The 131,236-nt window shown below is 35.7% G+C and overlaps 8 protein-coding genes across 13 annotated transcripts in view; 6 read left to right on the top strand and 2 right to left on the bottom strand.

Annotated features, from left to right (window-relative positions):
* Positions 1-15,984: 15,984 nt before the first annotated feature.
* Positions 15,985-25,156, top strand: LOC117326185 (pancreatic lipase-related protein 2-like). The gene is made up of 9 exons (XM_033882827.1): positions 15,985-16,051; positions 18,431-18,759; positions 19,278-19,506; positions 19,709-19,828; positions 20,004-20,126; positions 21,368-21,604; positions 22,254-22,368; positions 22,826-23,026; positions 24,631-25,156. Exons 1-9 carry the CDS (start codon positions 16,009-16,011, stop codon positions 24,731-24,733), a joined length of 1,500 nt encoding a protein of 499 aa, XP_033738718.1. The 5' UTR covers positions 15,985-16,008; the 3' UTR covers positions 24,734-25,156.
* A 1,850-nt stretch (positions 25,157-27,006) lies between these two features.
* On the top strand, positions 27,007-37,259 carry LOC117326188 (inactive pancreatic lipase-related protein 1-like). 2 transcript variants are annotated; one of them, XM_033882833.1, is made up of 6 exons: positions 27,007-27,229; positions 30,963-31,258; positions 32,834-33,065; positions 33,227-33,343; positions 33,717-33,839; positions 35,439-35,652. In XM_033882833.1, exons 1-6 carry the CDS (start codon positions 27,175-27,177, stop codon positions 35,588-35,590), a joined length of 975 nt encoding a protein of 324 aa, XP_033738724.1. In that variant the 5' UTR covers positions 27,007-27,174; the 3' UTR covers positions 35,591-35,652. The 2 variants fall into 2 exon arrangements, with proteins under 2 accessions (XP_033738724.1, XP_033738723.1); XM_033882832.1 differs by lacking the exon at positions 35,439-35,652 and adding an exon at positions 35,693-37,259 and having other exon boundaries at positions 27,049-27,229.
* Positions 37,260-37,356: 97 nt separating this feature from the next.
* Positions 37,357-45,716, bottom strand: LOC117326186 (inactive pancreatic lipase-related protein 1-like). 2 transcript variants are annotated; one of them, XM_033882828.1, is made up of 7 exons: positions 45,588-45,716; positions 44,607-44,676; positions 41,657-41,970; positions 40,962-41,193; positions 39,680-39,796; positions 39,390-39,518; positions 37,357-38,962 (listed from the first exon to the last, which is right to left on the bottom strand). In XM_033882828.1, the coding sequence occupies exons 2-7, from the start codon at positions 44,659-44,661 to the stop codon at positions 38,670-38,672; spliced, it is 1,140 nt and encodes a 379-aa protein (XP_033738719.1). In that variant the 5' UTR covers positions 44,662-44,676; positions 45,588-45,716; the 3' UTR covers positions 37,357-38,669. The 2 variants fall into 2 exon arrangements, with proteins under 2 accessions (XP_033738719.1, XP_033738721.1); XM_033882830.1 differs by lacking the exon at positions 45,588-45,716 and having other exon boundaries at positions 44,607-45,070.
* A 14,687-nt stretch (positions 45,717-60,403) lies between these two features.
* On the top strand, positions 60,404-74,952 carry LOC117326187 (inactive pancreatic lipase-related protein 1-like). The gene is made up of 7 exons (XM_033882831.1): positions 60,404-60,535; positions 61,724-62,025; positions 62,393-62,621; positions 62,758-62,874; positions 66,074-66,196; positions 74,340-74,576; positions 74,849-74,952. The coding sequence occupies exons 1-7, from the start codon at positions 60,472-60,474 to the stop codon at positions 74,851-74,853; spliced, it is 1,077 nt and encodes a 358-aa protein (XP_033738722.1). The 5' UTR covers positions 60,404-60,471; the 3' UTR covers positions 74,854-74,952.
* A 5,843-nt stretch (positions 74,953-80,795) lies between these two features.
* On the top strand, positions 80,796-98,080 carry LOC117326184 (tyrosine-protein kinase receptor Tie-2-like). Its single transcript, XM_033882826.1, is given in 18 exon segments — positions 80,796-80,935; positions 85,086-85,172; positions 85,595-85,732; positions 86,231-86,368; positions 87,355-87,492; positions 88,014-88,148; positions 88,735-88,869; positions 91,965-92,102; positions 92,359-92,522; positions 93,197-93,383; positions 93,712-93,822; positions 94,155-94,339; positions 94,968-95,081; positions 95,295-95,365; positions 95,686-95,823; positions 96,389-96,488; positions 97,101-97,121; positions 97,123-98,080. Coding segments are annotated over 18 exon segments (2,166 nt in total). The 5' UTR covers positions 80,796-80,811; the 3' UTR covers positions 97,165-98,080.
* A 2,806-nt stretch (positions 98,081-100,886) lies between these two features.
* On the bottom strand, positions 100,887-114,434 carry LOC117326181 (radial spoke head 10 homolog B-like). The gene is made up of 20 exons (XM_033882824.1): positions 114,177-114,434; positions 113,046-113,121; positions 112,597-112,665; positions 112,195-112,253; positions 111,681-111,795; positions 110,646-110,852; positions 109,983-110,159; positions 109,433-109,574; positions 108,850-108,968; positions 108,015-108,201; positions 106,940-107,051; positions 106,375-106,454; positions 105,816-105,910; positions 105,060-105,113; positions 104,351-104,461; positions 103,712-103,873; positions 103,157-103,300; positions 102,690-102,762; positions 102,231-102,395; positions 100,887-101,857 (listed from the first exon to the last, which is right to left on the bottom strand). The coding sequence occupies exons 1-20, from the start codon at positions 114,398-114,400 to the stop codon at positions 101,622-101,624; spliced, it is 2,607 nt and encodes an 868-aa protein (XP_033738715.1). The 5' UTR covers positions 114,401-114,434; the 3' UTR covers positions 100,887-101,621.
* A 63-nt stretch (positions 114,435-114,497) lies between these two features.
* On the top strand, positions 114,498-121,809 carry LOC117326182 (mannose-P-dolichol utilization defect 1 protein homolog). Its single transcript, XM_033882825.1, has 6 exons — positions 114,498-114,799; positions 116,720-116,802; positions 117,279-117,351; positions 119,196-119,262; positions 119,624-119,744; positions 120,628-121,809. Exons 1-6 carry the CDS (start codon positions 114,636-114,638, stop codon positions 120,762-120,764), a joined length of 645 nt encoding a protein of 214 aa, XP_033738716.1. The 5' UTR covers positions 114,498-114,635; the 3' UTR covers positions 120,765-121,809.
* A 9,343-nt stretch (positions 121,810-131,152) lies between these two features.
* Positions 131,153-131,236, top strand: part of LOC117326180 — a 15,812-nt gene continuing 15,728 nt past the window's right edge. For all 4 annotated transcript variants that reach the window (XM_033882821.1, XM_033882822.1, XM_033882820.1 and 1 more), the window contains exon 1: positions 131,153-131,236. This exon is cut by the window's right edge and continues 22 nt beyond it. The gene's annotated coding sequence lies outside the window, so the exon portion shown is untranslated.

Raw genomic sequence — 131,236 nt, 5'->3', positions numbered from 1 at the left:
AAAAATTTCCAAATTTTTTTAAGGGAAAAAAGGGGGTTTTTCCCCTTTTTTAAAAAAATTTTTTTAAAAAAAAAACCCCCAAAAAAAAAAATTTTTTTTTAAAATTTTTTAAAAAAAGGGTTGGGGGGTTTTTTTTTTTTTCCCCAACCCAAAAACCTTTCCCCGGGAAAAATTTAACCCCCCCCCCCCTTTTTTTTTAAAACCCCCTTTTTTTTTTTTTGGGGGGGGTTTTAAAAAAAATTTTCTTTTTTTTTTTAAAATTTTTTTTTAAAAATTTGCCCAAAACTTTTAAAAAAAACCCCAAAAAATAAAGGTTTTTTTTTTTCCCCCCCTTTTTTTTTTTTTAAAAAAAAATTTTTTTCCAAATTTTTCCCCCCCTTTTTTTTTTTTTGGGTTTTAATTATTTTTTTTAAAAAATTTTCTTTTTAAAAATTTTAAATTATTTTTTTTAAAATTTTTTAAAAAAAAATTTAAAAAAAATTTTTTTTTGGGAAAAAATTTTTTTTTTTTTTTTTTTTTAAAAAAAAAATTTTTTTTTTTTTTTTTTAATTTTAAAAATTTTAAAAAATTGGTTTTTTTTTAAAAAAAAAATTTTTTAAAAAACCCAAAAAAAATTTTTAAAAAAAAAAAAATTTTTTAAAAAAAAAAAATTTAAAAAAAAAAACCCAAAAAAAAAAAAAAACCCCCCTTTTGGGTTTTTTTTTTTTTAAAAAAAAAAAACCCCCGGGGGGGGGGCCCCCCTTTTTTTCCTTTCCCCCCCTTTTTTTTCCCAAATTTTGGTTTTTTTTTATTTTTTAAATTTTTTTTTTTTTGGGGGGGGTTTAAAAAGGGGGGGGGAAAGTTTTTTTTTTTTTTAAATTTTTTTTTTTGGGGTTTTAAAAGTTTTTTTTTCCCTTTGGGGGGGTTTTTTTGGGTTTTTTCCCTTTTAAAAAAAAAAATTTTAAAGGGGGGAAAAAAAAAAAAAAAATTTTTTTAAAAAAACCCCCCAAAAAAAAGGGGGGGGGGGGAAAGGGGGGTTTTTTTTTTTTTTTAAAAATTTTTTTTTTAAAAGGGCGGGGGGGGGAAAAAAAAGGGGGGGGGGTTTTCCCCCCAAAAAATGGGGGGAAAAAAAAAAAACCCAAAAATTTAAAAAAAAAAAAAATTTTTTAAAAAAAAATTTTTTTTTTTCCCCCAATAAAAATTTTTTTAAAAAAACCTTTTAAAAAATTTTTTAAAAAAAAAAATTTTTAAAAAAAAAAACACAAAAAAGGGGGGAAAAAATTTTTTTTTTTAAAAATTTGGTTTTCCCAAAAAGGGGGGGCCCTTTTTTTTGGGGGGGGGGGGGGTTTTTTTTGGGGGGGGGGGGGGGGTTTTGGGGTTTTTTTTTTGGGTTTTTTTTTTAAAAAAAATTTTTTTTTTTCCCTTTGGGTTTTTTTTGGGGTTTTTTTTTTTAAAAAATTTTTTTTTTTGGGGTTTTTTTTTTGGGGGGGGGGGCCCCCCCTTTTTAAAAAAAAAAAAAAGGGGGGGGGGGTTTTTTTTTTTTGGGGGGGTTTTTTTTTTAAAAAAAGGGGGGGGGGTTTTTTTTGGGGGGGGGGGGGGAAAAAAAAAAAAATTTTTTTGGGGGGGGGGTTTTCCCTTTTTCCGGGGGGGGGGGGGGGGGGGGCCCAGTTAGGGGGGGGTTTTTGGGGGGGGGGGGGGTTTGGCGGGGGTTTTTTTTAAAAAATTTTTGGGGAAAAAAAAGGGGGTTTGGGGGGGGGGGGGGCCCAAAAAACCTTTTTTTAAAATTTTTTTAAAAAGGTTTTTGGGGGCCAAAAAAATTTTTCCCCCCCCTTTTTTTTTTTTTTTTTTTTTTTTTCCCCCGGGGGGGGAAAAATTTTTTTCCGGTTTTTTTGGGGGGGGGGGGGTTTTTTTATTTTTGGGGGGCCTTTTTTAAAAAATTTTTTTTTTTTTTTGGGGGGGGTTTTTTTTTTTTTTTTTTTAAAGGGGGGGCTTGGGGGGGGGGGGGTTTTTGGGGGGGGCCCGGGGAAATTTTTTTTTTTTTTGGGGGGGGGTTTTTTTTAAAGGGGAAAAAAAAAGTTTTTAAATTTTTTTTTTTCCGGGGGGGGGGGGAAAGGGGGGGGGGGGGGGGTTTTTTTGGGGGCCCCCGGGGGGTTTTTTGGGGGGGGGGTTTTTTTTTTTTTTGGGGGGGGGGGGTTTTGGGGGGGTTTTGGGGCCGGGGTTTAAAAAAAACCTTTTTTTCCCCCCTTTTTTTTTTTTTTTTTTTAAAAAATTTTTTTTTTTTTTTTTTGGTTTTTTTTTTTTGGGGTTTTTTTTTTAAAAAAATTTATGGCCAAGTTTGGATTTTTGAGCAACAATATCTAGATCTAAATAAAAAAAAAAAGTGAAATGTTAACATCACCACCAGAATATATACCCATGGCCAAGTTTGGATTTTTGAGCAACATATCTAGATCTGAATACAATAAAAGTTAAATGTTAACGGCACCACCAGAAAAGTAATATTATATAGCTATATATAGTCTCACTTCTGTGACTTTCCAACGCAGGCAAGACAAAATTCACCTATTTAAAAACATGGCATTTTCCCCTACAGTAAAATTTTAAGTTGCATAGCATGTTATGGAAGATAAGTCGAGGCTATCACTGAAAAGAAAACTGTGGTAATTTGGGAATGTCAGGTGATAATCAAATTAAATAAATCTTCTAGATCAGGACTATATGAGGAGTTGCGTGTGGATGTCGGAACAGCTGTAGTGTACAGTGTTATAAAGCTTTGTTAACGAATTCTGACAGGCCAAATGTACAGTGATGTGCGGACGGTATCCTATTACACACAGACTTCATGTGAACTCACAATCCTATACGCTCATAAAAAAGAAAATTGCTAAATTACACTTAACAAGTTCACCCAGCACAAACAGAATACCAGCATACATTTAAATTGTTACATGAGTCACTAAAACATCTGTACAGAGGAAGTGTCTATTTTATCTAATATTACCAAAGTTACTCTACTTTAACAAGAAAAATTTCCAAACCATCTTTTTTCCCATAATTTTAAGAGTGAATATTAGAATTTTATGTTATGTATATATTTTTTATTCATGACCTGTAGCATTGGTGATCTATAGCTAATACTAAACTACCATGGGAAACGAACAGATAAATCTCCAGAAAAACACCAACTAAAAAATCAATTTAGTTTATTTGTTGTGTACAACTCAAATTAGATTTCAATGGATAAAGCAACAAGTTCAATGGAGGATAGGAGGACGAATTGCAAAAAAATGACGGCCGCTCCATCAGTAAATTGAATTGAGGCTGTGAAGCCATATTGTAACTTGCTTGAAGCCCCTTGTGATCATTGTTCCATGTATATGGGGATCTGCATGATTCCATTTCTCAACACATTAATTTATATAGGAGCTATATGAGAAAACTGTACTTAATCAGATGAAAACTGAAGACAAAAATAAAACATAAAACGTAATCATACTCTGGCTCAGCAAACACAAAAATGTTGATTTCTTCAAGCTTCAGTGTTTAAATGTGTATGTACTGCATTCTTATGCATGTGTTTGTGGTATATATATATATATATATATATGTCGTAATATGTCTGGTATTTGTGACAGCTGACAGAACAATGTATTACATGCCTGGCATGAAATAATACATGTGTATAAACAAATATATAAAATGTGTAACGTACAAATTAAGACACTAATCATATCCCTTCTAAAAATTATTGTACAGTTGCAGTTTTATGTTTGTTGGCCTGTTAAGGAGGTATACGTAGAATCTGGTAGTGGTACTAGAGATCTGTTGGAAACCAAAATTTTACACTTGAAATTGACCAAACTTAGAAAAATCTATAAAATGGCTGGAGGCTCCAGACCAAAACTGGCCCTGGAGACTTGGCCGGTTCTAATGTCAATAACACTAGTCCAATAAATCAGACCATTAAAAGAATAAGATCTCCATGTTGGGTTCGACGTTTGTACACTCTCATTTTTTGACATATTATCATTTCCAACTAATGACAATAAAGAACTTACAACCACTCATGTGTTGCCCTTCAGGTCTACAGCTTCATAATTCAATGACCCAGATAATATTCCTTTTTTTTTCTTTGCAATAAATTATCGTTACTTTCCCATAAACATAATACATAAATGAAAATTGTGGCCACATGACACCTTCAAGTTGATGAGGACACATAATGAAAAGGTACTGTTGTGAAAAAATATATATGTTTTATTTAAAGCCACATACTCCCAAACAACCTAGAATTCTAGTTGCACACATGTATTAATGGCAATCCAAGATACTCATTCACGCTCTCCTAACGTTAAAATGACCACTGGCCTGGACGCTTGACCAGGGGAGTCCTTGAGACATGTACATCAATGTATAAAAATAACTCGCCGCATTTATATTTATCGCGAGATTTGTCACAGAGCCGAGAACGAGGCTATAACCATGTTAACGTGAGCTACACATAAACTACACACATGGGCATTGTTTTAACACATCGAGCATACGTGAACTTTGCCTAATAATTCTTTCATTTAAACATATTAACAGAATATTAAAAGCTATTAAAACCAGCAATCCAATAGACGTCCGGCAAAATTGGAATTTGAGTCTATTCCCTTTTCTTTTCTTGCTAAATTCCAAGGAATCATTTCCTTTCCCAAGGAAATACTCGGGTTTTGCCGTTTCAACTCACTTTTGCGTCTTTTTTTGGCAGAATCTGTCTGCGTTTTCATGATCACAGCTCCACACTTTCAGCATTCCGCCATTTTGTATGGACTGTAAAACCTGCTGTTGCATTGTGGGACTAATTTTCAGAGAAACTTGGTCCGGCAGCCACAGTTATTATTTTTGGGAATTACCTGTATACTTTCATAAATACACATTTCCTTTCAGTTTCTGATTCACGATAATTTGTTAGGTATGTATCAACTTAAAGTCCGAAAACTGTAAAAAGCTCAAAAGGTAAACACTGATATATGTTTCTTCAGGAGTATATATATGTGGCTTTAAAGTAAAGGCAAGAAGTAACATTTACTATAACGAAAAGAGAAAGTGAGACTGGTATCGTAACTGATGACAGTACATCACATGAAGATAATTAAGTACCACGCATAATATGTAGGAACAATTGCAACAGTAAGGTAATTTGTATGTTAATTTCTATTTTTTTGTAAAACTGAATATATAAGAGGAGCAGGACTCTTTTTTTCAGGTTTTTGGGGGTAGGGCATATCCTGCAGTTGAATATTGTTTTTAGCAATTTTAGAAGTGAAATGGCTATTTCTTGGAAAATTGAATTATCGAAGGGTCAAAATATATGTCAAATAGACAAGTTCCTTCAATCCCAAGAGTCAAATCTGATTATATGGAGTCAAAAAATACTATCAAGGGTCTATTGGATGCCCTGGGGGAAGAAACTTCTGTTGTAGTGTGGGGGTGGCATGAGGGGAGGATTCGTAGATTATATTGGTACAAAGATCATTCAACAGCCAGTTTAATTTCTCCGTTTATAAGCATTGGCTTGGTCACCATGACAGTTTACAAGAATCCAATTGGCAACATGAAATCAATCCAAGTTCTTTTCTGTCTGAAATTTATAACTATATGCATATATATATAAGCTGTATCCCCTTGCAATTTTAATTGTATGTTGCCTAATTTTGTGTATTAAGGTGATTTTACATGAATTTTGTAGTTGATGTGGAAATGAGAGATTAATTATCTACTGATGATATGATATGGAACTGATCATGATCGCATTCATAAAAGCTAGAACTTTAAGAAATGTGTTGTAACTTCTTCCATGTATATATGATTCTGTAGAACAAAATATAATGGTTGCAGTTTGTATGTTAAGAAAATATAGCCTAACACCAAATACAATATTAATACCATTGTGAGGTCAACTGACAATATCATAAAACAAGCATTCTGAGAGTATTGCTAAAGTAATACATGTTCCCTATCGGCACCCGCTAAAATATAATAACAGTGACCTTGACCCAAAAACCCTGATACACAAAGTTGATCTGTAGCTTCTCCTACTGAAATTACATACCAACTTTCATCAACATACCTTGAAGCATAGGCTATATATATGTTGATAAAGTTGGTATGTATAGCTGAGAAAAGTGCGGAAAACTGAGTTGACAGACTGACAGATGGACGGGGAGGAAACCTACAGGTTATCAGATTTTAATGTACCGATAGCTATAGGGGACTAATATATAATAAGGACAAAACATAATTTCAGCAGTATTTTCATAGATTCCTTTAAAATGAAATTCACATTATAGAAGTAAAGTGTACTATCAAAAGCCACATATCAATATCCGGCAATAACCCATGCCTATAGTGAAAATTATATACAGTAAAACTCACTTGTGTCGAACACGGTTGAATCGAATACATCGGATGAGTCGAACGTTTCGTTCGGTCCCGATTTTTTCCCTTCTTTATCTTAGTAAATTAAGCACGGATGACTCGAACACTGTTGAATCGAATACTGCGGTTGTGTCGAATATATTTTGTGGTCCCTCCCTTCTAAACTATACCAAAATTTCCATTTTTGTGTCGAACATCGAGGCGTCATGCTGTCTCAGGTAAAATTTGCTGGCCTCGTCTGATTGACCGAGTGTGACCGATCACCCGTAACGGTGTAAACAGAGCCTATTATTAGTTTCCGGCTGTCGGTTACGCATCATCCAATTGTTTATACAGGTGCTCAGGTGAAGTAAAACGTTCAGGTATACATAACTAAGAATAAAATGTGCACGTTTTAGTCTACAAACCAATGTGTTCTGTTTACTGTTTTGATGCACAAGGCCGTCGAAAAAAATAAGGAAAAAGTAAACGATAAATTACATATCTTCCATCGAAAAATGCAAAGAAAAATACCTGTCTGTCATTGATTTATCTATATATGCCTAAATTCTGAATACGACGATGCAATAGTAACAATGATATGCGGAATGTTTTTACTCTGTTCAAAAGATTGTGGCAATGCATGATTATGCAGCCGATAAAACACTGACCGCGGCCTTCACCTTTGATACAAAATCAGCACGCGTACGGTCGATCAATTTTCCCGGACTGTTTATTGTTTAATATTGTTAAATTGGAGAACAATATAAATGGATTTAAAGATAGATAATATGAGTACAATATATACATTTATATTCTTATAATATATGTAACGTTTTCATAGAATATTATGCTGTCATTTGCGACTCCCGTGTGTAAATCGTGTGTCTATGTCAAAGACTATTTTACGCATGAACTTTGTTTTTATCTGTAACTGTGCACAATATTGTTTATTAGATAAAGGAATAATTGTTATCATGTACAATTGATTAATTTCTTTGTTATTATGTATTGCTTATTTTCGACTATCTTATCATGCAAGCACTTGTTCTGCATACAACCGATGATAGTTGGGTTTTGTCTCCGTATACAAACACGGATAAGTCGAACCATCGGATAAGTCGAATATTTTGCTTGGTCCCGTCGACTTCGACTTATCCGAGTTTTACTGTATATAAACCCATTAATGTGTAATTAATTGCAGTTCGGTAGGTTTGCTTAATAAAAACAATGCAATTTCATTGTCCTACAATGCAATAAGCTTTGCTCCTATTTTGAGCCAAGCTATAATGATAATTAATAATCATTTGAAGATTTGATTTATATACAATGTACCAGTATACGTACGGTATACCATATCACAGCAACATAGCCAGCTAAAAGTGGCTCATGATCATATATAGTCAAATCATTTATGTGCTTCCTACATGGGCTAATCATAGGATAGAGCACCAAAATGTTGTATTATTTAGATATTTACAGTATTAACAAGTAAGATTGACTGTGATTGACATACATGGGTACAAACCAGGACAGTCTCTGTGTTAATCAATACAACCCATCCATCACTTTAATGCATGGATCCCTAGCTACTTCTCAGTAATCCTCACTATCAGCAGTAAAATAGCAATATCACAGAATGGTAAGTTCTAATTTAGAATGTTCATGCATACATCTAAACATATTCCAGTACAAATTCATGTATAATAATTTAAAGCGAATGAAGAATTGATTTTTGAATGATCAATGGTTTTAATTGGTGTTGTTGCATGTACATGTTATACTGATAGCAGTACAGGCAGTGATAACTCTGGAGGGGGCCATTTGCCCCATATTTTCAAAAATGGTCTACCAAAAAAAAAAGCTCACAAATTTCTTCAATTTTCTATGTTTTGTCCCGTACGGTTCTGAAATCTTGTCAAAATGGCCCATGATTTTTGGGTCCAGGGCTGTACAGGTATATATAATGAACTTCAAGTGGACTACGTTTATATCATAATAGATGTAAAATCAGGTTTCAGATTTGATTGAATCATTTAATGATTGTGAAGAATGAAGTGCAAGATGGAATAATTATATAAAAATGCGTTAGCAAAAAATTATTTTTTAGTTTTATTTTCAACATGTAGATCTATATGGATCATTTAAAATGCTAAGCTCTTCTGGAATACCATATTTCATCTTCAGTTTTCGACTTTACTTTCACTTTAGACTGTGTGTGGATATATGTCAGCTATTTAGTGTTTCTACTCAAATGTAAACATCATATTGTTATGGACATACAATTATACACACTGTACTAGATCTAGATCTATATTTACTAATAAACTTACCCAAAATAATAGATGATTACTTCGTTTTTCTCATCCATTTTCGAAAGCACATATAAGTTTCCCATTTCAAAATTATTTGGAAAACTGAATAATCCCTTCCAGACTTTCTACATGTAAAATTAGGAGACATATAGATATGAGTCAGTCAAGCTCCTGTACAGTAGACTCGACTCAATAGGCCTAACGTTGTATAAACAGTTCTACCTTAGACAAACTCAAGATTAAACCCGATTCTTCGTCATGGTGTTTACGAGGTACATTTATATAACAACTGGAACACAATACATTCAAAGTATTCAAAATCAGTTTACCTGAACAGAAAACACACAAAATCCCAAATATTATCAACAGTGGCACGATTTTCTCGATGTCTTCCGCCATCTTCTGTGTTTCGCCACCTTGTGGCTATTACCTGCGAACACCACGCAGGGGAGATAATATTAGACAGCTGGGCGCCGCGGTCCTAGCTACGCAATATTACGCGAAGGCGCCTGTAATAATCCGATCAAACACTGTGGAAAGGAAACTACTAGGTTGATTATGTCACTGATCGCGGCATGCTTATAATGTCTACTGTTTATCGCATTAGGTACGACGAAAACAAAATCTAACATAAGTCTAATTTAGACTCGAAGGTATAATAAAGTGTCATGTGACGTCCCTGAAAAAATATATATCCCTACAGGGTCGGTAGATGTTGATGGACATGTAGGTCTCAGTAGACTATATAATATACTTGGACGCATCCCTGATCTAGGTCACTTGCATGTGACGTCACAATATTGGGAGTTAATCACTTATTCACATATATTGGACAATTTGGCATAGAGGTAGACTTGCTGCTTATTGTAAAACATTTCTATTTATAAAAACAAACTGCTTACACTGGACGGCTCCATAACAGCTAGACTCTAATGCCATTTAAAGGCACACAAGTCTGTCTGCTATGATAAATAATAATATGTAGCTCTGGCGCTTCCAGAAGATACATATTTTAATATGGAAATTTTAAATTTTAAACATGTTTCAAATGACGTTTTAGAATTTTCAAAAATGAGAACTGTTTCCTACATTCATAAGATCAGAAAAAGAGTACAAGAATTAAATACATTACGTTCAGTAAAACACTGGAAGCTATTTTTTGTAACTTAATCATTTTCTCAGCGTACGTGCTATTTACGGTACTTTAGCTATAGGCCACACACGTGAACAATGTAGGCCATCTCGTGTAAAGACAATAATTATTCTGATAGACTTTTAAAATAATACTATCAGAAATAATGGCCGAAGTCTACTCAGAACAATCAAACGTTTAAGATAATTTCTCTTAAACACTATAATAAAGAATTTGTCTATTAGTTCACAAAGAAGTTGACACTACAAACTGCTTCAATAACATTGTCATCAAATTCAAATAAATCTCTCTACCTGCATATCTGGAAATTTTTTGCACAGGGCCTATAATCTCAAGCCGACTTTCAATTTTATCACAAAATCGGCCTGTTATCCAGTGAATTCATCCATGTCATGTTTTTGCAAATGTCACTAGATAAGATATACCCTTGAGCGTTTTTCATTGGCAAATCCAGCCAGAAATCAGTTGTGATGTAACAATATAGACAATGGTGTTACGTCACGAATTGAAAATGGCGAATAGAAAAAAACAGTCATTAGTGTATATTAATGGGAAGTGGGAATTTTGTTTCCACGTTTTGACTTTTAAATCAGTCAAAATGTAAATTTACGTAGCTATGTGATGAAAAGTATTTATATTTAATTCAATTTCATATGAGGTCTTATGAAACTTATCTCGAAGCCTTAATATTGGCTCGCCAAGGACCGCAATGAAAAAAAAAAAAAAAAAACAAGTTTAGGACTCGTTTCATCAATCTCCAATGAAAACATATTTAAGATCCTGAAAGTCTTCTCATTCAACTAAATGTACATTCCAAATCTTTATCAAAGTTTTTGAGAAGGAAATACTATGTTAGACCAAATGTATTTAAGTTTATTGATCTCATGTCGTCAGAAGATACAAACATTGTTCAAAATTTGGCTATGTATATTTAACTGATTTTATTGTAATGTTCGAATACCCTTCGCTTACAAAATTGGTTTTGTTGGTTAGTTATGTGCACAGGCTAACTAAATTATTACTGTTCCTTAGTGTACTTATTTAATTATCACTATTCAATTGTACATCAAATTTCCACCATAAATTGTAAATTGTAATTGTTTTGTATCTGCTCAAAGGCATTATTGCCTAATGCAAATAAAGATATATACATATATGTATATATATAATTTTTGTTGCAATATTTCAACATTTTACGCTAGGTGCACGGAGACCGGCATTAATTTCCAATGCACGGACCATAAATATATATGTATTAAAGAAGCTAAAATACTAAAACAAACACATATATTAACCGTGGTTGTCAATTCGTGCCAAAGTCCCGTGATTAGGAGTAAATGTTAGTCTTCTGTCAACTTTAGGGCTAAGCATTAATAAGTGTCAGTTTCAGACACTTATTACTGGTAAATGGAAAATACATCAGTTTACTCGACGATGTTTAATCTAATTAAAATTACATGTCTCAATGTATTCCTTATACTTCGCTATACGCATGCCGAGATGATATTTTCTGTAGGTCTGTTCCATGGGATAACTGGATCGACATTTCTCGCTGTATAAATGTCACTTTGGCTGTTCATACCGTTTATAATCTAATTTAATTGGTTTCAAATCCTGTCTGATATCTACGATGGCTGATAGTCGTCATTTTGTTATTTCGCTACTTCAAAGGAATTAAATATATATAATGAAATTTGACTTGTTGTTAACGACTATTCATCGTTATTTCTGAAAAAAAAATCGTTCAGTCTAAAGAGCGGAAGATAAAAATGCACATATCAGCGATCATATAAGTCTGCCTTTCGTTAACGCGAAGAACATCCTACAGCATTTGTAATAGATCAAATAAAACGTTCAAAAAAAAAAACCGATCAGATACATGTTGACGTGGATTAGAGGTGATGAGTTGGACGATCAGACACATGTTGACGTGGATTAGAGGTGATGAGTTGGACGATCAGACACATGTTGACGTGGATTAGAGGTGATGAGTTGGACGATCAGACACATGTTGACATGGATTAGAGATGATGAGTTGGACGATCAGACACATGTTGACGTGGATTAGAGGTGATGAGTTGGGCGATGAGACACATGTTGACGTGGATTAGAGGTGATGAGTTGGACGATCAGACACATGTTGACGTGGATTAGAGTTGATGAGTTGGACGATCAGACACATGTTGACGTGGATTAGAGATGATGAGTTGGACGATCAGACACATGTTGACGTGGATTAGAGGTGATGAGTTGGACGATCAGACACATGTTGACATGGATAAGAGGTGATGAGTTGGACGATCAGACACATGTTGACGTGGATTAGAGGTGATGAGTTGGACGATCAGACACATGTTGACATGGATTAGAGATGATGAGTTGGACGATCAGACACATGTTGACGTGGATTAGAGGTGATGAGTTGGACGATCAGACACATGTTGACGTGGATTAGAGGTGATGAGTTGGACGATCAGACACATGTTGACGTGGATTAGAGGTTATGAGTTGGACGATCAGACACATGTTGACGTGGATTAGAGGTGATGAGTTGGACGATGAGACACATGTTGACGTGGATAAGAGGTGATGAGTTGGACGATCAGACACATGTTGACGTGGATTAGAGATGATGAGTTGGACGATCAGACACATGTTGACGTGGATTAGAGATGACGAGTTGGACGATCAGACACATGTTGACGTGGATGAGAGGTGATGAGTTGGACGATCAGACACATGTTGACATAGCTTAGAGGTGATGAGTTGGACGATCAGACACATGTTGACATGGATTATAGATGACGAGTTGGACGATCAGACACATGTTGACGTGGATTAGAGATGACGAGTTGGACGATCAGACACATGTTGACGTGGATTAGAGGTGACGAGTTGGACGATCAGACACATGTTGACGTGGATTAAAGGTGATGAGTTGGACGATCAGACACATGTTGACATGGATTAGAGATGACGAGTTGGACGATCAGACACATGTTGAAATAGATTAGAGGTGATGGGTTGGACGATCAGACACATGTTGACGTGGATTAGAGATGATGAGTTGGACGATCAGACACATGTTGAAATAGATTAGAGGTGATGGGTTTGACGATCATACACATGTTGACATGGATTAGAGATGATGAGTTGGACGATCAGACACATGTTGACGTGGATTAAAGGTGAAGAGTTGGACGATCAGACACATGTTGACGTTGTTTAGAGGTGATGTGTTGGACGATCAGACACATGTTGACATGGATTAGAGGTGATGAGTTGGACGATCAGACACATGTTGAAATAGATTAGAGGTGATGGGTTGGACGATCATACACATGTTGACATGGATTAGAGATGATGAGTTGGACGATCAGACACATGTTGACGTGGATTAAAGGTGAAGAGTTGGACGATCAGACACATGTTGACGTTGTTTAGAGGTGATGTGTTGGACGATCAGACACATGTTGACATGGATTAGAGGTGATGAGTTGGACGATCAGACACATGTTGACATAGATTAGAGGTGATGAGTTGGACGATCAGACACATGTTGACATAGATTAGAGGTGATGAGTTGGACGATCAGACACATGTTGACATGGATTAGACATGATGAGTTGGACGATCAGACACATGTTGATGTGGATTAGAGGTGATGAGTTGGACGATCAGACACATGTTGATGTGGATTAGAGGTGATGAGTTGGACGATCAGACACATGTTGACGTGGATTAGAGGTGATGAGTTGGACGATCAGACACATGTTGACATGGATAAGAGGTGATGAGTTGGACGATCAGACACATGTTGACGTGGATTAGAGGTGATGAGTTGGACGATCAGACACATGTTGGCGTGGATAAGAGGTGATGAGTTGGACAATCAGACACATGTTGACATGGATTAGAGGTGATGAGATGGACGATCAGACACATGTTGACGTGGATTAGAGATGATGGGTTGGACGATCAGACACATGTTGACATGGATTAGAGGTGATGAGTTGGACGATCAGACACATGTTGACGTGGATTAGAGGTGATGAGTTGGACGATCAGACACATGTTGACATAGATTAGAGGTGATGAGTTGGACGATCGGACACATGTTGACGTGGATTAGAGGTGATGAGTTGGACGATCAGACACATTGACGTGGATTAGAGGTGATGAGTTGGACGATCAGACACATGTTGACACGGATTAGAGATGACGAGTTGGACGATCAGACACATGTTGACGTGGATTAGAGATGACGAATTGGACGATCAGACACATGTTGAAATAGATTAGAGGTGATGGGTTGGACGATCATACACATGTTGACATGGATTAGAGATGATGAGTTGGACGATCAGACACATGTTGACGTGGATTAAAGGTGATGAGTTGGACGATCAGACACATGTTGACGTTGTTTAGAGGTGATGTGTTGGACGATCAGACACATGTTGACATGGATTAGAGGTGATGAGTTGGACGATCAGACACATGTTGACATAGATTAGAGGTGATGAGTTGGACGATCAGACACATGTTGACATAGATTAGAGGTGATGAGTTGGACGATCAGACACATGTTGACATGGATTAGACATGATGAGTTGGACGATCAGACACATGTTGACGTGGATTAGAGGTGATGAGTTGGACGATCAGACACATGTTGACGTGAATTATAGGTGATGAGTTGGACGATCAGACACATGTTGATGTGAATTAGAGGTGATGAGTTGGACGATCAGACACATGTTGACGTGGATTAGAGGTGATGAGTTGGACGATCAGACACATGTTGACATGGATAAGAGGTGATGAGTTGGACGATCAGACACATGTTGACGTGGATTAGAGGTGATGAGTTGGACGATCAGACACATGTTGGCGTGGATTAGAGGTTATGAGTTGGACGATCAGACACATGTTGACGTGGATTAGAGGTGATGAGTTGGACGATCAGACACATGTTGACGTGGATTAGAGGTGATGAGTTGGACGATCAGACACATGTTGACATGGATAAGAGGTGATGAGTTGGACGATCAGACACATGTTGACGTGGATTAGAGGTGATGAGTTGGACGATCAGACACATGTTGATGTGGATTAGAGGTGATGAGTTGGACGATCAGACACATGTTGATGTGGATTAGAGATGATGAGTTGGACGATCAGACACATTGACGTGGAATAGAGGTGATGAGTTGGACGATCAGACACATGTTGACGTGGATTAGAGGTGATGGGTTGGACGATCAGACACATGTTGACGTGGATTAGAGGTGATGAGTTGGACGATCATACACATTGACGTGGATTAGAGGTGATGAGTTGGACGATCAGACACATGTTGATGTGGATTAGAGGTGACGAGTTGGACGATCAGACACATGTTGATGTGGATTAGAGGTGATGAGTTGGACGATCAGACACATGTTGACGTGTACTAGAGGTGATAATTTGGACGATCAGACATTTTGTCATCCGTTAAAAGTAGATAATATACAATGAAATATCAATTCTACATTTGCTCTCGCGCCATTTTTATTGAATTGATTTTCTTTTTCTTCTATGATAATAAAAGTAATGTTTTTTTTTGTTTTTTTTTGTTTTTTTTTGTTTTTAATTTGATGGTTGATCTAGTTATAGCCGTATTCTTACTGCTTATATAAGTTGTAGAATAGGGGCGTCTCCTGTTAAAGTCGGTCGTCCATAATTAGTTTTTATCTGTTTTTGCCGTTATATAATATATTTTATCAACGATAAGATTCTGATTAAGATTGTTAATAGTTCTTCATACCAGTCTTTCCAAGTCTTATCTTTCGGAACATCTGTTAAAAATCGTCAGAGAAATTTAAGATGATGTCGAAAACCAATGAAAAGCAATAATCGGAAAATCATTCACAACCCAGCGACGCCGGAATTACATAGCTAATTTGACTTAGAAACGACTTGCCAAGATATTCTAATTAAAAAAAAAAAAAAAAACCACCGCGCGTGCGCACTTTGCAACGGTTCACTCACATGCATTAGTACGATGTTTTTCGCGAGTCCAATAACTAGGCCACTAACAGCCTCAGACGCGCTATACACCGCGTGACTGTATGTTTACCTTACTAGAACCAAAATAAATCTTTGGCATAAAGCAAGATGGGTTCGGTTCTGTTAGCACTCAGCAGTTGTCTTCTTCTAGGTAAGTGTATTTATAAAGAATTGTATGTTAGGACCAAGGCAATAGCCTGTATTAAGACGAGTATTTCGTCTCAAATATTATTCATTGTCATCTAATCTCCAGTTTGAATATAATTCCTTTGTCGTTCTCCGAGAAAGGGAAGGTATGGAGTCGTATTGCCGCCACGAATATGTATTTCGGTCTCAAGATTTACAGATGGTTTCTCAAAATTTCGAAAGTTATCTTGAAATTTCCAGTTCTCGTTTCCAAATTTCGAAAGTTATCTTGAAATTTCCCTTTCTTGTTTCCAAATTTCGAGTTGTTATCCCAAAATCTCGACATGTTAACTCAAAATTTCGAGTTAAACGCAAGGTTTGTAAGAAGTGATGCGCTTCCGTAGGGAGGGGTACATTTAAAATGTATGTTAAAATCTATCTTATTGTACACAATGTAAACATTGGTATGTTAAATATCATCACATGTAATAAAAACTGCATTTTGTTTCTGACTGACCATCTTTCAAAGTGAGTAAATTGTGTATATAATATTTCACAACGACAAAAAAAAACAAGTTTAGCTTTGAGCTGTAAAGAACTACCGTCGACCTTTACACATCAAACCAAACCGCGTACGAACCATTGCGGTTATAATTCATAAAAGATGTCGAACTCGATAACCAGAATAAATTGTACTTCAAATAGATATCAGAGCATGTTAGGCTAGGCCATCACTCCAGAATTCACGTGTTTATGTAGTTATCGCTACAAATAACTCACAGGAACACACTTCTATAATGAGTTCAAGATGCCAACAAATATCGCAATTTCTGCTACCCTGGGGTTCGGGGAGAACGAGTTCGCCATTAATAGATAAACTCTCAAGAATTGCTGTGTGTAGTCAGAGCGTTGTAATTTCTCAAAGCGGCCATTTAAAAAAAAAGTATTAATCAGTTACATGTTAAAGGATGTACTCCACGAAATTTACCATTACAACGATTGATTTATACAAGTATATGTAGCAGCATATCACAGGGACTTCGCAAAAACTCCCAACACACGGTCCGCCATATCACAGGGTCTTGACAGAAACTCCCAACATACGGTCCTCCTTATCACAGGGGCTTGACACAAACTCCCAACACACGGTCCGCCATATCACAGGGACTTGGCACCATTACCCGACACACGGTCCTCCTTATCACAGGGACTTGACACCATTACCCGACACACGGTCCATCATCACAACACACGGTTCACCATATCACAGGGACTTCGCAAAAACAAAACTCCCAACACGCGGGCCACCTTAACACAGGGACTTGACATAAACTCCCAACACACGGTTCACCATATCACAGGGACTTCGCAATAACTCCCAACACACGGTCCACCATATCACAGGGACTTGACACAAACTCCCAACACACGGTCCTCCTTATCACAGGGGCTTGACACCATTACCCGACACACGGTCCATCAGCACAACACACGGTTCACCATATCACAGGGACTTCGCAAAAAAAAAATCCCAACACGCGGGCCACCTTAACACAGGGACTTGACACAAACTCCCAACACACGGTCCACCACATCACAGGGTTTTGGCACCATTCCCCGATACACGGTCCACCATCACAACACAAGGTCCACCATATCACAGGCGTTTGACACCATTCCCCGATACCCGGTCCACAATCACAACACACGGTCCATCATATCACAGGGACTTGGCACAATTACCCGACACACGCACGGTCTACCATATCACAGGAATTTGGCTCAAACTCCCAACTCACGGTTCATATATAAGAATATCGCGTATTCATATATGAACCTTGGACATTATATAAGGAATCCATGGACTGTGAGTAAGGAAATTGTGTCAAGTTCCTGTAAGCGTAAACTCCAACGCTATCCTTATTAGATATACTACTATCTTCAAGATCTTAGTGATGGACTATTTCATGATAACTGTGTTGGCTAACGTTTATATTTACTATATTTATTCAGGTATTAACAGATTTATGAAATACAAACAATAAAGGTTTTCTTAATATTTTTCACTGTAATCACAAAACAGAATCACGCGGTGTTTGTGTGTTTTGGCCAAAAAAATAATCTATTTAAGTATCCCGATATACATTGATGCCCACCCTTGTTGGTTTGTGTTTCTTACGGAAGCTGAGATAACGGACGGCCTGCACGGTTGAGGTTGTGTCCTTGGGCAAAATGTTTTACTCAGACTGACCTGGACGGCTTGCGACAGGCCTCCCATTAGTTGTTCAGTGAGGTAGCCACCAGCTACCACAAGGAGACTCTTCGCCTCAAAATGACCCCGTTTGGTCACGGGGCGATAAACCCAGCAAGCAAACAAACGTAAATATTTCTCTCTCTTTTTCAGGGCTCTGCTCTGCGAGCAGTTTGAGACATGAACGTACGAAACGCGCATCTCGCTGTTATGGAGATTTGGGCTGTTTCTCTAACGACTACCCATTTAACAACAGCAATGGCGCACTGCCTCTCTCTCCCAGCTACATACGTCCCGGTTTCTTCCTGTACTCCGAGAGAAGCATTCCCACCGCACCCTTCCATCTAGTACGCAACGACAGACACAACTTATGGACGTCCGGGTTCGAAGCCAGTATCCCCACCAAGATAATAATCCACGGCTTCACACAGAACGGCAACGTGACCTGGGCACATGCCATGATGTCTGAACTTATACGAAAGGTAGTAAACTAGTCAATAGATTCTCGTAATAAAACGATTTGCTATATTACTGTCAAGTTACTTATTTTAGCGGACTCACAATTTAGCGCACAACCAAATTTAACCAGATTAGCACCTTGATGAATTGCCGCACCCTCATTGGCTTGTCATAAGAAGCAATATTCAGAAACTACAATTTGCGTAAGTTATAATTCAACGGAATGTTTTCAGCGAGAAAATCGCTAAAATAAGATTACCACTAAAACATGTACATTTGCAGTATAAAAAAAACGTGGACTTTATAATGATGTCAGAATCTTTTTTTTTTTTTGCATTGAAAACATCTATTGACATAGGTGATATATAGACATGTATATACAAGTATAGATATATAGGTTTATATGGAGACCATTGAAAAGGATCAAGGAGAACAAGACCAGGAGCTCCGGGAGGCTGGGCGTCTTCTGTATGATAATGACACAAAACAAAACGTCTAAAAGAAGTGATAATAAATCATCCATGCTTTATGCTTGTTTAAGGAGAGGATGAACGTGATTATTGTGGACTGGGGGAGCGGTTCCGGATTCCCCTACACACAAGCGGTTGCAAACACCCGCGTCGTCGCAGCGGAAGTAGCAGCCATGATCTCGTACCTGAACACCGCTGTCGGAACCTCCAATGCACAGTACCATCTGATTGGTCACAGTCTCGGCGCCCATGTGTGTGGCTATGTTGGAGAGGCAATCAGGGGACTCGGGAGGATCACGGGTAGGTAGTGTCAATGGAACAAAGGTCAAGATGAGAAAACAAACATTGAGATGGCGTATTCAATGGATTACCACTAATGACACAAATTAAACAATTTTGCTGTTTTGAAAATATATATAAGCACATCACAAAGCAAACTTCATATCTCCTGTACAGCCAAGAAGTTACACATGATTATACTTCTAAGTGTTTCTATTTATAGGTCTAGATCCCGCTGAACCCAACTTTAAGGACACACCACCGGAAGTTCGTCTGGATGCTAACGATGCCAACTTTGTTGACATTATTCACACTGACGGATCGGAGTACGAAACCATTTCCGGTAAGTCTTGTTTTACTCTGATGACGTAGCAGGTAGCGTGAAAAGGAGATTTCAATATCAGAATGAAAACAATATCACCATTAGCGTTTTTCTGTTGGAACATTTGTGCAACATCATTGGACAATCTCCTGTCGGGTTTAAAACGTTTTAAACCAGTGATAACTGCTGTTTTCAGGTTACGGGATGAAGATGCCCAGTGGTGACATTGACTTCTACCCCAATGGAGGACGTAACCAGCCCGGATGTACTCACGAAACATGGACCAACGTTGTGTCCCACCTCGAGCTAGGCCCACAAGGTACAAGTCGCAATTCAACTCCTTGATAACGCCCCCAACCTTGACCCTTCACCTTATGTCAAACCTGGCCAATCAGGTAGAGCACAACTCTTAACTTTCCCCAACCATAGAGTGTACATAATTTCAGTACAATGACAGGTAAAACAACGAAGACAACTTATGAACAAACAAACAAAACAAAACAAAAAAAGAAAAAAAGAAAAAGAAAAAAAAAAGAAAAAAAAAAGAAAAGAAAAGAAAAGAAGACCAGACGCTCTTAAGGGTAAGCGTCTTCTGCTTCATAAAAATCAGGCTGGTAACAACGGAATCATCAGGGACCGTTTCATCAACGTTCCATAACGTTAAGAAATTCATTAGTTAGACATATTCCATTGGAAAGTATATAAAATTTAAGAGAAAAAAACCTTAGTTCAAGAAGTTTCCTGTTATTTTGCCATGTTTTTTTCTGTGTTCTAAGTTATCAGAAATTTCCTTAAGTTATGGAAAATTGATGAAACGCGGACCAGTTATATCAACGGACACTGAACGATGAAACTGCATATCGCACAAGGGAAAAGAAAAAATTCTCAACAAGACCATGTCGCCGACCATACAATGTTCCCACCGTGTTCTTTGTGATCTACATCTCTCGAAACCCCGTCTTGCATTTATTTGTCAATAGTCGACATGCAATTGCGGAAAGTCCATAGGCTGTCAATACAATTCTGACACGTAAACAGCTCTCTACTCTCTTGACTGAGGTGGAAGAGTCGATGTTCCGAGTGTATAATTATACGATAGTCATAGCAAAAATAAATATATTGTTATTCATAGACAATGCGTCATCACAATATCTTAAGGTGATATTGAAGGACTTGAATATCTTTATTAGAAAGTAATTAGTCAGAGATCAGTTTTTATCTGTCAGTTCTCATCCTAGAACTCCAAATATTTGTCCTTTCTTTAGCTGTACACCACATGTTAACGAGTAGCCCGAGTTTTCTCTGGCCCTGTCACCATGTCTGGTGTAGGGCCCCTACACCAGACATGGTGACAGGGCCAGAGAAAACTCGGCCTACACCAGACATGGTGACAGGGCCAGAGAAAACTCGGGCTAGTTAACGAGGAGTGCGGGATGTCCCATTGCAATTTTCATTAAGACATTGGGGTTAAGTATCTAAATAGAATTAAAAAATCTAATAGCACCGTCCTCTGGCATGCATGTTTTTCAATCTTGGCCTTTTGTCTGGTTTCTATTGAAGCTGTCGGCGGGATGCTGGCTTGCAGTCACGATCGGTCTATCTACCTGTTCACCGAGTCCATCAACGGGAGGTCTTGTACCATGAAGGGCTATCCCTGTCAAAGCTACGAGGACTTCGTGGTCGGACATTGTTTCTCCTGCGGAAACCAGCCATGTCCGAGCTTAGGATACCATGCAGATAGGTTCAGGGCGAGAGGCAAATTCTATCTGGCAACAACAGACAGGCCACCATTTTGTGGTAAGTAGAACCACCTCAGTCAACACCAATTATGTTTTAAAATCCTGCATTTTCTATCCATATTACAGCAGCTTTAATCCGTCAGTTAAAAAAACCCCTGGATTTTCTATCTATATTGTGGAAGTTTCGATCCGTTAGCTAACCCCCCCCCCCCCCCCCCCCCACCCCACCCCACAAAAAAAAGATAAGAAATCAAAACAAAACAACCCCCCCCCCCCAAAAAAAAAAGGGGGAACAAGCCCAAAAATCGGTTTTCATTTTTGATCCCCCCCCCCCCCCCCCCAGCTAGCAACATAAGGGCATACAAATTGTACGGATGTTGTTGGACGCTCATTTTACGCTCCTTTCTGACAGGCAATTTATTTAACACTTCCAATTATAAACCTACAACAAAGTGATGTAAATAAATAAGAATTATATTAAAGCAAGAGCTATTTGATCTATTGATGGATAAGTGATTCTATATACTAAATAGTTACAATTTTCAGAGGTTATCTTAGTTCTTCAACCTTCCTCATCTAACGTTCATGAATAAAAATCATCAAGTACCCGTATCACATTACTACATATGTTAAACCACGCCTACCTGAAGCCATGCTGACAATATAAGATGTTTAGTTCTTCAGCCTTACATGTATACTGTTTCCAGGCCACCACTACCAAGTGACTGTCCAGTTCGGAACAACCATGCCAACTGACCACGGAGAGCTACATCTCAGAATACTCGGAACGTCGGGACTCTCGGAAACATTCGTCATACAAAGGTAGGCAGTGCGTAATTAGACCACAGAAAAGTATAGAAACACATTTGTTGTTATCAGAAGCCAACTTAGCAACCCATATAACGAATAAATTTGTGTGTAATTTATACGAAGTAGGCGATTCAGTTGAAAATCACACAAAACTAGGCAACTCATTTCTCCGACAGACATGGCATTGTAAGTACTAGAAAAAGTTCAGTTTTGTATCAGACGGAAGAAAACAGGTGCAGCCGATACGACTTTTACGGTGTTTATATTTTTTATTAGATGTCCATTTATGTTTTTGTTGGATTTTAGATCAAAATTGAATTTTAAATGGAATACGAAAATGCTTTCCTGCCTCCAATAACGGGTAATAATTGGCTGTGTCAATAAAAAAAAGAAAAAAAAAAAGAAAAAAAAAAGTGAGATTCTTATGAGTAGTTAGTTTTAACACCGAATCATTTTTTTTCGCTTGTAGTTTAAACCTTCAGACCGGCAGCGACTATGGTTTCCGACGGAACCAAGAACGCATGATCATATTTGTGTCCAATAGGAAACTTGGCAACATATTAAATGTACAAGTACAGTTCCAGGAACGTTCATCCATCCTGAGCTATTTCTGGACCGGGTCCGTGTCACTCGCTAGAGTCACGGTCACTGACGGCAAAACTAACACCAGGTAACACCCATAAAACCTTCCGCCCTTCTCCTCATAGGAAGACCTGCTTATTTTGATATCAATATGATATATTAAATCCGCTAAAATTATGTAGGCTCTAGTAATAATGATCCATGCTCTCTAATGCATTTACGTTGCAGTGTACTGTAAACGAACTTGATCTGGCGCACTCAATTTTCTTCCAAATTTTAACAAATTAGCGAATTAATGAATCGACGCGACAAAATTGTTTTATACAAAAACAGTTTATAGAAAGTTGAATTAGCGCGTCATAATTTAGCGTAATGCATCTAAAAACGCTAAAAATCATCACTAAAATATGTTCGTTGACAGCACTCCAAAAATGTAAGAGGTTGACACGACGAAAAAAAGATAGGCGCCGTTTGATCTCCATATAAGATTTTACCAGATGCTTACTGAACAAAATGGGATTTCAATAACATTATGCGTTTTTGCAGAAATGTGAATCAACAATGGGTTAAAGGAACTAGTCCTTGCCACCAATCAAAGACAAAATTTTGATTCTTTCGCGAAAAAAATGCATAGATATTTAAGATGACGGAACTTTAGCACTTTTCACTGAAGAGATACAAAATGGTCATGTTGATATAAAAAAACCAAATCGCACATATCCAAATAGGAAATAAAACGCAATTGCTTTCCTTTCCATCACAAACATTCGTTTCGCATAAAAAATGAATGAGAGTTTTGTATTGACCGAAACCGCCATGTTTGAAAGCTAGGTTAAATCAGCCATGGACAACTTCGCTAGCCATTGGTGTTCAATTCGATACTCTCCCTTTTCGTAAAGTATCGTATTGAACACCATTGGCTGGCAAAGTTGAACCATGAGCTGAACATGGGAGTTTCTTTCGTGATAAATGATTATTTAGATGATATCTTATGGTGATTGGAGCATTTAAATGGGGGTAATTAATGCATGAACTACAAGTACAATATCTGTCATCAAGTTTTTAGCCATAGATAAAGATAAAATCAAATCTTGCTTTCCGCGCTGATCTGAGGGCGGAATGCGCATCAAAGAAACAGCGCTTGGGAAATAAGAGGTCGTAGTTGGCACAATGATGTCGGATAATAAATCGGCCGACAAGCGGCCTCTTAGGCCTATGTTGCCGTGCAAAAGAGAAACGTCGTTTTGATATCGGAAACTGGGTGAATATTACTCAGGCTTCCTTGTGCTAAACTCCGCACACAGTTTCAATCTTTCGAAGAGAGCATTGTCACCACGCAATTTAAAACAACCACGCAATTTGTAACAAAAATTTCAGTCTTTCTTTATCGGATAAACCGGCAACCAGATGCAAAGATAGTCTTTCCTTTGTTCGTGTTTCTACCTTATTCTGTTTTAAAAAACATTGCTTTATTACTAATAATGACATTTGAAAAGTTATTACAAATTGCGTCGAGTTTTGAAGAACATTGAGGACCACAATGAATGCGAGATGAGAGCTTGATTATGGGGAATTATCTACAGACAAACCTATATACAATAATGTACGACCATATTCAAACTTTTTTTTATATCGCCATTGAAATGCATAGTCCAACCCCAAACATTGAATAAATTGATTATTTTATTACAGATACGTGTTCTGTGTGGGCGAGACCGTATTACACTCAGGAGAGCCACTGGTCGGATTCAACCACGCTGTCCACACTACGGCCGAGTGTACCTCCGGACAGTAACCCGATACAGATGTTAGGGAGTGGTCAACTTCGGCAGATCTAAATGGATCAACAACAGAATATAATCTAATCGTCACTGATCCAGTTGTACCACAATCTAGCACGTGTTTTATAGGATTAATGTTTTTTTTCTCTGAACAAACTCCATTGAGTGTTCCGGCAATCGATTGAAGCTCCATGAACTATGCCTGCTACTGCCCCAGGCGGGCCGGAATGGGAACGGTGAAAGTACATGTGACTGAATGTCGATTTAATGATTACCAAGATATAGTTACACTAATGCATGTTTACCTGTAGCGCATGGGTTGCACATAAAGTCAGTAGTGATGTGAAAGCTGTACAATTTAATCTGGACTTATCCTCACAGTCATGAACATTTTTTTTTGTAAATTAGTTATCAATTCAATAAAATAATTAACTTAATTAAATATTTATCATTATTTGACGAACAAATCATTATGAGATTGGTCAACTTTGAAAAACTATTTAAATGAGATAAAAGAAGAACTCATGATATTCAGAATGACTACTACTGTTGGGTTGGACCAAATTGGGTTGGAGCATCACAGACGACTCCTAGAATGACCAAATAGCTGTATGATGTCCCTAACATCAGTGACGAGTCCTAGAAGGATAAAACAGCTGTATGATGTCCCTATAGGATCACAGACGACTCCTAGAATGACCAAATAGCTGTATGATGTCTCTAATATCACTGACGAGTCTTAGAATGACCAAATAGCTGTATGATGTCTCTAATATCACTGACGAGTCTTAGCATGACCAAAAAGCTGTATGATGTCCCTAACTTCACTGACGAGTCCTAGAAGTATAAAACAGCTTTATGATGTCCCCAACATCACTGACGAGTCCTAGAATGATAAAACAGCTGTATGGTGTCCCTAACATCACTGACGAGTCCTAGAATGATAAAACAGCCGTATGGTGTCCGTATAGGATCACTGACGAGTCCTAGATGGCTTGTCATCTGTATGGTGTCCCTAATATCACTGGCGAGTCCTAGAAGGACGAAACAGCTGTATGACTTCCCTAACATCACTGACGAGTCCCTAGAAGGACGAAACAGCTGTATGCTGTCCCGAACACCAATGACGAGTCACAGAAGGATGAAACAGCTGTATGCTGTCCCGAACACCAATGACGAGTCACAGAAGGACGAAACAGCGCTAGCTGCATGATATCTCTAACATCAATGACGCGTCCTAGAAGGACGAAACAGCTGTATGATGTCCCTAACATCACTAACGCGTCCTAGATGGATGAAACAGCTGTATGCTGTCCCGAACACCAATGACGAGTCACAGAAGGACGAAAAGGCGATACCATTTTTCTGACATCACTGAAGAGTCCTAGAAGGACTTTTGAATGTAGTTTTATATTTATATTTACCGTATCCATTATAGAGATCACATCTGATGGCTCTCTTTACGTTTAAGAATGTTTTTTACACAAATATTAACATGACAATTGCTATTTCAGATTTTAAATTTCAGTCTATGTTCGGTGTGTAGTCGTAGCGCAAAACGTCGATGTTTCTCTTTTCAACACGCATAAAGACGAGCATAATCTGACAACGGAAGTAACTCCAGCATAACATGTTAGATGTAGGTCAATTGTCCGTAGTCATAATATGTCCCTACTGGTCAGTCCCACGCTTTATAGGAAAGTGGGAGAATTAACGGAGAAATATGCACCTATTCACACTTACCTGTCAACCAAAGAAAACTCTCCATACCAATTATGGACTCTGCGATAATGATTGAATGAACTTGTTTTATTTATTTATTTATTCATCTGAAACTTATCATAAAACCCTAAAAGCTGCGGTTCATATTCTTTTCAGTAAGGATTTCATGACTGATTTTAAGACCGGTTTATTTTCTAGGAGATTTATGTTGACAATATTGGACGGTCCATGTTGAAGACTATTATTCCTTAACATGATATAAGTATTGCATACGTACATTATTCTATTTCGCAAAACTTCATACACCTGGATCAGAACTCGCTAATTCTCATCATCTCAAAGAAACATCTGCTGGAGATAGGTCGAACACCACTTGGACAATTCCAGACTTGTCCCCAACGCAAGAAAATCTTTCAGGAACCTAGGAGGAGAAGTGAATACTAGTAGTTCGTTTTAAAAAAATACCACAGAAAATACAACGTAGAATAACTTTATTGTCACAAATACAAACAACGTCACAACAGAAAAAAACACTGACCCAACTGTGTGTCGAATGAATGATGTCACCAGGTATAGAGGAAATGTTGCATATTTGTAGTTACCTTGACACTACATGTCACGTGACTTTGTGTTTTTGACCTGGTATACGAGGTATAATCTAATACGATACAGGACACTTTCCTTGTAGATCTGTCTTATCTGTATACATCCAGGCTGGACAGGAAGGTCAACAATGGCGATATGTCTGAGACTCCTTTCTGTCTCCACACTGTTGGGACTGACGACAGGTAAGCATAACTATTTCATCATTATTAAACACTCAATATTTCTGATTGTCAGGTCAGAGATTTTAGAAATATTTTTTTTATGTATTGATTGTAGGGAAAAGGTATACTACCTTTTGTATATAATTTTCCATGCTAACATATCTTTACATTATTCTTGACTTAATTTTCAAAATTACGCCTGCCATCCTAAATGTTTAATGATATAAATGCAACAAGCAGTGGACTACCATACAACCTCAGAGTTGAATCCGGATATTTAGAAATTTGATGTAGGTTTATAAAATTAAAATATTGATGTGCATATGTATATGTGCCTAGATTTTAAAATAATTGGGTATTTCTGGCATTTTCTTCCATTGTTTCCACAGCAATCCCCTCCTACCGTTGACCCCCTCCCCCTCCTTAATCAATAATAAAAGCTGACTATCTACAGTAAATTAGTTTGGTTGAGAGGTTATATAAAACGTTACGTCTATTTAAAGACCCATTATGATTTTCACCCGGTATCACGTGTTGGACGAAACCGGATAAATTTGTTTGACGGAATATATAAATGTCATTAAGTTCAACATAGGTGAAAAAAACTTTGAATTATTCACTGTGCGCCCCAATCGGAAAACCACTCGGGCATTTCCGTCGTATGTTCGGGAAAATTTCGAAGTTATGACGGAAAGGGCCGAGTGGTTTTCCAACTGTGTGCGCTATAATTACGCACTTGTTATAACCGGAGTCCAGCACCGTTTCTGCGTTAACTGAAATAATGCCGCAAAGCTTTTGTACCCCTAGTGTAATCGACAAGCAATATCATGCATACATTCGGGCCCTCATGAAAGCAGATATTTTAATCTGTTCCTCCAAGCGCAGTACATGCTATTTTCATATAATGCAGCGAGCTTTCATATTGCCTGTATCCAGAATCGAAATCAGTATCGGGCTTAAATGTAACACAATTTTCACATCATTAAATATTCATTTAGAAAACCATAGTTCTCACAAATGAGATAGAAAATACAATATGAATTGATATTTTTATTTAGTTATACAATTTTGTCGTTATATTTGATTTTAATATTAAATTATTTGATGTGATTGTAGCATTTGATTGTATGATGCTATCCTTCAAACACGAGAGGGCCGCGGTGGCCGAGTGGTTAAGGTGTCCCGACACTTTATCACTAGCCCTCCACCTCTGGGTTGCGAGTTCGAAACCTACGTGGGGCAGTTGCCAGGTACTGACCGTAGGCCGGTGGTTTTTCTCCGGGTACTCCGGCTTTCCAACAAACCTTCAAACACTAACATACTATAGTCTTCCCAAAATCTCAAACACAGGGGAGGTCGTCCTTAAATGACCACAAATGTTCATTGGGCGTAAACCAATACACAACCATCTTTATTGTGAAGATCATTGTTCCATTTTCTAGCACCAGTGGGAAGCAAGTCATATTTGATCAAAACATCATGAAACAAATTTTTGAACCTTTTTTGTCTCTTAAAAGAAGTTCTAAATTGATTGGCATGTATGAATAGGATAAACATGGACTATCAATAGGTATATTATGAGATGTGATGAAATCTTTCACTGCTGATATAAGACCATGATACTGCAGAATGTTTGTTTTGACATGAAATTTCTGAATTAATTCAACTAATGAATAGAATGAACCAGTGCTGGTGTCTTTGAGTAAATCATTAATTACAAGTACATTATTCTTATAGTATGCCTTGTACAAGATTGGTATTCCTCCTACTTTTATATCAGAGTTGTAGCAGATTGGTACTTTTAGTATGTGTTTATGCATAGCTTTTTTATAGTAAATATCATTAAAGGAAAGCCATGATTTAAAAACATCCATCGAAAAGTCATTTTTACATTTTTTAAAAACATATATCAATATATTCACTTCTACATTTTGGAAGAAGGTCAGTATCTATGTAAGTTTTTAGAATCCAATGCTATGAAAAAGTTTTCGAATCCAAGTCAGTTTTAAAGAACTTATGAAAGCTGACAGGTTAACCATCTTAAGGCCTCCTTTTGCATACTCTTGGTTAATTATTTCTCTTTTAATTCTATCTGGTTCCCCGCCCCATAAATAATCAAACAGTAATGAATTAAGTTTACAAATAAATATCTCATCTAGGTTTGGTAGTGAAATGAAAAGATGGTTAAATTGAGATATGAGTAGAGATTTAATAATGTGTATCTTTCCAATAGGAAATAATGACCTTCTGCCCCATGTTTTTAGTACAGATTTTAGCTTGATAAGTTTTTTGTAATGACCACAACTGTTGATAGGACGTTAAACAATACCAAACCAAACCATCTTTGCAAGGCACATTTTTTACCTTTGATTAGGTTTCAATATACATTTAGGATAAAGATTATCATTATAGTGTTTAATTTCATTATGATATCATATTCTTTCGTGTCTTCATTTAAACTAATGATGTCGTTATACAATTCTGTCATTAGATTATTCACAAATATCATGATATGACTGCGGTATACAACAACTAATAGTTTCATTCGTCCAGAAGTGCGACAATAAGTCTATTATGACAGAAAAATGACCCCACGCCGGTCGAATCCGTTTGCTTCTGACTCGCGAAGGCGCTGGTCAGAGAATTGTATCTACATAATATGCAGTGTTAAAACGGTATCATAATGCTTATGAATACCATGTTGAAATAAAGGTATTACAATGAAAGATAGGGTGATATAAAGATTACAAATACATAAATGGCGAAATAATATATCAATATAATGTTTAACCAAGATGATATAACGATAAAATTAAATAATATGTTGATGACATTTAATCATATATCTATAACATCAAATCATGACATAAACAAAGCATATTTTGATGAAAAAATGCAATATGATGGCAGAAGCTACTACCTAGTCTCATACAGTGAAAATAAAATCCTATTAAGATAAAAGCATAAACAATTTAATATAATGAACATAATTCATACAGTATTTGTGCGACAGCTTCGACGTTCCATTGGTCTGAGCATGTAAATTTAATTGCCCGTAACTGTGTTGCCGGCTTCCGGTTATCGATCGGATATACCTTATAGAATTAGAATCAAGGACACTACATACTCTTCAGCATCAACAGCTTACCTCGACCTTTACTTACAACGTTACCACAGGGACAGCTTACAACTATGCTTTACGATAAGCGTGATGTTTTCAATTTAACAATTAATATTCCATTTCTAAATACAGTCGAATCTGTCCAAGCGACCATCTCTATTTAGCGACCCTCTGTTCTAAGCGACCATTTCAATTCCTCCCGAGCGTTTTCGCTATATATTAAAGAACTGCCAATTATCACGATTTCATTGACGGATATTGACAACTGACTACCACCAAGGCTTTGAAGAATACCATTGGAAAATGCTATGTTCGACATCATAATCTCGTTTGGAAATATAATTTTTACTTGTTTTTTTTTTTATTTCCTTTTGCGATTTGAAGTCGGATGTAATCGTTGCTTGTTGATATGCCTGGAATGGCCGTTATCACTAAGATAACTCTAATTTGGAAAGTGTGACTGATTTTGACCTAGATTTCTATGGCAGGTAGAAGATGCTTACCCTTCCAGAACATGTGTTTTTATTCTCATATTATATATAATGGTATGATTTTATAGTTTTTTATCACTCTTGCCAGAAAGTACCTGGCATCAATGTATAATAAAACCATTTCCTTTCCTTTCCATTCCAGGGTTTCTGTTTACGAGACAAGTATGCTATGAACACATCGGCTGTTTTAGTAATGCCAGTCCATTCAACAATGCCAAGGGTTATCTACCTGAGACGTCGGAACACATTCAACCAAAGTTCATGCTTTTCACTCGACATAATCCAACGCACGCCCATTTGTTAGACCCATACCACAGTTCAACCGTCACGAATGGTCACTTCGACGGTGACAGGGACACAAAGCTCATTATCCACGGATTTCAGGACAATGGACATTCCACATGGATGCATGACATGACCAAAGCTTTCTTAGATGCGGTTAGTAACACATTCCTGCTTAATCACCATGTTTCATGGCAGAAAATAAAATGATTAATTGTTTAGAAAAAAACTTAACCAGTAAGCCTGTTCGTACTAATAGTAACTCGTGTCGAATAATTCGGTTTTTAATTTAGTATTTACAAACAAAGGAAACAAGCTCTTCTTGATCACTCCTTTACTCAGTATTATCATATTTGCCGTGCTTGTGAAGCCATAAAATTAAATAACTAACGGTAAGTATTCGTCATTGTTCTAAATATCATCATATATCGCAATGACTTTTTTTCGCTAAAAGTGACTATTATTTGTGTTTCTTCGTGCAATCCTTTATGATTGCTGGGTGGTAAGCCCTGCTGGTAACGTTATGTCCCCGAGGGTTGTCGTTACCCTGTCTGCCACATTTGCATTCCTACGAATAGTGATACTAGTTTAGAATATACATTTGTGCACACATATTACTACTCTGGATGACTTAAATTATCCAATATCCCAAAATTGTCTAAATTGTGTGAGTTCTACCTTTCCCATCCTATACTATATAGATATGTTATTCTATTTTTATTTTTCTTATATCTGGATTTCCACACTCACCTGTTCTACTTTGTCCTACGCCCAGCCATATCATAAATACCGTAAGACACGTGTTCTAACTCTATTGTGATGTTATAAATACATCAAGAATCTGAGACGTCCCAAGATTGTCTCTGCAGAGAAAATAGAAATAAATTTGAATACTTATATTAGCATAATTAAAACCTAAATGATAAACAGAATCTTAAACGTATGTATATATAACATTTACTCATGGTAATCTTATACGCCAAGATCCTTTATCAAATTATTATTTTGAAAATCCATATTACATAGCCACATGTAGGTTAATCAATGACGTATAGGTGACATGTATTCGATGCTCGTTGATATGCTAAATGATTCCACTGTTACCATCCTGATTCTCATTTTACGAGTATGACATAAGTTGACTTTGACCTAGATTCGTCCGTAAAGCAGAAGACGATTCCTCTGCCGGAACTCCTGTTATAAATATCTTTTTGTTCTCAAGGGTCTCTATGTTACATTTCATTGGATTTTTGGACCTCATTTTTCTGAATTTCTACTACATGTCGGTATTTTCTAATGAACGATTTGCTTGAATATATTTTTTTAATGTTATGGAGCTTAGAGTCTACTCTAGATATTCTTTTAAGCGTTTTCGATGAGGGTATACTCCGTTTTTTTTAATGTTTTATCTCGATTATATAAAAATATATTCAAATTAATCCTTTTAATTAAATCTACAATACACATTCCCTGTGGAATCCACTTTTATTCATGGACTCTTTTCTGTTATTCCGCCGCTGTATTCGCCAATAAAAGCGACGTTACAAACGGAGACGTCATGTGTTGTGTTATTGGCTGATAGCCTATTTTTTAAGCCAATGAAAATGCTTGTTACAACCAAGATTGAATTATTTCACAATATGCCCGATTCGTAATACCTGTTTAGGTCTATAACGTGATCTACTTTCCCCTGTCTAGCGTACACGCTTCTACAACTTCCTATCTTTAAAGGAGCACGTGAACGTGATCGTGGTGGACTGGTCCCTAGGGGCTGACAATATAAACTACATTCAGGCGGCCGCTAATACTCGGGTAGTGGGCGCCACAATAGCTAAACTTCTAGAGATGCTCCATCATGCCACTAGGCTTCCGTACAGTAAGGTCCACCTGATAGGTCATAGTCTGGGCTCCCATATAGCAGGCTACGCCGGGAGGCGAGTCCACGGCATAGGCAGAATTACAGGTATGGAAAATGTAAAAATCTAAGATTTCAAATTTGTGTCTTAAACAATAACAATAACAACAACAATAATATCGAAATTGGTTGTCTACTCTGATTTGAAACATAGGCCAAATTATGTTTTTGTTAAAAGAAACAAATGAGTAACTATGCACTATTTCCAGGGCTGGATCCTGCCGGGCCGCTCTTCGAAAACTTTGACGCTGAAGTAAGGCTGGACCCAACAGACGCGACGTTTGTTGACGTCATTCATACTGACTCCGACTCCCTGCTGGAGCTAGGTAAAATAAACATTGTATAACAGACGCGATGTTTGTTGACGCCATTCATTTCCTTTTCAAACTTTATTACACAAAACAATATTACTGTTGTATTTTTATTCTCCTCATCGACGTTTGACAGAGGAAACTAGTAAGTGAGCTTACTGATACAGGAACATACCTGTATGAAAACTTTGCTGCTAATAGAATATGATAAATAGCCTTATGTTAATCACTAATTTTTCCTTGCGAGATAAATCTTCATGGTCATGATGACTAAAGTAATAAATGGTCCTTCGTACGTTTATTCACATATTCTATTGTGAATCTCGCTGCCAACAACACCATAATTAATATTATTAATCGCAACAATTGCTGTGTTTACTTCTAACAGGATTTGGTTTGGAGAAAGCGCTTGGACATGCAGATTTTTATCCAAATGGCGGCGAGAAACAACCGGGATGTACAAAGGAAGCCAGCCATCATCTGTTCAATCTGATCACCCTTCAAATAGAGCGTATGTTTATCTGATTGTTTGGTTAAGTATTGCTGAACGTCCTATATCAATTTTAACGTCATATCAATGTTTAACGTCTTATCATTTTTTAACGTCCTATATAAATTTCAACGTCCTATCAATAGCTTTGGTAATTCAGGAGGTCTTCCTCTGTGTACGGCATGCATGCTTGTAGTGTTCTGGAGGCTGTGGTATGTTCGTGCTTGATTCCGACCTTATAGTGCTATCTCACTGAAGCATACTGCCGACGATATCAAACAGGACACCTCAGTAAGCCACTTGCCGACAACAGGCGAACCAGGCGTGCCACTCTCTAAACGCTCAGTGGAAACCGAAATCCTTCCTCATAGGAGCAAAGGCTCTACTAAAGGCCAAAAGTGCGACAGTGTCAGTGGAGGCATTAGTAATAAGACAATAGTTTATAAAGAGGAGAAAAGATAAGATCCCAAATTTAGTCGCCTTTTACGATCATGCAATGGGGACAGCAGGTACAATTCTCACGCCCTACCTGCAGGGCAGGGGTGGATATTATATAGCATTTAATATGTATTCATCTGATTCAAGTGTATTGACTAGTTTATATTTTATTCAAACCCCAAACATTAAATGACATATACCAGAAAATGTTTTTTTTTTATCTCTTAAGGATGGATGGCCGATTTCTGTTTTCACACAGGTACGTTTGAACCTGTATCTCACTGATTACATGCGTGAAAAATCATCAATAAAAGTGCATTAATCACTTGGCTATAACGAAACGAGTTAAACACTAATACCAAATTACAAAACTATACATTCAAAACAAACTGGAGTTATCTCCCCTAGCTTGTATTACTGGATGATTTAAATGTGTCTAAAGGTTTGTCCAATATTGGGGGGAAATGGAGTCAAATAAGACGGAATAGAACAAATATAGAAATATAACTTACAAAACGGCCTGCTTCTTAGCTTTCCATAAACACGTTAAGCAAATATGCTAGAAAGAGATTTTTGCAAGACTTTAATTCATACTGAAAGTGGTGGGATATGCTACCTTAATACTCAAGTACCCATCAATCATCTGAAACATAGTGACATTTCTGTGAATAATAAAAATATTAAAAATAACGACGGAGAAGTAGCGCCTTTCATGGGATGAGAGTTGTGCCGACAGCGTCCTTACTGACATGAGTGGATAAGATTTATCAATTAACACAAGTACAATCCTTTCTTTAACTCATAGGTGTACAAAATTTCTTTACAAAAACATTGGCTGTTTTAATGGATAAAGCTATATGTAATCTACAATGAAAGACGCATGCAACTTTCTTTTACGTGGATATAACGTGAGAAATGCTAGTTTTCTTGAAACTCGATGAAAATCGATAGATAATTATCATCTGTGTGATAAAAATGAGTTGACGGAAAACATTCCTCAATATCTCCTAAATAACGATTATGACATTGAAAACGAAACAACGTTATGTATTTTTTTAGATTCATTTATTCTACTTGAGAGTATTTCCCTGAAACATTGATATGTATTTTTTACGTGCATATCGTAAATTATAGGACTTAAATTAAACACTAAGCGTGTATTACCTTTGATGTCTATTTCAGAATTCACAGGTTCCATTGCCTGTAGTCACATGCGGGCCTACATTAGATTTGATGTCTATTTCAGAATCTCAGGTACCATTGTCTGCAGTCACATGCGGGCCTACATTTTCTTGGATGTCTATTTCAGAATTCACAGGTTCCATTGCCTGTAGTCACATGAGGGCCCACATTAGATTTGATGTCTATTTCAGAATCTCAGGTACCATTGTCTGCAGTCACATGCGGGCCTACATTTTCTTGGATGTCTATTTCAGAATTCACAGGGACCATTGCCTGTAGTCATATGCGGGCTATAGACTTGTTCACTGCGTCCATTCCGTCGGCCGGTTGCTCTTTCACTGCATACCCATGCAACAGCAAAGCGGACTTTGACGCTGGAAGATGCCATTCATGTGGCCATGGATGCTCAGAGATGGGAAACCGTGCCAGCGTGCATACAGCTCACGGGAAATTCTACTTGTCAACAACTGGGCATCAACCATTCTGCCAATGAAAATGTACATTTGGAAAAAATATAATGTTATATATTGCACATATCAAGCCTAGTAAATATAGTTTTAACATTCGCAAGCATTGATGCTTGACTGAAGTTATTGGGATTTCTCAATTAAACATTTTGTTTATCATTCTAGAATATCAAAGGTTGTCTCGTGTTTTCTAAGGATCCTGCTGTCGTGTATTTTGGTATGACGCTTTGTTAGTGTCTGCTTAGCTTTCCAATTATACCCGTGTGTAATAACATGTAAATTGTAGCATATTTATGTGTTCTGTATTTATATACAAAAATATCAGAAGTCGCGAATTTGTATACGTTTCCCCTGATTTCTTACCTGGTTGCAATTATAAAAAGGGTTTTAAACAAATGATCATATCATTGTCTCGACTGACTACCCTTGACAGCGTTAGGCCTTATTAAGTTCAGACGAAAGGTCAGACACTCGAGTCTATATGTACTGCTGGTGTTCCACTGATCATTGATACGTGAACGGTGTGACACACGTGTTAACACAGCACATGGTTAGCAGATATGTGGGTCAAAATACTAGAGAAATAGTCACAATACTGTGTTAATGTTTACCGTATAACAACTTCGACATAATTGAGTGATTGTTCAGAATTTAATCCCCAAACGTGATACTTATTAACGCAAATGATTTCTAGTTATGCTTCTCAAAATGATCTGTTGTAGTACTTTGGTAACATTCAAGCCAGTTTCATTAAGTTAGCTCAAGCCTTTGGGATAGTGTTGAAATAGTCGTTAACTTTTGATTCTAACGTCTACAAGATCCATTGAGTGACTGGCGTATTATTTGGTGGGAACGAACTTGGCGACCGACCATCTTAAAGGGACAATTGAGTCGAATAACAATAAACCAATCGTAATGAAGGTTAATATGATAGATAATAAGAAGATAATGTGTTGCCAATGTCCAATATATAGGTATCGATAGTTCGTAAGGCATATCGAACAGCAATTTCGATGAAAGATTGTGTGACAAAATAAATATACACGTGACTAAATTATCCCTAGAACAGTAAGCATGCTCGATTCTCGGATGGTTTCTCTAATATGAAATAACCTCTCCTTGCGCTAAATTAAATCGGCGGAAAAGAGAAAATGTTGATGAAAAAAGTGTAAACGAAATAAAAAAGAAATTAAAAAAACCCTCAAGAACAATAAATAAATAAATAAATGGGAATGTATAAACAAAATATAAAACAGATTTAAAGGACGTGATAATACGACCAGGTGTTTCAAAGTGATAAGCGTCTCCTGCTTCATTGAGAGCGCATGCGATTTAATCTAGTGAGACGCCGTGCTCTTAAAGAAGTGTTGAAATTATGTTGTGATATTGTTCATCTATAATGTATGATGCGGCCAATAAAAATGAAATAAAAATAAACAAAACAACAAATAATGTAGCAAATAGATACTTTATTTAACAACACGAGTACAGTAGTACCCGTGACTTAACAACGTACTGAATCGGTCACATTGAACCGGCATATTAATGTACAATTATAGCATGTATAAAAGGTTTGCATTGTAGTTGCTTAAATTTCTGACACACTCTGACGTAGAAACACACCCGTAAAGTGGCTGGCACAGCACCAATTGTAGGATACCCAATGTCATATATCAAATAGGTTACTTTATATCTGATTTAGCTAGGTTGTCTGTAGAATGCCTAATGGATTAAGTATTTGTTTGGTAGACTGCCGTTGTTAATACAATATTTTCCCCAACAGATAGCAATACATACGATACGACAGGTTTCAAAATAGGAGTTAGATGTAAAAGTCGTTAATATATATCTTTATAATAATCATATACATTTAAAAATAGTATAATCAAATTAAGAAATAATCAAAAACAATTGTTTAGATAGTTTAATTGGTCATTTATGTATTCATTGTTACGTGAATATTGCTGTATCGTACGTATTGGCATATGGTATTACACACAAATCTAAAGCAGACATTTGTTTACAAGAGCTGCCATTAATATCTTGGGGACAACGCCCGGTCATAGCTGGATAAAAAAGTCATTCATGGAATGCACCACTCCTTGCAGTTAGTTCGTAAGAGTCATTTGGCTAGGTTTTGCCACTCACCGATCAGCTTCAATACGTTAGCAAAGATCTTGTTATTCATTCACTCTATAGTCATACTGTAATAAATACACACACACACACACACTTTTATTTCTTTAAGTAGGACACATTCTCAAACCAGGTACACCAGGCATATTCAAGCAAACTTCCACATTCCCCATACTCCTACACTTCCGACACACCCACATTCACATACTAATTACAAACGCACACCTCCCCACAATCCCACACTCTCACTTCTCACACTCCATCTTCTCACACTCCAACACACAATATAATAAAAAAAAAAACATGAACATGAAGCACACATTACTTAATATCATTGAGAGATTAACGATACATTAAAGGTGATTTAGCACTTGTATAATAAACACACATGATGAATTAAGGGTCCGTTTGACAAGATGATGTGATGTAAAATGTCACGAGGTTTATTGAATCACAATGAAAGTCCAATGACTAGTCGTTTTTGGGAAACGCGATGATGATGAGTACTTCTTTTGGTAGAGATTCGCAATTCAGTCACAGTTCGATGGAGGTGATGAAAACAACACACAGACACAATGCTGATTTTGATTTTGGGAGAGTAATTGCTAATTTCAGGTGAGCTACATTGTCAGGATTCTATAACTTTTTCGTCTACAGATTCCGGTAGCTTAACTGGCTCAGGTATACAAAATGGCGCCTTATCGTTTGTGTTTAACACGAACACGCCATGTGGGTTACCAATGTTTGAGTGATAGCCCATGAGAGCACATCCATTCTCACAGCTGTTACAGCCTTCAGATACCGTAAGTCCATCCCCATCAGTACAGTTGTACGATGTGAATTTACACTTTCGTATATTAATGGATTCCAGGTATAGATTCATCGCGCGAATGTGACTGCATCCCATGTTCATGAATACATCTAAAAGAAAAGAAAAGAATGGTATATTGTCAGAAAAATACACAGAATTATGAAGCATATTTGCCTTATGAAATTGATTTCTTCGGAGAAAAGACAATCATCGAAAAAAAAAACAAAAAAAAACTGTATATCATATGAAAAACACACAACCAACGAAAGTATATTTGCCTTATGACTTGGAAAAAAGACAATCATGAAATAAAAGAAAAGAGGACTGTAAATCATATGAAAACTACACAGAACAATTACATTATATTTGCCTAATGAAATTGATTTCTTCGGGGAAAAGACAATCAGCAAACAAAAGAAAACAATTGTATCTTATTATATGAAAAATACACAGAACAATGAAAGTATAATAGCCTAAATAAATTGATTTCTTTAGAGAAGAGACAATCGTAGAATATGTGTTTGAAGCTACACTTACCAATTTTCCCAGTCACTATCAGACCCAACTGTTGATTCATTGTGGAAGGACATCCAGGCTGTGAATGGCCGCCATTGACATAAAAATCTGCATGTCCCATCCTTGACTTGGCGCCAAATCCGGGATGACCTTGAAACAAGACAACAAAATAAAATAAGCATATTTTGACAAAATTCCATTTTCATTGTATATTTAAGAAACGGTTGTGCATCACTTAGTGCTCTTATGAACATACATCCCTGTCATCAAGTTACTGCATGTCGTCTATTAACAACTGGCTCGGTTCTCACCTAGTACAAACAGGTCTCGGGCGTCGGTGTGCAGAACATCTACAAACAGGGCATCAGAGGGGTCAAGGACGGTCTCCGTTGGGTACCCTTCAAACGACGGCCCGGCAGGGTCTATGCCTACAAAATCAAACCCCGTATGTTAATTATCAATTCTTCACTCAAGCAATCTTCAGTTTAATCAATGATTTCTTTATTCAAAATACATACATTCGGTATCACTCCCCGATACATGCTTATAGTAACGGACAGACCTGTATTGTGAAACGACGGCTATCTCATTGTTATATACCACAATGCTCTAAAACCAGAACTTATGCGATACAATCGAGATCGTGGAGTATGAAGGTGAATGCCCTACAATGATCAGAGGTGGTGGAACATGCGTTGTTCGGTGTTGGTACATGGCAGGGAGTCAACTGCAGATAAAATACTTGAGTGTTACGTACAAGGTGGTTGGCCGGTGAATAATACCTGCTATGCACCCAGAGTTATCATATACATATATGATAGGTTTTTGTAATTGCACCGCTAAAAAATATTTGTATTCATTGGTTGTGAATGTCATTTGGCAATTCGTATGATATGCGGTGTTAAGTTCCACTGTCGGACGTCTCTGTTTGTTAGCTTCTATCTAGATATCAACTTGATTGAAAAGATTTCAAACATATTTAAAATGCCTTGGTGTATCACCTTTCTTGATATTTTATAAACGTTTTAAATTAGCAAGGGAAATATTGAACTCATTAGAACATATTTGCCATTCAATGCTCAAAATTCATACTTTAAAGCATATCAGAATGAAAGTCGAAAACACGTAAGGAAAATCCATTCAAAGTTATGTGAATGCGCATTCAGTATTTGTTTAAATAAAATGTTGTGTTCTTTTAGCTTGTGGGCTTAAGGGCAAGAACCTGCAACGCGGCCTAGCTAGCTAGATAACTTCATGCTTTTGTGAAGAGATTTTGATGGGCTTTACATCTGGCGTTTGCATACAAATAGGTCGTCGACCTAGTCTGAAATATGCATCTCATGGTGTAATTTCTATAGAAAAAATAGCATTTCTAACCGGATGTGTTATTTCGTATCAGTTTACCGTGAATATCGTCCTAAATCCAGTAACCATGGTTTGGGTAATACGTTTATAGTTTTGAATATGGTCTGATATGGTTTGGGCCATGTTTTGATATAATTTGAAATATGGTTTGTGATATGGTTAAACTTTGCTGAGTTCGGCGCGAAAAAGTAATCAACTGTACATGCAAACATGGGGAACATTACTTACCAGAGATTCTGCCGATGCCCTGGACCTCTGTGCCGATATAGCCGGCCATTTGAGCTCCCAGGCTGTGGCCGATGATGTGAACCTTTTCCATACTGTAGCCGAGTTCAAACTTGAGTCTTAGTAAGAATTTAGAGATCATGGCGGCGATGATTCGAATATTAGCGGCTGATTGGTAGTACAAATTGTGTCCTGCACCTCGTTTCCAGTTCACGGCAATAACGTTGACGTTGTGCTATAGTGAAATAATATAAAATAGCATATAATGATGTATTGATATATTAAATGATATATATATCATATAGTAATGCATACCATCATAACTAGCCAAATAGAATTCAAGCGTAGAAAGACTATTATCCTCAAATCGATGACATAAAGACAAAAAATGGTTTAAATGAAATTACTCTGTAAAAGAACACAGTTTCTATGTGTCTTGGATGGGCTTTTTTGCACCATGTCAACATAGGTCAATCGAAGTAAAGTGACGTTTTCTATTGACAACGTAAGTAAAGGCGCAGATAAGTACTATGGAATACATATATATCTTTGAATTCCTTGATCTTATCTGAATGTGTGATTCACAAACCAGCTGAATACAAATGCTTACATGTTTTAAAATAATCCTTTGATTAATAGGACGACACATACTATACCATAATTTTAGATAGATATAGCAGAATTAAGAATATACGTACAAATCTTAAAAGTGTCTTTCTCATTCTGCGAATCTTCGGGTTTTTGGCACTGTCCATCCAGCCATGTATGATGAAAATTGTGTCACGTTGAAGATTGAGTTTCCCTTGGATTCTTTTCTGGTTCCATTTGAGCTTTCGAGCACGGACAGGATTCTTGCGAGTGTAAAGGAGGAAATGCAACCCCTGTTTCTTTGGAGACAAAGGTAAAACGCCCTGTGTGTTGTCGAATGGCTTCTCGCTGCTGTAACAACCAAAGCCAAGATAGCAGGCCGTCTTGCATGTCTTCCAGGGCCACATCCCAGACAGGTAGCCAGCTGTAAGTGAACGCCATCGGGTAAGTATAAGGGATAACACATGAGTGAAACTGTTGATAAATTTCATTTAAATAACAATGGATACTTGCACACAAAAAAGGGACCACAGATTGATGTATATATTGTGTGAGGGAGAGGGGAATAAGCATTCGCTACCTTGTACAAGGAATTTCAACTCGCTCCGTAAAATTTGTAAATTCAAATCCGCAAAAATTGATTTGTAGACTTTTGTAGAAATGTTACTCTTTGCGTTGCGGTTTCTTTGTCATAAACTCAATATGGATTTGTCTAAGTTTTCGTTATGCCAAAGTTATCAATGTTGAGCGCTGCATATCCCCATTCGACTAATAGAATATCAAAAATGTTTGAGGAAAGTGATAAGAAATAATTACTCTTACCTAAATATATGAGGGAACCCATTGTTAAAAAGGATATATACTGTAATTGACACAACACAACGACAGGATGGTTGCCAAGTGTAAACAATAGTACCATAACACCACATCAACAAACAAATGACTGGTTACTGGGTAAAGATGTATACAATACTTTATGTCAAATCATATAACTAATTATTTAACAGGCAAAAATGATGACCTTTCAAAAAAAAAAAAAAAAAAAAAATCCGTTCAAAAGAATAACAAATGGCACCAATAGTCATAATGTATATGAAATAAGCTTCGCAGTTGTTCTCCCATATTTTCTACTTATTTCATTAAACATCTATGTTTATTATTACATTGTCCCTTTTGCATGTTGTGTCAACTTGTTATTATATTCTACCATCGTAATATCAGATTATTAACTATTACAATGTATGACCTATATACTCTAGCAGACAATGTATCGCATACAATGCGTTGACCTATAAAGACAACGGCGCTCCAGTAAAGCTTATTAGATTTGTTGCCTTTTATTATGTACATATAAATCCTTGGCACATATTCAACCTACAATGAATGTTAAGACACTGGTTCACTGGTTCACGTCACGTAGTCCCACTTAGGTGTCTGTGACACTTTTGACGCTGTGTGTATGTGAATATATCCCCACAGACTCCGTTTTTGGTGTCAAGATCCAGGGCACCTTCTAGACTGCTCATATTCCAAATATTGTATCCGAACAAGTACAAGGCCATAAAAGGTTATCGTGTTGATATAAACAGGTGTTAAATTGTTGCAGTTTTATTCTTATAATGCGGGGATAATAATTATATGACGATGGACACTTATGTGTCCTGTGTAAGTCCAAACGACTTTGTCAGTTACATTACATAAAATTCCTTGCCTTGATTATTTTCATATAATTTCAGATGAGATACCAAGGCAGTTGGTAAAGAAGGATTCCAATGAAGAAGATTTATCTATTATTGATCATGTAACATAACATCTTTCGCACCACCGATCTATTAGTGAGTTAATATCCGTGTAATACTGGCAAGGGGCCAACTGTGAATTTCCAGACCACCCATTATCGAATAGCGGATGAGCTATTTTTTCAGTTGACGCTATGGATCAATGGTATGACTCTGATTTAGTCTAGTACTTCCCCAAAATATTTGTAATGTTTTATTTATATAATAAATGGAAATTTTATTGAAAATTTACAGAGGGGTTATTTTCGTGTCATATATTAGTTAGTTTCGCATAATACGCGAATTTCGACAATTTTCTGTTTATTTTGAAATTAGAATTGATATAATCAAAATAATATGCATATATACCCCAATACATGATGGAATTTACGTTCTTGTAAAATACGAAATTACCATGAAATAAAAATAATAATAATAAAAAAAAAATGACGAAGTAACATAATACTAATATGTAATTTTTCCTAAAATAGACATTAATGCATATCAGCAATGACTATTTCTCCTGACATATCGTGTGTATGTAATGATTATTTTATGGCGTCATCGGTGTGTATATATATACACACATACATACTTTGGGGGTGTGTCGGTAGGCGTTAGAGAGTACTTGCATTTGATTGGTTCATATAAAATGCCTCGTGGCGGCCAACTTCGCATGTTGTCATGCAGAGATTTCCCCCGTCGGTACCCAGTGCGTTTGTATACAGAGGAAATGCCAAGGTGACATTAAAGCTAGATCTCCCATTGAAACAGACTCCAGCAGAAATCGCGCGATAAATATTTATGAATGGGCAAGCAATAAAACATAGAAGCTGACCCTTTAAAAGTCCGACATTTTTATGAATCAGTATTCTCCTCGAGGGTAATTGGTAACAGACCCTATGGTTGACCTATAATGTCTGTCACGAGGCATTGCCACATCTCAAATAACGAATAGCACAGCAAATCTGAGGTGATGAAGACGACATATGGCCTAGAAAGGTCTTACGCTATTTTAGAGCTCTCTAGTGTGCTAAGATTTTGTTAAAAATAGTCTAATAAAAATAGTTTAATAAAGACATATGGTTTATTAATTTGGATATGTTTGACATACATGTCAGAATATACCGTTATTAAATGACACAATTTGTAATACAGGCATATAACGAGTTAAGGTCATACCGGTAATACAGCTTTAAGAAATCAACATAAAATTGATTACACAAATATGGCTTAATTAAAACAGACTGATGAAAATTAATGAAAATGTAAATCTACTTACATGTCAGAGTGGCCGAGGTGATGACGATTGAGATAATCAGGAAAACGCTGGACATGGTTCACTGAGAAATCTATCAAAAAAGTAGTCAGCGTGTTATGAAATGTCTTCGTAACAAAGTCTCGATTATATACACACTCCAAACAATCTAAAATATCACAGATTGAATACCAGATCAGTTTATTCACTGGCCAGGCCACGATTTCATAATATCATGTAAACACTAGCTCCGTAACTCTTTTAATCCGTATAATGAATTAGAATGTTGGAATAAGAAAGCACACAAGTAAGTATTCAACACAGGTAGGTCATGGTTTGGGAAAGTGTGTGTAGACCGGCACAGGTGGAGTAACACTGGATAGTATACACATAGTACGCTGTACTAGCGCCGATTCATAACAGACCGCTAGCTTCAAGAGATAATGTTAGGTCTAAGCGAATTCATGGTTATAAACGCTTTTTGAAGCTATTGAAGCATAACTCCACCACTAAGCGTTCAGGACTACGGTTTCCGTGTATAACACCACAGTAGAACAGAAACCCAAAAGACAGTTATAATGGATTTGATTGACTGGTTCAAATATTTAGAGTTAAAATGTCTATACAATTTCATGTTTAGGAATACTGATCCTTAATGATATCATTTATCGTAACGTCCTAATCAAATGGCCAATCTTGAAGTACAATTCAAAATCAATGACTGAAAAATTATAAATATTAACATGTTAATATTATCAAGATAATACACCCAACAGTGCTACCCATTGGTATATCAAAAATATGAAACATCATTTTAGGACAAATAATTTAATAACAATGTTTTGTTTTGGAATGTCACGGTTAATTTTAGGGGGACTACTGGGCAGTCTGCCCGTAACCTGTGCCAGATTGGAATTCTTTGTGTGGTAGTTCAATCATGCGAGACATAATTTGACACATATTCCAGTTTCTACTCACAAAAAACTTTTCACATTAGATACGTACATTACCTGTTACAAAGCCCGCCGTCGTGTGTATTATAAAACATTCCGGTTCGTGTGTTACATTAAATCCCCGTACCACTAATCTACAATCTGTGAGTAATCCTACCGTGAATTCCCAACGTGGATATGACGATAAATATTTGAAAATGACACATAGTTATAAAAGAACACGATATCATAATATTGACATCCAAACCGACACACTATGTGCAGAAAATGTAGTCTAGATCAGTATTTACAATAAGTGTCATTCAAGACGACGCTGCAATTACAGTCAGATGATAGATACAGCACAGATAGGAAGATAAACACGAAATAGACATTTATTGAATATTTTGAGTATAATTGATCATGAAACGTTGACAAAATTCCATTGAGTAAGGTCATAAAGCATTAATCAGGACCATACCTTGATATTACCAGACAGTTTAGCTAAGACATTGACAGACAGCATGACCTTGACATTACCAGACAATTTAACTAAGACATTGCCAGACAGCATGACCTTGACATTAACAGGCAGTTGACCTTGACATTACCAGGTAGTTTAACTAAGACATTGACAGTCACCATGACCTAGACATTAACAGACAGTATGATTTTGACATTAATAGGTAGATATCATTTCTTGTTTCTGTGACATGTAGTAGTATAAGTGGTATGGTGACCATTTTCTACATTAATTTGCTGTTTCGTCCTTCAAGGACTTACCAATGATGGTTTGGACTAAAAATTGCGGACAATGGAAGCCCAGAAATTAAACATGAATCAAGGCAAATGTTTAAATAAAGTAGGGGAGGTTTCACAGTATTAAACTATTTTTTAACTGTTTGATTCTGGATGATTTTGAGAGAACGTTAAATGCTCGTGTAATTCAGAACTGTTATCACTTTTCAGATGAGTTTTAGCATGGCATGCAGGGAAATTTGTAATAAGTAAAACTTCAGCCGATGAACGTGCATCCATTTTCCTGACTTACGAATACATATAGTGGATTCTGTTTAAACTGGACTCCGTCGGGACAACATAATTTGGCGGTATTGTAGAGAGTTCCGGATTTTAGAGAGTCTTGTTTTTGTATCATTACATGTACAATATAGTTATAATACATGTAGTTGTGTTATGTAATATAATAATTTATATACATATATGATCTTATTTGTATACAAACAGTTGGGTTATATATGTATTAATTTATGTATACACACAAATCTCATTTATCTGTGTACAAACATTTGTAAAAAGAAGTACAAAATTTGTAAAATGTTAAATTTAACACATTATGATATTTCCTTTTTTCCAGATCATTATATTGTCATATTTGCTTGAAACGTCATCTTCACGATCGAATCCTGTTATTTTTTGTCAATTCATCCATATGAGGTATGTTCCACACCCTTTTTCTTCGAATTGACCGACGAGTTCAGGAACGTCGCGCGTATGCCTCTTTAGATCAGTTCATATCAGTTTCATTTTCCGTTTTGATACATGACCCCCTTATCTGTTTCCGTACCAGTATATCGGGCTTTGTCAAGTGTACTTTCCTATTCAGAAGAATTACTCTCGATTTCGTGTTGATATCGGTAGGTTTAGAGGCAGAAACCTTTTTTTATCATCCACTATCCATGTCCTCATCCGGGTATTTTGCAATTGTGGGGCCCTCGAGAGGAAATCTTGTTTGTAATTGTAATTGGCATAATTACGTAAGAAGTTTTAAATCAACAAGACAGCATCATTTGTTACGACAGAAAGGAGTTAAGGTATTTGTCTTACCGTGTCGACATTGGATGGTTAAGTAAGGATGTTTAATTAGCTATTTGGACCGTATAAACACCTGTCGAAAGCCCAGAAAACAACCGCTGCACACTGGACCAGTATAACGCTTAAGCTGGTTTACAAAGAATAGGTTGAGATATTGCCGGAATAGACAGTGTCCGAATTAGGAAGAGTTAAACTACTCAAGAAAAAGAAAGAAAAAATTCGGGACTAAATTATTATAGAAATATCCAGATTGGACAGAGTACAGTTTCGACAATCCTCCGTAGTATTTGGAGAAGCAGTCAGCAATAAACAGGGCAAGGTGATTGGTTTTTTCGTCGTCCTACTGCCTGTTAATGTCAAGGTCATAATAAACAAGCCAAATTATCAACAAAATTGTAGATATGCATGGAGACTCCTGAAAGAATACAAACAGCAAAGACAAAGACCAGGTGGTCCGGAAGAGTAAGAGTGTTTTTCTTTATCAGTGACACCCGCCATACAACCTTAGGTCAATTCCGGATTAAGCCTCAATTTCAAATGAGAGTTAGAAAGACTGCAAGTGTTAAACACATCTGACATCACATATCATAACGTAATATAATTTATCCAAATGAGATCATGATGACTCATAATGTCAGTAGTCGACATCTGCCAAGAAAAACGTAATAATGCGAACCTTTGGATATCCAATCAACTGAGACATACAAACACCGTAGGTCGGGGAATGTAGGGATGATTTTATCTAGAAAAATTCCATCTAGTTTATGTTTTGTGAAGCCAGAACAGAAATCTTTAGATACACGTGCATATTTATTTCCCATTGTGATTCCATATAATGTAATGAGATATTACTGTTCAAGCTACACGCTAACAAGTGGAACATCCATTATATGCATAGCGGGCGAGAAATAAAACAGACGACCACATACTTTTTGCTGTGATACATTCCGGAAGGCAGAAATATGTCGAGTACGTATGTATACGAGACTCGCTCAGATGCTGATAGAGTTTGTCTTGGAAAAACGCCGATTATGCATATTGTTTTTATTGTTTGTCCAAAGTAATCGTCTCTTCGAAGCCTGGGAAACCGATTGCAGTACATTTTGTATCATTTTCCTGCCGTTAGTGTATAAAATATAAATAAAATACATAAACAACAAAGAATACCAACATAATAACGAGGACATATTTCCAACTCAAAATCGATAACACAATATGAGCAAACACTGTATTACTCTCCAAAAAATACAAGGAGAATAAGACCAGGCGTTCAGGGAGAGAAAGCGTCTTCTATTTCATCGACGACACCGCTATACAAACCTAGGTCGAATCCGGGTTATGTCACGTTCTCAAAACTAGAACTAGGATGGGGACAATGGAACCACTTGGCATATCAACAAGTATTGAACACGTCTGACTTAATATCAACACGTATTGAACACGTCTGACTTAATATCAACAAGTATTGAACACGTCTAACTTAATCTCAACAAGTATTGAACACGTCTGAGTTAATATCAACAAGTATTGAACACGTCTGACTTAATATCAACTAGTATTGAACACGTCTGACTTAATAAATATCAACAAGTATTGAACACGTCTGACTTAATATCAACTAGTATTGAACACGTCTGTGTTAATATCACATAAGGCAAAGCAAAACAGTAAGAAATCATGGCAGATATTAATATCAGCTTATTCAGAACCTTTTGTTAATTTGGTAAATAAGCATCCTTCAGTAGATTTGTATGAAAGGCATAGTATATATATAGTCATGTGGTTCACAGGAAGACGTTCTAGACCATCACAAAATGCGTTCAGCAAAAGAGACGGCTCATTTAAGATACAACACCACCAATGTAGACTGGTCAATTAGGAACAATGTTTTTCCCCTGTGCAATTTCAAAGCGAGTGTGTGTTTGTAGTGTGAAGGCACATAAGCAGTTTTTTTATCCACAGGCAGACAATGTACGTCTGAACTTATCTCGTCACAGGAAGGACAACAACAACAAATCCACTTGTGCACCTTGTGTACCACAATGGCAAAGAAATTTGCGACATTTTCAACACGGTTCGAAGACAACCAACGGTTGGAGAAAGCAGTGTACCTCTATTTGTGGAGGACGTGTGAGAAATTAGCCCTTCTAAAGAGACCTATTACATATGTGACAGGATATGAATAGACTAGGAAGTATTTAAGACATTCATTTTCAGGTGGTGTTGCATCTACGGCTGTAGCAAGAGATCACCTTATTACGACACTAGGTCGTTGGTCATCATGTACACCCGGTGTATCAAAATGCAACCAGATATTTTCAGTAAGGCTCAAAAACCGCTTGTTGCAATGACAGGTTTAAATGCATTGTTAAACTTTATCTAATTATTTCTCATGATCGTGACTTTTACCCATAACACTAGTGTGTACATCTGTAACACATTATAATCTATAATGGCACTCTGGACCTTCCAAAATAGCCCGAGATATTAAGGGAGATAAGTGGATGGTACTCTACTGGCCATCATGGTGACGAATGAATCCACCGACCATCTCAACAACTCTCGCTCAGCCATAAAAGTAGCCATCGAGAGGACGAATGACCATCCTGTCCCAGTAATATAAATACGCATACGGCTTTGTGACGTGGATTCCTTGCATTCAGTGTTTATCGTAAACCCGCCTACAGAGAAATACTTCCAATTCGACAGCCATCAGCCACAGGAACAAAAGCCATGTGTGATTCGTATACTAAACCATAGAGCTAACAAGATATGCTCCACAGACGAGGCCGAAATACGGAGAACCACCTCAAGGAAATCTTTATTGTGTCATGCTATTGTAAGTGGTATTGGGAACTTTCTAGTAGGTTTATAAACACCACTGAACCGGCAAACGACTGTCAATCAGAAAAGGAACACACCATAAAAAATCCACAAAGTGGAAGTAACGGTACAGACAAAACTTCATAATACCATTAGCACCTAGGGACAATACACCTACCATGGACAAATCTGGTGCAATCTAATACCGGTTCAACTTGGATACCACAGCGTATTGTGGTAGAAAGCTCGGTTTAGACTTCATCTAATTAAGATGATCCAAGAAAATTCAACGATATCTCAATCGAGTCTTGTTACATAAGCAGACCCTAAAAGAGCCGACAATACTTTAGTTACATTGTAAGGGTGATAGGTTTTGTTCGTATGACTGATAAGGTTGGTGTGTACGAAGTTTGAGAGGTGAATGCATTTCATCAATACATTGCAGTAGTTAGGAAAGCTATACACTCGTAATATGTATAATCGTTTTTCGTTGTGTATCAATGAAATATTTAAAAACAGAACACATTTGTGACGATAATCCAATCAATAAACAACAAAGAAATATTTTTATCCAAACAAACAAATAAACATTTATATCCAAGCAGCAACAAACAAACAAATATTTTTATCAGAGCAGCAAACAAACAAACATTTTATCCAAACAAACATTTTTTTCCAAGCAACAAACAAACAAACATTTTATCCAAACAAACAAACAAACATTTTTATCAAAGCAACAACAAACAAACAAACATTTTCTTATTTCACCCCCCCCCCCCCCCCCCCCCCCGCCCCACAACTTGATTGTCAATAACGGTTAATCTCACGTGTACCGGGATAACGGTTCAGCCAAGCTAAATATATATACATGGTTAATATAAACTATAGATTAAGGGTTAATCTACAGGTGTTGACAATGACGGCCATTGATTACTGCCACGTGAAACAGACTATATTGACCACTGCAGTCACGTTTCTGACCTTAATACAGAATTATGTAGAACAGCTGATCACAAAGCCCAGTGTCCTCATTTCTTGACACACGTGCCGTAAAGGAATAGTTGGCGTATGGCTATATATGAATCTAAGAATACGACTAACTGCATTCATCATCAGGTTAATATCGTACCAATGCAGTTTTACAACAAATTCATAACCCTACTGTAGTAACATAAAGTTTTCAACCAAGTTGCTTGATCCCAATGTTTGCCCTGTAGGTAGGACTAAGTGGATCATAAGAGGCGACTAAATTTGGGATCTTATCTTTTCACATCGTCCTTCTTTCTAGCTGAACGTTAGCCCCTGTGAGGAAGACTTTGGGCTCAGTCCAATGGCCGAGATATACCAGAAGTTCACCCTTGTGAGGAAGACTTTGGGCTCTGTCCAATGGCCGAGACATACCAGACGTTCGCCCCTGTGAGGAAGGCTTTGGGCTCAGTCCAATGGCCGAGATATACTAGAAGTTCACCCTTGTGAGGAAGGCTTTGGGCTCTGTCCAATGGCCGAGACATACCAGACGTTCGCCCCTGTGAGGAAGGCTTTGGGCTCAGTCCAATGGCCGAGATATACTAGAAGTTCACCCTTGTGAGGAAGGCTTTGGGCTCTGTCCAATGGCCGAGACATACCAAAAGTTCGCCCCTGTGATGAAGGCTTTGGGTTCTGTACCCTGGTCGAGACACACCAGACGTTCGCCCCATGTTAGGAAGGCTTGAGGTTCTGTCCAATGGTCGAGACATACCAGAAGTTCACCCCTGTTAGGAAGGATTTGGGTTATGTCCCCCTGGTCAAGACATACCAGACGTTCGCCCCTGTGAGGAAGACTTTGGGTTCTGTCCAATAGTCGAGCCATACCAGACGTTCGGCCTTGTTAGGAAGGCTTTGGGTTTTGTCCCCTGGCTGGGAGATATCAACGTATATATAGATAGTAGTAACTATTCCTGCCTAGCGCTCATCACTCTTGGGAGTGAGGCGATTGGTTTGCCTGTTGTAAGTATAATGTGACCAGATGAGATGGTCTTGATGGGTGAATTCTGCAGTAAGTTTGAGTGAGGTGGCACTATCAATTCGACATCAGTTTAACGCTATCACACAAGAAAAATCCTCCCAAACCAAACACACAATCTCAACATGCATCTCATAAAATTACATCATTGGTCGAGGTCAAAGGTCACACGTGATCACTTTTGAAATAAATTAAATGGGAACAAGATATATATCCCATGAGCCCTTGGCAGGTTTACTTCATACGCATGCATTAACATCAAATCTTTAATTTCTGCACCATGTTAGATTTTGGTGATCATCGGTCAAAGTTAAAGGTCAAAGGTGACACCTGATCACTTTCATACTCACCAATCAAAGTAAAAAGGTCAAATTTTAATCTTTCCCACCCCTTGAAAAAAATGACAAATAAATTGGAATACATTCAAGGGATATGGGCTATAACTATGCGAGTCCCTATACTTATTTTGAAACCGCCCTTGAAAAAATAATAAAGAATGATTTGGTATATACTATATAGTCAAGAGTGATGGATTATATCTACATGTATTTTAATTCATGCTCATTTTGCTTCCTATTTATTTCTTTTGAAAATAGAACTGACGGTCAAAAGCGCTAATGACATACTCTCCATTGTACTGTGTGATATATCAGGCCAAACTTTGCCGGTTAAAAATATACAAAGATAAGTGGTAGCTAAGATTTGACCCATGATTTTGGCACCAGGGGTGACTGTTTAATCTCTCGTTCAGTTGACCAATACGACCACGTTTTTGTCCTGAGAGGTCAAAGGAGGTCTCGTAATGTTGTGTTATTGGCGGTCCCGGACACTGCTATCTCTAAACGCCGATCTTTTCGGTGTTGGACGTGTACCAATTTTGAGTTTTGGAATGTTTAGATTGATTAGCGTATATAAATAGTGTATGAACTTGCGGGTGATGCAATCAATTTAAATTGCGCAGTTTTACCTCAACAAATCTAGTTATATAATACAAGGTGTACTTGTGATATTATCAATACAATCTCAACCTTTGTTATGAAACTACCAAGCTGAAAAACGTAAACAAAACCGTACTGTCTGCCGGGGAGGTGTGCGGAAGGCGTGTGCTCGTGGCTGAAGCTGATTGGTTAGGTGGTATTGACGTCATTTATATAGAGGATGATCAAGGACGAAAACCCCAGACACAACTTGTACAGAAATAGAGATGGGCTATAGATCTTCTATGTTAATATGAATTGTCAGTCTTGGATCCACTTGATCTCGAGATGTTAACAATTACATAAACGAGTGCCACAATCCACAGCAGAACTTATTTTGGCAGCAGGCGCAGTTATCCATCACCCTTGGTAGATACACTAAGCCTACATAAGTTTGTATTGAGGAGCACAGCAGCATGTTGTATTTGTAATGATTGGCTAAAAAATAGTTTAATTATGATATCGAGTTATCATCTACCATGTTGGAATATAAACTACAACAACAACAACAGAATATGTTGAATAAATCAAAGGCACACGCCTTAAATTGATATAACACTTTTCACGAAAAAATACTTTTGCGGTACCGTTACATAACTATATAGAGAAATAATTTGTAAAGCTGCCAAACCGAGGGGCATTTCATTGAATATATTCACACAATTAGTCGGTACATTAGATACAGCTATACATTCTATACGCGCTTCCATTCAGATATGGTAATCACCCCTTATTAACATTAAATCATTCGCTCTGGTTTTACATTAATTATAAAGTCAAAAGAGACATAATGTTTTATGGAGGTCTTGGCCAAAAACAGTTTCGTAACAGTCGTTGGGTCAGGAACTCAACACTGGCAACACGCCAGGTCAGACATATTTTATACCAGCTAGTACAGGATTTGTTCTTCAATAGCGACTTGGGATAAAAACATTGACCATGCTTAATGTGTCGTAATTGCTTAACATAAATTACCCAATTATAGATAAATAAAAATGAATAAAAAGACACAATTTTTTTTTTATACTTTTGGCAGTATACATTTAAATTCTAATGATATTTCCCCCGGCAGTGAACCAATATTTAAAGTATGTGATACTGTATAAGAAACACAACATTATTATGATTGACTTCAATGAATGATTATTTATGATATAAGTGTGTTTGGGAGGAATATATATATATATATATATATATTTTATGGTAAGGTGGGCGTAATCCAGGACATTTAGAAGGGACATGTATAGAGGTTTAATACCGGATATTTGGGAGTTGTATGCATTACACAATATATCATACTCAGAGCGATATAATTCTGTGTATATTATAACCCATTTACAAGGATATATATGTATTACAGTTGTACCTATGCTCTGAACATTGTGTAACGCCATCGCATTACAGTAATTTTGCAAATTAGATAGTGCGCTATTTCATGCTGAATATATTATTTATTACGCCTATTATGAGCAATGTTCAAATTAGTAAAAAGGAATATCTTCTCAATCATATGTAAATGTCTCAATTGTTTTATACCTATGTTGTGCGCATGTCGGGAATTCAGCTAGTCACCAGCTACTACAAATATACCTTGCCTCAACGGGGCGATACAACTAGCAAGTATACCAAAATTATTGTTGTATCAATTTCTTAAAAGAACAATATTTTAGTGAATTTATCGCTGTTTATACTAATTGACATGATGTGACAAGTGTTGGTATAAATACTTTGTATAAATACGCTATAAATAGCACAAAACCCAGTTCTTCTGAAGATAATTAGTGAATTTGATTTGGCTCAATAAAAAATGTCGTCACTTTTTTATGAAAAAAATAGAAGAAAATATACCATTTTCTGATTATACAATATGTCTTATGCCATAAATATCGACAGGTGAAACATCATGAATAAACGAAAATGTGAAAACGCACAGGATTAAACCACATAGACATGGGTTGCCTGCCTTGGATATCCTCCCCTCCCCTAGGCTACGTTTCAGATATTGATGAGCGCCGCCAAGCGGAAAGAAATGGTACAAAGACAGATAAGCCAGTCTATTAATCTTACTGTTTAGGTCGCACAGCCATATTTTTACATTATTAATTTTACTTCGAGGAAAACCATATGTTCTGGTCGTTGTCTCGTCATAAAATGTTCATAACACACCAAATCGTTCATAAGAAGTGTCAAATATTTGTTTTCTGGAGAACCTTGTGACATGGTTATTTCATTCCAACTTCAATTAAAGTGCTCCTTTAAACTAGTAGTGTTTTGTATATGTCTGAACAGAATGAACGCTCAAATATGCAGCGAAGTCAAAACATTATAAATCAAGGAAGACACGAGATTTTGTGGCAATCGTCATTTTTCGGTATTTACCGTAATAGTCTTGGAGCTTACGTCATGGAACTTTACAGTGTTAGAAAAATACAATGCCGATTGTAGGGCTCGGTATGCAAGTAGAACATCTGTACTCTAGGCTTACACACTCACTACAGTAAAGCTAATATCAGTTGATATCTTTTATACTTTCTGACTGAAGCTATTTGCGTAATGAACCTTATGAATGAGCATCGCATTCGTGACTATAAGATATATATATATATATGTACATAATGGGCTCCTTCAGAATGGGAAAAGGAAACAAAATCGTCATGAATATATTACCTGACTAGGACAGGTGTACTGGCATATATAAGTGTGTGCTACGATTAGCTTTTAACATATTTGTGTGTAGATAAAGTCCTATGTCAGTGGACCATCTCTGTCGCCGTATATATACACCATTACGGCGCCTAACGACTCCTGTTATTAGAGAAACTATAGATACAGGATATTGGTAGAAATTCCCAACCCATCCTGCAGGTCCCTCCTCGACCCTAACCCCTACCCGCACCTCTTTTACCCTTAGCCCTACCCGCCCCTCCTTCCACCTTCATCACTACCATGTCCTTCACGCCCTCCCGCCATCCTCACAACTACCCTGTCCTACACCTTCTTCCTCCACCCTCACCACTACCCTGTCCTACACGCCATTCTCCACCCTCACCACTACCCTGTCTTACATGCCCTTCCTCCACAATCACAACTACCCTATCATACACGCCCTCCCGCCACCCTCACCACTACCCTGTCCTACCCTACACGCCCTTCCTCCACCCTCGCCACTACCCTGTCCTACACGCCCTTCCTCCACAATCACAACTACCCTATCATACACGCCCTCCCGCCACCCTCACCACTACCCTGTCCTACCCTACACACCCTTCCTCCACCCTCACCACTACCCTGTCCTACACTCTCTTCCTCCACCCTCACCACTACCATGTCCTGCACGCCCTTCCTTCATCCTCACCACTACCCTGTCCTACACGCCCTTCCTCCACCCTCACCACTACCCTGTCCTACACGCCTGCTCTCCACCCTCACCACTACCCTGTCCTACACGCCCTTCCTCCACCCTCACCACTACCCTGTCCTACACGCCCTTCCTCCACCCTCACCACTACCCTGTCCTACACGCCCTTCCTCCACTCTCACCACCACCCTGTCCTACACTCCCTTCTGCACAATCACAACTACCCTGTCCTACACGCCATTCTTCACCCTCACCACTACCCTGTCCTACACGCCCTTCCTCTACCCTCACCACTACCCTGTCCTACACGCCCTTCCTCCACAATCACAACTACCCTGTCATACACGCCCTCCCGCCACCCTCACCACTACCCTGTATAACACTATGAACTTCGTTTCTAAAAGTAGTACAGCCGGGTCATATGAACCCCGGGTTACAACATACACTGTGTTTGCAACAACGTTACATGGTATTTTCACGTTAAATATATTGACAACCTCAGAATAGCAAAACATGATGGTATATTTGTCCTAGAGGATAAGTTGTGATATTCTTATGAAGTAATTTCACTTATACAAGTGCTCATCTGAATGTAATACAATGTATATTCATACGAGGCAATACTCAAACCACTGGTAAATACGGCTTTTGATTTCGGTTATCATGGTGTTGTAACAACCTGGAAGAAGATATTAACCTTGGGTTAATATTTTCCTACCATGCTATTATGATACCAAATTAACCTCATCATATGTATATATAGAGTTGATTTTAACATTATTTTAATTGGTTTTAACACTAATTAATTGATTAAGTATTATATCGATATGACTTTTTCATAATATAGGAAAAAAAAATACACACATTTCAAAAATATATAAAACTCATACTTTATATATTATCTACGATCCTCATCTAACATTTATGTCTGTGCCAAGGGAGACAACTCTATCAGACTAGGCAATACATGATATTGAAACTGAAATTTTGTTTTTTGATGGATTCCGTGTTACTGTTCCTGAAGTAATTATACTCCTTAACAGTAAATTCCATTGAAATTGGAAATCTAAATTTCGACCAATCAGAAGCCAGCAAATAACGTTTGTTTTGTTCAATATGGAAATTAAATCCATAATTTTGTTGCACTGTAGTTAAACATTTGATCGACATCCGATAATATCTAAATTTCTGCTCATCAGAAACCTCTCTACGGGGGTAATTTTCCGCAACAGAAAACTTCATCGACAACACATATGTCATATAAATCTAGGTCATCAACCCAAATGAGAGTTAGAGTGGCAAGAACGGACGCACTAAGATATATCAGCAAACATCAAACACGCGGGATTTCATTTCACATCAGGAAATAGACTATTTATACATGAGATCGGAGTTACGACCATACAACTTTCCCACGGTCTTAATTAACCTGCATCTCTCGAAATCTTGATTTGTTTATTTCTCCCTCAGTGGTCGACATATGTTACGGAAGTAGTGATGAAGGGGTCAAATCCTTATATATCGAATCTTAGGGAAGCAGGGATGTTGCTATCTAGAAAGGGGAATATAATAAAATCTGCACCTTATTAACAGATGTTTTGGGACGGAGAGGGAATCACGGTTGATTGGGTATAGCGGGCGGTATCTACCGAGCCTAGGACACCGGCGGGTCACACTGAGCTATCCTGGTGACACTTATGAATGGATGGGTCGGTCCATTGTCGTATGTCCATATTAGTACAGTCCGTATATGACAGAGTCTTCTCTGTAGGACCAATGATGACTATATGTGTAATATGAGGCAGCACATTAAATAATATTATTGTAATATATAATGAATAGGTCGCTATACCTTAGAAACACCCAATACCAGCTGTTTACCGTGGACTGATGTGCACGTGGGTATGTACCCTGTTTCGGAATGGACTCGTCCTCTCGCCTACGTATACATGTGAGGTATTGTGTATCCATGTGTACCAACCTGATATTGTTGTATTGTTCTTGTTTGTATGATATATTCGTGTAACGTGCAATTTCATACTACACCTGAAATAATTGATGTACAAAATATTAGGACGAAAATATTACTTATACAGGCGAATTTCTGTGACAGCAAATATCACGTGTGAAGCTCGTTGTGAGTGCATGCTGTATAAATGCTTGTTTTCGGGCTAGTTTTAGGTTATGACCATATGAACACAGGGGCTTGGCGCGAACTCCAAACTCACCCTATCCATTATATCACAATTCTATATGAAATTGTAAAAAATCCCCATGCTTTGCTATCATTATAGTGCCATTCATTCAGCTCGGCGGTAGTTTTCTGGAGTGTAATGCACATGGTCGCTCATATTTACTAGAACAAATTAAATCAGTGGTGATAACACAACAAATCGATCAACAATTCAATTGTCAATCGTGTGAATTAATCGGCTATCAAGCTTACAGCTATACCATAATGTAGAACAAAGGGAGGTAACTCTGGCCAATCACAAGAAGTATACGCGTAATTACATGTATATATCTCTCCTGCACAGTAAGTTTAAAGAGGCTTACCCGCAGACGGACCGGTAAACGGCACATCTCCGATCACTAAATAAACTTCAGTACACGTTTCTATGTGACAAAATTAGAGGCTTTCCGACTTTATTTCTTGAAAACAATTACAGAATATGTATTTAAAAGACGTTTTAAAACTCAACCTGAGAGGGAAATGTATGGAATATAACGGCAAATCTTCTTTGTAAATCGCCGCTGCCTTTGAAGTTATCACTGTGCGGCACTGTGCACGTGCTTGTTTCTTTGATGTGTCAATCAAATTAGACTCCACTTTATAGCGGGGACTTATTGCGGGTTGCGATTAAATAAATAATATTTAAAAAATGAGGTTTTAATATCACTTTTCAGCGTTTTATAAGGAAAATAAAATGAAAAACTCAACAATTCCAACAATCTGTCATGTGTAAAAAATCTTTTTCTATTAGCCAATTTTTCTGATCTCTCTGCGGGCAAGCCTCTTTAAGGAATTTTCAAAAATCACTAAAAATTCGGTATTTCCCCCCCGAAAAGAACCAAATAAGGATAACTTTTAATTACGTGTTAGCATGGAAACACCCCGTAATATTACAGACATATGTAAATATTGATGCATTTGAAAGGTAACTTAATTATCAAAAGTCACCTAATTATGACATTGTCACCCCTAAAAATCACTATTCCTGAAAAGTGGTAATACAATACCTTTCATGTTTACATAACTTGTAATAGGTTAATATGTAAGTAGAATTATACACTTTGAAACAATAGTGAAATTATAATTTCATGTAATAAAAATGAAAAAATAATCTCGACACGTTGTATGATTGTAAAATATCCCGCATTTAATTTACTATCGATGCCTTAGATTTACTTTAAGTGCCAACAGGGTCCTGATTATTTGTTATGGTCTATTAAGAGATACTTAGCAAGTCCATATATGTAAATACAAAACAATGTACTTGTATGCTGATCTTAAGCACTATAAGGTCTTATCGCTCGAGTTAACTGTGACAAAATATCGGGTCCCTATTGAGTGCAAACCCACGTGCTAGGGAGTGCAGTTCGCCCGGCGATAATCCACGTGCTATTTTCGGCAGACGTTTGTTACTTTGAACGATTTCGCCTTGAGCTTATACAGTATACAACGGTAATCTCAATTTCACTTTATTTTGATCTGAATATTCTGATCATGAGAATGTAACTGGATGACTAAAATATATCATCACCTTTAAGTATATGAGGTTTTACAGCATGTCCAAGTCTTAATATGAGTATAACCAAAGGCTGCTACGTCTGCGACACAATCTCTCATTGATATGAAACATCAAATTATTGACATATATTTGACAGATATCTATAAATATAGGGCGAGCCACTATCTACGAAAGTGACCTGTTCACGTCTTATCAGTAGAAGACTGTTCAGCATGACCTGTGGACGGATACCGGTGCTCATCCTGTTAGCTGTGTGGACTGCAGAGACATGTCTAGGTATATTTAACAAAGCGTTTTAGTTTAAACAATATCCATTAGAAATTTTCATTTTCGTTATTTCTATTCTACTATTTGTGAAATGTTTCGCGTTATTCTTTCTATGATAAAATACACTGGTTAAACCTCTCTATCATAACATGAGAAATATTTCAAAAACATTAAGCATTATTCTCAATTATTTTTGGGTTTATGAAGTCATAGACAAAAACTGGATGGGCATTCTTCAAAGACGCGAACCAATGAAAATGAGTGTAACAAATGGAATTAAATTATATGCGATAAGTAGTGACATGTGTATCATATTCAACTGGAAACTATTAATTGTTTAAATTAAAACCATTTCTACGTCAAAAGAGTACCAGAACCAGTATTATTGTCTTTGATGAATCAATGCAATTAATAAAAGGATATCTAATCTGGTGGTTTTGTATTGTTCTTAAAAATAATGATTAAAAAATATATTATAACGGGAGTTATCTCCCTTGTCGATAGAACGGTACATAAAGGTCGGAGTGATTTCTTGTTGTACTCCAGTTTCTAACCACAGTAATACGCCTCACGCGCATCAAGTTGGGCCACAAAGTTTGATCAATATGTTATCTAACTTATTTTGCGATTACATAGATAAAGTTTATGATGTTTGGCAAGCTATATGTTGAAATGTCGCTGAAATAAATCTAGCGTCACCTTTTAACTTTCGAACGTAAAGACAAGACGACCTAACGCCCGCAGCGTCCAAAACGTTTGTTACAATCTATATCTAGGCGTGACACATTATGTTTCAATATTTATACCAATGCATATTTAACCTCATATAACGTCCAACAATCGCTTTCACGTGCACTGAAACATAGTCGTGGGTTCCTGTGAAATTATATATATATATTTTTTTTTTCAAAAGTAGACACTATCATTTCGCCTTTTCGCTTAATTTTCGATTTTCATCAAGTTGTTATGTCACACTGTCCGTGGGACATTCTTTAATATCGATGTTACACTTTCAGTAAAAGAAGGCGCATCTTAGCTAGCCAAGGCTTCTGATTACGTTACACTCCAAGATGAAGAAGTAGAATTTTTCATATCAAACAGTTCAACTTTTTGTTTATGTTTATACAATTGGAGTAAACACCGAATCGCGGAGATGTTATTGTATCATGACTCGAATTTTATGTTTTGACTTTACAGGATTTCTGTTCAAAACTCAAGTTTGTTACGAACATGTGGATTGCTTCTCAAATCACAAACCATTTGACAACTCATTTGAGGCACTTCCGGAATCCCCAGAGGAAATAGATGTCACGTTTACACTGTTTATGAGAGGTGGCCCGACAAAAGGGGTCACATTTGACTACAAAGACACCAATGTCGACGTCATACGTAGTTCCGGTTTCGCTGCAAATAAACCAGTAAAGATGATTATCCACGGGTACATGAGTAGTGCTTACGAAGTCTGGGTACACAACATGACTAACGCCTTCCTATCAAGGGTAACGAACATCTTACTATCTTATTCAAATATATATTGAAAAAAATCCACCAAAAAACAAATAAACAAAACTGACGAATACTTAAAATAAATAAAAATAATTTAAAAAAAATCCCAAAAAACTAAATAACCCAAACCCCCGAAAAAACAACCTTCTATCAAGGGTACAAAGGTAAAGAGCCATCTTTCTATTTCTTTCTATTTCATTAAAGATTTATATTGAAAAAAGTTCAACTGACGAATATTGTTTTTAACCGTTGAACAATGTTTGAACGAAACTTCGGAGGAGAAACTTTTATTAAAAGGATCAAATTGCCGCACAATAATTCAGAACATTGTGTTGAGGATTTTCTTTTCGTATCTTCCAGGGTGACTTCAATGTCATAACGGTGGACTGGAAGGTTGGAGCCAGTAAGCTGTACCAACAGTCTGTCTCCAACACCAGACTAGTAGGTGCGCTTTGTGCTAAGCTCTTGTCGACATTGCGTGATGTATTTCACGTGGACATGACGAAAACTCACGTGACCGGACATAGCCTTGGCGCACAGACTGCTGGGTATATAGGAAGTAGGATTCCTGGCCTTGGCAGAATAACGGGTATATAAATTAATTATGTTGTTTGAATAAGAAAGGGAAACCGGTTCACATCGGTAGGATCATACACTAATTGCATATTATGATTTCACGATAGTTAGAGACCGTTACTAAGGGTAAATCTAATTGTTTTCGATAGGTCTGGATCCGGCCGGGCCCCTATTCGAAGATTACACTCCAGAAGTTCGTCTTGATCCTTCAGACGCTTTGTTTGTCGACATCATTCACACGGACGCTGTGCCCATCCATGATGCCGGTAAATAATGATAATTGGATGTTAAGAAAAAACGTAAACACAACAGATTAACAACAAATACCGACAGAATACTGGGAAACAAAAGGTTGTGTCACGTGTTAATGTTCCGTGTAAATGATATATTTTATGGTTGATATTGGTTTATATGCTCTTTACCAATATCAAATATTCACTCTACCAATATCTACTGGACAAACTACCAATCTCCAATGTTCACTCTGCCAATATATAATGTTCACTCTACCAATATACAATGTTCACTCTACCAATATGTAATGTTCACTCTACCAATATACAATGTTCACTCTACCAATATATAATGTTCACTCTACCAATATACAATGTTCACTCTACCAATATATAATGTTCACTCTACCAATATGTAATGTTAACTCTACCAATATATAACGTTCACTCTACCAATATATAATGTTCACTCTACCAATATATAATGTTCACTCTACCAATATATAATGTTCACTCTACCAATATATAATGTTAACTCTACCAATATGTAATGTTCACTCTACCAATATGTAATGTTCACTCTACCAATATATAAAGTTCACTCTACCAATATATAATGTTCACTCTACCAATATATAATGTTCACTCTACCAATATGTAATGTTCACTCTACCAATATGTAATGTTCACTCTACCAATATATAATGTTCACTCTACCAATATATAATGTTCACTCTACCAATATATAATGTTCACTCTACCAATATGTAATGTTCACTCTACCAATATATAATGTTCACTCTACCAATATATAATGTTCACTCTACCAATATATAATGTTCACTCTACCAATATATAATGTTCACTCTACCAATATGTAATGTTCACTCTACCAATATGTAATGTTCACTCTACCAATATGTAATGCTCACACTACCAATATGTAATGTTAACTCTACCAATATGTAATGTTCACTCTACCAATATGTAATGTTCACTCTACCAATATATAATGTTCACTCTACCAATATATAATGTTCACTCTACCAATATATAATGTTCACTCTACCAATATGTAATGTTCACTCTACCAATATATAATGTTCACTCTACCATATAGTAATGTTCACTCTACCAATATATAATGATCACTCTACCAATATATAATGTTCACTCTACCAATATGTAATGTTCACTCTACCAATATATAATGATCACTACAATAGAATGTCACTCTACCAATATATAATGTTCACTCTACCAATATATAATGTTCACTCTACCAATATATAATGTTCACTCTACCAATATATAATGTTCACTCTACCAATATATAATGTTCACTCTACCAATATGTAATGTTCACTCTACCAATATATAATGTTCACTCTACCAATATATAATGTTCACTCTACCAATATGTAATGTTCACTCTACCAATATGTAATGTTCACTCTACCAATATATAATGTTCACTCTACCAATATATAATGTTCACTCTACCAATATATAATGTTCACTCTACCAATATATAATGTTCACTCTACCAATATATAATGTTCACTCTACCAATATATAATGTTCACTCTACCAATATATAATGTTCACTCTACCAATATATAATGTTCACTCTACCAATATATAATGTTCACTCTACCAATATATAATGTTCACTCTACCAATATGTAATGTTCACTCTACCAATATATAATGTTCACTCTACCAATATATAATGTTCACTCTACCAATATATAATGTTCACTCTACCAATATATAATGTTCACTCTACCAATATATACTGTTCACTCTACCAATATATAATGTTCACTCTACCAATATGTAATGTTCACTCTACCAATATGTAATGTTCACTCTACCAATATATAATGTTCACTCTACCAATATGTAATGTTCACTCTACCAATATGTAATGTCACTCTACCAATATATAATGTTCACTCTACCAATATGTAATGTTCACTCTACCAATATGTAATGTTCACTCTACCAATATGTAATGTTCACTCGACCAATATATAATGTTCACTCTACCAATATGTAATGTTCACTCTACCCATATCTATCACTATACCTTATGTAAGATTCTCGCCTTATTATTGGTCAATTCCTAATCACATGACCTGAAACAATATGCAGTGTCAGAAACAGCGGTCAACATTGCCGTGGGATATTGCAATGTTCCCCGCTCCGCCCGAAAACGTACGATTGTTTCTTACGGAAAATCCCGAACATTGAGAAGGGAGACAATTCTTACAAACGCAACAGTGTAGTTGTTACATAGATAAAGAGAACTGTACCAGATAAAACAGATTTTTTTCACTAGGAAATTTTTCTATTCGGTATAATAAAATAAATAGTGCCCTTGTCTGAGGGGAATATGGAGGATTGTTTCCCCTCGAGAACATTATCTTCCCTCGCCTATCGGCTCGGGAAGATAATGTTCCCTCGGGAAAACAATCCTCCATATTCCCCTCAGACAAGGGCACTATTTATATAATGTTCACTCTACCAATATATAATGTTCACTCTACCAATATGTAATGTTCACTCTACCAATATATAATGTTCACTCTACCAATATATAATGTTCACTCTACCAATATATAATGTTCACTCTACCAATATGTAATGCTCACTCTACCAATATATAATGTTCACTCTACCAATATGTAATGTTCACTCTACCAATATGTAATGTTCACTCTACCAATATATAATGTTCACTCTACCAATATGTAATGTTCACTCTACCAATATATAATGTTCACTCTACCAATATATAATGTTCACTCTACCAATATGTAATGCTCACTCTACCAATATATAATGTTCACTCTACCAATATGTAATGTTCACTCTACCAATATGTAATGTTCACTCTACCAATATATAATGTTCACTCTACCAATATATAATGTTCACTCTACCAATATGTAATGTTCACTCTACCAATATATAATGTTCACTCTACCAATATGTAATGTTAACTCTACCAATATATAATGTTCACTCTACCAATATATAATGTTCACTCTACAAACATATAATGCTCACTCTACCAATATATAATGTTCACTCTACCAATCTCCAATAGGCCCTCTACCAATGTACATTGGTCACTGTTCCAATATCCAGGTTTAGAGACACACAAATTGTTGAGCCCTTTATGACGAATCAGATATCTAATCAGTACTTTTGTATTATGTTTCAGGATTCGGAATGAAAAAACCGTGCGGCCACATTGATTTCTACCCGAATGGACTGAATGAACAGCCCGGATGTCCACCCCCAGTCAGTACCACGCTCGAGCAACTGGTGTCCATGGCTTTCACAAGTACGTAGGTTCTGGAATTACGTCATCATTGCCTTTACAGATATATAGGCCTTAACGTTGAGCGTCAACAATAGTAGCTTAACTATAGCATAAGCGAACTCACTTTGGTTTCATATAATGCGCATGTGTAGGGAAACCAGAAGTTACCATGCGCATGTCTAGTCGACTTTGTCTCAACCACCGATTTTCTTTTGTTCGACTAAAGCAACTAGACCTCACTTGCGCATGCGTCACCATTGAAGGTACGGCAGTGATTGGTTGTTAATACGCAATCACGTAAGACGGAACAGCCTGAATAGTAAAAGTTGGCGTTCGAAGTAGGCTGATCACCTTCACATGTGGTATGATGACCCCGCGGGGCAGTGCTTGGTAAGAGCGTATTGTCCATGCACTTTGATGGTGCAAGAGATGATACTACTGTAGCGGAACTGGACCGGGTCGATCATCGGCGACCAGGTAGCTCAATCGGTAGAGCATCCGGCTAGTGTTCGGAGGTCCCGGGTTCGAACCCCGGTCTGGCCGTGCATTTTTCCACTCCTACTACATTTGGTGCCGTTGACCAAACCTTGTTTCAAGTGAGGTGAATACTTGACAAGGGGATACCCGAACCTGGGTTGTGAGTTGTGAGGTCTTCGGGGTCGAAGACTTGAACAAAAGGAGGGAAGAGTGTAGCGGAACTGGACCGGGTCAATCATCGGCGACCAGGTAGCTCAATCGGTAGAGCATCCGGCTAGTGTTCGGAGGTCCCGGGTTCGAACCCCGGTCTGGCCGTGCATTTTTCCACTTCTACTACACTACCTTTGGCACATAATGTAAATCGGTTCAAAGAGTTTCGAAAATATAGACTATAATGTACTTTCTGGCAATCGGCAGGTTACCAAGGTTAGTCTAGATTGTATCATCAACCGTTTAAAACATGGTCAGGTTACCAAGGTTAGACAGTAGGTAACATCATAACCGTTTAAAACACGACATGGTTACCATGGTTAGACAGTAGGTAAGATCACAACCGTTTAAACATGACAAGGTTACCAAAGTTAGATTAGCAGGTAACATATCAGAACCGTTTAAAACATGACCACGTTACCAAGGTTAGACTAGTAGATAACATCACAACCGTTTAAAACATGACCACGTTACCAAGGTTAGACTAGTAGATAACATCACAGCCGTTTAAAACATGACCACGTTACCAAGGTTAGAATAGTAGATAACATCACAACCGTTTAAAACATGACCACGTTACCAAGGCCAGACTAGTAGATAACATCACAACCGTTTAAAACATGACCACGTTACCAAGGTTAGACTAGTAGATAACATCACAGCCGTTTAAAACATGACCACGTTACCAAGGTTAGACTAGTAGATAACATCACAACCGTTTTAAAACATGACCACGTTACCAAGGCTAGACTAGTAGATAACATCACAACCGTTTAAAACATGACCACGTTACCAAGGTTAGACTAGTAGATAACATCACAGCCGTTTAAAACATGACCACGTTACCAAGGCTAGACTAGTAGATAACATCACAACCGTTTAAAACATGACCACGTTACCAAGGTTAGACTAGTAGATAACATCACAGCCGTTTAAAACATGACCACGTTACCATGGTTAGACAGTAGGTAACATCACAACCGTTTAAAACATGACCACGTTACCAAGGCCAGACTAGTAGATAACATCACAACCGTTTAAAACATGACCACGTTACCAAGGTTAGACTAGTAGATAACATCACAGCCGTTTAAAACATGACCACGTTACCAAGGTTAGACTAGTAGATAACATCACAACCGTTTAAAACATGACCACGTTACCAAGGCTAGACTAGTAGATAACATCACAACCGTTTAAAACATGACCACGTTACCAAGGTTAGACTAGTAGATAACATCACAGCCGTTTAAAACATGACCACGTTACCAAGGTTAGAATAGTAGATAACATCACAGCCGTTTAAAACATGACCACGTTACCATGGTTAGACAGTAGGTAACATCACAGCCGTTTAAAACATGACCACGTTACCAAGGCCAGACTAGTAGATAACATCACAACCGTTTAAAACATGACCACGTTACCAAGGTTAGACTAGTAGATAACACCACAGCCGTTTAAAACATGACCACGTTACCAAGGTTAGACTAGTAGATAACATCACAACCGTTTAAAACATGACCACGTTACCAAGGCTAGACTAGTAGATAACATCACAACCGTTTAAAACATGACCACGTTACCAAGGTTAGACTAGTAGATAACATCACAGCCGTTTAAAACATGACCACGTTACCAAGGTTAGAATAGTAGATAACATCACAACCGTTTAAAACATGACCACGTTACCAAGGCTAGACTAGTAGATAACATCACAACCGTTTAAAACATGACCACGTTACCAAGGTTAGACTAGTAGATAACATCACAGCCGTTTAAAACATGACCACGTTACCATGGTTAGACAGTAGGTAACATCACAGCCGTTTAAAACATGGCCTGGTTAACAATGGAGAACTGGTAAGTATTTTATGACTTTGATAACTTACTACATGTTTACTGAGGTACTATATTTTAGATACATATATCGCATATTTAAAATGAAATACATTTATAACAAGTGTCCGTCTAGGCCTTTTTCAAGTAGGGTTTATAAATCATTATGGTGATTATCTCTGAACATAGTATCAAAATAATCTGATAAGACGTCCACTTATTGTTTTATCCACCATACGGCTATCAATTGGAATTTGTGATTGTTTTTTGTCCGTCTCCCTCCTCTTGACCCCCATCCTCCGTACTTATCCCGATGACTTTGTAGTAGTGGCCTTCTGGAGTAGCGCGTCCTAACAGTGCATTTACGGGGGTGGGATAGCCGGATAAACTTGAACTACTTCTTTTGTCTCGTTGGTGACTAATAAAACTAAATTTAATTATTCTCAGTATACACATCTAATAAGATTGTTCTACATGGACGTCAATTAACCATGCTATACCAGTTTAAACTTAACACGACATTCTTCTCATATGTAACTCAATACTTTTATTAAGTTTCTTATTAAATCGGACTCCTTCCGTCCTTCCATTCGTACATATGTGTCCATCAATCAGTTGGCTTCAATGATTTTAGATATTTCTCTATTACCATGGAAACAAAAAGTCAGAAATTTATAATTTACCATTTCGTTTATGCCGGTAGCAAGTCGCCGATAACATAATTAACATAATTAACATAATAGGTAAATCAATTTTGGCTTCATCATAGTCATTTGAACGCTTGTTTAGGATATTCCACTCTGGTTCACATGTACCTGAGAATTTGTTACAGTCTTCGTGTATTATAATGAATACCGGGGTTTCATTTCTACCAAATTTAAATCTAGCCCCAGTAACGTCTGAAAATGTGCTTTACACCCTAGGGGAGGTCCAAATACACGTATACTGTAACTAATTCTCAGGTCCCTGTGTTACACACTAGGACAGGTCCAAATACACGTATACATTAACCAATTCTCAGGTCCCTGTGTTACACACTAGGAAAGGTCCAAATACACGTATACTGTAACTAATTCTCAGGTCCCTGTGTTACACACTAGGTAAGGTCCAAATACACGTATACCGTAACTAATTCTCAGGTCCCTGTGTTACACACTAGGAAAGGGCCAAATACACGTATACTGTAACTAATTCTCAGGTCCCTGTGTTACAAACTAGGGGAGGTTCAAATACACGTATACTGTAACTAATTCTCAGGTCCCTGTGTTACACAATAGGAAAGGTCCAAATACACGTATACTGTAACTAATTCTCATGTCCCTGTGTTACACACTGGGAAAGGTCCAAATACACGTAGACTGTAACTAATTCTCAGGTCCCTGTGTTACCGATAGGAAAGGTCCAAATACACGTATACTGTAACTAATTCTCAGGTCCCTGTGTTACACAATAGGAAAGGTCCAAATACACGTATACTGTAACTAATTCTCAGGTCCCTGTGTTACACACTAGGGGATGTCCAAATACACGTATACTGTAACTGATTCTTAGGTCCCTGTGCTCTGGTTAACGTTATTGACTGTTAATCGGTCTGCTGAAAGGCTTGTTACGATTTTTATAGCAGTGTGCCATGGAAACAGTTGAAACTACTTAATTTACATTGGTATAGAGAGTCAGGTAACAATCACGCTATTGACCTTGTGCCTTTTTGCTGCCGGTGACATTTCATGTTTGCTTTTTCTCCGTTACCATAGAAACAACTGGTCATAAATACATTTACGGTTTGCAAGCTTTTCCGACCTGCACCTGAAAACCGTTCCACTGATCTCTATAAACCTTTGTCACATATCGGATAGTATCCTAGGTATATATATTTTCTATGGCTGAAGTTCCGCTTTAAAATATTCGTTATTGCCATGTAATCTGTTCAAGATATTTTGATGTGAAGTTCTCACGTTGTCAAAAAGTTGACCACCCACAGAGTGTTTTCCATTCGTATGACTTCATAGTGATAACCATATCAATTGCGGATCGCGGAGGAAAATGTCACGCTTTCTGATCCTTGTCTTCAATTTCTAAGTGGTGTAAAGTCGTGAAAATAAATTAAGAAAAAAAAAAAAAACAGAAAAAAAGGAAAATAGTGGACAATTGTAATTTCTAAAACAACTTTCGCAAAAAAAATATAATAATAATAATAAAAAACGCGAAATTTTGTGAAATAATAGTACAAGAAATAATAATAAAAACCCTGATAATTGTTCGCACGCTTTCAGTACCTTACACCATTATACTAAACACCTCACGTCCCATCAGGCACGTTTCCTGTTGTAGCGCGATACATCGCCACGTCAGAGGTGTAGAATGTATCCGTCCAAAGTGTCAACCGCCCAGCTCTACGCTAATCGTTGTAGTGCTTTCTGTGAGAAATAAGTATGGTGTAAGTTATCTGGATACTGTAAATGTGCTGATTTTGGCGGGCTAAGATTTTAGCGCATTACCTTTGAACAGATTAATGCAGTGATGAATTACTTTAAACAGTATTTTATTTAATCTATGTACATTGTATATAAAAATGCAAAAAATATAAGTTCAAAATTTGTAAAAGGATCTGAAAATAAGCTTAAAGCTGGTACCAATCCATCTCCCTCAGAAGTTCAGCATGATGTTATCTAGCATAGTGATAAATTCACAGCACTGCTTAATCATTTTATAATTTATATAGATAGTAATATAAATGAAAATGTATTAAAACATAAGATGTACATTCAAGGAATGAAAAGTCAGTTAAGAACATTGATGACACATAGCGATGAATAAGAGCACCAATGTTATTTGCTATAGGAAAGACTGTGTACAATGTGTGATAATTCAATCTTGCTTGTAGCAAGCATCTTCATTGGCTGAAAAATATGTTACCAGCCTATAATTAAAAAATGACGTCGCCGTTTGTAACGTCGCTTTTGATTGGCTGATACAGCGGCGTAACAATTTCTGAGAGAAAAGATTTCGTCAATAAAAGTAGATGTCCACAGAGATCGTGTGTAGTAGATTAAATTAAAGTTTACAGAGCGCAAATCGCTAAAATAAAATTAGCACTAAAATGTGTACGTTTGCAGTACCTGTTAGGCTCGATTCATATTACAAAAGGTCTTATCAACTATTACACAAAAAAAAAACAAAAAACAAAAAACAAAAAAAACAACAACAATGACAACGTTAAATCTGAATTAATTGACTAATGTAGTATGTCTCGAATAATGAATAAAACTGCATCATACAGCTGTTTGGTCCTTCTGGGACTCGACAGTGATGTTTGGGACATCATACAGCTGTTTGGTCCTTCTAGGACTCGTCAGTGACGCTAGTGACATCATACAGCTGTTTAATCCTTCTAGAATTCGTCAGTAATGTTAGGGACATCATACAGCTGTTTGGTCCTTCTAAGACTTGTCAGTGATGTTAGGGACATCATACAGCTGTTAAGTTTTTCTAGGATTCGTCAGTGATGTTAGGGACATCATACAGCTGTTAAGTTTTTCTAGGATTCGTCAGTGATGTTAGGGACATCATACAGCTGTTTGGTCCTTCTAGGACTCGTCAGTGACGCTAGTGACACCATACAGCTGTTTGGTCCTTCTGTGACTCGTCAATGATGTAAGGGACAACATACAGCTGTTTCGTCCTTCTAGGACTCGTCAGTGATGTTAGGGACACCATAAAGCTGTTTGGTCCTTCTAGGATTCATCAGTAATTTTAGGGACATCATACAGCTGTTTGGTCCTTCTAGAACTCGTCAGTGATGTTTGGGACATCATACAGCTGTTTGGTCCTTCTGTGACTCGTCAGTGATGTTAGGGACAACATACAGCTGTTTCGTCCTTCTAGGACTCGTCAGTAATTTTAGGGACATCATACAGCTGTTCGGTCCTTCTAGGACTCGTCAGTGATGTTAGGGACACCATACAGCTGTTTCGTCCTTCTAGGACTCGTCAGTGATGTCAGGGACATCATACAGCTGTTTGGTCCTTCTAGAACTCGTCAGTGATGTTTCGGACATCATACAGCTGTTTGGTCCTTCTAGAACTCGTCAGTGATGTTTGGGACATCAATGGTCCTTCTGTGACTCGTCAATGATGTAAGGGACAACATACAGCTGTTTCGTCCTTCTAGGACTCGTCAGTGATGTTAGGGACACCATACAGCTGTTTGGCCCTTCTAGGATTCATCAGTAATGTTAGGGACATCATACAGCTGTTCGGTTCTTCTAGGACTCGTCAGTGATGTCAGGGACATCATACAGCTGTTTGGTCCTTCTAGGACTCGTCAATGATGTTAGTGACATCATACAGCTGTTTCGTTTTTCTAGGACTCGTCAGTAATGTTAGGGGTATCATACAGATATTTGGTCCTTCTAGAACTCGTAAGTGATGTTTGGGACATCATACAGCTGTTTGGTCCTTCTGAAACTCGTCAATGATGTCTTACATATTTTAATTTTTAATTTTTGGGAATTTAAAAGAATTCATGTGATAAGGTGGCAAACAGATTACGGCAACCATCGGTCACTACATTTTATATATTTAAATAAAACAACAGTACTTTATTTAAATCCAACTGATTGTACAAAAGACACTCACGGTATTAACACATTTAAATGTAAAGTGTGGGTCGGGTAAGTAGAGGCAAAATGAATTAAAATGCATCATACACGGGGAGTGGCAAAAGTCTAAAAGATTAAAAGACTAATGTCTACAGGAAGTGTCTACCACCTGGGAACTCAAAGGATTGTACAAAAGCACTCACGACATTAGCACATTCCAATACAAATTAAAAGTCAGATATAGTACGAAGTAAGAAAACATGTTGATTAGCATTGTAAAGAACAATTACATGTAGATAAAAAAATACTACGTGTCATTCGTAGATATGTAGCAAATAAAGTAATTCCGAGGTCATTGAAATTTGTCAGTTTGAGCGTTTTTTTCGAAGATTAAATTGTGTCAAGAGAATAAATATTTGGCGTTCTTTTATGTTAGCAGTTTGTCTGTTCATGGTTAATCGCAAATTGACGATTATTTTTAGCAATACCAGTGTTGAAAAAATCTCCAAATTCCTCACATCTTATGCAGTAACTTTATATACCACCTTAGTCGTCACCACGTGATACAGTAATGTAATACAAAATCTAATTAAAATCTAGATGGTCATTCTCACTACGTTACATGAACATCTAACAACATCCCATATGGGGTCACGTTCTGATGACCTTTGATATATGCGTTATGTCACTTTCAGGGCGAATTGCCTATTTGTCGATGAAACTGAAGCAAACCATTTCGTCACAGCATGCATCTGAAGCAAACCATTTCGGCACAGTATTATTTAGCTATATGCTTGATGGGACGAAATGACTCGAAACAAATTGACAGATAATGCAAGATATGCCAGTCATGCTAATTCGCACATATAAAATTCACTTCTAAGATTCTGGAAGTAGTCATTTGATTGGCTAATCTAAAAGGTCACCTTGACGTGACCCATAATTGGATGTTGTTAGATGTTCATGTAACGTTGTGAGAATGACCATCTAGATTTTAATTAGATTGTGTAATACACAGCCTATCCCTTTCTTCCCCAGATGCGTTTGAGTCTGTGGCTTGCAGTCACGAACGGGCCGAAGGCTTGTTTACGGAGTCGTTACTGCAGGGTTCCTGTCAGTTTACCGCCCACCCCTGCTCCTCCTACGACGACTATGTGGCCGGAAGATGTCCAGGGTGCGGCGCCGGACCATGTCCGGTTATGGGCTACGACTCTAACCTTGGCAATCGGACAGGAAGCTTCTTCTTGACCACATCCGGTCACTCACCGTACTGTCGTGAGTATAAATTTGTTCAATAGGAAATTATTTACATACAAGTCCAGGTGGTCAATGGTATTAAACAATAGTTAAACATATTTTGATTTATAAGGTGTAATCGGTCTCCAAAATATATAATCAAATGATATGGAACCTATAAAAACACCCCACTTACAAAGCACGACGAATATGTTTTTAAACGACATATATACCAACATACCATTGCCTAATATGTCTTACAAAGCTGTGTTATCATTTTTTTCTATTTTCTATTTTTTTTTTCATTTCAGAGTAATTACCAGCCTTCGGTATATTACAACTTATTGCGATTCGGAGAACCCACTTTGAGTTCATTTGTTAATGACTTTAAGATAAATATGTTTTAAAACAACAATATCCTTTGTGAATGTTATTGTCACCTTCCGACTTGATTATCCCAAGTTTCCAGCCCGTATCGCCTTATACGTCATATCTTAGTACTTCTTCAAGCAAAAAATAAAACAATCGGTAACATTTCACTGAGCAACATTAAGTGTTATCTACAAAATAGCATACAAGTCTCAATATCGATTTCAACACGCTATTTTACTTTAGGACTTGCACTGCATTTGATAAAAAAATAAACTTAATATGTTTTTCTGTTCAATCCTTATTTAAACTGCTAACGTTACGCAAAATCCAGTAGTGATGTCAATATGTAATATCTAAAACACATTTCCTATGGTTAAGTGTTTTCCTTAATTGTCTACCTGGTCCGTTCAGAGTTTGTTGGGATTGTCTACAATGTCGGGCACTCAGTACATTTACCACGTCCACGTCAAATAAAGAAAAGAACAAATTGTAATTAACATATCTGCTAATTAATTATAATATATAATGAGTCATAGGCTGTCTTCGGCCTAGCGACACGAGTACACACAACCGAACTCAAGAATTATCTTTTACAATTTCGCTCAATGTATGGTATGGTTTGGTTTGATTTATTTTATTTAACATCCTATTTACAACCAGGGTCATTTAAGGACGTGCCTGGTATGGTGTCAGCAGTATACCTCAACTCCCTCGTAGGAGTATACCGTTTCCATGACGTCACAAGGATGAACATTATTTAGATGACGAAGAGGAAATAAAGGGAAAAATATCAACATAGCCACGGCGGAACAGGAAACAATAGATGGTGATCTAATATTGACATTTATTTCACTTCCGGATTCAATTTCATTTTGAGGATCAACACGACAGGCCGACATGGTCTACTCATTTTGAAGATCCATCTAAATAGAAGACTGTTAAGAAGCTGTATGTGCCTAATATCGCTACTTTGGTCAAATTTAACAATAACTAAACATTTCTAAGTTATGCTTCTTGTCAAATGTAATAGCTGGTAATGCACTTGTCATGAAATTTTCTAAACTTTTAGGCAAAACGTGTGAAAAATACATATGGAAAAAACATATGGAAAATGCATGTGGAAATGGATACAACCATGCCATTATGTTAAGAAGTGCCTATGTGAAGCAATATGGCATTTCTTTGACCAGCGCTGTTTCTATACATTACAAGCGTCACATTGAATTTGTTTGGAACTTAACATGCACAAATGACATAAAACGAGGTATTCTATGATTAAATATGCTCCTTTTATTTAAAAATCTGCACACTTGCCTCGAACTCTGCAATTGAACTAATTTAGAAAAAAAAAAAAAAAAAAAAACAAGAAAAAACACCAAAAACAAAACAAACAAACCTTGCTATATTATGAGTTTTTCTAAATATATATTCATATGTAGTATGATAAATGTGTATGTCATCTTTAATATTGTGTGAGGTTCCTTAATTTTATAATGCTTTAGACACTTCTGAGTATAATGGAATGGTTGTTATGTACAATATATATCATCTACATGATCTGCACAACTTCTCCAGAAACATGCATCTTCGTATGTTTTTCAAACACTAACAAACAGCGTAGCAAATTACGTGTCAAAAGCAAGGCTGAAAGTGAGTCCCGTAATAATTGTTCAAGTTACCTCTGTTAAAAGTTGAACCAGAGTAGTGTTTACTGGCTCGTTAAAATATCACTGGATATGTTATTTAGGCACCTCTTAAAACTCCCCGTAAAAACATACAGTTGACCTACATGTATTAAGGTTAAACGAGTACACACGAACTTAGCGAAATCATTATCATGAATATATCGTGTGTTTGATCGCAATAATAACTATTGGTTGTTTCAGTGCTAAGAGTTTACACAGATCTCATTTTCGGTGACTGCTGGTTGTAATACATATAAACAGTGCATTATTTGTTGGTTAAAGGGACATTTCTTCGTTTGAATAAAGTGTAGGTCGCCAAAATAAAACTTACTGGGAAATGTGTATTTTCCCCAAGTAGTAAAAGTTATAATCTTTACATTAATACGGCAGTTTTAATCCCAAGGGAAACCAAAGTGATTCAAGTATTGAAAATCCTAAAAAATCATAATTCGACCCGAATTATCACTAATCGCCGCAAAGACAGGCGGTACTTGTGTACGAAACGACATTTTGCTGTACATTTAGGCGTTACTTTCATTACTGGTAGGCACAAAAAGTCATATAATCCTCATTCGGGCATAGAATTTATCAATAGTAATTTTGCACATTTCTGATGTCCAAATGAAGGAATGTCCCTTTAAGTACTTGCCTGTGGTTGATAGTTGGAATTTTACCCGAAAAGTGAAGTCAACCATGTTCGATACTTGTTAATATGAAAAGTAGCTGCGTTGTCGCCACCCTAGTTTTGATTTTAAGGGATATGTCATTATCCGGATTCGACCTAATTATCTGTAGTCGATAAAAACAGAAGACGTTTATACTCCCGAAACATCTGGTATATACTCCTTGTCCTTTCTAAGGTCTCCATACAAATGTATTATTTCGTTATATTTTGCCCTCGCTTATTTCGGTTTAGTGTATTTTTTGGCAGTATAATTCCTGCCCAATGTACAGGTTGTTTACTGGATTAAGGCGCAATACGTAATTTTAGAAATAAGAAAAAAGTTTTAAACAGAAACAGTCGATACCAGCATTTTAAATAATAACAAAAAGAAAAATTTGAAACAGCAAGCATTTCATGTAATATAAATGTTAACATAATTGAGCATCGTTTACGTGAACAAAGGGATATACAGGTATGTTGTCATTGTTCATCACCATCGTTAGGACATGGTTCCATTTTCAAAATTATAAAGGTTCAGTTAGGACTTGAAAATATTGAAGTATAAAGATTTGTCATTACCCAAAAAGGTAAGTATTTGCAGATTTAAATGGTATCATTTCATGTAATGTAGCTGTTAATTTAGCAGAATTGACACTTATAATAATACATGTACATAAGCTTAGAGGATTTATAAATCAAGATACCCGATAACATGTTAAGGATTACATAGAATTAACACTTATGATACCATCGAAACAGAGTATAAAGACTGATAATAGAATAAAAAATATTTCGATTTTCGGAGAAAAAAAAAATTATGGTAGCATGTAAACGTTAAGAATTACAGATAATTAAGACTTATGACAGCAGAAAGAATTACGATAACATTTGGGAAAACAGAGAATTAAGACTTATCATTACTCACAAACGTAAAGAGTTAAATAATTTTGACTTAATAAAAAGGTAGGGAATGACAAAATTAAGAAATCGTAGACGTGAAACATTACAGAATTAAGATATCGTAGACGTGAAACATTACAGAATTAAGATATCGTAGACGTGAATCATTACAGAATTAAGATATCGTAGACGTAAAACATTACAGAATTAAGATATCGTAGATGTGAATCATTATAGAATTAATATATCGTAGATGTGAATCATTATAGAATTAAGATATCGTAGACGTGAATCATTACAGAATTAAGAGCTATCATAACACAATGACGTTAAATGTTTCAAAATTCGTCTAACTTTAGATTCATATTAACTATTACGGATATCTATATTACTTAAAGTTACATGCAAAGACTGTGTATTTTAAGCATTAGATATTTACGAGGAAGTCATGCATAACACGAACAAAATATCTATATTCACTTTGATAGGTGATTTTATTTATGTTTGCGGCGGTTGGTTCTTCCTTGTCAAAACATGCAGCATTGGTCCAACACATTGTAATTTGAATACCACACCTACTTAACAGGGTGAAAGATTGATTGTTTTCTAGTAAAACATGTGATCACTCGAGACATACCATTGGATTAATTGCCTTGTCTCTGTCCATCACTTAAGCATGGCACTTCCTCATATCATCACCAACTACGTTCATATATCTAGGGGCCGCGGTGGCCGAGTGGTTAAGTTGTCCCATCACTTCATCACTTCATCTCGAGTTCGAAATCCACGTGAGGCAGTTGCCTGGTACTGACCGTAGGCCGGTGGTTTTTCTCAGGGTACTCCGGCTTTCCTCCACCTCCAAAACCTGGCACGTCCTTAAACGACTCTGGCTGTTAATAGGACGTTAAACAAAATAAACCAGTAAACCAAACCATATATTAACAATTACGTTAATATATTACGTCATTCCGTCCATTTTCCGTCATGACAGCTTTAAATTTTACTTGTCAATAAATACCAGATGCGGGATACACTTAACACTAAAAGCAAAAGTATTCTTAATATTAATTAGAGTTCTAAGATATGTATATTTAATAATTTATATTTTACGGGAGAAGACGGATTATAAGTTTTAAACTTGTGTATGATCTCATTTGTATATTTGCATATAAGAAATGTATTTGAATCAACGCAAATAAAATACAAACTGATTGAAACTACACAATTCGATTATAGTTATACAATTAGCCAATGGAATATCTTAATATCAGTATCGCTTTTACGTTACCACCAAAACCACTCTCTTAGTTATGGAAATTGTACACTAGTATAGGCTATATACTAAAACGGTGAAATGGTGTCGGAGTAAAATGGATTACTGCAATGACATGGTTAAAACACACAACGACGAAGGATGACAAGTCTTGACGCGCGAGCTCTAACCGGGCCCCGATATACGATCTACATCATCGAGCACAATACAACGTTTACATTTTAACCGATATTGTTAATAGGGTTTAAAATATGAAAATCATCTAGCGATTACAAAATATCACGATATCTATTTTACGCACAGAAATGTTTAGCAATGTACCTAAAAGATGGCCGCAATTTGCGACACTATCCATCCGTTCATTGAAACTACAAATTGTGTGTTCTAAGTAACAAAGGAGCCTGTCATTGTAGGCCACGTTAAAACGTTTTATGACATAACAGGCTTTTTCGATGACTACAAAGGATTGTCCAAAAGAAACAATATAATAGCACCGTTCAATATAATTAACATTGTTTGTTTGTTTGTTTTTGTTTAACGTTCTATTAACAACCAGGGTCATTTAAGGACGTGCCAGTTTTTGGAGGTGGAGGAAAGCCGAAGTACCCGGAGTAAAACCACCGGCCTACGGTTAGGGACATCGTACAGCTGTTTCGTCCTTCTAGAACTCGTCAGTGATGTTAGAGACATCATACAGCTGTTTGGTTCTTCTAGATCTCGTCAGTGATGTTAGGGACATCATACAACTGTTTCGTCCTTCATGGACTCGTCAGTGATGTTAGATACACCATACAGCTGTTTAATCCTTCTAGAACTTGTAAGTCATGTTAGGGACATCATACAGCTGTTTCGTCCTTCTAGAACTCGTCTGTGATATTATAGATACCATACAGCTGTTTCGTCCTTCTAGGACTCGTCAGTGATGTTAGGGACATCATACAGCTGTTTAGTCCTTTTTGAACGGGTCCGTGATGTCTAAAGTATCTTAATTTCGTAGGAGGCGATCAACAAACTCAAAAAATGTCGAAAGAAATGTCGAAATCTTGATGAGGAGCTGCAAAAGTCCAGTAATTTAATAAATTGTATAATTTTCAATATTATATTCGGCCAAGTGTTTATTCTGAACCTTTTAACTATTTAAGTGAATTAATAGCGTCAGGCCGTGGTACGGTGAGCGTTGTCAAAGTAGGCAGACAGATACATCTGGTCGCATTGTCAAAGCCTGGTACATGTGCGAACGTATTAAAGTATCATGTACATGTCCTCACAAGGGTTAATTGGCGACCTGTAAGTCTGCGTGATTGGGTCACAGGAAGGAAGTTCTTGTGTTCTGGTTACGTCGGCCTTTAGTCAGCCTAGTGGACCCGGCTCCGAGACACAATGTATACCACTGGGATGGCGACAGCACACGTCTATACCTTGTCCAAGAAAAGTGGTGTTGGAATCATATTCATGCTTTTGGTTTTATTAGCGTCATTGTCCCTTGTTGTGTCCAGTACTCAAGGTAAGAAAGATTTATTTTATATATTAATTAATGTTCCTATTACCATTTTCCAAAAGTGAGGTTTTAGCGTTTTCCTGTTTGTGCCTTCTCTGTAATGAACCATAAATAGTCTTATGAATCCTCCTATATCTTGCACATGACCAAGTTTTAATTTCAATATCGGATCTAAAATATGAGCAAATCATGTATAATATATTATTATCATTAAATTATAAATGGCTATTGTTTACCGGGTATACCACTTACCAATTACAAGATGTAGGTGATTCTTTATAATGGGCATTTTATTACTTTGTATTATTAACTATTTTACGACTACAGGCTTCATATAAATCTTTACATATATACTGTCAGTGAACTGGATGTATCTTAAGTATGTTTTGTTTTCATCACGTTTAGTTACCAAACTTGAAGGAACATTTATCTAATTGTAGATGAATTGTTGTTTAAGCTGCAAAAGCCAGTAGATCAATAAATTGCATATTTTTCAATATTAGATCAGGCTAATTGTTTATTCTAAACCGTATCACTATTCAAATGAAGTAATAGTATTTTTTTAATATTTCATGGCTTAAGTACTTTTTTGATAATTGGAAATTTCAATTAATTATACATATTTGATTATTTTGGAAAATAATTCATATTTAAAATGCGTAATCAAGTTTGATATCACATACGATTAACAAACTCCGAAATTGTATTTTATATGTCATATTGATAATTGCCATTGTATGATGTTAATGACTGTTTTATACAATGATAACTTTTATCCTTAATATGTTTTTCGAAATAAGTAACGTTTTCGAAAATTGTAATCAATATTATGCATAAAATATATCAGTTTTTACAATTTACAAGTACACTCTGTATGTTGATTTCTGCAAACATAACTATACAACACTTTAGACTCCCTGCTTTAAGTCTTCTACCTTATCAGTTTATAAATAAATAAATAAAATCAGTATATATTGTCACTGTTAAGATTGTTCTCACGGATATAATGTAATATGATTTTCCTTCTTTCGTATGGCTAAAATTAGCTGTCAAGTTCTAAATATTGCGAACCATTTTAAATAAGATAATGTTCTTTCACCATCACAACATATCGTTAAGATCTAACTATATACAGTAAACTGTACAATTAGCAATGCCGTATAAGCCTATCTAATGGCACTATTTGTTTGACCGCTCAAGCTATATTAGTCACAAGTGTTATTTTTATGATATGATCTTCGAAAATCACGACGAGATAGCCGAGATAGGCTTGACATCATGAGTCACTAACTGGAACATTTCCATGTGTAAATGTACCAAAAGGCTGTCACATAGGGACTAATTTAACTGAGTAGGACATGGAAGCATATTGACATGCACTCGTGCACCTAATTAGGAACATAACCTCTGAAACACAGGTTCAGCAAGTTCAAATTAAATGTTGTGCTGAGAAAAGTAGACATGGGGTATGTAATGTTTACAAACTGAACCGATTTAGATATGTTTTTGGTACATGTATGCTAGTTTTGAGACGCCCTTTCTTAGATTAATATAGTTGTCCTTTTGACACTGTTTTATAATTCTAAATATGAACAGAATCAACTACAATGGTGTCAATGCAATATCTAAACAAATAGCTATAAATATTACTTTGGATTCTTTAACACAAGAGGCTGTTTTCAATAGAACAGATAAATGTAGAGATACCATAAAGGTAGGTATTCGGTAAGGTTTATTTTTAAAAACATTATCATTTCCCCGTCTGTCAATTTGTTAAGAAACTATTTTAATCAAACTTGGACAAAATCGAGCTCTATCAGTTCACTAAGTCAAATAAACCTTTGACAAAGTTTGGACACTTTCAGTTCATTAATTAAAATCAACCTTTGACAAAATTAGGATATTTTACTTCACTAAAACAAATTAACCTCGGACAAAGTTTGGCTCTTTTAGTTCATTAAACCAAATCAACCTTCGAAAACATTAAATCTCTTTCAGTTCACTAAAACAAATTAACATTTGACAAAGTAAGGCTTTTTCATTTCATTAAATCAAAGCAACCTTCGAAAAATAAGTCTCTTTCAGTTCACTAAAACAAATCAACCATTGACAGATTTGTTTGCCTCCTTCAGCAAACTAAGTCAAATTAAAAAATAATTTTGTTACGGTCTTTTTTTCGGTAAGCATACATTAGTTCCCAGATGTCCTATTTTAAGCATTTAACTTAATTTCGAAATTATTTATTTAATGTCAGTGTTTATTACTTTGTGACCGTTATTATTGAAAGTAATTTCAATATCGGATCTAAAATATGAGCAAATCATGTATAATTTATTGAATGAATATGTTGTGACACATATAGCAAATTTAATATACTTATCCCATTGTTTTCATTTTACATCGTAATATTGAAGATTTCACCTTGCCATTGCATAACATGAATTTTGACGACTTTTAATCTCTATAAACTTGAAAGTAAAGTTCCCTTTTTCAGCTTCTCTTCAGCTTGACGTTTACCTAAAATATTACTTTAAATACATCGTAGGAGTTTTCATAACTGCATGGTAGGCGGTCTAGCGGGTAATTCATTCGACTTTTAAAATAACCACACACAACATTTACTTCAAACGAGTCCACCTATAATAAAGGCGCTCTTTTTAAAGTAGGGAAGGTTATTCACAAAAATACATTTTAAAAACGAAGAGAGCATTGGTTTTTATTTTATACCTGTGATAATAGTATGTTACTAATGATTAATAATATAAATTGTTATTGATAATACGTGGTTTTAAAGTTAGAAAAATGTCGGCAATGCAATATATGAAATTATTGCCAATTTCATCTAAAAGTTATTCAAGAGTTAAGACATATATTTTTATGAATGCCATTTTTATTGAATAAAAACAAATCATATGTTGTAATATTCAAAATACCTGAGTATATCCATGATCAATAGAAGAACAGATTCAACGAATGCGATATGGTTTTTCATATGAAGCTTAAGAGGATCAAAGTACGCGTTAGAAGTTATAAGGGCACCTTCACTAGATGCTGACATAGGCATGGGGATACACTGCTAATTAGCATTTATGTCATGCTGGATCCATGATTGTCAAAACGCTTGAATACCAGTTGGGAGATCAATTGCAGGAAGTAAATAAAGTTTTTGTTTTGTTTTTTGTTTTGTTTTTTAACTACAATGGATATGCGTTATTTCCTGTTTTGGCACAACAAGCAATAACACAAACACTTTTAGTCAGTGTCACTACACAAACTATCTCGGTGCAATTAGCGGAGGACGTGCTAAATTTCACACCATGGTGGTGGGTTGCTGCTGAACGCGACACTCTGAAACAATAACGGCCAGCCCTGACAAACCGTTTGATAGCAAAAATTATGTTTGAAGGAGAGGAAGTGTGTTCTCGTGTACATAGTGCATGCCCTCATTGGTTAAATTAATTACCCACAAAACACACCTCGATATCGTGACTTGGCAAAAGGGGAACCTACCAGTGTGAGGGTAATTTAAAACAAGAATAGGAAGTCTCCGCTCGGTCTCAAGATCTCATAAGTTGAAGTAATAGAGTGTATTTGTTGGTTCCTCTCGGATAGAGTACTTTCCCACTCCAACACTTATATATCATAAATGTATGTGAAGGTTATATGGATGATAATAATAGGGTAAGGTGTCAAAACTAAATAAAAAATGTGTGTTAAGACTTTGAACTTTCAATATGAAGAGGCTTATCTATATATGTATACAGCTGACAACGCTCGATAAGGCACCGGGTTATTCAAATTGTGTCAAACTTTGAGCTTCATGAAACGTCTCATATATATTTCACATTCACAGCTTACCGTGGTATCAAATAAAGTGCTATTAATGTCCTTGGCCAATATCATTAAATACAACATGAAGAAAACGCACTTTCGATTTCAGAATAGAAAAGAATTATCAAAAATAATAATCACAATTAAATAACGTGTTTATACGACATGGGAAGTATTATTGGAAAGGAAGACTAGCATTCTTACCACACATTGCTACGAAAAACAAAGCATACATATGATAAATGAGAGATCCTTCGAAGAAAACCAAGCCAAAAAATCCATCGAGATCAGTATTATACAAAATGTCTGGTCGTGTTTGTTTTAGGGTGTGCAAATCATTGTGTACATGGTTGTGACAAGCCTTGTCTTGGGCGGTGTGCGGCCGGCTGGAAAGGAACTGAATGTGACAAACGTAAGTAAGACTAACCATTCTGCAGCTGTTATACATACGCCCCCTTTAGGTATTCAAATATAATGATTCCGCTTAATTTTCAACTCGAGAATTTTGCATTAAAAAAAACTTTTTTCTAACGCAACTTTTGAGAGTGCGCAATTTTATGAGTCTGCTAATCTGTTTAAACAGTTACCGAGCGGGTATGCGCTAAACTTTTGATAAAAATAAATATATCTGAAGTATCAAGACGCATGCACACTGAATCAATTACGTATACAATTAACTATGATCCATTGAATTGATATGTAAATGAAAGCTAATTTTATCGTATTCTGGTTTATTATTTTGATAAAGAAATGATATATTTTAATTCTGAAGTACTACCAATTATGTGGATATTGTGTAATTATTAAATTACAAACCGTCTGATCACCTGACAGAATGTGAGAGGTTTTACTATGGTATCAACTGTGTACATTCGTGTGGACATTGTCGGGACGACGCCACGTGTGACCCGGTGAGTGGCAAGTGTATTGACGGATGTGTTCCGGGCTGGACTGGCCAGTTCTGTAACACATGTAAGTATATTTCGAGGTTACAACTGATAATAGAAGTTTTACTACATTGCAGCGAGTTATAGAAGCACCTATACCATATATATAATGGAATAAATGAATATTCATGCGAATTATGCCCTGTCCTGACTGATGCTTATATTTGGAACAGAATCCCACACAACCGGATAAATAGGATAAGCAGATAGTGAAGTACATGTATGTTTATTTATGTATGTTTATTTTGTTCTAATAAGGTATTTAGTTATTACCTAGTAACCAAATTAGACATTTGTGTTAAAATATGTCCCCCGTTCTAAAAATAAATAAATAAATAAATAAATAAAAAATAAAAATAAAATAAAAAAATACATTCCAGAGTTTAAGGAAGGTTCCTATATTTAGATTTTCTCTTGAATTATGTAATGCTTTCCTATGGGAAATTTACGTAAAGGGACTTCCTTAAGTTTAGAAACTTTAGGGGAACCAGGCCTACCTGATTGGTTTCACTTTATTATACAGCCTGCGAGCCATTTAGATACGGTCTGGACTGTTCTGAAGAGTGTGGTCACTGTCGACAAAACAAGGCCTGTAATACAGTGTCTGGAAAGTGTAGCGCTGGATGTACTCAGGGATGGACTGAGGAGAGGTGCGACTCAGGTCAGTCAACAAACAAAGGTCACATCCGATTATATATGGAATAAATGGAAAAGGCTACTTAGAAAGATACCAACTGAAAGTAAACTTAACCTGTATGTAAAATGTTGATAAATGATTTTTTAGATAAACTGTCTAAAATGTTGATAAATGTGTTTTTAGATAAGCTGTCTAGATATGTAGCACTTATTCAGCCAATTAGCTTGGAGCCATTTACGCCTGACTTTTCTATTTTCGAAACTTACTCCCAATGTAATGTCACTAAACAGAATAATCATCTGAAAAAACGTTAAGTTATTTGGGCACATTCAGTGAAGATGGTTTAGCGATATAATCAAAAGATTCCTTGTTAGTCAGTGCCAACTTTGCGACAATTTAAGTTGCATATGAATTGTCACATCCAATTTCTACATTACGAAGGTAATACAATATTAAGTTCGCAGAACTCTGTAAAAAGGTATAAAAAGTAATATTTCGAATAACGTCATGATAATTTTATATAATTTTATATATAGGCCTATATGTTTATATTAATGTCACCAGTCAATAATATTACATTTACTAATAAAAGAATAAATGCGATTGAGTCTTACAATTTCTGATAATCAGCTGAAGTGAAGCAATTTAATTATTTTATTCATTTTATTTGAGGACAAATTTCTGCACAAATAAAGTAATTTACGAAGCTATTGTTAGGATCATGAGAAACCATTTAATTTAAATTTATTTGTTTTGCTCTTTCAAAGAAATCAATTCAAGATATAAAAATGTATGATTTTTGTGATGATGATGTGCGGATAATCTATTAAACATGAACATGAAATTTCCTGAGTTCGCACTTTGAATGGCGGGTGTCATCAATGAGGCTGAAGACATTTAATCTTCCGGAACATATTGTCCTTTTTCAATGTAATCCGTGGATATGTATATATATATATTATATATATGTATTGCTCCATTATATACGAGAACTTTATCATTTTTTTCAGAATGTAATAGAGGATTTTACGGTCTTGATTGTGCCATAAAGTGTGGCCATTGCGCAGACGATGTCCCTTGTAACCACGTAACAGGCGGATGTAGAAATGGCTGCGCAGCAGGCTGGTCAGGAGAAAATTGTGTGTTAAGTGAGTTAAAACACATTTTTCAGCATTACCTACACAATCTACAGGAAAACTTCATTCAAAGTACATTAACTCTGCTCCTCCATTGCAATGTATAGAGAATCTGGTCTTTTGATTACATGTTAAGTGAGTTAAAACACATTAGCATTACCTACACAATCTACAGGAAAACTTCATTCAAAGCACATTAACTCTGCTCCTCCATTGCAATGTATAGAGAATCTGGTCTTTTGATTACATGTTTTAAGGTCATCGATCTCATAGTGACAATATGCACTCACTGATCCATGAATTTCACAAACTAAAAAAAAAAAAAAAAAAACAAGAAAAAAAACAAAAAAACCACAAAAATTAAAAAAAAAACCAAAACAACAACAAACATGATGAACATAATAAGCATAATATGTTGAAATGTTAAATTGAGCACAAAATGAGTTATTTAGCCAGCAATGTTATGGTCCAGTAACACAATGGATATTTGATGAAACATCGGCACAATTTCATGTTTTGTCTTTCCGCTACAGGATGTACCCGTGGATATTTTGGCAAAGGTTGTCTAAGGAAATGTGGTAACTGTAGAAACGGTACATGTGACCACGAGACCGGAAGGTGTCTTTACGGATGTGCAACCGGCTGGCAGGAACCGACATGTCAAGAAAGTAGGTAACTTCGCTATAAATATTTTCATAAAAAACTGGTAATGTCATAAGAAAAGATAAATGGTAGTTTCAAACACTTTGTGAATGAGATAGTTAAGTGAATAATTTGAATTGTGCGTAAATCGCCAATGTTTTACCCCCCCCCCCCCCCCCTGAAAAAAAACGAAAAAAAACCAACAACAATAACAACAACAACAACAACAACAACAACAACAACAAAACAACCCAAAAATAAAGACTTGTTTCGAGAATGTCCGCAGAATAAAAGAGAAATATGTAAATGTAACCCTACATGCATTATCACAACTCTTCTAGTTCTCACTTTGAGAACATGAAATATCTGTATTAAATCTTAATTTACGTGGCGAATGTTGTCGACAAAGCAGAAACCCTTGATGGTTCCAAAAAACTCATTATTCTCTTGTTAATGGTATTTATGTAACACTCACTAATTGGTCATGTGTTGTCCTCGTTTCCTCAATTTTGAGTTTAAACTACGACGTCACATTTATCTGATAATTTTACTGAACCTTTTCAATCGACAAATCAGCAATATCGTTTCTTGATTGGTAAAATTATGTTACAGAGTGTCGGCCGGGAACGTTCGGAGAGAACTGTAGCATGACGTGCGGACAGTGTTACAAGAACACAACATGTGACAGTCGGGGGATATGTACAGAAGGATGCCGGCCAGGCTGGAGGGGCAGGAGGTGCCAAGTCAGTACGTATCTTACTCATAAATAACATATCGTGGTTCGGAATGGTTGTGACTTTAAGATATTGTCCAATTTAACGAAAGTCATTCCCTAAAATTATAATTTTTTTGGTAAGGAATCCCAGGTTTATTTTCGAAGCATGCCTATTTTCAAGGCTTATTTTCGAAGCATGCCTATTTTCAAGGCTTATTTTCGAAGTCATTTATCCCGTAAGGCGAGTAAGGTTTATTTACGAGACTGTCGTACCTTCCGCCGTGCGACACTATCTATAAATGTTCCATATTCTTAGATATTTTGATTTTTGTTGACGTTATAGGATCTGCGATATTTGCTTGCAACTATATGACTTGCAATGAAAAAAACATGTTTTTTTTTCTTTTCCATGAATATTATGTGAGAAAAGCGATTTTTGTATGTTGAAATCTGGTAGATAATGATTATGGATACGATGATAACGAGTTGACGGAAACAATCGTCAATATCTCCTTAATTATAGTTATGACAGATAAAACAAAACAATGTAAGGTATTATTTAATTGATTAATTCACATTGAAAGTCGTTCCATGAAAACTGGACATATTTCTCACGTTAATATCGCAGACCCCATGACTTTAAGATAGATAAGAATCATAATTGCTTAAAAAACAATCAATCGAATAATATATACACAATGGTACCAAACATAAAAAGCTCGTCTACAGCAGAAATGACTCTGTTATTTGATGCTACATAACCATAATTAAGTGAGGAAATCAAATTAATACAGTGTATGTAGTTCTTTGAAACTCCTTAACATAGATACAAATGAAATTTATTATTAATTTTAGATTTGAGCGCCCACGTTGTTAATGATATAGTCGTTTGATTTTTATATTACAACAAATATCAAATGTATCCGAAGCACCTGAACATTCAAAAATAAATAAATAAATAAAAATAAATTAAAAATAAATAAATAAATAAATAAAAATATTATAATAATGTATATTCATACCATACCAAAAGTAACAGACTTTACGCTATAACCGCTCTCCAAAAGTCTGAGCTTCCCTTTTAACTTTCAAGTGAATACATTCTGTTGTGCTCCACCTATATTTTGTTGCGTAATTTTCGGTCGTATAAGCGATCATTTTACCACGCTGTGATTCATTTCTTGTGGGTGTCATTTTATACATATTTTATGACAAGCTGTTAGAAGTTTCCGGCGAAGTAGCACCTAAAATAACATAAACATAAAATTCAAAATAACTACGATTTAATTTAACATAATCCCTTAGAATGACGTCAAATAATCTGACCCCATTGAACAGTACTATTGATAAAGATGGTTCTTATAACAATGCTGAACATTTTGTGTTTTTTTTTTGTTTTTTTTGTTTTTGTTTTTTTTTTTCACAAAACTGAAAAAATCACATGTAAATAGTAACAAGTTTGCGGATATATGCAGGGAAAGTATAACTTTGCATAACAAACGAATAAGACCAACAGAATTCATGTTCTTCCATCATGACCCTGTCTCAGAGTTTCGAAATCAATTAAGCTCTGACACGAGTCTCAGTTGAGAGCTATAAAAAGATAGCATGAAGGTCATGACCTAATAATTCCGTTTTGGTTTGATAATATCTAAACTCGCAATGACAATAGAAAGCACGACAGGATGTCATGACAGCCAATTATAGCCGGGTGTATATACAGTGTACACTTTGGTTTTAATACATAAGAAACAAATCTATCGGCAACGAACTTTTGTATAGGAGAGAGGCTAAGATCTGAGAGACTGACAATGATAATTATGAATGGGTGTTGGCCCAATATCCATGCTCTATTTTCATTATGCACGGCTAAATTTTCGTCACTAGAATAAAAATAGGATATCACTTTCAGACGTCTGATTGAAGGTAGATTCTCTATGTAAACAAGACCTGTTGGTTGTAATGAGAGTTTCTATGTCAAGGCCGAAGCAGGCATTTATGACGGACTATATTTCTTTTTAATTGATGAAAACACTCTGTCCTTAAGTAGAGTAGGAAGTACAAACCCTGAGGAGTTTTATAAAGTATAATGTAAAACGACGTAACACCATGCTAACGTTTCTTCTGACATAAGGGCCAAACAGACCGGCGGTCAGGCTATGCTAGGCCTTGAAAGAAATTTTGATTTAGAACAAAGGATATTAAAAAACTTCAAAAACGAACACCATTAACATTTCAATGACCTATCACGTCTTTTTTGGTACCAGGCAGTCATGCGTAATGAGGTACTTGATTATATGAGCCCCCATCTTCATAGCAGCCAATCAATGAAAGATTTGAAAAGCAAATGCTTCATTTCCAACGATGTTCTGATATTTATTTTCATCTTTAACAAAACAAAACTTCGTAAGGGGATATTATAAACACGGGGTCGCTGTAAAGTATACTTTGCATTTTTTTTGCACATATCACCACTTTTTCCAGATTAAGAAACAAATCCAAAAAATTGTTGTTGTGTTCATAAACAATAGACGTGATTATCCCAGTCAGGACTCAGAATTCACACATCTTGCAAAATTCTGTTGAAGTCTGCTTAAGTTTTCAAGAGTTTTACACAATATAAGTTCCTTAGCCAATTAGAATAACCGAATAACGACTTTTATTATGTATGCATCATCACAAAAAGTAGTCTATGAGCAAACATTTTATAAAACGTCACGTCAAGTTATCTATGTAAGCTGGTAATATAGGAATATAGATACATTTATTAAATTATCAATTACACAATGTACAAGTTTAGCGATGAAGAAATTTGAATAAAATTATATCTTCAGTGATTCACAATCAGCTTTAGCATATCGCCATTTAATAAAGATAAATCAGTTTGATAAAAAATAATATGGTGTATTAATCTTATGAAGGGATTCCTATACCAAAATAAACTATGTCTATTCATCAGGTTAAATTGCCTCTGAGAGATAAAATCAGTGAAAATTACATGTCATATGGACAAAGAACAGTATGATAAGAATGTGAGTGGTAGGTGTTCCATACTTACCAACTTTAACCTGTTTCACATCAGAGGATATTACCCTTATTAAAACATGGTTGCTTCTGTATTCTGTAGGTTGTGAAAAAGGATACTACGGCCATGGATGTACATACAAATGCGGTATGTGTGGTGGCGATACGTCTTGCAATCTAACAACGGGGGAATGTCCTAATGGTTGTGAGGATGGATATACAGGAATACGGTGCCTTGATGGTAAAGTATAAGTTTTTTTTTTTGTATTTTACTTGTCGACTGTATATCTATAATTGAGGCACTTTATATATATCTGATGATAGAGGGATTTAATACAAAAATGAATGGTTCCATGTCCTCATGTCAAACATACGAACAATCACAGCAATTGTTTTTGTAACGCCATTAATAGTTTCCATTAACCAATGTGATGTCTTTGTTTCTGTACACTTCTATTAAGTTGTTATTGTACATGACGTCATTTCTTTATTTTCAGCGTCAGGAAGAAGTATGCCGTACGAAATGTCCGGCGCTATAGTACCTGTACTCGTCTCGTGTATTGTGACCTTGACCTTGTTATTTACCGCCACGATCGTATACTTCCTGTTCCTTAGGCCACGTCATGGCAGGTTCCTCAGCAGGTTCTACAGACTTACCACGGTAGGTGCCTCCTTACCTCTATAGCTGAACTAATGAAAAATATTTGCAAATGAGGAAAATATATGTCATATGGAAATGGTGTAAGATTCATTGCATATTTGATGGAAAAGATACGTGGGTGTAACTGTTCACATACTAAAGACATTAATCGAAGTTTCAGTGTATAAATGAAGGACAATATATCCCAAAAAATATGGAAAACATGCCAATGTTTTACTGTTTATATTCAAAAGAAATAAACAAAGGGTCATATATCAAAGATTCACTGTAAATGATCGAGGGATCCTATATCAATGGCATACGAAAGACAATTTATCTATTTGGAGATTTATAAACATTCTCGGCCACATTTCCTCTCTGATTTTGTTATTTCTCCGGTGGTTCTGTTATGACCATCTTGATTATTATTTCAAGGACACAACTTAACCTTGATTTGACCTAGATCTACATGGCATTTGCCGTTGATGAAGCAGAAGACGCTTCCCCCTCTGAAACACATGGTCTTATTTTTATTGCCTTTTTCAACAGTGTCCATGTAAATCTATAGTTTGGTCAGACCTCCCCCTCCTTTCATCGATTTTTGAGTTAGAAATATGATTTCATTCCCATACCGATAGTAGATCTAATTGTGTTTGTACGTATATACCACAAAGTATTTTTTCTATTTACTTCAGAGAAGTTTTCAAGAGCCTGAAGCCCATGTGTACGAGCAAGTGCTAAATGGGCCATGGGAATTAAATAAATACAACCTGATACTCACCACAGAAAAATTAGGGCATGGTCAATTCGGCATGGTGAAGAAAGGATATGTGAAGAAGGATAGAGATAACAGAATCAACGTGGCAGTCAAATCCTTGAAATGTATGTCAGTTAATTAGCTTTAGAAGTTTATAATTTATTATCACATAATTGGTCTATTTCTCCCATAATTATGATGTATTTTCTTACATGTTGCTCGTGTAAGGTACCATGGAGATTGTGACGTCATTATATGGAATATATCGTTATGTCATGAATTCAATAAGGCAAAGTTTGTTTTTTTAATTTTCATTTTGTCCTCCATATTTTTCTGACTTTAAAACACCTCAATTATTTTTAACATTTGTGCTATTATTCGTTTTGTAATTACATAAAATTGACTGTCTACAAATGCATCTTTATTATTACGCAACATTATCTTCACTTTCAGCAACTGCTTCAGAGAAGGACAAGACGGACTTCATCAATGAACTAAACATATTAAAAAAGGTCGGTCACCATCCGAACGTAGTATGTCTTGTCGGAGCTTGCCACATTCAAGGTAACGTGTATTAACTATTGTAAATGTATTCATTTTAGCGTTCTCAAATGTTAGCGCTATTGCTAATTAAAACGGGTGAGCGCAATGATATATTAGCTCGCCGACAATGCTTGCGATATAAATTATTGTAGGTAAACTACCTTTAGCGCAATCAAAATTTAGCTAAACTCTTTCAGCGGGAAAATCGCTAAAATAAGATTATCGCTTAAATATGTACGTTTACAGTATATAAAGTAATGTAATTTTCTATAATTTCACCTATTCTGTTATCATACGTTTTCGCTGATAGCAGCTAATAGTATTTCATACGAAAATATTTGTAACTTTTTCAGGAACAATGTACGTTGCCATGGAATATGCAAAGAATGGGGATTTAAGGAGTTATCTTAGAAAAATCCGGAAGGGAAAATTCCATATATACGATAATACCAGGTCCATTACACCGGTTCAGAATTCTGTCCTCCTGAAGTTTGCATTGGACGTGGCATCAGGATTAAATCACTTGGTAGAAAAACAGGTACGTGTAATGTTTCAATTTCTACTAAAGTTAGACTCAATGAAACTGCTTTAGTCTGCCTGTTATAAATTGTCCTTATTCCATACCATTTATCAGGCTTTGAAGTATCCTAAAAAATATTGACTAATTTTTTTTTTTTTTTTTTTTTCATTTATTGTAATAAACTTTGTACTTAAGAGTATTTGTTTGTATTACGTTCAATGAAATGGTGTATATCATTGCGTAGACTTGCGCAAGTTCTAGCATATATCGATAGTACATGTAGGCTTGCTATAACGCTCTGGTTAAAAACAAGCGGGTTGGATTGAAATTTAATTATCGCGACTTACTTTATCGATCACGTGGGGTGATGAGTTAAGTTCAAATTAAATTAAATTCCTTATGAACAACAGTTTGTTAAAGTTGTCTCGATTCCAAACAAACTCAATTAATCAGCCGATGAAATCGACAAAAACAAGATTTAGTATTTAATTGAAAAGTACACTTTGCTAAGGAATCCAATGTCATGTTTCATTTACTTTTGAATTAAAAGTATATGATTTACGTTAAAACGGAATAGAATCATTAAAAAATGTAAGATATATAATAAATATCAATTTACTCACCATCTTTCCTTTTTCACTGTTAGATAATCCACCGAGACGTAGCAGCCAGGAACGTACTTCTTGATGACAATCTCATCGCTAAAGTGGCAGATTTTGGTTTGTCAAAACATGACGACACCTACATAAAAACGTCAAATGTAAGTCAGATTATATCCGCTATAACCTAAATCCAATTAGTGGCTTACATTTCGATTTTATTTTTCTTATCAAACATGTATTTTATGTCAAATATCAATTGATGTTGTGGTATGAAAGATTTAGGAGACTTTTCTATTTTCGAATTTCCAAACTTTCATTGATATATCTAGATCTTTGCCTTTTGTTTACTTTTCATTTTCTTTATTTTACAGACAAGAGTACCGGTTAGATGGCTCGCACCAGAATCTCTCTTCAATGCTACGTATACTACACAGAGCGATGTGTAAGTAGGAACATTTTAATCTTCAATAGGAAATGAAATTTAAATTGTTACGAAAATGTTCTTAAATTCAAATATATTTTCATCCATTTTGCACGCATTTCTTTCTTTATAATATTCCTTAATAATGTTAAATTCACATGTTTAACAAAATCAATGCTGTTATTGAATCGTATGGTTTGCGCACGATTTTAATTTGCTACATTTTGAATTTTATTGTATGATTCTGAGAATGGGAGTTTTATCAATTATCTAACACTTTAGATATTTCGGTTAAAATTTTAACAGTACCCCTACAGTGTTGAGTTGTATACGGTTTTCAGGTGGTCGTTTGGAATACTGTTATGGGAGGTGTTTTCCCTCGGCGGTACCCCATACCACGGTCTGGAGACACAGCAAATGTGTAACCTTCTTAAACAGGGCTTTCGACTCCGGCGACCAAAGAAGTGTGAACCAGCCATGTGAGTGCTCATTTTTATGTTACCGTGCTTACAATGAAAAAATTGAATATGCACGTGTTTTTATTTTATTTTTATCCATGGGTTCACGCTCGTGTACATATGTTTACTCTTAATCTTATCGTTTACGTCATCAACGATTTGTCAAGAAATGTAGTTTAATGGAGTTCACACGTCTAGTGTGGTAACAGATTTATCCAGATAGACTCGGTAAATGTGATTCCAGGTATACAATATGTACCTGTGTGATAAATGTGATTCCAGGTATATCCTCTGTACCTGTGTGATAAATGTGATTCCAGGTATACAATCTGTACCTGTGTGATAAATGTGATTCCAGGTATATACTCTGTACCTGTGTGATAAATGTGATTCCAGGTATACAATCTGTACCTGTGTGATAAATGTGAGTACAGGTATACAATCTGTACCTGTGTGATAAATGTGAGTACAGGTATACAATCTGTACCTGTGTGATAAATGTGATTCCAGGTATATACTCTGTACCTGTGTGATAAATGTGATTCCAGGTATACAATCTGTACCTGTGTGATTAATGTGATTCCAGGTATGCCATGATGCTGCAGTGTTGGAATGAAAGACCTATGAGTAGACCACAATTCTCCGAGTTGTGTTTGAGACTACAACGCATGGTAGAGGACAGCCAGGTAGGCATAATTGTTATTGTAACATTAAACATTGTTATGACGGAAAATACTGATATTAACTCTGTTATCACAGAAAACTCCGATATCATTAATGTTCTTATAATGCAATAACACTTTCATTGATAAATTATAAATACCATTATTTGAATCATCAGAATTGCTAGAACACCTACCATTTTCGATCGACCGGGCTTGCCTTGTACAGATATTTCGTCCCCGTCATTTTAGACTTAATAATGTGGGATTCCTTTAATTGGCGAGAAAATAATTCAAAGAATTGCATTGTATTGTTATTTAATTTTCCTGGTCTCATTCCCCTGCTTCTTTTTCAAGGGTCACCATGCAAATACGTAGATTTGGCCACGTTTTATCAATCTTTAGTTGGAAATATGATTTCTTTATTATTGGTATTTTTTTTTTTATTTTTCAAACTAGGTTTTTATCTTGCGATTGCTACTGAATGAAGATCCAAATACTTCCATTTTAAATTTGACATTTTTGCTGATTGCAGCGATTCATCTTTGTGTAAGATAGTCTATCACACAAACGAAACATCATATGACTTACCATTTGCTCATATATGTGATGATCACAGAGTATTTTCTGTTGCAGATTTATATGAACTTGGATGTGAAATGAAGGAAACCATTATGCTGAAATCGACAGTGTACGATAGTGACCTACATAATAATACTTAACAAACATTTTGTGATATTTCTGAATATATATATATAAAGAATGTTATTCTGGATCCAGATAAAGTGTTAAAGACAGTTCTGCATACGGCACGTGCAGTTGGAGGAAAAATAAAAACACACGAGTGTCGATGCAGGAGATTGACTTTCAGCGTACTAGCAGAAGATCTAGATAAACCGCCATCTTAGATGACGCAGAGTCGTCATTATGAAAGTCCTCTGTTTTTACCTTGAGATTTCCTTCAAGTTTCGTTTTATGATGAAATCAGGAGAAAATAAGTGTCGTATTACGTGAGATATTGTTTTATCTCCCAAAACATTATTAGGTTTCATTTGCTCCTTATGGTCTAGAACTGTGTTACAACCAAGTGGGATTTCGTTGACATCTGATTGTCTGCATTTCACGTGAAGTAAAATAATAGTTTTTGACTGAGCGGTCCTTTTTCGGCTAGCTTCGATAACGTAGCTCTAGACGACGAACGGGCGATGTCTGATAGATGGTCGTCGTCAGAGAGGAGGGTAATAGGATAGGAATACCTTCTATTTTTCGGGAAGATTTTCATCCAACAAGGTAAAGTTGGAGTAGAAGAGGCACTTCTAATGAAATTCTTTGGGAATTAAAGTACATTGTACATGGAAAATATTATAAAACAGGACCATGTATAGGACCATGCAAAATAGGTTCATCGTCAGGGAAAGAAATGTAGATATATATTTATATGTTATGGTATAGCACTCGTGTAATATTTTGTACAATATCCTACATTATTTATTTATAAAATTACCGAAATCATTGAGAATACTTTAACATGTACAAGTAGCAGATTACATATATTTATAAAAATGTTATTCACCCACTTTTTATGTTTTCAAAATAAAATTGTTCTTTTTGTCTAGAAAAAAGAGAGTTGTTCCTTTTCTGTTACAAAGAGTCAAACATGACTCAAGAGGGAACCTGGAAAAGTTATCTTTATAGGCAGGTGGCCTTATATAGAGGTCCATATAAAACGTCACTTTTGACAGGTGGCCTTACATATAGGTCTATATAAAATGTCACTTTTGGCAGGTGACCTTATATAGAGGTCCATATAAAACGTCACTTTTGGCAGGTGGCCTTACATAGAGGTCTATATAAAATGTCACTTTTGGCAGGTGGCCTTATATAGAGGTCCATATAAAATGTTACTTTTGGCAGTTGGCCTTATATAGAGGTCCATATAAAATGTCACTTTTGGCAGGTGGCCTTACATAGAGGTCCATATAAAACGTCGCTTTTGGCAGGTGGCCTTATATAAAAGTCCATATAAAATGTAACATTTGGCAGGTGGCCTTATATAGAGGTCCATATAAAATGTCACTTTTGGCAGGTGGCCTTATATAGAGGTCCATATAAAATGTCACTTTTGGCAGGTGGCCTTATATAGAGGTCCATATAAAATGTCACTTTTGGCAGGTGGCCTTACATAGACGTCCATATAAAATATCACTTTTGGCAGGTGGCGTTATATAGAGGTCCATATAAAATGTAACATTTGGCAGGTGGCCTTATAAAGAGGTCCATATAAAACGTCACTTTTGACAGGTGGCCTAACATTCTAGGTCCATATAAAATGTCACTTTTGGCAGGTGGCCTTACATAGAGGTTCATATAAAATGTTACTTTTGGCAGGTGGTCTTACATAGAGGTCCATATAAAATATCACTTTTGGCAGGTGGCGTTATATAGAGGTCCATATAAAATGTCACTTTTGGCAGGTGGCCTTACATAGAGGTCCATATAAAACGTCGCTTTTGGCAGGTGGCCTTATATAGAGGTCCATATAAAATGTCACTTTTGGCAGATGGCGTTATATAGAGGTCCATATAAAATGTCACTTTTGGCAGGTGGCCTTATATAGAGGTCCATATAAAATGTCACTTTTGGCAGGTGGCCGTATATAAAGGTCTATATAAAATGTTACTTTTGGCAGGTGGCCTTATATAGAGGTCCATATCAAACGTCAATTTTGGCAGGTGGCCTTACATAGAGGTCCATATAAAATGTCACTTTTGGCAGGTGGCCTTACATAGAGGTCCATATAAAACGTCGCTTTTGGCAGGTGGCCTTATATAGAGGTCCCTATAAATTGTTACTTTTGGCAGGTGGCCTTATTAGAGGTCCATATAAAACGTAACTTTTGGCAGGTGGCCTTACATAGAGGTCCATATAAAATGTCACATTTGGCAGGTGGCCTTCTAGGTCCATATAAAACGTCTCTTTTGGCAGGTGGCGTTATATAGAGGTCTATATAAAATGTCACTTTTGGCAGGTGGCCGTATATAGAGGTCGATATAAAATGTAACATTTGGCAGGTGGCCTTACATAGAGGTCCATATAAAATGTTACTTTTGGCAGGTGGCCTTATATAGAGGTCCATATAAAATGTCACTTTTGGCAGGTGGCCTTATATAGAGGTCCATATAAAACGTCACTTTTGGCAGGTGGCCTTACATAGAGGTCCATATAAAATGTCACTTTTGGCAGGTGGCCTTATATAGAGGTCCATATAAAATGTTACTTTTGGCAGGTGGCCGTATATAGAGGTCCATATAAAATGTTACTTTTGGCAGGTGGCCTTACATAGAAGTCCATATAAAACGTCGCTTTTGGCAGGTGGCCTTATATAGAAGTCCATATAAAATGTAACATTTGGCAGGTGGCCTTACATATAGGTCCATATAAAATGTTACTTTTGGCAGGTGGTCTTATATAGAGGTCCATATAAAATGTCACTTTTGGCAGGTGGCCTTATATAGAGGTCCATATAAAATGTTACTTTTGGCAGGTGGCCTTATATAGAGGTCCATATAAAATGTCACTTTTGGCAGGCGGCCTTATATAGAGGTCCATATAAAACGTCACTTTTGACAGGTGGCCTAACATAGAGGTCCATATAAAATGTCACTTTTGGCAGGTGGCCTTACATAGAGGTCCATATAAAATGTTACTTTTGGCAGGTGGCCTTACATAGAGGTCCATATAAAATATCACTTTTGCCAGGTGGCCTTATATAGAGGTCCATATAAAATGTCACTTTTGGCAGGTGGCCGTATATAGAGGTCCATATAAAATGTAACATTTGGCAGGTGGCCTTATATAGAGGTCCATATAAAACGTAACTTATGGCAGGTGGCCTTACATAGAGGTCCATATAAAATGTCACATTTGGCAGGTGGCCTTCTAGGTCCATATAAAACGTCGCTTTTGGCAGGTGGCCTTATATAGAGGTCCATATAAAATGTTACTTTTGGCAGGTGGCCTTATATAGAGGTCCATATAAAATGTAACATTTGACAGGTGGCCTTACATAGAGGTCCATATAAAATGTCACTTTTGGCAAGCGGCCTTATATAGAGGTCCATATAAATTATCACTTTTGGAATTGAAAATGGTGTCCCTTATAGACAGGTTTTCGTTGGGCAGATTCGGCTGTATTCAACAGCGTGTAAATTGTATATAATCAGTGTATATGATTTTGCCCACATCTTGTAGTTTCATATTCAACACAAATGACAGAAACAGGAAATTGATGCATATTAACTCAATATGTGAAGCAATTGTTTTTTTTTAATGGTACACATTAAAATTTAAGTATTTTACCGAATAGTATTTGGCCTTTGCTTTAAATTATCAAAAAACAAAAAAGGTATTCCTTTAAGGAAATTCTGTTGCTGCTTTCCTTTTTATTTCAATTTCAACAAATTTGATTGCAAATGCAGCAGGATAGGGCATCTGGCAAAACCTATTTAAGCCTTCTCAATATAAATTTGGAATGATATATTTAAACAATACTTATACTGTGTTTCAGTGTCCCCACTAGATCTTTACAATGTAGTTTTAATATAATGTACTCTGATAATAGAGATGTATTTATTTCTTCATCACATTCATGTCATAAATGAAGTAACTCGTTTATGTTGAAGTGGTCATGGGTAATGTTTTTGGTAATCAGCTGATTTTAAGTATTAATCGTGAATAGTCAAATTACGAAGAGATCAGAAAATTGTGGCCTGCAGTTTCCTCACCAAGGATGGAAGCACAAAGTGGAGAATTTTTTAAATGATCAAGAAAGAGGCCAGAGTTCAAATTACTGGCTACATTTAAGTTTACAAATTCCTTTTAATCATATTTGATATAAATTAAAAAATTGTCCACGAATTCATAACAATACAGTATTTATTATTGATTAATATGATACTGCTGGCAAATCAGATTTTCATTGATGTGAGAAGTAAAATTGTTCACATATTCATTTAATAATAAGAAAATACTTAAGATATTTGTAATATTGCCGCAAGGACGGAATAATTTTTTTGTTATCACAGACATTGTTCTATAAACACAGAAGATAATGTATATCAAATCCTAACACGAGATTTTGGACAGTGGAATTCCGACCTAACATTGGCCGATTTGTCTTAGAGCCTCCGCGTCTTGCTCAGCTTTGAGACGTTCTTTAGCCTCGTCAATTCTCTTCTTCTCCACGGATGTCTTCAACTGGGAGAGTTTCTCTGCAGCAGGGAAAAACTTGCGAACAAAGAAAATGTGAATTTGATGTGTCCAGAAATTGAACTGTCGTGTTGCTTCATCCAGCTCTTCTTCATCATCTTCAGCATCTGTTTCAGCCAAACCAACTAAAATATAGTAAAAACATTTGAGTAACTAAAAACATTTCTGTCTTTTTTTTTTAACTCTAAACGTATTTAAGAGCATACCAAATGTTGAATATGATGAAATGATACATATATTTGAATTTTCGATCTTAATTATCTATTGATTATCTATCAATGTTAAGTGGTGATATACATTGTATATGAAATAATTCAAAAACAGCCTTTGTTATGAAATTAACTATGTGTGATATGGCCAGGGATATTTTGAAAAAAAATCCATATAAAAACTAGGATATGTACTCTTGATAAAAATCCACTGAAAATCGGATTTTGCTAAAACTTATTAATGATATAGACTTATTGCTGGATATGTAGGTAAGGTTATTCAACTCACCATGTTTGTATTCCCCTTCATCATCCCCCTCTGTCTGGCCCCCCAGGGTGTGACCCCCGATGGAGACCGAGCTCTGCATCAGCATATGACCATCAGCATCCGTAGCATTGGTGTGAGTGCTCACAAATGATGCACTTTTTTGTTGTTCTGCTAGTGGCTGGATGTCTGAACAAATGTATTACAAAATGGTCATCTTACTATCAACAAACTGTTACAACTCCTTTTTACAGATAAAATCTAACAAAAGTTTGCCCAAAACACACAAAACTCAAAAGGAAGTCAATGATATCTTATTAATAATGAATGTAAATTTTGTAGTGTAACAGATACATTGAATGATTCAAAATTGATTTATGAGTATAAAAAGTGATTTTTTCTTAATATCAAAAACTTCAAAATTTAACTTTAAAACTGTTTCATTCATTAAAAAAACCAAGAAAAGTGATTTATCACAAATACCTTTAACGGAATCGTGACGACTGACGGCAGTTGGTTGATCGTTTTCAGATCCTCCTGTTGCCATGGATCCGGACTGAGAAAGAACAATTAAACGATATTCATTAAACAGCTTTACATAATACTAGAACCAGACAGTCATGCATCATAGTCTTTGTCAGTAATTCAAATATGCATTTACATATTTCCTAATGGTAGAAAGATACTTCAACAGGAAAATAAACCACATTATTATGTTTGATTACTGTAAAATCTGTAATATTGAGGGATTTTTACTTTTGGTGATTAAGTGTGTACTCAACTGATACATTAACAAATTCGTTAAAAAAAAAAAAAAAAAAAAAAAATAGTTAGTCCCCAAAAATGGATTTTTTTACAGAAAATCATGAAATTTGAGAGCAATATGAAGTTTTCACAATGCAATTCAAGTCTGTCATTTTAATAACGCACAAAGAAAAGATAAAACTGACCTCATGTTGTTTGGTTGTTATATCTCCTGTCTTGGTCGTACCGTCAGCTGATGAAACTGCTCGTACAGGAGAACTTGTCTCCGGAGAAACCGTTCCCTGGCGAGGAGATCCCTGAGCATTGGACTCTACAGCATCCATTCCAACCTGACAAAAGAAAAATACTTGTTTAACAAAGCTTAATGGTGCTTAAGCATAAATTTATAGGAAATTTTCCAAAACTGATCTTAATTATGATTACAGATCATCAGTTTTCTTGACATGATTCATTCTCACTGTTTCAAGTTAATGAAAGATCTAGATACAATATATCAAGCTGAACCTTAATACAGTAGCATTAGAAATATTTCAAATAGGTTTAATTTTCTCTATTAATTTTTCATGTCAGAAAACCTCAAGAAAACTAGAAAAAAAGAAAATTTAAATCCGCAATTAAAAAAAAAAATTCTTTTGCAGATGAGATTTCCCTAATAGCAGTGTTGCTCAAATTTACACTGAAATGAAAGAATGACCCACACCCACAAGTCTAGCGGGTAGATGTACAGAGCTTGGTGTTACCTGACTGGCCATCCGTGATGGAGACACTGGTATAGAGAACATGCTTTGTTCTGGTGTAAGTACAGTACTAGGTCTGGGAGTTGTTGGGTCTTTTACTACAGATTCTGTCACGAAAACCTCAGCCGAGCCGATCAGGGCTTCAAAAAACTCCAAAAACGTCATCTGTGGAAGGTCATAATATGGGTTAGACAATGTTCACATATTTTATGAAACAGTCTTTAAAAACAATATTCAAACACTGTAAAATAAAGAAGTGTTTCGTTTACTATTTCCTTTTCAAACATATCTCTCTTTTGGTCTCGGGTTCATCAATATTCATTAACATAAGTAAATTCCTTAGTTATAAATTTTCCTTAGGATTGCATTGGAAGGATCCTTATAATTAAATAAAAAAAAAAATTCTGTAAATTCTGTAATCCTTTTCAATAGAAATATCTAAGATACGGAATTTTCCTAATTTAAAGTAGGTTGATGAATCTGAGACTAGGTAGTACAGCTAAAATGAAAAATAAGCGAAAAAAAAAATCTAAAAAAAAAAAGTGTACACAACTGTACACAGTGCCTTCTAACTCCAAGCTCACAACCATTTTTTTTGTTTTATACAAGGTACAAATGTAGTAAATTACTTTGACAACTAACCTCCAATTCCAGGTTACAACAGCCTTCCCCATCAGCCACCCGAGGGTCATCAGAGGACAGAATATCCAGCAGAGCTTTAGGACTCAAGTCATTGTTGATCAGTTTCAGGTCCTGTGTAGAAATATAAGATGTTTCAGTAAGCAAATATATGTTTTGTATCTTTTTTCAGTGTATTTATACATGTTTTCTATCGTTGAGAAACCATTCACTACTTCTGGAGTAAATACTGAGAAAACATCTGTAGGGTCTTACTGTGGGAGGAAATAAATCTGAAAGTATCCGGAGAAACCAACGTTTTTTGGCAGGTACTGACCCAAATACCTCTTAATTTCAAACCCCAGTCGCCTTTAATAGTAAAAGGCAACTGGACTACCACTTTGCCACCAAGCCGTCCTAATATTCTAATCGACAGTAGAAATTATATTTGTAGTCAAAAAGACATTATGTATAATTTGTTACAGATATCATATTTATCCCAAACCTTACCATCAAAGATTACCTATTTACCAAAATACATACACTTTTGTAATCTAAGTTTTCTCATTAGAGAGAATAAAAGGTATAAGATAAAACAATTCAAAGTATTTGTGGTAATCGGCTGTGTGGTACTAATTGGATTGGAATGATGGTATCATATATTAAAGTATTATGTATGAGAGGAATACAAATCATAAATCTTGATCAGAAATTATACAGAAATAACACTAACCTTCATCATATACAAGAATTGTCTCATCTTCATCGAGTTGTCCTTTGGTGCTAACTACAAAGAAAAGCAGTGATAATTGTAAATTTATTCAAATAACACACATTCTCTAAAAAAAGATTAAAGATATTTAATTCATAATCATAAAAACACAAGTATTTTTTCATATAATTCTAAAAAAGTGATTATCTGTAATTGATACCTAAACTGACATTCCAAAGAAAAAGCAATTTCCTGGATAAGACCCCATCCCATACCTGTGATTCTAATCCCCTCCCCACCCACTCCTATAAGCTTAGACACCCACCCTACACCTTCCCAATCTATACCTCCTCCCCTCAAGTCCACTCTTTTATTCATGACTCAATCTTTTCTCCATTCTAACCCAGATTGTACTTCCTCTATCTAGAATTAACACCTCTGCTCTCCATCTTAAAGGATTTGGCCTAGCACTTTCTTAACTTGGGCAATTTAGACGGTTAACAACTATAAAATAATGAAATGTGATACAACTTCAAATTCTAAAGGAAAGACAAAAATTATTCAGATTAAAATCATACCTTGATTTATGTACCCTTCTGTTCCATAAACTACACTCCGCTAATATATGTGCTCCCGTTCGGTAATGGAGTGTATTTTATGGAATGGCAGTGTAGATCAAGAAATGATTTTTATTAGATTGAGAATAAAATTCCTATCTTGAAAAAGTTGCATAATAAAAATATATGCTTACAAGGTGTTTAATCAATAAGTACTTACCTTTCTTGGGGCACAGACTGCTTGGTATACTTCATAAGACTGGTCAAGATGGACGAGGGCATTTACTGACCGACGGCTCTCATGATAAAAGTGACCTAAAAAGAACATGATAACAGTTTATATCTAAATATATAGTTGATCTTGGCTAGAATTAATTTTACACCTTCATTCAACTTTCTTGAAGATTTCCTTGCTGAAATAAGTGTCTGCTTTAAATTCAATTTACGATTTTTTTAAAAGATTTATTTTTAAAGCGCTAAGTACAATTGGTAAATGCATTTTAATCTTTATGAAAGTGATTTATATATAATAAATAAATACTAATCTGTGTTAGTGTCATTTTCATACATCGTTTTCGGACCTCCTGGACATCGTTTTTGGTCAAAATTTTTCATGCGCAAAATAATATACGGATAGAAGTTTTTTTTCAGCATTTTCAGCCCCAAAAAGTACCTGCACAAATTACACTGGTGCGCAAATTACATGAGTTTTTATGGTAGGTATAATATTGAGGATCTCAAACAGTTTTATTTAAATATGATTTATTTAAACAGCTTACCTTTAACATTGCATGCATGCCTCAGGATCTTGTTGTGGATCAGCTTGGACATACATGTGGCCAGGATTGGCTCACTTCCCCTGCAAAGAAAAATAATTGATTCTCTTAAAAGAACTTTTTTCCCTTTCTCAGATATTCTTTTATAGATGATTTAAATTGTTTCAATTAAAATGGTCAGCAAAGTAGATCGTTTCGCAAAATAAAGTAAAACCTCACACATTGTATTTTCTAATTCATAAATTTTACTTACACTCTGTATACAAATATATGATTTCCAAACATTTAAGAAGTACATGAAATTAATAAATAATAATAATTTAATTATTATTATTTATTAAATATTTATGCAACATTTATATATAACGCACTATCCAAATTTGAGAATTACTCTAATGCGCTTCACACTGTTATGATTATGCATACACTTGAAATAATTTATGAATATCATAATAATTACAATGTCATACAGAAAGTATATATAGTAAAGTATATTTTCTAAAAATTATTTTGATTAAATTTATCTGCATAAGCTACAAATAGTTGTAAAATTTCTAGTTTAACTCACTCATGCTCCTCGTGGTAGAGGTAGTACGCTAAGATGATGAGGCTGTTCACGAACTGCCGGATCAAGATTCTTTCGTACGGGTTGTGGACCTCATAGCTGGCCTTATTGTGACCTGAAAATTCAAAGGTCAAAACATTGTTCCCTTGATAACTCACAGCAAAATATTTCTACAAGAATGGTTACACGTGTTTAAAATTTATACAGGCACAAGTCCAAGAACTCATATACAGGCACCAAAATCACCTGAAATTTCTCATTGGTTTCTTTGAGGATAGTATTTTGGACAGAAAACAAGAAAGTCTCTGATTCTGCCAGATTTTTGAGAACATTTTTGGCAGTATATGTACTTGCAGTTAATTTTGCGTAAGCATCCATTTCATTATTGGTGTTGTTTAGTATTAATTGTTAAAAGTCCTAACAACAGCTATGGTCACATAATGATGGCCTCCCCTGCAATGCCAGATGCATGCATATGGTGAGAATTTGTGAATCTTAGAAGGCTGCAGAAGTTCGTGTTTGTTCCGTTGTGATAAGGTGAAATTGATGTCAAATCTAAAGTAATGCTACCTAACTGAAGCATATACTGCCAAAGATGCCCAGTAGGACATCACACCCAGTCACATTATACTAACAACAGGCGAACCAGTCGTCCCACTCCACCCGGTCACATTATACTGACAACAGGCTAACCAGTCGTCTCGCTCCCAAAATACTGAGAGCTAAACACGAGTAGAAACTACCATTTTATAGACTCTGGTATGTCTCGGCCAGGGGACAGAACAAACGGCCTTCCTCACAGAGGTGAAAGTTCAACATGAGGTCAAAATTAAGTCAGTATCAAGGAAGACATTAGAAAGAAGGAAATTGTTCAAAAAGAAGAGAAAAGATAAGATCCCAAATTTAGTCACCTCTTACGATCAATGCAATGAGGTCAGCAGGTACAATTCTTACACCCAAACTGCTAGTGACAGGCAAGTCATACCTAAGGGGAGACAACTACTGTTTCATATACAACACTTACCAAGCATTCTGTCATACCTAAGGGGAGACAACTACTGTCATATACAACACTTACCAAGCATTCTGTCCATATCCATGAGGGTAAGCTGGCCATCATGGAGCTTACAGTCCTTCATGAACCGCCAGAACTGCATCTTGTTCATAACAAATGTATTGTCTGAACTCTCCTCATAGCCCAGGCTACTGTAGAAGTTGTATATCTTCCTCAGGGTACTGATGTTACGCATGACCACACAGAGAGCCTTTGAATAAATAAATATCAAAATCATTTCCACAGCTTTTCTAATTTTTAATTAATAATCTATTTTATCAGCACAGGGAATATTGAAGAAAATCATAAATAAAACAAATAACTTATGTCTAAGATATGAAATTATAGTTAAACTTTATAACTCAAACTCTGATAACTCGAAGTAAAAATTCAGTTCCGACAGAAAGAAGTCTACATAAAATTAACTCAAGTATCACAAATATTCAGGATACCTCAAACTTTTTTCATAGATTTACCTCTGCTGGAGGCCCTGAAGGCCATGATCTATTGCTGTTCAGTGAAATTACAAACGTAAGCTATTTCATTGCTCTGTGACTAATTCATATGGAGTTCACCACAGGACCAAGAACTGTCCCCATGTGTCGTCCAGAAAGCTGTACAGGTCTGTGGACGTACCGGATGAATAGGTTAAGACTAACCTAAGGGGGATACAGGCATTGGCTACCCCACCACCGGCGCCCTCACGTCGCCTACACACAGCCCTCGGTAGTGCTTATAGGAGACATAAAGCCTGACAACCATCCAACCAGCCTCCGTAACTAATTGCCCACCCCAACTTTCAGTCAGCCGAGGCTATGTTTTCCCCCAGGGCTTATTACAGAATAAGTAAGGTACTCACCTGTTGAGCTTCCTCCTCTCTGTCGTAATCAGTTAGCTCGTTAAGGAGGTGGTCAATGTCCAGTTGGAAGCTAGGACTGATGGTGTTCCTGCTCTCGTTACTGTGGACTGATAGATTGTCTGTCAGGGAAGAAACATTACAAAATTATGTTAAGGTATATTTTTTTTGAATATTTCTTTAAAATTAGAGCAGCTAGGTGTTTTAGAATGGGGCGAAAATGTATTACATGTATAACATAACTGCCAACACAAGAAATTTCCTTGTAGGAAATTATGAATCAAGTGTATAATAAAGTCTTTTGATCAAATTAATTAAAAACATTATTATATAGTGAAGCTGCACTTTTTTTTTAACTAGATAGTTTTGAAAAATTATGAGTAATTAAGGGTTATTACTGATAATCTATGTCTAAATTTAGGGTCCAAAATCTGGGATTCTCCTTCCAAAATAGATAGGGATGGCAATTATGATATATATCTGTGCATCAAAATTGCATTTATACATACACCATCAAAACTTCATTTGCCTCTACCATTTGGAAGACTAGAAATGATCTGTTAAATGTTAGATTTTATTTTCTCACCTCCAGGAAGTGGTGTCCTTGTCCTGATCTGTGTAATGTCAGGTGTGGTGGCCCCATCCATAGTAAAATCAGGGTATTCCACTATGTGGTCCCTCTCAAACATTCCCTCATAGATTCTTCCATTCTTGAATGTAAACTTCCCCTGTGAAGGTAGAACATTTAACACATTATTTAATAATCGCAATCCTATGGGGAAGGAAGGAAGGAAGGAAGGAAGGAAGGAAGGAAGGAAGGAAGGAAGGAAGGAAGGAAGGAAGGAAGGAATTACTCATATGGAAGGAATAGATCCAGAAAGGCAAGAACCAATTTAAACTGTTTTCCAAGTTTGAATTCCATTTAATACTTTCTATAACTGAATTTTTAGACAATCATGATTTTCACTTGTGTTTATTTTGTATGATTCCTCATTATAAAGTGAAAATTAATCGCACACAAAAATAAGTTGGTTTGCAGTAACTAAACCAGATATATTGCCCCTTCCCCTTCTGCATGGGTTAAGACATTCAACAATTTTCTGTAAAAGTTACTTTTGATAAAATCAGTGACTTACTTTTCCATGTTTCATGTTGTTTTTCCAGCCTCCCTCATACTTGGCTCCATTGGCGTACAAGAATGTTCCGAATCCGTGCCTGAGACCATTGACGAACTCACCGTCGTACATGTTTCTGAGAGGATACTGTGACCCTGTCTTACGGCGTAGTAACCAAATATGTTGGCCCATACCATGCTATACAAACACAAAATTAATTTGATTTACATGGCTCAATTGTGATACTGTTTTATCTTAAACCGATTTTACACTTCATATAACTAATGTAGCTTGAGGTTTTTTTTGATTCTGTGAAAAAACCTGATGTACTTATAATTATAACATGAAATATATCTCTGTAGAGATTTACAGAATGTCTTTATTACATGCATTATCAATTATGAAGTTTACATAATTTGCAAATGATGACATAAATTTATATATATATATATATATACATGTATATGAAATAAAATATATAAAATAAATAATTTTCCTTTTTATTTCCTCTGCAACAGCTTTTTGTTAAAAGACTGGAGATATTTACAGATCAGTGAGGATAACAGGTTCAAATGAAATCTCACCCCATACCCTTTTTCTGACCCCCACCGCCACACACAATGGAGGCGTACTCATAAGGTTGAATATAGTACTCAATAAACCAACAATGTCACTAGAACAAACCTGGATGCCGTTTTCCCAGTTGCCTGTGTAGAGTTGGTTTTTGTCGTGCCATTTCATAGTGCCTTCACCGTGGCGGACGTTGTTGAACCACATCCCCTGGTAAATGTTGCCCGAGGGGTACTGACGAGTTCCCCACCCGTGTTTGATATTGTTCACCCAATCTCCATCATAGAATGACTTTCCTTCACTATCATATTCCATCTTCCCCTGAAAAAATTCATTAATAAATAAAAGTTATTTTTTACCACAACCTATCAGAGCTTGATGTAAGCTAGTCTACAATACATAGCAATTCTACACCAGTCCTATTACAGACTAGGTAAAAATGTTATAAAATTATCAGATTCTTGTTGGTTTGGAAAAAAATATTAATTACAATTGTATATGAAAGAGTTTACAGTAAGGGAAGGTAAAACAAAAATTTGCTAAAAAAAAAACTTTCTGTAAAAATTTCTGCTGAATTTTTCAGGAGACAGGGCTTGCTAATTGTGAACAAAACAACATTAGGCTAATTTATTAAAATAATACCTTTATTTTGAAAATTTTGAATGTGGGCTATAACTTAAAATTACAGCATCAAAATTAATGATCAGAACTAAACCATTAAAAATACATGAACATTCATTGGAAACCCCATAAAAGTTGCCATAAAAAAGGTATTGACAAACCTTTTTGTATGGCACATGAAAAAATGTTAAAAATAAAAGTTCATGGGTTGTTTTCATGGTTTGAACAGTTTCCATGATATTTTCGCTTATCTCTCTTCGTTGATTCATATGTACAGTAGTGATAATATTAAGACAAGAGTCCAACAATAATTTTGACGTTAGCATTTTCACTGAATTGAATGAGTTGGCTTGTTAACAGGAATTGGGCTTATATATATTAATTGCCAGATAAATATTGTATAAAATAATAAAAATATTAACAAGGTATTTACAATTCAAGATTGGAGTTTGTCATTTACATTTTATATAACTGATCATAAATTTATAAAACATAATATTTAACATTTAGTTATAAATTGATAGCAACCTTTCCATTCCTTTTCCCAGAACACCACTCTCCAGTATAGGACACCTTGTTTCCCTTATAATGGAATGATCCATCACCATGTCGCTTTCCATTCAATACATCCCCCTCAAAGGAACTGCAAACAAAAAAACACCCCTATCTCAGCTCCTCAACGTTTTATCTGGAATGAGTTTTCTACTATGAACGGTTCGATCATAATTATAAAATCTAATATATTAAATGGATTCCTTTATATCAGTTTTGAAATTCTGAAAGTTTCCAAAACTGGATATTATTCTTCATATTTCTGTTTAAACATGCATTCTATTTCATATGCTTTCAATTAAAGATGAAGTGGTTGAAGGAATTTAACTACTGCATTGACTGTCGAATTAAGATTTTAATGAATAATCACATGTATACAATAGAGAGTGTTGTAATATAATAGCATAAATTTATTAGTCTCAACTCTCCATCAAAAATTTGCAAATCAAATGAAGCGTCCAATTAATGTTTAATCAGAGAGCTTACTTACCTGCCATCGGGCCACCGATAAACTCCCTTACCAGTGACTTTGTTCTGGTAAAACTCGCCCTGCATTTTAAATAAAATTGTTAATTATAGATAATGTAATTATAACAAATTGCTATCTTTCGATTAATTTAAGTGTTGTTCTCATATGATTCTGATTAAGAATTTGGTTGTGTACAATTCTTTTTTTAGCATTTTCTTGGGATCCCTTAAAATTCCTTTTGCTTCACTTTGGAGGTCTGAATGAATACATGTATGTAAAAAGTTTTGCAAGACATTTTTTCTTCTTTCAAAACATAAGGTTTTAAGTTGGTTGGTGATTTTTCAACAGCTGATGGTTTATTAATTGACATTGTATGAAAACTGATTACAAATGTAATTATTTGAGGACAATAATCAATGTTACCTCATAATTAACACCATCTGACCATGTGTAGCTCCCTTTTCCATGCATAAGGCCTTCCATAAACATCCCCTGAAATCACAATGTTCAGTACAAATAAGCTACACATTCATATTACATTAAAATTCTATCCATTATCTTCTGAGGCAATTCAGTAATCTTTGTGATATCATAATATTGAAATAAAGGCATTAAGTGAGTTCATTACAGAACATATCCTACATGTATTAAGAATAATAAGGTGAACAACACTTGGATACTGGTACATATAAAATCTATTAAATTCATTACCAGCCTAATTGTTGAACTACAATGTACAATTAATTTTTATTTTTCCAACAGTTAAAAAAGGTTCATTTACTTTCACGTTTTATAAAGTCAATGATTAAAACTTTAATCTTTAACTGAAGCTAAACAAATATTTTAACAAGCAGTTTCCGTCGTTACTTTACCTTGTAGACATGTCCACCTGTGTAATTTGCCACACTCTCACCCTCGTACATTCCCCGAACCTTCTCACCCTCATAGCTGTAAATGAAGACAGTTTGTCAGCTATGATAGCAGTACTGTACTGGCAAAATTAGCATTATTTATATATCATATGATATTTGCTTGTAAATCAAAAAAATAATTATGTGGTTTCTAATTTAATGTTTTACTGTTAGAGACATGTGTAACAGGAGAGGAGAAAATGTAGCAGCCAGACCAGGGTTCGAACCCGGGACCCTCCGAACTCTAGACGGACACTCTACCACTGAGCTACCTGGTCGCCGATGATCGACCCAGTCCAGTTCCGCTACATTCCTCCCTCCTTTTTTTCAAGTCTTCGCCCCTGAAGACCACAAGTTCGGATATCTCCTTGCTAAGCATACTCCTAATGCTTTAAACAAGGGTAGGCAAGCTCGCCAATTATGTAACAGGAGAGGAGAAAATGTAGCAGCTAGACTGGGGTTCGAACCCGGGACTCTCCGGACTCTAGACGGACACTCTACCATAGTCCGAATTTTCTGACGATCTTACTATGTAATCAGCTTTTGGCGATATTAACATCAGAACCCTTCGGATTAACTCTACCACTGAGCTACCTGGTCGCCGATGATCGACCCAGTCCAGTTCAGCTACACATGTAATGTTACTAAGAGACTTAAAGCATATATGAAAACAGGTATTTTTCATCTAAGATATTTTGATAAGGGGATCATGACTTTAACAGTCTGCTTCATTAAAAGTTGACACAAACAAATATTTCGGTATATACTGTAACTGGGGCGGCACGAATAACCCCCAAACAAACACCAATAACTGATTATCATGATTAGTAGGCACACCACAGGTCCTAGCCTCGTCTGTCAATACACCCAATATATAATATATATTATATATTGGGTGTATTGACAGACGAGGCTAGGACCTGTGGGCGCACAAAAAGGGCTGGTAGGGAAGCTGAAAATAGATGCATAAGTTGCATGTATATTGATCTTACAGTGTATTTGGGGGTATCATTACTGGTAACAATGCATAAATCATACTATTGTCTGTATATATATAACGTATATCCTAGTAGTTCGAGCTTACAAATGTACCTCTCTATGATTAGTTCAGACAAGGATGGTTCATCGTATTCAGGTTCGGGAGTTGGCTCTTTTCGTGGCGACTCTTGGACGTTATCTTCTGTTGGTGACGATTCAGTCCCGCCAATAATGGACCCCTCTTTCTTTTCATCATCAATTATGGACTCTTCACTCTTTTTGGCACTTCGTTTCTCCCCATCTTTTCCTTTTTTCCCCTTCGCTTCTTTAGTTGCCATGTTGCGACGGAAGCTCGATGTAAACAGAAACAGGTCCGCGGTAAAGAAAACCAAGTCAACAGATTAAAATGAAAATCGCTGTAAAATCTTTAATTTAAACATTATGCATTAATATTGATGAAATAAAAAAAATGAAATTGAATTTCAAGCCATTTATAGACTAATGATAATTTAATTCAAATTATGCCTAGAGACTATTAATTTATAGTTCCGCACAGTAGGACAAAGTTCAAACATGGCGGCGGAAATTTCGTCTGCTGTTGACGCCCTCTGCAATTTTTTAAGTCTTACATGTGTTGTAACATGTCTTATGTTGAAAGTACCGCAGATGCTGGCAATTCTCAGATCAAAGAGTACGCAAAGTCTTAGTTTGACGAGTGTGTTAGTGGAAGAATGTGCGTAAGTATCGGTCAACCGGAAATACTACGCATAACGTACTTAATGTACGATGAATGCTACTTTCACTTTCATCCTCGGCACGAGTCTTGAGTTGTCTAAATTCTCTCAAAGCACTCTACTCAAAATGACGTGCAAAGTCAGTTTTGTTTATTGTGAAACCCAACGTAAATCGACCATTGGCGAGGAAGAGACATGCTTGTTTTGTTTTTGTTTTTTTTTTTGAAGAAAAATTTAGTCAACTGTAATTTCTGTGCAAGAATAAAATATGATACAATAATGGTAATGAAAAGAACACCTTATATCTTTTACATACATATCGAAAGTACATCCCTGGCTGGATACATATCCCTAAATTTACCAACAATTACAGTACTTACACGTATATACATTGTACAGTGTACATGTATCTGTTCATTAATAACTGAAGTTAGATTTGGTCAACAAACATACATGTAAGCACATGTACATGTACACATGGTAATGACTGTAATATATTTGAAATTGCAACAGAGTAAGGCAGAGGTCAACCCAAGTACCTGTCTGCAAATATATAATTATTAGCCCCCTTCTTAATTTTTTTCAGATTCACCAATCTTAAAATTGTGAGCTAAAAGTTAATCACAGGCCCTCCAAATATTTATACTTTACTTTTACATTAAGGGGAGGAGGCATATATTTGAAAACAGTTATCCTTGGTAGTAGAACTTGTCACTATGGTACTAAGCAGTGTACAGTAAAAATGCCCAATTCTGAAAAATATGGCACATGTTTTAGATATGTAAATATTGCCAGTTAACCCTACATATTACCTCTAATAAAGTATATATATTTGTAATCTATACAACATTTGCAACTTTAATACAGCTCTGAAAGATAAGTAAACATATTTTTTTCTATGTCTTTCAGACCTGTGAATAGCATGGTAACAACTTAAAAATAACTTTAAAATTGTAAAATATTATGATATGTGACCCAAAATGACACAATTTTCTACACAATTTTTTTTTCTGAAACCTAGTTGAAATTAAATATCTCTATCCCAAGGACAGAATTAATCTTGTTTTGACATATGTTGTACATTAATATTTCCTTCAATATTACCTCCATTTTCCGCTGTAGGCAAAACTAAATTTCTTGTGTAAACACACTTTCGGAAAATCCGGAAATTTAAAATCCGGAACCAATTTATTTATTTTAGTTTTAACAAATGAGAAGCCTGTACACTACTTCATAATGAATAAACCAATTATAGTGTACATTTATTTTTATCATTTTTTATGCATATCATAATACAGGAGTTATTTCCTTAACAAAAAAACCACCCACGGCCACCTAGTCTTTCTGTAGTGTACCTTGTATGTGCTACCTATACATGTATATGTACAATTTTATTCCAAAAACAGTAAATTGAAGCGTTGGGAAGTATTAATTTCATTTACATGGCTGAATTTTTTTGTATAAAAGAATGGGGAAAAGCACATTCAGACCAAGCATAAAACAACAGGAATTTAATCGAGGTCTCAGGGCAATCCCTGGTTTGCTAAGTGACAGCTGAGCCTGTGTTAAATATTATGTATACAACACACTTACCTGCTCCTTTTTCATCTGTTAGATGGTCATTCATCAGAGGAGACTGACTATCCATAAAAACCAATTACATACATTATATGCACATTAGGTGTGGCTGTATTATGTTCTAACGTGTCTTTGTCTCTGATCATTCAATTTGATTGTTGTTCACTGATAACCTTATTTTCTTTTCATTTGTTTTTACAGTATTAATGGAAAGATTAGAACTTGGATACTGGAAAAATAAGCTTTGAAATAAAACATTATATCTGCCCTAAAATCTACAATATCCCATTAAAATCTGATACATACACATTGTACATGTACATTTTGTATTATATATCTTTGCAGATATTCTGTGATTCTTTCCTACAACTTTGCCAAAGGTTACCCACTGCCAGCATATTTTGAATATACCTTTCTAGTGTTTCAAGGTATGACTTTATAGATAAATTAGAAATGTATACATGTACATGTATATGTAATACATATTTGACATATATTGGTGTAAATATTTATCAATACATTTTTTTAAAGATAATGCATCTGTATCATATTATAACAGAATTTTCAAAATCAGCATTTGGGCTGATAAGTTGAAGTTCTAAATAGAGCATGCATACCAATGATATGTTCAAATTTATCTCATATATCATTGTGCTTACGATAAATGTAATCCACCTGTTTTGAACAACACATATTTATATATTTTGGGTATTATATATATATATAATGTTATTTTTATAGTAACCAAAACCAAAATTAACAATACATGTTGTATTAATTTATTAGCACAGTCTGCAAAATGTTCTTCAAGAAATGTTCTGCCATTTTTATTCTACTATGGATAACAGGCATTTGTTTCATATAATTTCAATGTTATATAAATTTGTCTTTGTTTGATTTCCAGATTTGATATTGATCACTCTGATGCTGCATTATAACCGTAAGCTGAGTATCCAAACCGTGTTCTTCTTCATCGTGTATCCTTTTATAACGAGAGAGAGCACGCAAAAATCATGTTTCCAGGTCTCGCACAACTAATTCAGCCAATCAGCTGGTGTTTTACATCTCACACAACTAAATCAGCCAATCAGCTGGTGTTTTACATCTCACACAACTAAATCAGCCAATCAGCTGGTGTTTTACATCTCACACAACTAAATCAGCCAATCAGCTGGTGTTTTAAATTTCACACAACTAATTCGGCCAATCAGCTGGTGTTTTACATCTCATACAACTAACTCAGCCAGTCAGCAGGTGTTTTACATCTCACACAACTAAATCAGCCAATCAGCTGGTGTTTTTCGTCTCACACAACTAAATCAGCCAGTCAGCTGGTGTTTCACCTGAACCAAGTCCCTGAAGAAAATGTGTTTATTAGGTTTGTAGCTATATCCTGAGTAAATAATACATGAAATGGGTATTTTCTATATACGACATAAAGATTAGGGTGTTGTGATTTTAAAAATTGAAAATATACTCTCCTGGTATAAATAGAAAGACGTAGGATTCAAGGTGTAAAAAGGCAAAAATTCCCCAGGTGGGGGCTCCCCAGTCCACTGTAAATATCAGGGTTACTGTCTTCAAAGTACCGGTGTGCTCTTATATGCCATTAAACCTATCCAATAACATCATTTTTCTGGTAGGCCAGGGAAATCTTCAAACTTTAATTTGATATTGGTTTCACAACATTTGAACTTCAAATGAGTGATTGAGGGGATGGAGTCATTGGTAATAACACATAGTGAAATGATTAGTTGTGTGAGACCTTCCACTGGGGATCAAACAAGTGATCCCAGATGTTACCCCTAGCTTCCCTGTATGTAACTCTACCTTTAAAGTTAAAGGAAATCATTTCTGATTTTGAAAACGTCATTAAAATTTATTATTCAAACCTGACTCATCATCTAACACTTCCTCTTTACTGTGTAAGTATTTATTTCCTAAACACCAGCAGTTCACACAATGTCATGTTATTTTAAAGACAGCTCTAGATTTGTAACAGGAAAATAAAGACTGTGATTCAACAGTGTTAAGCTGGGGGATAAAACTGGCTAAGCTTGGTTAGCTTTACACATTTTTGCTGTACATGCAAACTGAGCTTAAGGGACTTTTCTTTCCAGCTGGAAATCTAGCTAGATAATCACTGTAATCTGGTTAATTCAGCATGCTCATTCAAGCAAAATTATAGCAGGTCATATTCAATCAATTTATAAAAAATGCAATTGTTTGTCTTGGTAAATATTTTCTCTCTATAGCCACTTCAAGATATATTGTAAATCTAACCATGTGTTAGATTTATCCAAATCTGCATATCACTTAATTATTTTTATCTACATTATTATCCTCTCACTATTAGATGTACATGTATTGAACAGTCTGTTATTAAATGATGCTTCAAACTAGGATATAAAGGGTATTGAAGTTAGTCTATTTATCATCATCATATTTTGTATCAATTCAATATATAAAAATTTACTCTAAAACATATTGAATAAAAAAGATATTAATTCCAATCAGTAATCAAAAGATATGAAAGACATCATTGACAGGGAAAAAAAATCATCTGATTTCAAGATTGGTTAAAAGCAGGGGGGATAGTCTATTAGAAGCAATTTTGCAATTTTTCTGCATTAAGAAATTCTCAGCAGTCCTCATCTTAGGAATCCTATACTGACACCAAACATTTCTAGTTTACTGTTAAGGTTTTTGCTCTTTGGAGTCAGTGTTGTCTTTTCAATAAACACCTTATTTTGTCAGGATTTCCATAGTCCATGTGTTGTTTGAAAGGCATTTTAGATTTTGGACCTTGATAAAAATACAGATATTTTATATTTTATTGGTGTCTTGCCTTTGGAGTTTTTCCAGAGATTATACTGAACACAGCCATGGTAAGTTCTATAGATGACAGTGAAACCTGTTACAATGGTTATTATGAGTTAAGAACGGTAACAAATTATTTCACAGCATTTTTGGCTAATTGTACTGTATACCTGAAGAAAGACCAGGGCCTGGTTGATCCTCAATATTGATCTTTATCAGTATGTTTTACCTAGCATTACCTGCTCTTGAAAATAACAAATAAGGAAACTACTATAATAAAAAAAAAATGAAATGAAAAATCATAAATGTAAAAAAATTAATTTGGAAAATAGCAAATCTTAATTTTCTATAAGTAATGTTGATATTGTTAGTATGAGGATTTGTGACAGTTATAATAAACTTGTCTCAAATTCTTTGCCATGTTTACAGAGTGGGGTAACTGGTCTGACAATGTTCAGTAAAGGGACACAAATCAAAACACTATACCAGAACAAGGAGCCAGGTCAGATCAGTCAAACCAGCTGGACTATCGCCGCCTATGGGGCATTAGGTAAGATTTTAAACAATTTAGCCATATGTTGATCTATAAATATTTATGCTTTTTTGAATATCATCATATATTATATCATTCGACCAATGTCATTGTTTCTTTGATATGCCTTTGAATAAAATGGTTTTGATTCTTTTTTTACAATCTATTATAGAATTTTCATTTGGCTGTGTTAAAGATTTGCATTTGCCATAAAATGATATATGATTTATTGGTTTGATAAATTTTTATGCTCCTTGGAAGTTATTTCATCACATTTATGGTTTAATATGGTTTTATTAGATTGAAGGGAAGGTATATAACATTTGGAACTCTTTCTAAATATTCTTAGATATTGGTAAGATGTCTTAGCTCAGTGGGGGTTAAATTGATGATCTTGCTTATTATACTCCCCTACCATTGAATCTGGTGGGGTATAGGTTTCCTCTCTGTTCATCTTGTACGTACTGTACATAGATGTGATGTCAAAGTTTTTCAGTGCTCAAGCAGTTTCATTCCTTGAGGAATTTGATGAAACTTCATACTTGTACAACGATAAAGGACCATAATATCTTGAATGGATTTTATTTTAAGGGTTTTTAGGTCAAGGTCAAGGTCATTGTTACTGTTTTTAGTGGGGGCCAGTACTCCGTATTGGGGGTAGGGTGGGGGTGGGTTGTGTGTGTGTGTGAGGGGGGTGGGGGTTGGGGGGTGGGGGGCATGTATTGCTGTAGCAAATTTAATACCCGGTATGCTTTTTATCACAGTACTTTTCAAGGTTTTCTATGCAAATCTTAATTTATATTTAAATATTGTCCATGTTAAATCAATTTAGAATCAGACTTACAGTTTCGTTATTATGGGTATTGTTAAATATTATTGACACATTCGTATTATATTGTAGTGAGGATGCTGACCAGCAGTCTGCAGACCAGAGATGTTGTTGTGTTCATCAACAATACTGTCAGTGCCTCCATGAATATTACAATGGTTTGCATGTTGATATACTACAAACAGAAACCGAAGGCCAAACGGAACTAAGGTTACGAGTTAGTTGATAGTTAAGGACAGTACAGTATTTGTTTTATCATGCTGTCACACCATTTATGCAATTTTTAATGTGTTTATAAAACAATACTTTATTTAAGGCTAAACAATACTTTATTTAAGGCTAAACAATACTTTATTTAAGGCTAAGCAATACTTTATTTAAGGCTAAGCAATACTTTATTTAAGGCTAAACAATACTTTATTTAAGGCTAAACAATACTTTATTTAAGGCTAAGCAATACTTTATTTAAGGCTAAACAATACTTTATTTAAGACTAAGCAATACTTTATTTAAGGCTAAGCAATACTTTATTTAAGGCTAAACAATACTTTATTTAAGGCTAAACAATACTTTATTTAAGGCTAAGCAATACTTTATTTAAGGCTAAACAATACTTTATTTAAGGCTAAACAATACTTTATTTAAGGCTAAACAATACTTTATTTAAGGCTAAGCAATACTTTATTTAAGACTAAGCAATACTTTATTTAAGGCTAAGCAATACTTTATTTAAGGCTAAACAATACTTTATTTAAGGCTAAGCAATACTTTATTTAAGGCTAAACAATACTTTATTTAAGGCTAAACAATACTTTATTTAAGGCTAAACAATACTTTATTTAATGCTGAATTGAACTATAAGATTGCTAGCACTTAAGGGACTTTAATTGGCACAAACACCAAACTGACATTCCATATATAGAAGAATATTCTCCAAAGTGAAGACAACCTTGTAAATTAAAAGGGTTACTTATCATAAAGAAGGTAAAAATTCATAGATGGAGTGTTAAAATGTACATGTATATATACAGGTACAAATGTACAGTGTTAAAAAATAAAATGTCCTAAGATGTGCACTAGTCAACATGTCACCACTGGGGTCAAATATCACTAAAACTGGAAAAATTACAATTACAAATTGCAGAAGATTTTTCGCAGAACTTTTCTGGGATGCAACAAATATATCATATTGGCCACAGGGGCTTGGCGTGATTTTTCAAACGATAGTCCATATATATATGTATTATGGTGTCACTATAATACATATATACAGGTTGACACTATAATACATATATATATGTATTATGGTGTCACTAGAATACATATGAATATATGGACTATTGTTTGGAAAATCGTGCCAAGCCCCTGTGATATTGGCCCGACAGGAAATGCACTTATTGAGTACACTTATTAATTCATTACCAACAAATTTGATCCCAGGACATATCTGTACAGAACATACCACTGAGTGATATCAGCTGGTACATATACTTGTCTCATTATCATGACGTCATAATGATACATTTATGTCATTAAACAATTATTGTAATTGAAATACTAATCCTGCTGAAGATTATGAAAATGAGGAAATAACAGCCCTACATACAGAGAATGAAACTGAACACAAAGTATTTGTTTTTAATTTCATGTATTGATATGTCTAAATTAAGAAGACCAGTTGGGTATTTGTGCCAATTCCCTGCGACTTTTTCTAACAAGTTTTTCCAAGAAATGTTGTCACACTAAATGTGAAATAAGTTTTTTGCTCTTGCCAGTTAAAACAAAAATTGAATTACTAGATGTCTTGCATACCTTCCCACACCACGCTGTGCAATTAATGTCTTACAGCTATCCGATAGTAAGTTGTTAACCCTTTCACCCCTAATGACCATGTTGGGAGTTCTCATGATAAATAAATGGCAGAGTCCATTTACATTTTTTAGGGTTAAAGAGTTAATGATAGTACAGTATTTGGTTTACTAGTCTTGCCACTTCTTGCAATTTTAATGTGTTGATCAAATATATAGTGCTTTATCTTCCACAGTACTACAGCTGTCTTATCAGTATTAATTGTCACCACAGACAAGACCTCTGATGTCACTGTAGGGACCACTAGTTATTAATTTGTCTTCCATTCTGTGCAATTAATCATATTAATCTATACATTTAACTTACTCAGGTTAAGTTTTGATTGAATATTTTCTGTTTTGATATTAAATACAAGATCATGTTGTGCCTTTGGCATGTTGTCTGTAGAAACCAATACCATATCGAGCCAGCCAGTTGTTCAAAATGTGACTCTAAGGCTAATCGGAGTTTCATAACAATTTAAAAATCCTGATAAAATCATTTCTGGTGAAACTAACTTGACAAAATTTTATGAAACTCCATCAATCCTTATTTTCCACCTACCTGCCTTCTTTAAGAAAAATAAAATAAACTCATAGGTTTTGAAGTGAAGGAGAAATTTGATTTCCACTAATCAAGTGATTAAGCTAATCACCTTTTGAACAACTGGGCCATGAGTTAGATTGGTTGTAAAATCATAAAACCAAATTAACAAACTGTATATAAAAGAACAAAATAAGAACAAGAAATCAATTTACATCTACTCAGGCCAGTCATTACTGTTGTTTTCCTAATGAGTTGACATTTTGTCACTGTATCCATTCTAATATCTGCCAGTAAAATGGCAAGGTGCTATGCAGGCCCATTAAGCCTCTTGTTCTTAATTATGTACTTAGAATATCTTGGTAAATGGCTAGATGGAAACAGAGATCATTTGAATATTTCTGTGTGTTCACATGCATTTTTGTTTTATTTTATACAGAAATTTGTATTTTTTCTCAGTGATGTACTCAGGATATCTATTGTCTGTGTAACTGTGGGTCTAATTGACCTATTATGTCAACGTTTATTTGAAACTTGCCACCAAAATATAAATTACTTAAATTTCATGTATGTATTTTAAATGTGTTCTTTATCAGAAGATGTCTATTTTATGTGGTACCGTATTTGACCTATTAAGCGCACCTCCACCTTTTTCAGGAAAAGAGGATGGCATGGCTTAATTAATTATCGAAACATAAAAAGTTCCTTAACTCAATGATCTGTAAATATTATAATCTTCAGTCTTTTAATCAAAGTCTCTATATTATTTTTTGCTTCATAAAGGTACATACGTGTACATGTATGTAATTAAGAAAGCATTATTTTTTTCCACCAAAATTTCACATAGACAATTTTCTCTGTACATATGTTTAATTTATTAACTCGATCTCTGCCTATAAGGTCAAATACTGTACTTAATATGAAATACCTTCGTAACTGCATGTGGAAGAAATTCTGAATTTGGGGCCAATGTGTTAGGTTGCCTATAACTTTCTGTTCAGACATATAAAGCTGTCAAAATACATGTGTAATAAGTATATCTGGTAATCTCTAGCGGTAATAACAGGTGTAAAAAGGTTACCAGACATTTGGAGCCTGCTATTATGGTAAGTTTTAGTGGACTACAGCACAGGTGTTGGAGCACGAAATTATATTTTGCATATGTGTGTCTCTATTTTATATAGTAATATGCGGCTCATAAAATACACATGAATGTATATGAAATATATAATTTCTTACCCCAAGCACCTGTGGACTAATTGGTAGTAGTTATCTGCGCCAGTGACATTTTCCGAGTCTCAGATGTTCCATAAACAGCATACTTTTTTTAATTCGGCTCAGCTAGTCTCACTCGAATAGAATATGTATTCTGAGTCTCTGCATGTTCATTTCATATACATGTAATAGCAAAGTTCTTATTAGTATTATACATTTATACGCAGAAATAAAATATATGCTTGAAGCTAGCTAATGGTGTTGGTTCTTAATACTACATATTGAAGTTGTGTACAGATTAAGTTTTGTGGCAAGATCTCAGACTTATGTAGAACGTACACCTATATCTAAGTCTTTGGCAAGACCATCCAACAGATTGGCATATACCAAAGGGAGTTTGTGTTCATATGAGAGGCAGTATTTCACTAAGAACTCTCCAGTAAGATATACGTATTTTCTTCAATACATATCGATGATCTGTTTTCTTAAAATAACACAAAACATATTGATCAGTGAAAATGTCGAACCCCCAAGTGATTTGAATTATGCAGGTTGGTGTTAACAAAGTTGTCGAACACACTTTATACCTTATGAAGAAAAATGAATCTGATTCAGATGACACTTGAGTTATGTGTGCAATACAGTTAAACCTGTTGTAGGGGACACCTTTATATACAGGACACCTGTCTATAAAGGTCAGACTCATCAGACCCACTCCTTCCAATTTACTAGTATATGATTAACCTCTGTATAAAGGACACCTGTCTATAAAGGACACCTCTATATACAGAACACTTGTCTATAAAGGACAGACTCACAGACCTACTCCTTCCAATTTACTAGTATATGATTAACCTCTGTATAAAGGACACCTGTCTATAATTAGGGCTTTTCACCCAAGTGGTGAAAAGACCTATTGTTTCTGTTATGTTTCTTATTAGGGCTTTTCACCCAAGTGGTGAAAAGACCTATTGTTTTTGTTATGTTTCTTATTAGGGCTTTTCACCCAAGTGGTGAAAAGACCTATTGTTTCTGTTATGTTTCTTATTAGGGCTTTTCACCTAAGTGGTGAAAAGACCTATTGTTTTTGTTCTGTTTCTTATTATTATGCTACACTTTATTTTGTCCACACATTTGAGCCAAAACGGTAAGAGTTAGGACAATGGCATGTATCTTACATTATATAGCATATGTCAAAGGGGTGTAGTTATATATTGATAAGTAGGTCAAAAATCCAATATGGCCGCCATGACGTCATACCTTAAAAGTTTAAAATGACCATAACTCGAAAAACTATGTAATCTACAAGGTTTATGCAATCATATTATTTGTAGAATAATTAAGGGGCTAACTTTTAAATAATTACAAGTTTAAGGTCAGAGGTCAAATAAAAAAGCTCGCTAAGGGGTCAAGTTTGTCTATTTTTAGAAAATCTTCATTTTTCAATCTTTTTCCAAAAAAATTTCCTAGTATGATGTAGAATGTCATTTTGATGAATTTGACGTTTTCAGTTTTTTTGTGACGCATACGGTTTCTGTTGTACGCCATTTTGAATTTCCCCCTATATATTTCTATATATAAAAGTGTGTTGCATTTCAAACTTCTTCTCAAGTTCCACCAGTTGCATTCAGCTCAATCTTAGCTGAAATAATCCTTGGATTGTCCTGGCCAAGTTATGTTATTTTTTAAGTTGATTTGAAATCCAAGATGGCCGCCATGACGTCATGTATTAAAAAGCTTAAAATGCACATAATTAAAAAAGTATTCATTTTACAGGGGTCGGGTAATTATGTTATTTGTAGTTAATGCCTGGCTCTAGCTTTTACTCACTAAAAGTTTTAGGGTCAGCCAGGTCAAATAAAAGCGTACGCTATGGGGTCAAATAAGTCTATTTTTAGAAAATCTTCATTTTTCAATCTTCTTCCAAAACAAATTCTTAGTATGATGTAGAATGTCATTCTGATGAATTTGACGTTTTCAGTTTTTCTGTGACACATACGGTTTCTGTTGTACGCCATTTTGAATTTCCCCCTATATATTCTATATTAAAAATAGTTTTACATTTTAAACTTCTTCTCAAGTTCCACAAGTGGCATTTAGCTCAATCTTAGCTGAAATAATCCTTGGATTGTCCTCGCCAAGTTATGTTATTTTTTAAGTTGATTTGAAATCCAAGATGGCCGCCATGACGTCATGTATTAAAAAGCTTAAAATGCCCATAATTAAAAAAGTATTCATTTTACAGGGGTCGAGTAATTATGTTATTTGTAGTTATTGCCTGGCTCTAGCTTTTACTTACTAAAAGTTTTAGGGTCAGAGGTCAAATAAAAGCGTTCGCTATGGGGTCAAATAAGTCTATTTTTTAGAAAATCTTCATTTTTTAATCTTTTTCCAAAAAAAGAAAGTTAAGTATGATTCAAAATGTTATTCTGATGATTTTCATGTTTTTGGTGTTTCGGTAACGTTTACCATTAACGCGGAACGCCATTTTGAATTAATTTGGCATCTGATATATAACGGCATCTGAGACATAACGTTAGTTGGACGAGGGGAGATAACTCGTACAAGGCTGTACGAGTTATTTCCCTTCGTCCACTCCTTTGTTGAAATGTAATATCTCAGATGCCAGATTATAAATCAAAACTAGAATGTGGATGACCTATCAAGTGTTCTAAAATAGTTTTTTATGTTTGGAAATACCAAGCCTTTAGGTCATTTATGCTAAATAGTGAAAAGCCCGTCAAATTGTCCATGACAATTTCTAGTTGATACTTTTGATCTGTCCCTTTTGTGTCCTTTATAGACAGGTTTGACTGTAGTAAACATTGTTTCGTTTCTCTACCATTTTGTTTTACATATAATCTCGTTGAATCCTTACAATGAGTGTAATATTGCTGCTAGTGGCAGACATATTGGGTATCTGCTCAGGAGGCAATTATTTTGTTGACCCGCGGTGTGAAATGATCATTTTCAGACAAATTTAACGAACTGATATATCATGAAATGTGTCTTTCTCAAATGTTTCTGTACTTAAAGAGGTTTTTAGGTCAACTGACCTTTTCCAATCTGGCTTCATCCATTGTTGTCCGGCGTCCATCGTCGGTTGTCTGTCTTCAGGTAATATTTTCACATTTTTGGCTTCTTCTCAGAAACTCCCAAACCATTTTGATGAAATTTTGCAGAAGCCTTTCTTGGCTAAAGGTCTACCAAAATTGTGTATAATATGGCCCCTTCCCCTCAGGGTTCTGAAGGACGAGACCAAAAGGGGTCAAGTTGACTGATATTTCAAAAATCTTCTTTTCAAGACCCAAATATGGTAGAATGAAATACTCTTTATGGATGAAAGGTTCTTATGGTGCTTTATCAAAGTCGTAAAATTCATGGCCCTTGATTTCACAATCCTCCCTAGCTGGGAATGGACTAAATTTTACTATAGTTTATATAACTCATATTTTTTAGCATACTTTGTTTCATTTCCATTGGAAAGAGGTATGGTCGTTTTCCGCTTATTCTGACCTAGGCCACGCACAGCGATAGTCTGGGCTAAAAATACAGGTAAAATATCACATGACTCCAGTGATTCCCTCAGTACCAAAATAGATCGTCATGGTCCATTGGCGCGCTGTGTGTTGTGAACAGATTATGTAGTCAATCAATACTATATCATGCATATGAAATAAAGTTAAATTGACATGTTAAATAGGAATTTTATACCACTGATCCATGTATGCCTGTTGTCGACCCTGCAGTTCATTTAGATTTTACTTTGAATGATACGGAGTAGGTTATGATTTCACTTTTTTTTTTATCTAAGTGAAAATTTTCTATCTCAACATTTCTATCTTTATACTAAATACTTCATATCAAATATGCATTTAATGTTGAAAATATCTTTCAAAAAGAAAAAAAAAGAAAAATTTAAAGGTTTCATTCTTAGAAACATAACAAAATATTAATAAGATACATCTTAGTGATTCGAACTTCAAACCTTCGGGTTGATAATCGATCGTTCTACCATATGAGCTATGCGGACTGACAGAAAAGTGAAGTGTATGTTATTATTTAGAGTCAGTCTAGTTAATGCTAAAATTAAAATGTTTTATCAACTACGTTTTTTCAATTTTTCTATACCAGCGCATCGGAGGACCACTTTTTAAGAATAGGATTTCAGTTGTCTTTTGGTACATAGAATAAAATAGACATTGTAAAAGTTGGTCTTCCGATGCGCTCTATGTCCAAGAAATAATACATGTATGAATGCGGGAAAAACCCCCTCGAAAGTTGCAAATAGCCCGATGATGCAACTTTACGGTCATTTTATGAAATATCCATTGCAATGAACAAACAGATTTTTCACAAATAAGAATCTTAATATGTTATAGATTTATGGCTTGTATTCAAAAACTCAGTTTTAACATTTTTTTTTTATTTTGAAAACGGTCACCGTTAGGTCGAAACAGGCCAATATGCGTCATACCTCTTTGTTATAATTTGGTAAGGGCTCAATGTCATATTATTAGAGATTGTGTCAAGGTCAAGGCCTTGCTATGGAGTCAAAAGTAGGTCAAAAATAAAAATCTAAAATTGAGTAATTTTTTTTTTATCCCATATGAAAGAACACGATCCACTGAAATTGAAGTTTTATGATCATCAGATATAAAATGACAGAGATAGGTAGACTACTCTGAGAAAAAAAGAATCGCAGTTTTTCCTGTCAAAATTCACACATCACCCAAAGTTGCACTTAAAAGTTTTATTTAAAAACATGAAGGCTTGATTTTGGCACATCGGTAGCATGACGCTTAGCTACAAATGTTATGGTTATCGTTGACCTGGACCTTCATTCAAGGTCACAGGGTTCAAATGATGAATGAATAAAAAAAATCAAAATTATATCAAAATGGTTCATTTTGGTCACATTTTTAAGAACCTGCTCTTATGAAGGTGTGTGCAACGATTAAAAATCAAATAATCAAAAATTACGCAGCTGTAACACTTTGAAAAATGTTTTCCCGCCAAAATTCTACATTATTCAAAAATTGCACTCCAATTTTTTTTCTTTCATTACTGTGACACATGCATACTTGCTGGTAATAAGCACATCTACATCGTGAGCTGTTTGCTGCAATAGTTATGCAAAAAGTTGACCTTGGCCATTAAAGTTCAAGGTCAGTCACAGTAACCAAACGATCGGTCAAAGAACGGAAGAGAAGACAAAAAATACGAAAACGTAAGTAAATCGTATAAAAGCACCTGTCAGATGATCGGTAACATATCTGATCATTTCCCGGATGGAAGTCCCATGTTTTGATAAATTGACTGAAGTTTCAAAAATATTCCCCTCGGTAGAATCAAATACTCTTCATGAATGGAAGGTTATCAAAATTGTAAGTTTTATTTCCCCTTGGTTTCACGTTTCTCCCTGGAGAGGTGCTAGACTTAACTATAGTTTATGTACATGTAAGAAAATCACATTTTTGAGCATAATTTGTATCATTTCGTATCATTTGAAAAGATTAAAAATTGGTTATAATTATGGGTCGGGCGAAAATGTACTATAATTTATGAAAGAAATTGTTTAGAAATTCATTGCAAATACAAAGAAGATAGCTATACATTTTTTTTGTATGTTTAAGACTCAAGTGATCGTCAAGGCCCATGGACCTCTTGTTGGCTATAATGATGACTGGTTGCTGTATTTTTCTATTGTGTCGCAGTCGTAGTTTCGTTGTGGTGTATTCTTCTTTCAATATAAGTGTTTGGAACAAATAAATTTGACTTTTTTTGATAACTTGCTCAAATTCAATATCGAACCGTTTGTGAGACAGGGTAACATACTTGTTTATTTGCTGGGTTTATCGTCCCGTGAACAGCCAGTGTCATTTTGAGGCAGGGTCTCCTTGTAGTAGTTGGTGACTACCTCACTGAACAACATACAGTAAACCCGTCGCGTGGCATCCAGAGCAATTAGGGTAAAGTGTCTTGTCCAAGGACACAGCCATGACAGCACAGACCGGCCCGTTTCTCGACAACCAAAAACCGACACGGGAAGGGAGAGTCGAACCACGCACCTCGGATCTTCGCAGATGCGTGGTTTGAGTAACATGCTCCTTAAATCACATGTACTTCAAATTTTACCCAGAGAACCAGAGAAGCATAATAACAGATATTCATTGACACAAGTTATGATATTTGACGAACATCATACTTCGTATATTGGTATCGATTATCATGCAAACATCCGTTATAAAAATACATTTCATTGAATAAACGATTGTGGTAAAAAAAAAAAAAAAAAAAAGCACTACATAATAACGAAACCATATTTACAACTCAAAATTGTTAAAACGAGAGCGAATTATGATAAAAATGTACCCTTGCAAATATACAACGATAATACATGTAAGACCAGGTGCTCCGGTAGACTAAGCGTTTTCTGCTTCTGCTGATAAGACAAGTGCAAAAGTGACAATATTATTTGTTGCAGACTATGAACAATATTGACGTCACCAAATCAAATACAATATTGCTAGCGTGACTTATCCGTTTGGTATGATTGAATATTATCTTGTACCCTCCCCTCCCATGAGGCGCCGTTTTACTATCTATTCAGGATTGTTATATAAAATATAAGATTAAAAAGAAGTAAAAGAAGAGAGAGAAAAAAAATGATGTCAAAATATAGAACTTTGCATACTGAATATATAGTAAAAATGGCTCTGATGTACATTATAAGTATTTGCTCACTTATTAAAAATAAAAATAAAAAACCCAAAAACTACAAAACACACAAAAAACGACAACAAAAACAAACTAACTGTCTTCAATTAAAATAAATTACCTGCCTTAGTTTTCCTTCTCTCCGCATGACTGCGCTATATCTTCTATGTCACGTGTGTTAGAAACCGGAAATACGTTTATTACGGAAATACGTCATGTTGATTGTGACGTCATCTGTTGATATCACGTGCCATCCCTTATCAACACTGCATACTCTTGATTCAGTCACGATATATTTCGCTCTCACCTTTTTCTAAGATATTCGAAGTTTTACTTTAAAGAATTCCTCAAGTAT

The sequence above is a fragment of the Pecten maximus genome, chromosome 4 (assembly GCF_902652985.1).
Source record: "Pecten maximus chromosome 4, xPecMax1.1, whole genome shotgun sequence".
In the NCBI taxonomy this organism is placed as follows: Eukaryota; Metazoa; Mollusca; class Bivalvia; order Pectinida; family Pectinidae; genus Pecten; species Pecten maximus.
Note: the sequence above shows the minus strand (reverse complement) of the source record. Positions and strands in the feature narration are given on the sequence as shown.

What these genes read in the sequence shown, in the direction of transcription:
- LOC117326185 (XM_033882827.1), top strand. Translation starts at nt 16,009, where the DNA reads ATGGGTTCGGTTCTGTTAGCACTCAGCAGTTGTCTTCTTCTAG. An exon ending in GGGACTCGGGAGGATCACGG is followed by an intron (nt 19,507 to 19,708) that starts GTAGGTAGTGTC and finishes TTCTATTTATAG; the next exon opens with GTCTAGATCCCGCTGAACCC. An exon ending in GACGGCAAAACTAACACCAG is followed by an intron (nt 23,027 to 24,630) that starts GTAACACCCATA and finishes ATTTTATTACAG; the next exon opens with ATACGTGTTCTGTGTGGGCG.
- LOC117326188 (XM_033882832.1), top strand. Translation starts at nt 27,175, where the DNA reads ATGGCGATATGTCTGAGACTCCTTTCTGTCTCCACACTGTTGGGACTG. An exon ending in CCAAAGCTTTCTTAGATGCG is followed by an intron (nt 31,259 to 32,833) that starts GTTAGTAACACA and finishes CTATCTTTAAAG; the next exon opens with GAGCACGTGAACGTGATCGT. An exon ending in GATCACCCTTCAAATAGAGC is followed by an intron (nt 33,840 to 35,692) that starts GTATGTTTATCT and finishes TGTCTATTTCAG; the next exon opens with AATTCACAGGGACCATTGCC.
- LOC117326186 (XM_033882828.1), bottom strand. Translation starts at nt 44,661, where the DNA reads ATGTCCAGCGTTTTCCTGATTATCTCAATCGTCATCACCTCGGCCACT. An exon ending in GGGCATCGGCAGAATCTCTG is followed by an intron (nt 39,797 to 40,961) that starts GTAAGTAATGTT and finishes TTGATTTTGTAG; the next exon opens with GCATAGACCCTGCCGGGCCG. An exon ending in CCGAGACCTGTTTGTACTAG is followed by an intron (nt 39,519 to 39,679) that starts GTGAGAACCGAG and finishes TCTTGTTTCAAG; the next exon opens with GTCATCCCGGATTTGGCGCC.
- LOC117326187 (XM_033882831.1), top strand. Translation starts at nt 60,472, where the DNA reads ATGACCTGTGGACGGATACCGGTGCTCATCCTGTTAGCTGTGTGGACT. An exon ending in TGGCCTTGGCAGAATAACGG is followed by an intron (nt 62,622 to 62,757) that starts GTATATAAATTA and finishes TGTTTTCGATAG; the next exon opens with GTCTGGATCCGGCCGGGCCC. An exon ending in TGTGCCCATCCATGATGCCG is followed by an intron (nt 62,875 to 66,073) that starts GTAAATAATGAT and finishes ATTATGTTTCAG; the next exon opens with GATTCGGAATGAAAAAACCG.
- LOC117326181 (XM_033882824.1), bottom strand. Translation starts at nt 114,400, where the DNA reads ATGGCAACTAAAGAAGCGAAGGGGAAAAAAGGAAAAGATGGGGAGAAA. An exon ending in GAGAGGAGGAAGCTCAACAG is followed by an intron (nt 108,202 to 108,849) that starts GTGAGTACCTTA and finishes ATTTATTCAAAG; the next exon opens with GCTCTCTGTGTGGTCATGCG. An exon ending in TAACAACCAAACAACATGAG is followed by an intron (nt 102,763 to 103,156) that starts GTCAGTTTTATC and finishes GTTCTTTCTCAG; the next exon opens with TCCGGATCCATGGCAACAGG.
- LOC117326182 (XM_033882825.1), top strand. Translation starts at nt 114,636, where the DNA reads ATGGCGGCGGAAATTTCGTCTGCTGTTGACGCCCTCTGCAATTTTTTA. An exon ending in TACCTTTCTAGTGTTTCAAG is followed by an intron (nt 116,803 to 117,278) that starts GTATGACTTTAT and finishes TTTGATTTCCAG; the next exon opens with ATTTGATATTGATCACTCTG. An exon ending in TTATACTGAACACAGCCATG is followed by an intron (nt 119,263 to 119,623) that starts GTAAGTTCTATA and finishes CCATGTTTACAG; the next exon opens with AGTGGGGTAACTGGTCTGAC.